At 45.5% G+C, this 135,157-nt stretch overlaps 1 protein-coding gene across 2 annotated transcripts; it reads right to left on the bottom strand.

Moving 5' to 3' along the window:
- Positions 1 to 14,894: 14,894 nt before the first annotated feature.
- KLF7 (KLF transcription factor 7) lies at positions 14,895 to 80,580 on the bottom strand. Of its 2 annotated transcripts, XM_030241836.2 has the most exons (5): positions 80,547 to 80,580; positions 80,013 to 80,266; positions 49,069 to 49,681; positions 29,154 to 29,277; positions 14,895 to 22,885 (listed from the first exon to the last, which is right to left on the bottom strand). In XM_030241836.2, the coding sequence occupies exons 2-5, from the start codon at positions 80,112 to 80,114 to the stop codon at positions 22,834 to 22,836; spliced, it is 891 nt and encodes a 296-aa protein (XP_030097696.1). In that variant the 5' UTR covers positions 80,115 to 80,266; positions 80,547 to 80,580; the 3' UTR covers positions 14,895 to 22,833. The 2 variants fall into 2 exon arrangements, with proteins under 2 accessions (XP_030097696.1, XP_050832615.1); XM_050976658.1 differs by lacking the exon at positions 80,547 to 80,580 and having other exon boundaries at positions 80,013 to 80,438.
- Positions 80,581 to 135,157: the final 54,577 nt, after the last annotated feature.

A 135,157-nucleotide genomic window follows, 5' to 3' on the forward strand; every position in this document is an offset into this window, starting at 1 on the left:
TATATATAGGTAACTGTATTTCATGTAACAGTCCTCCAGGGCAGATGGAAGTTCACTGTGATTTTTGGTAATAATATGTCTGGGGAGTCTCCTGCTGCACTCAAAAAGAAAATGGAGGAAAACTGGATTGCAAAATCAAAATACTATGGTCTTGGCTCCCTGACATAGGACAAGAATATGCTGTTTGGAAGTTGAACACATATCTCAGATCTAGAAATGTACGGCACAGCACCAGAAGTTTTGAAAAGACAGCTTTGTTACTCATGGTTGTTTTGCTCACTTCAATGTTTTTCCTCTACCCTGCCCTATAATCAGGATACAGTTTGACCTTGCATGCAAAAAATTGTGCCTTTCAGTAGGTGTTTAAATTAATTTTACTATGAAAGTCAGTTGGGAAGGTGTTTAAATCCACATTATGTCTTTTTACATGTGCAGAAATTTGATTTCATGAACAGGAACTTCAAGCATCTGATGGTAAGGATCTGACCAGAAACTTTTGTGTGTTCTATACTAGAGCTTACATTGATATAAACATTACCAAGATCCTGCCAAAAAGGAATTTGTCTTGTCATTAAACTGTAGCTGCTAGTCAGTGTAAGTCATGCTTTCCTTTGTGCATAGTCTAAAGTGAGCAGGAGTCTCTCACAGCTCCAGTTACACAGGATTGTTCAAATATTAAAGCCTGTATGTTCAGCTCTCTGGACATTCTTGGGACATTTCCCAAAGGATCAGATATTTCAATAACACCACAAAGTTCCTTGCGTCCTCGTTTTTCACTTCTGATGAAACTTCCTCTATCAAAAACCAGAGCTAATGATCCAGATTTAATCAACAAAAGTATTTACATTTCAAAATAATGAGACTCTCTCAGCTGGTAACTTGTTAATTAGTTCCCAAGCATTCTCCTTTTATCCTCTCGTGCTGCAGTGGTGCAGCTGACAATCCTTCCAATATTAGGGGAAGTTATTTGAGAAGTGTTATCTCAGAGTCCTATCTTGCTCCAGGATCAATTTACACCAGTGTGTTGATTACAGGAGAACTACTGATTTACCTAGAGGCAAACGTCTGTCTTACCCATCCTAACAAGTTTTTGCCTTGTATTTTTGCATGCTTAATGTCTGCAAAGCAATTAGGTGTGTGAATTTCAGCCTCTCTGCCCTGATATCTTTTAACAATGCCATTCTTTCACTCTGGAGCTCCTAATAGTTGAGGTCAGATTCACATTTACAGAAAACTATTTATACCACTTTATAATTCAGTGCCCTTTTTTTACCTTAATTTTACATAAAGGCTCTACTACCCAGCTACACAAAGGTACCAGAATGTAAATAAGAATCTGACCATAAATATTTTTTCTAGCACCCCGACATTTGCAAGTATGGATGGATATAAAGAATGAAGATCTGTTCCCAATTTCTGCCCCAGTAGTAGTATAGTCTGAAATACACATACTGGGTTTCAGTCTTCTCCAGCAGCTCCCTTAGCAACTGGAAAACTCCATCAATTAGTCCTCAGTGCAGGATATGCTTCAGCTGACTTGCTGGTAATCAGTTGCTCCAGAGCCTAGATCGATTTTGCCCTGTGATTATCAATCCTCCCATCGGACAGAACAGTCGATCTCAAAAACAAGGAGGCATTTCAAGAAATAAGATCAGGATGTGTTACTCAGCACACAATTTCCTCCCAAAACCCAACTTTGCAAGGCACATAAGTGTGTGCTTATCTTCAAGCACAATTAATCACCTCTTTAGCAACAGGAAGTTTTTCTGGAACTGGAGATGACATCTTCTCTTCTGCAGTTACACACTTGTGTGCTTGTACATTCTTCTTCTTTTTCCTTTTTATCTTTCTTTTAATTTTTTTAAAAATTAACATTTCCTCTATTCTTTTTCCTATCATATGTAATGCAACTGTGCAAAGTTTTCTTTCCAAAGCATGGTGGGTGGGCAAGGAGAAAATTATTTAAATTATATGGTGGGGGAATAAGTTATAGAAATAGCAGCATATTCCTAACTTTTTAACAGGAATTTTTGTTTCTGAAACATTAAAAATTCTCTGGAGGCCTGAGGACTAAGTACACAAGACTTAACCCAGCTTTTTAATTAATTGTTTATCTTCTATAAATTAATTACATAACTTTCTGAAAACCACAAATTAGCACCAAGAAGCTGCAAACATTGCAAGTAAAACAAAAGAAAAGTAAAACTGTCATGAAAAACTTTATCCTTCCCAAGTCTCTGGGACATCTTTTGAATAACAATCTAATTTTAAATGTTTGTGATCGTGGCAAAAATGCTGCCACATGTTGCAAATGTGGAAAATATTGCAAATATTTTAAAAATATTTGAACAGAAAACACATCTTTTAATCAGACATTTAGAGGCTGCATGTGTTGCCTGTAAAGCCAATGTAATGATTCTGATCTCCACAAATACACGATCCAGCCCTACCATTGGCTTTAGTTTTGGATCTGAGATCCAGGGAACAAAATTCTAGAAATGTAATTCATTAACTGGAGGATTCACTTTGGGTGTATTTCACTTGCAGTACTTGAAAGGAATCTAGTCACTTCCTTAAAGATAACCTCATGTTTTTATACAGGTTGCTCATGAAGATTCATTTTATTGCAAGGTTTCCAGCTTGTTTGTCCACAGGAGGAATAAACCTTGAAGACTATCAAGATCTGATAGCCAGATTTCTGACAAGCAGTGAACTAAATGCCTCTGCTTGCAAAAACCACTCATCTGATGAACACTTCCTGATTAAATAGATGGTTCACTAGAACAAAGAGGAGAAGTAAGAACTGAGGAAGGGGGGTTAGTGAAGCAAGTGTTCTTTCAAGCTACTACGACTCTTTTTTTCCTAACTCCTTTTCCTGCACTTAAAAAAACTTCATCATTCTAGAATAGTCTATCAATAGCACAAGCATTCACAGCAGAGTGGACTCTGATCCACTTTCACTGTTAAGTCAAATCTTACATTGATATCAATAAGTTTGACCCTGAAATATACTTTTCTCATTGACTGGTTGGAGATCAGCTTTGCTGTCCACTTCATGTGATGCACACCATGCACCTATTTATTTAGGATACAGAATGAGAAGTGAGAGTTGTAGAAAATCTGCTCTGAATTGCTGCAGTTTAATTTGGATATTTGTGGGATTCAGTGGAGAGCCAGCAAGACTAACCTAGTTATGGAACAAAAATTGTCCATCATGCCCTGGCCACATAATTTTTCAAATACAAATAATCTCTGTTGGGACTCTGAATAAGTAGGGTTGGGGTTTGGCTTGCCTCTTTTTTTCCCCAAATTTTACATGACATTTGGACATCTGTTCCTCCAAAGAACTGGTCCAATATTTGACCTTTAAACTTTGTGTTAAACTTCTACGCTTCCCAGATTTAATTCATTCATTTTAAGATGTGCAAGATATAAGATTAAGCAGCTCAAGGATGCTTAATCAAGGCATTCTGGTCTATCACTCACAGAGTGCTGTTGGAGTCTTCTGCAGATACCCACAGCAGCAAGAAAACAGCTGGATTATTGTCATAATAGTTTTATGTGAGGAAGATAAAAAGAGCACTAGCAGAAAGAACACCTTAGAAAATATTTCAGTGTATAGTTAGAGTACATCATGGGAGGGCAGAGGAGCCCTCATTAGAGTTTCATCTAGAGTTTAAAACCTACTGTATGTTATTTGTGAACCACTATAAGTTACTCAGAAAAAATTTCCTTGCTCAGCCTAAGGCTCTGACTATCCTTATTTGCAATTCTATAGCTGATCCACTAGCTTCTCCATTTGATTTTGTACTTTTCATTAGAAAATTCTTCCTTTATGAATATTTGAAAGCAACTCTTTGGCACGCTGCTTACACAGAGGAGGTTGCTCAGTAATGCTGTGGTCCCTTTTATTTACTCCTAACTTCAGCTGTTTCTGGTCAGCCATTAATAGATAAATATTTTACTATCTGGTTTTATTCACCTACTAAAATCTTATCTATATGGAAGGGTCTGACAGCTGCAGAGTCCTCTTCCTACCCTTCACACTATGACCTAAATGTGTCCTCACACCAGAATTTATAGTGTTACAATATTCCCTTGTATTTTAACACTCCCTCATTCTTCAGGAACACCTATTACATCAAGTTCTCCTTCCATGGTCATACACTCTGCCTCCACCTGTTATTTTTAAGCTTGTGATATGCAGACATTGATATTACTTATTTGTGGCCATCCACCTAATTTTAAACAACTGCTCTGCTTAGCTCCCTGCTTCAGAATATACCACTGTGATTTCAGTTTAGCTATCCTCAATGTCATCCATCATCCCTGTTCCCACCTTTTAGAACTGGACACAGAGTTAAGATGCTAATGGGGGGAAGATATGTGGAAATGGAGGCACTCTCTTACCCAAAGACATGACTACTCACATCCTACCCAGTGCTGACAATTCACTGCCTGATCCTGCATGCTGCAATGAGATCAGAGCTGTGTGGCCACAAACCCCTTTCCATAATTAGACAAGGGCTGCATTTTCCCTTGGAAAGGCCCCTATTTATCATCAAGACATTTCAAAGCTCAAAAGCTCATTTTCTTTTTTTTCCTCCTTTTAATTTTTTTAAGCAATGGGACAGCTGATTTTTCCTAGCAATTTTTCCATGTCAGGAAAAAGATAATGAGAAACAATTTCTACTTTGAATTTTTTTCAGCTATTCCATTACTGAACCTTCCATTGGCTCACTGGAAACTGCAAGAGAGGGTTTGACTCTTTTCTGTGGAAAGAACATAGAAAAAAACCTTACTAGGCTTTTTGTAGCAAAAGAACAATTTTTCTTTTATCCAGGATTTTGCTTCAATTTTGTATAACATTTCTTTGAAAATACATGTCCCAATTTCCTTTTAAACTTCTTTATTCTGTTCTGCTACTGAAAAGGCTGCAGATGGAAGGGGAGAGCTAGGAACTCCCCATGTCAATCAGCTCTATTCATTCAATGGCTGTATTTATTAGTTTCATTAAAAACATATTGAGCAGGCCTGGTTCCTCACTTCTGCACGCCTACACCATCCTGACTGCCTTGCCACCCCCCTGTCAGTAAGGGCTCTATCCTGAGGCCTCTCTCAGCTTGAGATTCCACATGAAACATGAATCCAAGAGGATATCACATGCTTTTAGGTCTTGTTGGAAAGACTTCACACAGATTAAAGGGTGTGGAGGGGGCAGGGGACAGTTAGATAAGGGAAAAATAAGTACTTGAGATGAACTGATAATTCATTCAAAAAATAATAAATGGAAAGAAAAGATCTGTGTAGAGGTTGGAAAATGCCTCCATTGCTACTGCCCATCACTGAAATGAATGTACATGAAACATCTGACCAACACATTGTTCATAAACTATGGTTTTTGTAGCAAATAAAGCACTTTGGGCTGCCATCAGACAAGGGAGCAGTTCTTGGAGAAGGCTGTTAATTTGCTGCATTTGTAATGCAAAGGCATGGACTGGTCCCCTTCAGAAAATGTTATGTTCTCTATATACCTCCTCCTGTTATTAAAATCAGAACTATGGGAAGAGCAGAACCACAGCAGGAGCCTGCTATTTATGGGGCAAAAAGAATGGATGCCAAAAGGAGTATTAAAACTATACTAGCTGTCTTTTAGCACTTTTGTTGGTGTCCTTTGAAGAAAAATTAATCTTTTTTTTGTTGTATGGCAAAATACAAAAAGTTCTGTATGAATCAGAAGATCTCCATACTCACAACTAAGAATTAAGGTTGCAGTTAAGTGCTACTTAAGTTGAAAACTTACCTAGTAGCTTTAGTGGTCTTTAGTTCAGACAACACGCTAGAGATGACTGTTCAGAAAAAGAAACTTCTTTCCATATTCAGCTCTGAAGAAAGATGCATAAAATCTATCTGCTCAGTCCCATTGGAACTTACCATCTTCATCTCTTTGAAAACAATCTCTCTTTCCATAAAGATCAGATTGGACAACTGCTACCTAAATACCCTAATGGACTGGAATTTGCACTGTTGCACTTAAGCACTCCCAAAGATGTATCTACAGTCTCTTCCATACACACCCTCTTTTTTTTTTCTTAGGTGGGTCATAGTGCATTAACCCACAGTGTGTTACATAGTCATGGTACTTTTTTGTCTTTTATGGCAATAGAGATTCAAAGACACAGCAAAAAAATATCTTCTTTCTACCAAACAACAACAAAAGATTTCTTAGTATTACTTGCCCTGTCCTCAAAAGGTTTGATCTGCACAGCCACCTTTGACAGAGAATTCTTAGCACTGCTTCCTTTCCAGATGATTGAGCAGAGGTGCACTGGCATCACAAAATACCTAGCAGTATCACATCAGCATAGTCTCAGCCAAGACTAGATACATATGCACCCTGATATTTATGCGTCTTTGTGTGAGAAGAAGTAAGCTTGAGACAGAGAGCTCATCCAGCTCACAAGTCCATGCTTGGCCTTTCCCAGGTTACACACAGCCCCTGAGTGATGCATTACACAATTCCAACAAAAAACACAGCAGAGAGGACAAGGCAGGTAGCAGGGAGAACCATAGCAAGCCATACTTTTGCCTACAGTATTGGTTACTTGTCACAGCATACACCACAGTTGAGACAGCCACAATACACTGAGTATCACTACACAATTTCAAAAAACTTCAACCCTTACTTAGTAACACCACACCAATTCAGAAGGCTGCAAGCATCTGCCCTCCTTGTTCTTTAGCCCCACCTTTTATACCCTCATGTAAATGAATTGCATCTGTTGCTCTCTGGTCCCTTTGGTGGTGGGTCAGTGCACCTGGGCATTCCAGGTCTCACTGCTTTCAATGCTGCTCACCTGCTTCTCACAGCTGTAGCCCATTGGGGCTGAGGCTCAGCCACAGCCCCACTCCCAATCACCACAAGCTGTGTGCCTACAGTAGTTCACCTACCTGGTGCTGCCACTGAAGCTATCACTGTGGCACTTTGGTAGTCAGCTAAGGAGAACTTGGTGTTTAACAGGACATACCTTGATTGAAGGCAATACAAACCAGGAATGACATGGTGTTGTAAACAGATTAGCAGACAGGTGAGACCAGGGAAATCAGTCTGTAGCCTCTGTGTCTTTGGAATCTGATAATTTCTTTAATGCAGGTACCCCTGTCTGGTAGAAGAATGCTATCATCCCTGGTTTAGGAAGTTAATGAGAGGCTAAATGTAGAGGGTGATCTTGTCCCCCAATGAGTTGCAGCTGTTTCAGTTGCTGAAGATTGGAGGTGGGCCTGATCTTAACAGGCCACACCTGTAATCAATAAGAACTAGTGCTATATAAGAGTAAGGAAAGAGGAGTGAGGAGAGTCAGATTATTACTGTGAGGATCTGGAGAAGTCAGTGTGTAGAGGAGCTGCCTGTGAGCAACATCAAAAAGGTATGAAGCTCTGATAATATGAAATCCTCATACTATGATGATGATAGAACTCGAGTTATCTAAGACAACAGCTAAAGACTCCAAACACCAATAAAAATATTTATGTATTGAATTCTACTGTGAATTTGGACCAAAGTGACAGGTTCACTGAAGCATAGGAGTATCTGGCTTGACACACAAGGCTTCTTAACACCACACTTGTATTACACTCAGCAGAGGAGAGTTCCTCTCCTCTCTGACATTGCTTAACTATAGGGGTGGGGTATGAGAATGTTCTTAAGGATTGTGGTACCACCAGAAAGGTAAGGAGGGAACAAAAAAACGTTCATATTCCTAAGCAGCTGCATGTGTACAGGCGTATAAATACATATGTATGTTTGTGGGTTCACAGAGATAGCTCTGATGATGCTGATGGGGACTAGCTGCTCACTCTGACAGCTGCCAGCACACAAAATACATGCCAGTCTTGTTCCTAATAGGTTTGTATCCCCTTGCACAGCTGGAGATGCTTGGCATAGCTAAGAGCAGCTGCAATCAGTAAACCTTAAATTTAAGTGGTACAGAAAGTGTTTTAGTCCCCCACTTCAAATAATTCTTCTGGGTCAGCTGTAGGGCATGAGGCACGTACAGGAAGAATCATAAACATCCTTGACCTATCAAGTGTTTTCACCACCCATAATTTTTCACCAAACAAAGCATAAGAAAAAGCTTCATAAGTATAAAGTGATTCTGGCATCAGACTCTCCTTGTTTTCAGTCCCATCACACTGTAAGACAATTGGCACCATAATCAGATGAATAAAAATTATGACACAGTCTGAAGGTCACATCATTTTATGGATTTTTCTGAAACCAGTTACAAATCCTTTTCAGAAAAATCAGCACAAAGAAAAAATAAATTTCTCTGGGCCTTAGTGAACAAACAGTTGATGTACTTATAACAAAGGGTATTGTACCTATGGGTAGAGTTACATGGAATTGGTTTTGATCAAGGAGACATGCTGTTCCCAACTTGGTGTCGAAGTCAACTCAAGACTAGGCTGTAAATGCCTAGAAACTGAATTTAGCATTCAATTCAGTAGGACAGTTGAAACTATCCTCTTGAGCTTGTCAGTAGAAACCCTTTCCCCACTGCTTACTGTTAATGCCTGAACTTCTGTAAAGTGTACCATCTCTAGTCTCCCCGTGGAAAGTGGAAACCAGAATTAGGCTTTCACAGCAGAATCACCCAGGCAAAATGTCTACACAGATATTTACACCTTTTTGTGTGTCTGCTAGAGCCAGGGAGCAAGTGAATTCCATGGGCATTCTGTACTTATGCTATTTATATTTACCTAAAATGTCTGCAGTGGCATGGGTACAATCTGGCTCCTCCACATCCTCGTACATTACCCAACCATACAGCTCCTCATAGCATCTTGCTCTACTCAAAATCAAACTATAGCTGAGGTTTTCTCTGAATATTTTGTCTTCATTGTCCTCTTCCTCCCTTTCTCTTCTGTAAATATATACATAAATATATATATATACATATACAAAAATCAGGCATTTAAATCTGAGTGTACATTTCTCTATTAAATTGACACAAATATATAAGAAATTTTCTCAGTGCTGTTGACTACTTTTCATCTGTTTAAGCAGCTTCCAAGTCCTTCCCAAGGTGGAAGTAGGGCACTTCTGAAAAGTGAAGGACAATTGGCCAAAACCCTTTTGACACAGTGACTCACTGACTGTGTTTTCTGATTAATTAGGGACACATTCTCCTCTTGATCTGTATATAATGTAACTCCACTAATGTCAAAGAGAAAGCTGCCCTCTTTAAGTTTGTCAGGCAACACCTCCCCAGGGGCCGGTCTTTTGTTCAGGTGCTGAACAGAATTGCTCAGCCTCTGGATGTTTCTTTCACCTGCCCACTGCTGCAGGTCAGCTTCCTTCTGGAGCATGTGTCTAGTTCTTGCTGCAGGAACAGCCAGTGCAGGCAGTGGCAGGGGAAGGAAGAGGCCTGCCCAGCCTGGTGGCCATCCCGCTGCTGCTGGCACAGCTGATGTCTGGAAGCGCCATGTTGGACATCTGAGGCTCCAAGCTGAGGTGGCCCAGGTGTTGGGGCTGCACTCAGAAAGCAGGGCAGCTACTTCTCACACTGCAGATCAGTTACTTTTGGTCAGTACCCGGTCACAGTGACACAGTCCCTGTGATCTCCTGGCGCTCCCCTCACAGACAGCTGTGGTCATTGGGAGAGCCTGAGAGCAGCTGCTGGAGGGAATGGCACCGTGTGGCAGAGCTGGCAGCGCTCATGTGGACATGGAAACACACCGGAGCCTCCTGGGGCTGCCTGCTCAGCACAGCTTACAACTCACACCACTGAAATCTCTTATCTTTCCCCACACAAAACAGGGCCCTTGTCTCTGCCTTTGAGCACCCACTGACCCTCGGTCTCACCCAGGCAGGGCTGCAGGGGTTTGTCTGACAGGGCCAAACCAACAATTTAACAGTAGTGACAACCAGACCATGGCTCTGTGTTGAGTTTACTAATGAAAATGTGACTTGTGGATGCCTAGGTGGCTGAGTTCAGTCCATACCATGGCTCAGGAGAGCAGGCACACAGCATCAGGAATGCTGATAGAAAAGGAGAGGAGGTAATAGCAATGCCTACCACAAAGAACATGGCAGCATTTTATAATTCTTTGGTTACATTTTATACTTTGATGAAAATTAACCCGCTCCTGGCTCTACAGAAAGCCTGGACAGCTTTGCAATGGGGGACCCCAAAAGAGTGAGGTAAGAGGTGGCAGAAGAGGGGTGGCAGAATCACTATGGAGGGAGAGGGCGGCATGGCTTCCGCACACTGGGAAAGGACCCACCTGACGGGAGGACATGTCATCCTGTGCTTCCCTTCCACCTCAACGCTCCTGCTGCTGATGGCACCACTCCCAGTGGTGCTAGCAGGGCTGGCCCGGCAGGCGATGCCAAAAGGTGCCAGCCGGGACAGGCGGGCTGTGCCAGGACACGGGAGGGCAGACAGGCGCCATTCTGAGGGCCCGGCTCCCCGCAGGGCCCGGCCGGGAGGCGCCTGAGGGACCCCGCTGCGGGCCCTGCTCTCCACAGGGCTAGGAAGGGAAACTGTCCTCTGGCAGCATGAAAATATGGAAAAGGAGAGAAACGAGGAGTGGGGCTGAGACAATTTGGGGAAAAGCTTGTAAGAATAGCATCAGAAAATAAAAAGGGAATGTGAAGAGTTGGGGTTTATTAATTACCATTACTTGGGATGGCAGGGTGTTTGAGGCGATGCCTGACTGCTCCTTACGTGACTTTATATGGAGACACAGATCTGTAGCTGAGTCCTTCCATTCTGTGCCATGAACCGTATTTAGGTTACAGCTTCCACTGCTTCCCAGAGCACCAGGTGCTGTTCTTTGAACATGAGGGCTGTGCCCTCCTTCTTATTCCAAACTATCTTCTTTCTAGCAGCTCCTTCTGCACCATAAGCCAGCCACAATACTTCAGGGTCACAGGAAAGAGGTGGAAAGTAATATTTATCTTTGGGACCAAAATATTTACCTGAGAAGGCCAAGGTTAACACTGCTGAATTTTAGGTATTTATTTTGCAAGGGAAAGACACTTTTGTTGAAGGGCAGGAAAGTTCCCATTTCTCAAAGCTACTTCTTTAATATTCCAAAACGCTTTTAAAATGGTATCATCACTCACCTGCACTTCTCCTTACTTGTGGGCTTAGTACTAGTCCTAGGTTTCATGACATCAGCTAGACTGAATCCTGAGAGGAGAAAGGCCTCCTGATTACCTCAGTAAATTAGAAACACTAGGTAAGATCTTCAAACCAGAAGGCAAACATTTGCTTGGACTGGGACTCTGCTTCCCAGTTCCCGCACTCTATGTTACTTGGGAATCTGAAGCTGAATTCTTGTTCTGCATGTTTGAGGTACTTTTGTTCAGTCTGCACCTCCAAAAAGCCCAGCAGAACTTCAGCAGATAAAGGTAAATTTGACTGAGTTTGGAAGAGTATTCAAAGCCCTGAAGAATTTTAACCTCAAGACTAATTAGCTGCAGCATCTTTGTCTTGTTCAGTTTTATTGCCTCTCATCAGCAAACACTAAACTGACAGAACAGAAGCAGGTAATGAATCTGAAACCATGCACAGGGGTACATGAGGAAGGCTCTGTCAGAAGAGGATGTGGCTGTTATGACTTCAGACAAGAGATTTCCAGAAAAATGAAGTCCATGGACAAGCCATGGACACAGAAGGCCCCTGGAAGTAAATGTTCCAATGGCCTTTGTTAGCTCTCAGTACCACAGAGGCACATGATGAGGCACTTGAGCTCTCAGTCAGTACTGTTAATGAAAAACTGTTTATTTCATATCAAAACTGACATCTTAAAAAACCAATTACACCCAGGAGCATTATAAATGTTTGTAAAAAGAGGTAAAATAGCATTATTCTGGTGGCAAATCTCTGCTTTCATTCACATTTAATGTTTCTCTCCTTGTTTGCACTCATTAGAAAAAAGTGAGTAAGGTCAAAAATAAAAATCATATATAAAAAAATAATAAAAAAAAAAAAGAGGGGAGAAAAACCTGAGAGACCTGGGGTTGTTCAGCATGGAAAAGAAAAGGCTTTGGGGAAGACCTCACTGCAGCCTTTCAGTACCCTAACAGGGCTCATAAAAAGCATGGTGGGACTTTTCATACGGGCAGATAGTGACAGGTCAAGCAGTAATGGTTTTAAACTAAAATTGAGCAGGCTTAGATTGGGTATTAGCAAGAAATTCTTTACTCAGAGGGTGGTGAAGCACTGGAACAGGTTGCCCTGGGAGGTCTGGATCCCTGGCAGTGCTCAAGACAGGCTGGATGGGGCTCTGAGTAATGTGACCTAGTGGGTGACATCCTCTCCCATGGCAGGTGAATTGGAACCAGGTGGTCTTTAAGGTCCCTTTCACCCCAACCTATTCTATGACTCTATGTCTGAAAAGTCATGCTAAGTTTGCACATGGTGAGTTTGCAACAGATGAGCTCAACAGAAGGCTCAAATACAGTTTAATCCTAGAAGTAAATGAATTTTTCTTTCCTCAGAAAACTCTGTACCCATTAGCAGGAGTTGCCCAAGGTGTGTGACTGTGTGCTACTGAAAAATTTCAAAGAGGAGGAGTTTATTCACTTTCTGTCCTTTCCCTGGCCTCCAGCCCAGGGAAGTGTCTGACAGCTACTCCTGCAGATTAATAACCTACTTGCTTCTAAGAGGATGTGTTTGATAGCAAAGCATCGTATTTTCTGAAACTTCCTGGAAAACAACCAGGTTAAATGCTTACCTGTAATTGATAATCATCCCTCCAGTTGGGTTTCATGCTGTGCTGCCCTTCAAAAAGTCTTTGGATGTCCCTCTCACAGGTGGAGAGCAAAGGACTAAATTACACTAGAAGTATTTTTGTCTAGATGTACAGACATATGCAACTGTCAGACAAATCAAGGTAGGTGAGATGCTAAAAGCTTCCAGAAGTTCTCAAGGAAAAGAGAAAGTAAAGGAACCTAGACCTTGTCTTTACAAGAGAAAAGTTATAATGTGAAAATTCTGTTTGCATAAATAATTCTGTCAAACACAACTCCATTCATACCTACATCATACTAATTGATCCACAACAAAGAGACCATTTTTTTCAGCTATGACAACTTCTCAATCACTCAAACTCTGTGACACCAGGATGCCACTGTCACGCTGAAGCAGACAGAACATGATCCAGTTTTGACCATTTGTAACACAAGCCCAAAATTTAGACCTGTGCTGAGCCCTTTTTCAGTGCTCAAGAGCTGTTTCTTAACATACACCCAAACACTACAAATTACATCCATCATTAAACACCTGGTACAACCTGAGCAACCAAAGCAGCCACGGGCATCACTTCTTCACCATCTTCCAACTTGACCATATGGTTTTTCAGAAATGCTTAACAACACCCCAGCTCCTTTTGCCTTCAACTCATCCCCTGGAGTGAGTTACCTCTGGATATGTCTCTCTTCATTAGCTACAGAGGGAGTATAAATGGGCAGGCTAGAGTGATCATCTGACTTTTAGATGCAGATGTCAGGAGGCGAATCCTACCCTTTGTCTGCCTGACATAAACAATCCTAGCAGGTTCCCCAACAGGGCAAGTGAGGCATGTTGTCCCAGAAATGAAACTCAGCCAGCTGGCATCAGATGGACCCTAAAGAATGTCCTGCTGCAATGCCCACTGAGATTGCTGCAGTGTGTCAGCACAAGGCAGCAAAAACCTAAAGGGATATTGGCCTGTCCTGAAAAAGTAATTTCATTTTATGTCATGACACTGTGAAGTAATTGTGCTCAAAATAACTGGTTTTACTGCCTAAATACATTTTTAGTACTTGAGCATCCAGGTGGATTCAATTGTGCTTGCAGTTTTGCAGCCATTAACAAGGGAGACTAAATGACTGAGGCGGGGAAAGAGAACAATGCTGTGCTCCTGTGAGACAGCCTGACACAGGAACCAGAGCACAGCACAAGTTCTCAGGAGCCTCAAAGTCTAGACCTGTTTTGACCACTGACTGACATATGTTGTAACACTAAGCATGGAAAATAAAACACGCTGTTCTCTGTGTCTTTTACAAAAATAATACTGGCTGAAATCTTCAACAAGTGTAAACTATCAAATAACAGAAATCACTGACTCCAAAAGAAGCAGGATTACAAGCCAAATTCAGGCAGCTTTTAAGAACAAGAACTTCCTTCCTGAGCATCTTTTCCAAAAGCAACATGTGAAACAGCATGAATATAAGCAACACTCGAACTGTTACAAAATACATTAAAAATAAATTATTTAAATCCAGAAATATTATTCTGATGGGCTAAAGCACACTTAGGAGTTGTATTTTTATGTCAATAACTGTTTACAGGACCATAGCCTTAACTCCAAAAGCCATTTCACTCTTCAGAGAAGTTTCCATAAAGAAATAATGTACAAGGCACACTAAACACTGTTGGGCCAAACACATTCTACAGTTTATTACACATATTACATTCTTAAATAAAAATGCGTCACATAACATTTTTGCATAGATATCTTACAATATACCAATTTAAAAAAGAATTATGAAACAGACCAGTAACAAAAATAAATTTTTTCTTCATTAATAATTTTGTAACATTAACATACCACCATCATATAATACAAATAATATTTTTAAATCTTAAGACTTTTTGTACAGCAAAAAAACTGACAAAGTAATATATTTATATATATATATATATATAAAAAGCTTAAAAAAAATAAAATGTCAAAAAAAGGCAGAACTGAGGGCTACAAGATTGGGTACTTCTGTGATATATTAGAAATACCAGAGTAGGCCTGAGAGAACGTGACCGAGGGCATCTCCGAAATGCACTTGTCAGACACATCTGGTAAAAGAAAAATTATAGTGCAAAATGAAAGTCCTTCAAGCAATGTTGTTTGTTTTTTTTTTTTTTTTTTTTTTTTTTTTTTGGTTTTTTTTTAATAGGGAGCATTCATACATTTTGTTGTTGTTTTCGTTGTTAAACAAAAATTCCCCAAACAAAAATCTAATGTGTGGTAGAGAGCAAGAAAAATTTCAAAGAACAAAAGGGAAAACAGGTCGCTTTTAAAAGAAAAAAAAAAATCTCAGCCTGCATTATTATTTTTTCAACTAGATGAGCAGACATGCCAAACTAAGGCCTTGTTTCTAAGAGAAAAGCTCTTATGGTTTATATGCAGTGATTTCAAAACCAGGTACTTAAACTGGTGCAAGAACCTTCTTGTAGAGGTATCTTAATTAGTTGAAGTATTTCTTACACTTCAGCTTAACTGCATAGGATGCCAATGCAAACTTGATCCAGGCAATCACATAACAGGTGCAGCTACAAAGTGATTAAGCTAGACAGATTTTAATGTAGGACAGCTTCCCTGGTAGAGACATGGCCTTGGTAACAAAGTAGTGTTTAAACCAGTGTTTTGATCTACTTCCAGAATCTGACAGGTCTGGGGATTTAAATACAGAGTGATGGGTAAAACATATGTTGCAAAACATAAAGATCAGCCCTTCAGCCATTCAGGCCTTCCAAGGACTGCATGTTAGCTTTTCATTTCCCCGAGAGCCCAACAATAAAGGCTAAAATTCCCATGTTTCTGTCCATTCTAGTTCCCTTTAGTGTGTACATGCGAAGCCCTCATCCCCCTCCCTTCCCACCTCCCCTCCCAATCCCCAAATTTGCAGCCTACTCATTCACAGTACACAGCAACATGTATTTCCCAGCACTGTTGAAAACTTTCCTACAGAAGCTGACATGATTCCTAAAATGCAGTGGCAACAGCAAGTGCCCTCCTTAAATGAAAGCAATAGGCACAGTTGGCTACTACAAACTGTAAGTCAGTAGCTCAGTTTGCTCTTCTGTGTAGGTATATACAGTATACTGTTGTACATCCACACCCACACAGAGACAGGGTGGAGAACCTGTTTTCTGGCAGTATATAGAAGTTAGGACCAAAGCACTTAAAAAAAAAGTCATCAAAGCTTTCATTTTGAAAATCACAGATTCCAACTTCAATTATTACACCAAAAATGCCATCAACAAGCATTAAGGAAAACTATAAAACCCTGTTTCTAAAATGACGCCTGCATTTGAAAGTTTTCAGGTAGGGAAACTCATTATTGAGGTGATAAAGGCAGTCTACTCCCCATCTCAACATTTTAATGTATATAATTTATATATACAACTATATCATTATATATATAACTTATATAGCACAAGTATTCTCAAGACCTCTTCCTCTAAGGGAGGACTCTAAGGGAGGAGGAAATTTTCAGCTTTACAACACAGATCTTAGTACCTGGTAGGCCAGATCCTACAGTTCTTACAGTGCTAAATCTTGCCACTGAAGCCTGTGCAGAGCTGTGGAGGAGAAAGACTGCAGTAGTCATCCCTAAACTATTAATAAAAAGAGACTCAAGTGTGACAAAAGGAAGAAAAATATCCAAGCTTGATCTAGAAAAGATCATTCATGAAAGTGTAGTTTAAATGCTAACGAAAGACAGGCAAGACTTGTCAATGTTGAAAGAAAAAAATTTCTCTTCTTTCAAGACAAAGTTAAATAGTTACTGTCAAGCATTGTTTTTCTTTCTTGGTATGTAGATATCTTTACAAGTGCAATTCTATCTGATATCAGCAAAAAGTAGTTTAGAAGTTCTGGGTTAGAGCATCACCCAGGATATGAAAGCTCAAAAACAGTCTTACTGGATGGAATGACAGAATGTGCCAAGTCCTGAATGAAATCAAGAGTAAAAGCCCTTGATCCACTGAGTGCTGGCCTTTTAACATTAAATTATTTACAAAATTGTCCTCTTTTTTTTTTTTTAATTTAAAGATTTTGACATACATTAAGAGAAGAGGAAGGGAAACACTGAAGGAAGTTGAACTTCATCAGCTTTGCCAAAAGTACCAATTACCACCTCTTCTGTATACAGACAAATAAAGTGTATTAAATAGGAGGAGCAACCTTTATATTAGATACAAACCCCAAATTGTCTAGGGTCAGATAAAAATGAGGGAGAAAGCCTGATTCTACAGATATCAGAAAGGTCATAACTAAGATATACTCAATCACTGCAACAATCATATTGATCAACTCCATTTTAGCTATACACCCTAGTGATTAGTTACTTTTTTATGCCTGAAGTTAAAACAATCCTGAAAGCAAGGACTGAGGGATCCTCTTGCATTCAGATTCTTCTTCCCTGTCTGTGTTTGGTCAGTGCTTCCCATGCATTAAGTGAAAATGTGCTACCCCAAGAAAAATAGCAATTCCAAAAAGTCTGAGGAAAATAATGAATGAAAAACAAAAAGTTCACCTTTGTAGAAATATGTTGGCTTAGATTTCAGGTCCTGGAAACCATTTCTGGGACATCACATTTCTCTTCCAGTCTAGCAAACTTGTTTCCATAATATCTGGCTGTGACACATATCAAGCTATGATATTGCTTCAAACTGGTTTGCTAAGGGTTTGGGTTCTTTTAAGATTTCTTCCTCTCTAGGTCTCCCTCATGAAGAAACCTTACAAAGTTTAACAAGGATGAAACTCTCAGAATTAGAGAAAAAACCTACAGATCTGCCCTACAGTCTGCTTCATCAGCACAAGACTATGAAGATATAAAACCAGAAAACATTTAATAAGTAAAAGTTGTGAAATGAATCATAGAAGCACAGAAAAATTAATATTGGAAGGTACTTCTGGAGGTCACCAAATCCAACATTCAACCCTTTGTTTAGTGAGATCAGACTGCTCAGGGCCTCGTCCAAGACACTGAAAGAATCTAGAATTTCACTTCAGTTGCTAGTTTAGCCAGGTAATGTAATTGTCTAGACTGAGTACTAGCTACTGAAAACCAACTCAGAGATAATGAAAAATACTCTGGATTCTGCCATCCACTTTTAGACCACTCTCTATAAAATATATCTGATATTTTCTGTTGCTCTTTATCTCCTAAGGGGAAAACCAAACAGAACAAAGATGCACTGAAGTGCAGTTTTAGTGTAAGAAGTGACTAAAATACAGCATCATGTGTCTTCATCTTTGATACAGTACAAATGAAACTACACATTTTTAGTTCAAAGTGAACCATTAATGATCATGTCAAAAAAACTCAAATTTTGCTAGCCAGGGCTCAAGCTGGTGGAGAAGTATATTTTTATAAGCATATTTTTATGCACAGATTTGGCAAATTTGATTAGAAAATTATTTGTAACAGTGCTTCCTAAATTATTTTTTATTAGTCAGTTTTCAAAATAGAATCTTGACTTTAAGTTGTCTCAGACAATGGAAAAGTCCAGAACAAATATATTTTATCAACACTGTCACATACAAAGCACATCTTGACCTGGAATATTCTGTCTTGGTCTCCCCAGTCACAAAAGTGATTGACATATGGGAGCAAGTCTAGCAGAGATTCACCACAAAGGTAGTGGAACACATGATGGATGAAGAGAGGCTGAGATTCAACCTTAGGAAGAGAAGGGTAAGTGTTGATCTTATTGCTATCTCCAAATACCTAACCAGGACTAGAGAAGAAGACTCTTCTTGGAGGTGCACAGTGGAAGAAGCCTGAAAGCAGGTTTGAACATGAAAAATTTCTACCTGACACACAGATTTTTGGATTTTTTTTTTCTTTTACCATGAAAGTGGTTAAATATTGGAGAAGCTTGGACAGAGTGACTGCAGAATTTCCATTGCTGAGGATATTTAAAACTCAGCTGGATACAGTCATGAGCAACCAGCTCATGTTGGAGGTTGGCTAAGATGGCTTCTGGAGGTCCCTTTCCACATGCATGATTCTATGATTGACTGTTCTGATCCAAAATATTATTTAGCTAATCACAAAAACATTTATTTTAATTGCTTCCTCTGTGTACACTATTTTGTGAGACTTTTAGCTCAATCTGTTTTCAGCCTACAGCTCCATAACCTTGGAAAAACGATCTGATTTTCTTATAATGGCTTCTCTTCTACAAATAGGCATAAATCTTACATTGAAGGAAACAAGGTAAAGCTTCTCCTTTCTACAGCTGGATAACTGTCCTCAACTGTCACCAAATTTATGGGTTTGCTTTCAAGAAGCCTTACACAGAGCCTTTCCTCTTTAGTCTGATTCTACTCATAATTTACAGAGAGAGAACAACTGTACAACTTTAGCAAGGAAACACAGGCCCAAAAAGGAACTAACTGTAACAGACTACACAAGTTTGAAGTGTACAGCTTAAAATATCTGCAAAGAAACAAAACTTGTCATTGTAAAAAAAAAAAAACCCAATCCTGGAATGTGTCACTAATTATGCCTTTCCAAAATGGAGACTCCTTCTATAAAATACCAAAGTTATGGTTCAAAATTTTAGTAATGACTACGACACTTGCATATGAGCACCCAAAAACAGAAGTCAAGAGATTGACTGGGTACACCATATATACAGCTGAAAAATACCACCCTTTTCAAACATAAGAGGTGGTTTCAAAGCTCAAATTTTGGCTTCAGAGTTCAAGACCTGCTAGAGAGCCTGAGAAATTTGAAATATGCCTTTTAACCCCCTTTCTTCTATGTTTTTTAGGCTATTTGGATGCAGGATTTAGAAGTAGGCCCGCCTTATGAACAAAGTAAAGATATATTTCAGTATTTTTTTCCCTTGGGGCCCTTGTTCTGGTATATTTAAATAAGATGCCAACAACACCATAAATGACAACTGGAACTAAAAAACAGTCTTGCTTGACTTTTTCCCATTTAAATAGAGTCTGGTGTTTAAACCATCACTTAATGATTAAGGTTTGTATACTACTGATAGCACACCTAAAGGCAGGTGTGTTCAGAGAGCAAAGGAGGATATTTATGCAGGTTCACAGCCAATGAATATCAGAGTGGAGAATTTGAGAGCATAAATTTTAGGACACTACAGTAAAGAAACTCTAGGATTCTCTTATACTTTTTTTTATCTAATGCACTCACTGGATGCTCTACACTTCCACACAGCTGAGGTTTCAGTTCCCATTAGACATCTTCCTGAGGGGCAGCAGAGGGGCAGCACCAATCTCTGCTCTCTGGTGACCAATGACAGGATCCAAGGGAATGGGATGAAGCTGTGTCAGGGGAGGTTCAGGCTGGACATTAGGAAAAAGTTCTTCACCCAGAAGGTGGTCAGACACTGCAAAAGGCTCCCCAGGGAAGTGGTCACAGCCCCAAGCCAGCCAGAGCTCAAGGAGCATTTGGACAACACTCTCAGGCACATGGTGGGATTCTTGGGATGTCCTGTGCAGGGCCAGAAGTTGGACTTGATGATCCTTGTGGGTCCCTTACAATTCAGGACACTTTGTGATTCTGTGATCTGGCAGGATGCTCTATTTGTTCCAACACAAATTGGATTCTAGGGCCCTCAGTCCCAGTGAAACAGCTGGGTGGAATGGCCATAAGAAGTATGCAAATACAGAAGTAGAGAAATACGAGATTGTCAGCAAGCAGTGCTCTGCAATTTTTAAATGTATACATATATATATATATAAGCATATATATATACACATATAGAGTATAGTTAGTTTTAAATCTTTGGAATAAATTCAATTTTTTCTTCTCTCTCTCTTTCTTTCTGACTTTCACTCTCTCTCATGCTCTTATCATGAATATTACATCATTGCCCCTAAAAGATGGTTAGATTTTGGTCCATATTTCATGCCATATGGGCCAGACATCGTATTTCCCCCCTGTCCCCAAAGTGTTCAGTTGACAGTCACAGTGTTTTGTGAAAACTGTGAGGAAAACCAGCATCTTTTGAATAAATTCAATCTCTCACTGGAACCAAAGGTTGCAAAATGCTGAGAATTCAAGTGCCAAGGATCCCGGTGACGGCTCTTAAAAACATCTATTGAGTTTCTTGTTTGCTCTTTTTTCCCCTTAGAGTACAATTTCACCTCCCAAAACATAAATTAAGGAAATATTTAACAGTCAATGAGTCAAAACAGTCAAAGAAGGGCAGTTGGCTAATACATTATAAAAGAGCAGCAACCATTTGTGGACCACGCGCTATTTTGTTTCATTTCTAGACACATCTTGTAGGGATGGTCCAAGAATATACAAAATATACAACCTAATGACTACCTGCCTGCTTGCATAGGCCATTTTCATGGTCCTAAATGCAGTCTTTGGAGTCAGGGCCAGTGCCAAATAGGTTCAAATACAAGTTATGGCAATACATTTTTTAGTTTTGTTTTTTTTTTTTTTCCTTTTGTAATGAAGACTTTAATCCACTTTGAGCCAAAGAAATCAAATTATCAATATGACGGAAGGGTGAGCATGAGACCTCCACTTCTCCTTGATGATTCACACTGTAGGCCAAAATGGACCTCTAGGTTAGTAATACTTTGGACCAATCATTTGGAAATGCCTCACTGCTGTATGTAAAATCCAATCCCTTCCTTCACCGCTCACATGGTTACATTTTTTTCACATAGGAGTGGGCTACAGCATCAACTTGATGAACAGAAAAGCAGGACTTTGATATTTTCTTTAACAGGCTAATGCTGAATGAAGCCATTGTACTTGGAAGAGGTTCTTGATTTCCTACTCAGAGACTGGAGTAGGATTTTTGGCTTGGGGGTTGTTTTTGTGTGTAAGATGCTCAACAAACAGGTTTAAATTAAAACGTCTGCAGGTGCTCTTTACAGAAACAAAAGGCTAATGTTTTAAATTGGTTAATAGGAGAACTGCAAGAAAAAGCAACATAATTCACCACTAAATCACCGTGGGTTGTGGCTAATCTGCTCACATGAAGTGGAAGGAATCCTGTAGTCATGCCTGTGTGGCCAGTCCCAGACTGATATCCAGGTGAAGACAAGGAGTTCTGAAGATCACTTGTTTGTGGAGAAAAGAGAAAAAAGGTTTAAGCTTCCAAACAAGCTTTTAAAGTTTTTTGTTCAAAAGAATAAACAAGAAGTCCTAGCTATGGCAATAAGGTGAGGCTTACAGAGATATTAGGTGCTGTATCTCAGGGGTTTATCCCTTGGCTACTTAGCCATCGTGGCAGCAGCTTCCAGAGTCCCTAGTGCATATGTTGTGCAATAGCCAAAAAAAAAATTAAAATAAAAACAACTAACAAAAATATAATCCTCCATGAAGTCTACATAAACTCAGGCCAAAAAGAGGATGTTTGTGTCACAAGTGTCACTCCACAGTCTACTGCCATTAAGGCCACTGGTATTGACTTAAAAGGATCTCAATAGCTCAGTTCTGGGAAGAAGAACCAAAACCAAGACAGGTCAAAGTGTCTGTGAGAAGTTTGATGCACTGAAAATTAGGAATTCTCAGAGAAAGAACAAAAAAACCAAGAGGTTAATTTTGGCTACCAAACTGGGATTTGGTTTTCTAGGTCATTGTTTTCCCCCCATCTATTTAAAAAGAAAGTTAGTGCTACAAATATGCAACTTCAAGACGACATATTCTTCTAGTGAGTTGCACTGAGAAGCAAGTTAGATAAGCCCCTCTTACTGCCGTCCACCTGCAGGGAAGCCTCCTCTGTTTTCTTTGATTTCCACTGGCAAAAACAGGAAACAAATCCAAGAGGGATGAAGTACTGAAAGTAATTGTTCTTTTTCACTGACTTCACCTCTATACCATTTCCTCGCCTGCATCTTCTCCCATCCAGCTGGGGCAAGGCATAAAAGAACCGATTGGTACTGAAGTGTAACTGGGAGCATGACACTGTGAGCATGTGGTCCCTGTACAGAGGAGTACATGGGAGCGAGTTCTCTTCTCCTGTAAGGTAGCACGTTGTAACTTGAGTTCCACTTTCATCTCACAACACTTAGCCCAGATGACATCCATGCCAAGCTGACTGATATTTAGATGTGTCTCTTCATGTGGAGGGCGAGGTGATCCGACCTGGAAAAACACCTGCAACATAAAGCAAGCAGCAATTGAAATAAGTATAGGATTTTGGAAAACAGGGTTTCTGCTCCTTTCTCGTTATGTACAGGAGAAAATACATCTCCCAGTTTAGAGACATTCCTTGAGCTATCCATGGATCACCACCAAAGCCTGTGTCATCAACCCCTGTGACCACAGATAGGCAACTACCCTGGCTCTTCAGCAGCTGAAGAGATGACTTTTATCCTTTCCCTGTTCCTCTCCCTCTCACTTCTTTCACGGAGTCAGACATCAGGGAAGAGTGCTCATCTCTGCAGCTATACTATAAAGCCAAATATTTAGTATGCATGTGTTTGCATATTAAAAAAATAAATCAAACAAATCAGTTTTATGCAGCAACACCATTTTTAAAAATACCCGCTTTCTCAAGTGCCCACTCCTTGCAAAAAGCACCAAAGAACGATGCTAGTTTTGAAAGTTGAATTCTCATTTCTAACTCCAAACTGGAAGGAAATCTGGCTCAGAGTTTGGAGGCTGACAATCCATCGGGCTTCATATCTCTCCTTTCCTCTCACCTGGGAATCTGGGTGGTAATATGTGGATTCTGATTAATATTATCTCCCTGAAGGATGTTGACAGAAGATATTATGCCTGTTTTTTAAAAGTGACAATTGAAAGACAGAGAAGGCAAGGAAGCTGTAAATCACACAGGTGTGGTAAAACCAGGGGGAAAAAAAGAAAGCCAGGAGTTGAGCTTTCACTTCTGTTCTTTATCCACAAAGGCTTTTCCATCTCATAATAAAACATAATGTTTTGTCATTCTAAACATGTAGCTGGATCCTGATGAGACAGACTCCATACCCATTAGATATGGGATTGAAAGCACCCATCCATTACACCCCCCCATCACAGTGCCATTTAAGATATGTACAGCACCGGAAAGCAAACCACAGGAGAAGCAGACAGTGGTTCTGGCTGCTACCCCACAGCCCTAAAACAGAGCCTGTCACAGTGGCAGGACTTAGACTCACTCAGAAATTAAACTTCTATTAGAAACTTCAGCTGAGCATTTAAAATCAGGAGGTTTTCAGGTTCCCTGCAAATTCTGGCTTACCTTCTTTCCACCTTAAGCTGTGCACAAGATACTGGCTTATTTACTTTGAAAACATTTACTACAAATATCACACCAACCCCCAAACACCTGTGGCTTTTGAGTAAACTGGTTCTGTAGGCTCCAAGAACACTAGGAAAACCTACTTACAGAACTGATTTGCCTGGCATGTCTTTTCAGTGCTCCACAGAACTAGAGTATAAAGCAGCCACCAATAATGGTCTGAAGAATATCTAAATGGCTTATTGTAAGAATCAAGATAGCTCATATATGGGCACCAAGTGTATTTTTAAAAAAGGGGTAGTTGAGTGTTTTGTAGTTTTCAGAAAGAAGAAGAAGAAGAACAAAATGAACAACCTCCCCCAAAAGCCAATAATGACAGATAAAAAAAAGAACAGTCAATCTAAACACCCAAAGGATAAACACCCTAAGCAGAGAAAGGCTGAGAAAGAGAACTATAAAAATGACACTATTTTAAATACTTAGGGGACTTTTTCTGTCCTGCTGAATTATTCCACTGCACATGTGATCAGTCAGCATCTACACACAGAGATGAGTGATCAAGAAGTACATTTATAAGACAGAGAAACCTTAAAACAAGACAACTTCCACAAGAAAAGTCATTTACTCATCTTCTGTGAATGAGCAATGAGCATAACTCTGTTCAACTCATCTCTTCTCTGCTTGCAGGGCTTACAAGGGAGTAATACCTTCAGAATGGCAAAAATGAGACTTCAAAATAGGATGGAGGAGCCATTCCTCCAAGGACGTACATGAGGCACAGCAAGGCACACGTGAACCTGACAGTGGACACTGGCTTTCACCACAGCAGGCTTTGCACAGCTAGAATTTTCTAGCCCTAGAGTGACAAAATATATCCTTGGACCAACGTCTCTCTCATCAGTCTTAAACTGAGAAAGCAGCATGCTCTGGCTACAAGGGCTGCCAAAACAAAACAACAGCTTGAGTGGCTGCCAAAAAGACATGCACCAGCTGGCACTTCAGTCTAGGACTAGTCATAAGACCCCCACCCAAGCACAGCTTTTTCTCTCCAGTTGTCTCTTTTACAGATGCAACCCAGGGAAGTGTATGCTGAGTCACAGCATAGCCAGATCTGTTAGAATTATAGATTCAGTACATTGCTTCACATCAGTAACTACCGTATTAGCACCCATAATATTTTTATAGGTAATAAAATGGTGCCATATTTGCTAGTTTATAGCTAATAAAGTGGTACAATACTAATTCTCCACATTCTCCCGCTGACTAATTTGTTTAGTTCTATCTCTTGGTAAGGCTGGTGGATGTGGATATTTATTTTCAACTGTAAAAAAGTCCACACAAAATTTTTGCAGCTAAATCACACTGTCTAAAAGCCTATTGATTACTGGACACACTTCTTTTCTTTCTTTTCTGGGTAAGGGACTAGAGGCAGCAGTGGAAGACGCTCCACAGGATAAGCTGTCAAAGGAAACTACTTTTCAAAAAATCAGGGAACAGGGGCTTGGTGGTCTCTAATCCTGCCCAGGAAACGAGACTTTGCTCTGCACCTCTGGCTCTACACCTCTTTCAGTTCCAGACCAGCTCTGTACATCACACATGGGCCCACCACAGCCTTCTCCATCATCCTCCCCCCAGTCTAGCTCTTCCTAGAAAGAACAGTTTATGCTAGAATAAGACACTCTAATTATAAAACTCATACAGGGATGTGTGATACACAAATTCCCTGCTCCCAGACATGATTCCTTCCTTTCTCTTTTTGCTGTATCTCCTTAGCAACACAATACTGCTTGGCACTGAAGCCTCTGAAGGAGAAAAAGGGAAGGTAAGTACAAGGAGAGAGAATATATTGCTCAGCCATCTTTCCTAGCAGCTGTGGATTTTCCACTGTGGGATGTGTTCATTCCAGCTAAGTGCACTCTCAGCTTGCTAGCACAAAGGAAACCATGAGCACGTGTTCACATATGCAGAGAGGAATATGCATCCCAACAGTCTGGAACTAAGCTGCTGTCTCCTAAACACCTATTTATCCAGAATCAGCAAGTGCCACTACCCTGTCAAACTCTTCCCCTGGAAGTGCTGAGGGCTTGCACTGTGTGAGGAACAAACCTAACCTGCGTTTCTGAAGAGCAAAATTCTTGGTGAATGCTAACAACCAGCATAACCCTGGCATCTGGAAGGCACTAAGGGCTTTCCTGGGGTGCTTTCCACACCACTTTAACGGATTCTCCTTTCTCTCCCCTGCCACAAAGCCACACACCATTTGCAGTACACATGAAGTTACTCAAAGCAGTGGGAGTTTGCCAGCTATGACAAACAATGTGATCTGTGGGCTGCGTGGTGTTGGGGTAGGTCTGGGACAGCAGAAGAGGAGAATCTCATCTTATCTCTTTTGTTATAAAATTTACTTATACACAGAGGACATTAATACTCCTTTGACATTGTTCAGAAGGTGAGAGAGACAAGCACATCTAAAAACAGTCTTGGAAGGGAACTGCAGCCAGACTGTGTGAACATCATCCCCCTCTGCTATCTGAATCACCCCTTCCATGCTCTGTTTGCCAAGATACAGCCTTCAGCTCTGAACAACAACAGGCACAGGATTTGTGCTACATCGGTGCTGTTAAAACAGCTCCAATCAGCTCCTTAGAACCTAACAAGGCAGCATGTCTGAGAGAGTGGCCACAGCTTCTGCCGATAATGGGGAGTGCAATAAAGGGCAGCAGTTCAAATACAGAGAAACTGCTCTCCAGCTGCAACCCTGGCTCAGGAAGGCACATCTTAAAAGTCTGCCTAAATGGCTAAAGGCAGTTTTGGGCTCATGTTTCAGCTCTTGCTTAGGTGACTTCTGCAGTAGGTGGTAGCAAAGGGGCCTGAGAATGAGAAAATAATGAAAAACAATAGTATGGCAGAGTAGGGTAAAAAAACAGGCACTGTCACTCTAAAGGCTTGCAACAATAAACTGGGGGAATAATGACAAATCTGCCTCCTATCACCACACACAGACAGTATGGGCATAGAGTTTAACAGTGCACAACCCTCAGCACTCTGAATTTTATTATTAATGTTTTCTCTTCATCTACAGATTCAGCAGAAGAGCAAAAATGCATTAGATGATTACAGGAATATATCTCTTGACTGCAGTGACTGAGTTTGCTGCCAAAGAGAAAAGCCAGGTAGAAAGGGATAATATGTGGGGGGAGAATAAAGAGCACTTAACAAAGGGCTGAAAGAGACCAAGGACTTGAAAATACCAGCTGTATTTCTCTAGATGTCTGCTAAAAATATTGTTTGTCCTGACACAGACACCCTAGGGCTCTGTGTGTGTGTGTGTGTTTGTGGGGCCACTCGAGGAAAGAAAGGAGAAAGGCAATGCCTTACATTAAAAACAGAGAATATAATTGTTCTCATTCACAGAAGTGCTTAAACAAAAGCAGAACTGCAGAGGTCCCTACTTGGCTTATCCTGTCCCTCATTCTGAGCAAACAAAAGATGATCCAGCGATAAAACAAAAGATAATCCAAGAGGAAGCCCTCCATGGGGGAAGGGGGACAGGAAGAGGGGAGACAAGGGCAGAAGAGCACTTAAGGAGATGAAGCTCTTGGAAAGGCAGGATGTGAAAATGATCAAATTTCCTTCCCATAAAAGGATGGGGTCCCTTGTTTATGTCCCACACATCCTCTCTCCATGCATATTCTCTGTTGGTCTGGTGTACCCACAGGCTTCCTAGAGGCTTTATTGTATTACAAAACGTTTCCTTATCACAGTCGAGAACGTTAGTGCTGCATTAAAAAGATGGGTAATTTTCTTAAGCCTCTTTTAAAAATATATAAAAATAGGATTAGCTGGATAACATGTTCAGATGCAAGCACATTATTTGATTACTCAATAGTGGATCCAGGTTTCACCCAGGGCACTGCCAATCTTCAGCTGGGGGGGTGAGTGGGGGAGAGGTGCTCATTGTTCGATCCTGTCAGTGCTGTCAAGAGTCATTACAGGGGTAATTGCTTTTGCTCCACCCTGATTTCTTATCAATTGGGATTGGGGATGTGGAGAAGGATGTTCTTTTGGTTTTGTTTCTCAATTGAAAGAACCAGCTTTCAAAAACACTCAGCACCAAGCAAGGACGACCAGATTTTTCAGAGCAGCTCAGTATTGACTGAAGCAGCTAAAGCAGCGAGGCTGCAGAAAGGAGGGGCGGTGAGAGCTCTCGCAGGAGCCGCTGGTGGCTCAGCTCACACCGCATTTCCCAGCCCCAGAGCACTGCTGCTGACAGGCTCCTGGGGAACCTCGGCCCTGCCTGCCCTCTCAGAATGAAGGTGCAGAGTACCTCCCACTTCAAACAGATGGCAAGAATGAGATTTAAAACTGTAGGAAAAGATTCACTAATTAGCAGGAATGGGCAGAGATCATTGATGTTACACAAAACAACCCCATGAACTTGAAGGGTAACTTGTGTCTAAATCACTTGGGCTTTTGAGAATGGTGCCCTTTGTTGTCTTTTCTTTAGGAGCCCTGGAGTCAGTGCTGAGAAGACCACGACCATACAGAAATGGAATGCTTTTTCCTAGAGGTTTCTTACAGATTTGGGCCACCTGTGGCACAAGAGCCACCCACTCCCCATTCCTCCTGCCATACCCCAATGTTTTTGTGAGGCCCACCCTGCCAAAATGTGGGTAGCCAGCAGTGGTGCTTGGGGTAGTCCTTGAAGCAAAGCAAACAGAGGGAGCTTTGCCTTCGTGAGCACAGCAAGCTCACAGGATCAGGAGACAGAAAGCTGGGGAGATGCTTTGTGGAGAGGTCCATCACTGAAATGGTCTAAGGCCCTCTGGATGTCTTCTCTGCTTTAAGAGTATTAACTAGTATTGCCCTGTGAACTGAATCCTGTGCCCACAACAGACACCAGCAGGGTTCAGTCAGACCTACACCTGGTCCCACATTTTGTTCTGTGCTGTGGGATTAGACTGCTTAGGAAGAATTCCCCATCTGCCAGCCTGCCTGGCCACAAAAGCAGAGAGGACAGGAGCTGAGCAGAGGCTCCCTCCATGGTACAGGGATGCAGGCAGCGGGACAGAAGGGGGATCTCTGCTGGGAGCCAGGTCTCTTGTTTCTGGGAGCTGGCAGCTCCATGCCAGTCACAAAAGTCCACAGGTTTCTTGAACACCACGTTAAGAGCTGCATTACCTGTCACAATGGTTGCATTTAAAGGGCTTTGCCCCCGTGTGCTTTCTGTAATGCCTCGTGAGCTCGTCGCTCCGTGCAAAACGCCACTCGCACCCTTCCCAGGAGCACTTGTAAGGCTTCTCACCTGCAGAGGGGAGGAGAGAACAGTCAGCGTGGCAGCAGCAGCATTACTGAGCACTCAGCCTCAAAGCCCCGTGTCCTCCCACCCTGCCTCTAACCCATTCCAGTCAGTTAGCCCTTCACACAATTCACTGTCAGAGTGGCATGCAAATAACTTAGGGCTTGTATGCTGGGGATAGTTCCAGTCCAGATTTTACCACAGCTAAAATTCTCACACAACCTTGTATCTTGTTTCTAACAAAACCAGCCAACTGGCCTTTGAAGAAGCCTTAAGAATGTCCTCAAATGTCTAAGCAGCTGTGTGGCTGAAGCTTGATTTTCAAACAGCTTTTCAGCTCACTCCAACCTTGCCAGATGTATTCCTGCAGTACTTGAGTGACTGTACTAACACCTGAACACTGTACAGGTGAGCACCACTCCTGAGTGACCACCACTACTCATCACATGCTTTACCCTGATTCTGGTTACCCCTTGTGTGGCCAGCCTCACATCTGCTCCCCCAAAGCATTCATGCCTGCTGGCCCCAAGGACTGCACCTTTTTTACTTGTGGTTGACAACAAAATCTACTCCTGGGACCAAGAAATGGTGTATCAGATCATCAAGTGTGAGAGAGTATATTTTTATTTCTTTGAATCATCTGTTCCTTCAGGCTTCTTGCTCTACACATTCATCAGCTGTTATTCTGCCCCAAAATATTAACAATACCATTGAAGGCAGTGAAATGGTGTAGTGGTAAGACAAGAGAGATTCTAGTCTGCTGGCAGGAGCTGGACTCAATGATTCTTGTGGGTCTCTTCCAACTTAGGATATTCTGTGATTCTATGCTCATATCCATCTTCTAATGCACATCAGACTCTGCAGATCAAAGTCTGCCATGGTGTAACATCTGTGGAGTCATGAACACCTTCTGATGAAGAATCCTAAGTCATGACTCCCTTTTCCTTTTCAGTGCACATGCATTGGTGTGCATTCAAATTTAACACTTCCCCCCACAACAAGTGTATCTCCAGTGCATCTCCTCCTACAGAAACTCCATGTCACTCCTCTCCATCCAGTTAGCTGAGATAAAAGTCAGACAAGAAATCACTTACACTTACCAAGCTTTTAAGTGGACTATTACTTATTTATTTGTTCTTAAAATTGCTAAGAAGGTAATCTTAAAAAACCCACCATGGGCCACACTAGGGCTGCAATCTGTAAGACCCCTCTAGGCCAGTCACATGAAACAATCACTTGACCACAGCAGACAATGCAGAGACACAGATTGCTACATTTAGTGTGTCTATTCAGCAAGTGTAAGAGTGAGATCTGGATAAGGGAGACCTATGTATATCATGATGATGAACTGGAGAGGCAAAAAGAGCAAGAAAAGTGAAAAGGGAAAGAAAATTGCAGCAAAATACATTTAAAAATGCTGTTCTCTGGTTTGTGAGTTTCTGCAGACTTTTTGTTGCACAGGCAGCTCTGCTGCTCAGTGGTCATCTGCCCCAGACAGAACAGCAGAATGGGCTGAGACCTTTACTGAAGCTGAGCTATTTTATTGGCCTTTGAGAAGTTTATTTGGCTTAGTAGTTCAATTAAAGGATTCATTGGGATGAAGTTGTGAAGAAGGGGCAGCAACTGGCAAGACTACACCAAAATATCCATTTATCCCACAGTACCTGAATGAAGAAAGGCCATCCTGGATGTCCCTGCTGTGAGTCACAGTCCCCCATGGGAAAATGCCCAACAGGACAAGGGACTGAGCCAACAATAACACTACCCCACTTAGAATGTGCCTGCTCGGTCATTTCTGCAGACTCATGTCTTGTTCCTTTTTTCTTTGGACAGGATTTCTTCAGGAAAATAAGTTAGAATCTTCTTTGTGAGCAAGGTGCTGGTGTCTTGTTTCTGGGCTGGTGACTCAACTGTACCTCAAACACTGTCACCAGTGCTGGCCCCACACACTGGAGCTGCAGTTGCAGCAGTCTCTCCCCAGCCCTTTTCACCCTACCTGTCAAACAGCATTTGCTCTCCTCAGAAAAAAAGGGATTTTCCAAGGCTGGTGCCTGTGATGTCTGAACATTTCATGCATTATTTTAAAAAGCTGTCAGTAAACAAGCCTCGATGATAATGCAGTTCCTTGGTTCTCTGACGCTCTCTAGTGCCTACCTTAGAGTGGAGACAGCCAGGCAGGGAAAGTGCCTTGCAGCACATTTGCCACACACGCTGCAAAGCAAATGCAGAGGAGACTGCTCAGCCAGATCGGGCAGGTACAGCCAGTCTGAAGGATAGAGTCATCTATAGAGTAGAAGGGTGAAGAAAAAGCATCCTGGTCTTTCTGTGAAACTATATGGACTACTAGGACTGAAGTGGAGTTTGGCTTCTTAAAATTTGTCAAGAGCTTTGAAAACAGACAGTGCTATATATAGGCTACAAGAGGCAGAAAAGCCAAGCACGATTACTGGTGAACCCACAGAATGACACATATCTCTGCTACTTGCTGCAGGGGCTCCTCTCCCAAGTATTCCAGCTTTGGCCTCGCACTGCCCTGAGCTGAGTTTTGTTTTTCCTTTGTAACCCAAGCCCTGTTCAGCAAAATGTCAGACAGTACCTCTCAGTGCTCCAGACTGCACGCTGCCATGCCAGGCTCCCAGTGCACAAGGTAAATGCAAAGGAGCACGGTGACCTTTAAAGCCATGTCAGATGGCTCCTTGACCCAGAGACCTCCAAGAGGTTTGATTTCCTGGCCTCCTGCAGCTACTCAAAAACACAAGAGGGAAGGAGAAGAGAGCGTGTGAAGACTGTCTCTGCATGTGAAGTCTAAAAACAAACTGCTCCTTCAATGGCTGCTGTCACCTCACATGAAGATGAAATGGAAGTGTGTCTTGCCAAGGTGCACATATGTAGAAAGCATGGGAATGAAAAAGGGGGGAGGGCCTCCTACCTCCTTACTGGCAATAGCAGGGAGGAAAAATGGGAAGGATCCTTTCCATGTGTTAGGCTGCTCTTCTCTTGTTCAGAGGATTAGTGAGACTAAAAAGATAGATGATGAAATCTTCTTCTGCTGAAGGCAATGGCAAAACTCCTACTCACTTCTACAGGGCCAGGATCTCCCTCTTTTTAAGAAATTAATTATGAGCTGCAAATCCAATTAAAAACAGGAACATCACAGAGTTGTGCCACACTGACTTTTTTCCTAATTTCTCAAATTAAAAACCACATTCAAAACTTGTGCCTGCACACCACCCCCAGGAAGGAGGCTCTACTCCTTAAGTCACCTTTATTTAACACAAAGATCTATGCAGTCCTTAAAAAAATCCATAAATCCACATTTATACAAACACACACAATGGAGGAGCCAGTCCCCATCCAAAAAGAAGCCAATACCTAGGAACATGTTAATTACTCAGTTCTTTCAGTTTAGAACTTACTCCACACCATAGGGCTGGCTCAGATCCCACACACCCATAAAAACCTACCTGGGAAGCAGTGCAGATATATTCAAGCAGTGAATTGTGCAATTTTCCTAGATGAGCACTTCTGTTCAAAAAATTTATCATTTGTTTATGGAAAATCTGTAAGCAACATAGAATACTGGCTTTCAGCTGTTTCTACTTTTCCCCTTGGTAGTCAGAGACACTACCCAGTGATCCCAGGCTTACTGACTTGCAGTTTCCATGGGCAGCACGTGCATCAGAGAGCAGTGCAGCACAAAGAGGGAGAGCTGCAGTGAGACAGTGGGTGCACAGGACCAACACCACACGGTGTGCATTGGAAGGGTATCATTTCTGGCTGCTCACAGTCTTGTCCTGTGGCTGGAGCTGGGCCACAGGTGAAGCATGCCAGCTGTGCACTCACACAGCTTCTCCTGGGACAGGAAAAAACCCCCACATCTACACTCTGGCCAGGCTGAACAAAGCCTCATCTCAAGAGAGGTCACTTGATCACCAGGAAACACTCACATGAGACACATCTGAGTTGCCTGGTGAGGATCCTGGAGAAGCAGCCTGCACATGCCTGCTTGTGCACAGAGCCATGTCCTGAACCTACTGGTGTGGGAGGGCTGTATCACCAAAACAGTCCTGCAGAAATGCTATTAGCCCTTCAGATATACTTTAGGGTTTCAGTCCATGGTGACTGCACACTTCTGTGAAGCAGCCTCTCTTCACGGTGGTCCTGGCTGTGTCCTGTGGTCCATACCTCATTTTAAACTTTTCATGTTCCTAGAGCACATTTTACACCCTGAGACGAGGATGCTTGGGGAGTAGGCTCCCTGTTCCACTTCTGTTTATGGCACCTTACTGAGCTCTTCTTCTAAAGTACCCCCATAACACATTTCAGTACAGTCTGGCCCTCCATCCTCTATTTCATCCAGCCTGGTCCAATCTGGTAACTGGAGAACAAAGACCTCTGGAAATTTATGGGAAACATGCAATAGTGAAGCTAAAATTATACAAAATCATAACAAAAAATCCATCAGACTTTGGGAGCCCTGAAATCGGGTCACTGTTCCTTTTGTGACTAAGATGAATGCAAGACTAAATAACAGGGATCTAGTTACAGAAATAAACAAATTATTGGTACAGCTTTTTCTTGAAAGCCAAAAATTTATCATTTGGAAGTATGAAAAGCCAAGCACACAATCTCATTTACACTCCTATGGCAAACACACACTAGGTTTCCAGCAAAACATGATGGATATAGCTGGGCTGTCTCTGTAATGACCACCACAGAAGAGTTTGGAGCTTCTCCCTCCATTTTCCAGCCTTGGGAATTCTTGGTGAGTTTAATCTCTACAATGCAGCTCTAGCTATTGAAAGCCAACATCTGACACTGCCACCTATGGCATTCTTTTTCAAGTTAATGGGGAGGCAAAGGCATGGGTGGACTGTAACACATCATACCCAGGCAGCCTGGAATTGGAGGTGAATTTCTCTGCTTTGATGGTGCAGGGGGCCAGGCAAGCAGCTCAGCTGCACACACCTGTGTCTTTGCTCTCCAGCCACAAACCAGAGAACTTTAGGTTTTTGCTCCAACACATATTTAAATTGTAAATCCTGTACAAACCTTCACAACAAGTATTTCCTCACAAAACACAGCAATGGGGCTGTTGTCTCTTCTCAAGCTCCAGAGACCCCCTGTCCTTGCCACCTACATCCCACAGACATATTTCTCTTGTCCAAGAAGTAAGGCAGTGTTTGCTAAGACATCTCAGAGAGGCTGTTTCAGCAGAGTGATTAGTAGAAACAGTAGGTTACAGGACACAGAGGTACCTACCCAAGATCAGCTGAGGACATGATCACAAAACTACAGCACATTATATTTCTTATAGCTGCATTATTTATTGCCAATCCCAAGGGTTAAAAAGTCGTGAGTGCACTCTTCTACAGAAATAATGAGATTTTAAAGAAGAAAACAATAATATTCAGACATCATTTGCCTTCTGCTTTGTAGATAACCTAGGGCCATGGTTTTAAACCTCTCTTTGCAGCCCTGCAGGCTAGGAACATTTATTTTGAAATGCAGAGGAAGAAATTCACTCTCTATTCCCCAAATTTCAACAGCAGAGACTTTAAGAAGAAAACCCTCCAGATTTAGGGATGTGCACACTAAGATCACAGAGTTCCAGTGTGATGGGGTGAAACCCTGGCTCCATCCAAGTCATTGGGAAAATGTTCATTAGGCTCAAGTTTCCCCCCGTATCTTTATGGAGTTGAAAGCAAAGATATTATGATTATCCATCCAGATCTATTTCCTTACCCTCCCAGGCACTCTCCTGCAGGGCACTTAGTAAAACAATCAAGTAGTTTAAGCTCACAGTCCTGCAGTGAGCTTCAGAGGAGAATCACAGTCAAAATCCTTGCTGATACTTCCCTGTGCTAAAATGAGGTAATGTCATGGGATTCCTTTAGTCCCTTGGCACTCCTTTTTGATTCAGCCAAAAATGTTGAAAGAAACTGAGGGGAAACCCCCAAATTCGGCCTATATGCATATTTTGAAGGTTATTCAAAGCAAACATTAGTTGCACTATGTTTGAAGAGCTCCTTAATATTACACAGCTATACAAAGCTAGCATGTGAAAGTGTATTTAAGAAAACAATAGGAAAAAACTAGCATGTGTTATAATCCACTGAAAATTTTTCATATATAGTTTCAAAATCCAAGAAAAGGTTGTCTGAAAAAAACCACAAATATTTCCTTCCTTTTTATAATCTGTAATATAAAAACCATTTAAAATGAAACTAGTTCTAAAAGTCTCAATTTCTATAAGTATGTATTGAAAGACACTTTCAGCAACCCTTGTTTCAAGATTGATGTTCCCAGAGAACTAGACAAACTGTAAAATTACAACTGAAAAAAGGAATTAAATGCAAGATTTCTTGCATTTACTTTTCCTATAAGGAAGCTCTGGGGGTCTGATATGTGTGAAGAATCAAACAGTCCTTTTTAAGAGTGTTTTAATAACTTTCCTTGCAACCCTGAGTGTTTTAATGATTTTTCTTGCTACCCTTCCTGAGAAATCCTTTTGGGACCTACTGCTCCTGGGCTGGTGAGTGGGACCATGCTGTTGCAGGAGCAGCAGTGTCACTGCAGGATGAACCAGGCATCCTTCAGAGGCCAGTGCCTGTGGGGATGCTGCTGCTGCTGCAGACAGGAGTCGCTCAGAGTGCCAGAAGCTGGTGTGATTTTGGGGGAGAAGCAGCCCCCCAGAGCAGAGAAATGCCAGGCAGGCATTCCTAGCTGCTCTGCAGTTTATGATGAAAGTCTGCCTCAGCACAATGAGAAGCCTAATGTGGAACTTCACATTACCAATATTTTATATTTATGTAGCACTCTTCATCTCCGAGGGTCCCTGAGAGCTTTCCAAGCTACATACGTGGCATACCAATGAAGGCAAGCCATAATTCTTCTAATTAGCTGAGCATCAGCAATGCACAGCACATGGCACAACAGAAAATGTTACTGGTCACTCCTCTCCTCCTATGTAAAGTGCTAGATGAGATTTAATAGAAACATCTTAGAAGGACATTTGGGTTTAAAGGCCACTGAAAAATGAAATCCAACAAGACAGGTCTCCTTAACAGCAGGGCCTGTCTTCCCTTATTGCATATAGACACTTGGTCAAATAGGAGACTCAGAAGAGGAGCTGCCCCAGACCTGCTCCCCACTTTCACACCACATTCAGCATGTTACCATCACATGGCTCAGGCAGCTGCTCTGCTGGTGAGGTTACAAAAAAGCTGGTGAGTGGCTGCAGTCCAGAGCACAACAACATCAGCCTCTTTTCAAGATTAATAAGTTCATTTCTTTAGCAAAAAGGAAGAGCAAGCTATTTAATACACACATCCTCTGGAGATCAATGCTAATATCTAAGTGTATGTGCATGCAACCCATCCACCAGTAAAACTAATTACAAAAATCAATTTCAGATACTTTTCTGAGCCTTTCATTCCTCAATATACTCCTAATTGATTTTTGTTGGAGAATAGAAAGCCTAATTAATATTTTTATTATTTAAAAGGAATGCAAAGGAGGGGGCAATGGTGAGTGCTTAACTGGTCCGCCAATGTTTTCTACACAAAAAAAAAAAGAGAAAAAAAATTAAAATTGGCATTTAATTCAGTTTTGCCACCAGCTGGAAAAATGGAAAAGCCTTTGAAAGGGTGACAAAGCACAAGAGAAAAGCTGGCAGAAGACAGTATGGGGCAGAAGAGGAATGTTACAGAATTGTGAAATACACAATGTGAGAAGGTTGTGCCTATTTTTAGAAGGGCAGGGATGATCAAGTGTAAAAGCAGTACATTTCCATGAATGATGTACAGCTCCTTTCATCCAAAAAGGTCAGAAATGCCCTTATAGAGAGGTGACTCTAATCATATTTATATTAGAGATGGGGGAAAAGAGGTTAAGAAGGAGACCCAATGTCCAATCAGTCTTTCTACAAACTTCAAAGCTCCGGATTAGTTCCTAAGGGCCTTGCCAAGGCTCATCTACCAAGCCAGCAGCAGTCTTCAGCATGTAGCCATTCAGGACACAAAAAGAAACCAATTTTTGCAGCATTATGTCTTACACACACACAAGCACCTAACACACATCCACAAAGCCCACTTGCCAAGCTGAAAAGCAGAGAAAAGCAAAGCATGTAGCAACATTCAAAGAAATGGAAATGTTCCATTTTCTACTCAAGAGGCTGCATTTAACAAGCACACATTGCCCTCCATCCTGAGCCCTGAAGGAGGGGAGGAACGCCCGGCTTTATCTCTTTGGGTCTCTGCAAGACTCCCATTGAGAGTGATAAGCCTTTGCAATGTGCTCCCCTCCAAACCCCTGTCCACAGCTCCTCTTTGAAGGAAGCTCCTCCATGGTGGGGAGCAGAGCTGGGAGACAGATGCTGGTGCCATCCTGAGCACACAAGCACAGCTTGTGCCCCATTAATTGCGAGCACATCCTCCCCCGGGCCAGGCCCTGGGGACAGGAGTACAGCGACAGGGACACACGAGCACCCGGCAGCAACACCAGCAGCAAAAGTACCCAATTAAACCTCCAGAGTGAGTGAGTGTGGAGGGGGAGGAAAATTCAAAAAAGAAGGGGAAGGGGAAGGGGAAGGGGAAGGGAAGGGGAAGGGGAAGGGGAAGGGGAAGGGGAAGGGGAAGGGGAAGGGGAAGGGGAAGGGGAAGGGGAAGGGGAAGGGGAAGGGAGGAAAAAGGGAAAAGGGAAAAGGGAAAAAGGAAAAGGAAAAGGAAAAGGAAAAGGAAAAGGAAAAGGAAAAGGAAAAGGAAAAGGAAAAGGAAAAGGAAAAGGAAAAGGAAAAGGAAAAGGAAAAGGAAAAGGAAAAGGAAAAGGAAAAGGAGGAATGGAGTTGCTTGGCAACGGGCAGGCAGAGGCAGCTGTGTAGCAGGTCGGGCTGGTACCCAGCGGCGGGGCCGGCCCATTAGCACCCCGCATCTCCTGCATTTCGTGCCGGGTCTCCTAGTAACAGCCTGTGCACGCCGGGCTGTTGCGCTTCCCCTCCTCTCCTCCTGTTTCTCCCGATCATGCGAGGCATCGCTGCTTGCCCTAATTACACATTCTCTGCTGCTTCAAGCTGCCATTACTTCGGTCCCCAGAGGAGCAGCAAGAAATTTTTAAAAATGTCCTCTAATAAGGGCTTCTACTTTCAGATTCTGTGGAGCTCTGCAAGCTCAAAGATGCAAAGCAAGGTAGCAGCAGCAGAAGGAACAGATGAAAAAGGAAAAAAAATCAGCAGCTCACTGGCTCAGATTTTTCCAGCACTCTGAAACATGTTCTCTTCCCTTTGTTTTTTGTGAGGTATCCTAGAGGGTGGACAATGAGACAGCCTTTAAGGGACATGGTGCACATTTACACAATCCAGAGCAGTGTATCAAAGATGTGTTCTTTGGAAACCTAGAGTTTAGGTCAAGAGTTTCTGAGAAATTCCAGACTATAGATAAAGGCAAATAGACCAGGAAAAATATGAGATGCATGTATCACAGTCTGTTTTGAGAAATGACACATTTAAGAGGAACAGACTCCCTTTTTCCAGATGCTAACATTTTTATGGTTTTGCTCCATATTTTTGCTAATGAATGTGAGGCTTGCTTATTCAAACTATTGCAGTGCTGATGTTTTTCAGCATTTACCATCTTCTCCCTTTAGTCACTAGAAAATCAGAGAAAAGACAACCAAAAAAATTATGCAGACTGGCAGAGACAGCATAGGAATAAAACAGGAGGGCAAAAGAACATACATTCCTTTTGATTTCCCACTTTTGTCAGCAGCAAAAATGAAAAAAGATCCAGGATCTCAATCATTCAGATCCTGAATCTGATGTGGGGATGGATGCAAATGGGAAATAATGAGCTTGGGTTTAAAGAATAAACTGGCAAGTTCTCTCACTAAAGGCTGCCCTGGTGCCAAGGCAGGCATGGGCTGAAGGAGATCCCACCCATCCTGGTGCTTTCTCTGTCCTTGGGCACAGCTGGCAGGGGGCACCCAGCAGCTTCACACTGAGCAGGGCTCAGTAGAAAGGCCTTGGCAGTACTGCTGGGCAGCCCTTGGTGAACTAAGCAAACTAATCCCAAGAGCACAAGGCAGCAAATAAAGAAAATTAATGTTACCAGCTAGGAAGATTCCCCATCTGGATTTTGGAAAAGGCACAAAGGATTACCTGTCCTTAGCTCTAAGGGGGTTACATGCAACCAGCTGGAAAGCACCCAGATCATTCATGCTGCCAGGTGAGTGCAAGTAACCAAAGGAGAACACAAATGTATTTCAACATTCCATTGCTGGGTGACACTGTATCTTCAGGGAGAAAAACAAAAAAATAAAGAGGTATTCTGTATGAAACATGCTTACTAACACACATTCAAAGCCAAACAAAGCCCAAGAAAAAATTTTCTATGGGTCTTACAAAATATTAATGATAAAATATCACTCATATGGAAGTCAGTTTACAATGGATCATAGCTTAATCAATTCAAGTTAATTTTTACCCAGATATTGACAGATAGAAGTCTTCTATTATTTTATCCACGTGGGCCAAGTTTTTAGCTAAACTTGTTACACTGTGCACAGTTCTTTTCTCCCTGCCTCTCTCCAACACGCAGGCTCCGATTTCTAAAATAACAAACAACAACCATACTGGAAAAAACCCAAACGTGGAAAATTTCACTCTGAAGAAGGAAAGGCTTTGCAAATTTTACAGGTGACCAGCAAGATGTACAAATGGAAGTTTATGTTAACTAAGCTATTAAGACCTCTGTGTGTGTGGTGAGAGTCCAGATGTACAGGAGGAAGGAATAAATCCCCACTAAGCCTCTGAATGTGCACAGCCATACAGCTGAGTACACCTTTCTTTCAGAACTCAGCTGGGCATCAGCTTTTACCCTGAAACTCATGTTTGTCATCATTAGCTTAGCTAGCATGCTTGCAAGTGTTTTTTCAGCATTCAGTTTTTGCAGCCACAATTTTCAGTTCTGAGATTTGAAAGCCAGACATCTTCAGGAACAAATGTACCTAACACAACATTTGTGTGCTTATCAGCAAATGGGGACTTCTGGGATTGCAAACTGGCCTGCAGTGTTTTAAAGACTTAGATTCTTATTAAGCCTTCTTATCATGTCTAAAGCTGACCAGTGGAAAGACTGTGGTTCTGCAGTCATTGTCCTGAAACAGGTGGCTTCACCCACTGTGCAAGAAGTTGATTCACACACAGAGTCAAGGTACTTATACAGTTCTGTGCAGAAAGGGGCGCTGGGGGGCAAGTCCACAAAGGTGAGTGTAGATGTGTGTTACCTACTGCTTTAGTGAGAACCTGAATCACCACATGTGTTATGAAGGGAGTAAGCCCTTTTGAAATTTATATGGTAGACTCTATCCAATTGACATTGTGGTGGTAAAAGATTAAACACATGTGAAAGGTAATGGTATGTTGAGAATGATTTATTATTCCTCTCACAGGTCAGTTTGTCCAAGACCCTGCTCAAAAGAGGTTAAGATTTTTTGTAAAAAAAATATGCTTTGATAAAGTATGAAATTTTGGCCTACCTCTTTACATGGGTTGACACTTTGCCCTCAAGAGGATTTTGTGTGGAAACATATCATGGCTGCCCAGCTGGGGCACAGCACTGAATGCACCTTGGATGGAGTCTGGGCACAGTTCACAGTGCAAATCCTGCAGGACACAGTGCCACTCCCCTGCTGGGCTCAGTGCCTGCTAGCAGTCATAGCAGTGGGACAGGCTTCAAAATCCATCTACTCAGGTGCTTCCCAGCTCCATTTTGGCCTTCATTGCCTGCCAGCCAGGCAGAAAAGGTGCTGTGACATCACGCAGCCCTGTGTGACAGCAGCCCATGATGTCACATTGCCAAGCACATAGAGACTGGGCAGCCCAGAACATCACAGCCTGAACTGAGACCAACATGGCACGCCGAGGCAGCTCACATGCCAAGATGTCACCCTTGCAAAGGACCAGAGTGAGGCTCATCCTGGTGGTCTTCCTGACCATGCTGCTCCACAGGCTGTCTCTGTCATTCATTGCCCCCACGTGTACGGCCAAAGAATGCATCGGCAGCCTAGACCCTTGCAATCCCAAAGACTGGGTGAGGTTCAGGATGGGCATCATTCCCGAGGATCCAAAGAAACTGCCTGTTGGTGCCAAGAGCGTGACTGCTGAATGGACCAGCACCACCAGCCTTTGCAAATGCCAGCACCAGGTCAGGGAGAGGCTGGACATGGCTCCTGAGTGACTGAAGCAATCACCATTATCCCAGAGAGTGCAGCCTCCAGCCTGCCCTATCCTTTGTGCCAGTTCTGGAACCACCTTGCCCCTTGATATGAGCTGGTTGCTCTGTACAGCCTGGCAACCTGTGGGACTGCTCAGCATGGCCTGCATTGCCTTCTGCATCTGGAGAAACATGAAGAAACCTCAGGGACAGGGAAGGTGATGGATGCCTTCATCTTCAGTACAGACAGACTGCTGGGAAAAGAGCACCTTGAGGTGGTCCAAATTGTTCTACATGGTGGAGGCCAAAACCAGCCTGCCACGCAGGGCCATGAGGCTTTTCTAGCACCCCCACATGAAAGGGCTCTTCTAAATCAAGGAATCAAAGACAATTGACAAAACAACCAAGATAAGACCAAGTTACAAGGAAGAAACAATGCCAACTCATCAAACTAGGCGAGGGGAAAGTTTGGCAGAGGGAGATTATGACCATCAACTCACAGTGCAATGATTTCAAGAACTCAAAAGAAGGAGATGACTAGGATGATAAAGGAACAAATAATTTAACCAAAAGAAGATTGAATAATAATTAATAACTTAATAATATGAACTGTGTCTTGTAGCCAAGGAATATTGATTCCTTGTTCCTGTCAAATGTTCTATGGGACTGGCTAGACCAATTGGCAGTGCAGAGGTAAACCCATGTAGGCTGCTGAATTGTGGCAAGACATTGCCACAGGTAGAGAAGCTGCCTGTAAAAGTACCCCATGCAGATGCCCAGATACCCAAGAGTCAGGCTACTGAAGAACATTGCAACAAAGAACAGGTGGATCAGGCTGCCAAGATGAAAGTGTCTCAGACGGATCTGGACTGGCAACATAAAGGTGAATAAGTTTTGGCTTGGTGGGTCCATGATGGCTCAGGTCATCAGGGAAGAGATACAATATGATGGGCTCATGATCAAGGGGGGAACTTAACCAAAGACAGTATCTTCCAGGTCATCCATAACTATGAAACATGTGCTGCAATCAAGCAGGCCAAGCATAACACCCTTGTGACAAGGGGACAATGGCTGAAATATAAGTATGGGGAGGCCTGGCATATCAATTACATCTCATTCCCACAAACCCACCAAGCCAGGCACTACATGCTGACAATGGTGGACACAACCACTGGATGGCCAGAGATGTACCCTGTGCCTCACACCACTGCCCAGAACACCAAGTCCTGTGGTGGCACGGAGCCTGAGTCAGACAATGGAATTTATTTCAAACATAGCCTCCCAGACACCTGGGCCAGAAAGCATGGGACTGAATGGGTATCTCATTCCCTATCCCTATCAGGCTGGTCTCCCTACCTGCAGCTGTTTTTTGCTATAAGGTGGGTACTGCTTATGCCATTGTGCCCATGGTTTTATTTGAGACCCCACTACCCTTGGTAAAAGCATGGACACCTCTGCTGTATTTAGGTAAGCTTCCATGAAGCCTTGTAGTTCATCTGCTCCTGCTTTCAAGTTGCTGCTGCTGGTATGCAGGTGTGTAGGACTGTGTCCACATGGGGTGGGAATGACAGGCTGTGGATTAGGAGAGGTCCATCCAGGCTGCTGGCTACTATCTGCCCAGATATGACCCAGACTCAAACACCCACACCGTGCTTAGGAAAAGCCGCTAACCCAGCATCTGTTTTTAAGATGAGAGTTAGCACACTTGGCTTTTCCTGCCCAGAGCACTTCAGGTCTCCCAGTCATGCCCACCTCAGCCTAAAACAGCTTTTCTGAGGACACATCTCCAATTCATCCCTGGTGTGACCTCAAATACTTTAGAAATGACAGTGCTTTTGGACAAATGGACAAGAAAATCATAGCTTCTCCTTGTTAACTTGCCAGTTCTATCCAGTGTGGGACAGCAGCAACACAAGGGGAAATTGGTAGAAGACAAATTGGTGGGTTTTTCTTTGAGTCTCTTTTTGTGATCTCTATCATTTGCCCACTGACTGGGTGCTTCACAGGGGCTCAGGAGAGGGTGGATGGGTATGAAGAAAACACCAAATTACAAATTCAAGAAGCTCCTCTGTGCCTTATCAAGGTAGACTGCCGTAACACTTGGAGGTACCTGCACTTGCCCTCCTGCACCTGCTGAACACACAAAAACCATAAATTTCTAGGTCTACCTTGTGCCAGAAATCTTCTCACATGGCAAACAAACAAACAAATAACACCTATTTACATTTTCAAACCCAAACACTAAGATTGTCCCCTGCCATTGATTTGGCAAGTGATGGAGCAGAAATGCAGGACTGAGAATTCAGGTATTGACAACTAAGCTATGGATGAACACCACGGGTGTTATAAATGGCAAGGGCTGCTTTTGGCAGGGGCCATCCTCCCGCTGCCTGGGTAGCTCTCAAAGATAACTCCCCCATGTCCCCTTGGCAGGTTTCAGTCCTGCACACAGAGCTGTGGACTCACACAAAGCCATGGGTCTCTGTACAACTAAAACATCTTGGGTTTTGGTTTTAATTTCTCCTATGCCATCAATACTGCTCTCCCAAATGCTTTTCCCTAAGTCATTATTCAGTCTTGAATCCTGCAGAATTGGTGCTGTGCTTGGCTACTTGCTTTTTCCTTCTCTTCACTGGCTTTTTGTTCACAGATGCTGCTACACTAAAACAACACAGCAATGCAGCACAATTCGTGTGCTATCACTGACACAGTCTTTATTTTCTCTGTTATTCCTTTACTTTGTATTAATCTTCTTTACTTATCATCCAGCCTACTCTCCTTAACTTTGCCCCCTCCAATAATTTTCAGATTCCAGATATTTTCGTTTTCATCTCCAACACTTGGTGAAAGTTCTTCTCTATTATTCGATACATCATCTCAAAAGCCTTCTGTTGGTAAATGCTCTTTCTAATCTCTTGTGTCTCTTCTTCTTGCAAATGTAGTACTTTGTTTTCCTGCAGGGTGGATTTGTTTGTTTTAGTTACTCTCACCCAGCATTTTGGATCAAAGAACTATATAATTTAAAATAAGATGTCCTGACAATGTGAAACAAACCCCACTCAAAGAAGTGCTATCTTAAGATCACATGTAGACTAGTAACATCTATTTACATGGGTATTTCCCACTTGTTTAGCCCTTAGAAACCTAAATACAGATCTGAGGTGCCCAACTGTTGTTTCTCAGAGTTGAGCTTCAGCTGTCTCCAATCCTGGTTGTGGATGGATAAAGAAAAAAAAAAAAAAAAAGGCAGCAAACCTTCTGATACTTGTAAAATGCAAATCCTAGCAGAACCCCATAAGGGTATTGTTTTTTTATCACTGTCCCAATCTTAAGGATATCCTGGGCAGTTTTTATGTGCTGCATCATCCCCAGTCAGAAAGCATCCACTCCATCTTATACCTTTCCCTGCAAATTACTGCAAGGAAGGCTGATAGGAATGGTTTTGTCAGGAGATGGAAATCTCCAGCAGTCTCTGATTTGGGAGACAGTCACATCCCATGACTAATCTTTCCACAGGTCACAGGCCAGCTCACCCTTAGACTTATTTGCATTCAGACACTCTCCAGCAATATCCTGTTTTCTAATTTAGGAAGTACTGATGATTATACATGGGGTTTGGCTCATTGGAATTCCTTTCCTCTGCACTCTCCATTACATTGACAATTCATCTCCATGCATGTGTGAAGGCAGGATGAAAATTTTCCTCTCTCAAAAGAGAGAAATGCCATTGTTTGCACTGATGTCTGCTCCACGAATAACTGTGAGAGAATATGCTAGGGTTGAATTACCAAGCCAGTCCTGATTGCTCCTTCTTCAGATGTTTTTACTGCACCTTCACACTGGCAGTATGGTTTTCCCAAACCTCTAGCTCACCTTTTCCTCCTGTTTACAGACCCAGCTGCTATTTCTTCCCCCGAGAGGCTTCTTTGCTGCACTCTGACAGTCAGTCCCACCACTGCTCTTAGCTCCTTTACACACCCTTAATTTCAGATGCCCCCGTTTGCTTTGAGTTCAGTCAAATATTTTCATTTCCCTTTCCATACAGACAATGTTTTTCCCTTTCCCTTCCAGATTAAATTCTCTCCCACACAGATGATTGTTTTTCCCTCTCCAAAGGTCATCCAGAAGGTGGTTTCATAACCAGTTCGACCACTGATGGGCCTTACAGCGCTGTCCTGATTCTCTTGCAGATGAGATGTGGGACAGTAATGTGGAAGATGCACCAAGTGAAATATGAAATGTGGGGTTTGATGGTCCCTGGGCTTCCCAGCAAAGTAAAACCCCAGGAGAGGATTGTTCCTAATCTAGCAAGCTGCTATCAGCCTGCATTGCCCGCAGCCCAGCCTGGCTCATCACGAAGCAGCAGTGAGGAACAGCAGCCAGCCTCTGTCTGGTCAGCCTTACATATGAATGAAAGGAATGCAGCCTCCTTCCGCTGCCTTCCACCCCCCACCCGCTCCCCAGCCCATGGCTTCTTGTTTTCACGCACTGCAGTAAATCCCTTTGATCCAGCAAGTGGACTTTGCACGTGCAGGCTGAGTGACCAGCCCGCATCTGCCTCTGTGCCTGGAGCCCCACACTGGGAGCTCTTTGTGTGCCGGGGCGCTCACACTCGTTCTACAGAGCCCACACTGGCAGACTGCTCTCGCATGACACACTAACAAACCACCAGCCAAAGGAAAATATCTTGCAATCATTTCAGACCCTCTGGCTCAGCCACTGACTAAGCCAAGTGGCTACTAGCCATTGGCACTACTGGGTGCATTTGCAACCCACAGCACACTCAGTTCAGGCATGAAAAAAACAAAGCGCCCATGGAAAAAAAGGGCTCCTTGTCCCATGCCCTGAAGGCTGCATGGGAAAGGACACAGCCTGACATTTCTAATTCAGTCCCAAATATCCACAGCTACTCCTCTCTGTCCCACATTTTTACCAGAGGCAGGAGCTCCCTGTGGGGAACCCCACTGAAGAGGTCAGTGTGAACACATTAGATGTCTTGATTGTACCAGCTCTCATTTAAGGCATCCAGCAGTCAGTGTGTTTTTAGGGAACAGAGCATGCAAGCTGTATGAAGGAGTCTGAAAGACTCTGTGCTCCAGACCCAAATAAGCTGTTTAGGGAAGCCTATCACACTCCTTCCCTCGATTTACTCAGGTTGCTCCCAGGATGTAAATGTTCACAGGTATTTAGACAACCTGCTTTCCACAGACAAAATGAGAGACAGGTTTCCTGCTCCCAGGTTCTGCATCAAAGATGTGTTTTAACAACAAGGCTGCATTCAGTCCTCATCACCATGCTTTCTACAAAGCTGTGCATAGCTAGGACATGGGAAGGGCCAGGGTAGTTTTACAGCTGTTAGGATGGGAGAGATCATCATTCCACGCTTGTATTCCCTCTTGTTTTTCACCTTCCTGCTTTCCTAACAACCTAAGCTATCTGCTCAGGACATGGTGAACAGAAACAGAAACACTCCCATAATTTGGGGCTGCTTAAATCACTGATGGTTTAACTGGCAATATCAGAGGAGTAGCTGATCCCACCAGGTGAAGTGCTGGGAATGGGAGGTCTGGGCTGTGCACCCAGGCAGCTGCAGTCTCATCATCTGATAAAGACTTTCCCTCTCTGCCAGTGAAGGCAGACGTGCCTTTCTCACCACATCAAGCACTGCTGGATGGGCAGGCTCAGCACTGTCATGGCACCACCTACAATTCAAGGCCATTCAACAGAAAGATCACAGGGTCAGTGAGAAACATTTCTCATTGTGGATTAATTGTAAAATGTAAGATTTCATATGGTAATGTTAGAGGGGAAAGGTTTTAGCCTCAGAAAATTCAACCAGGCCTAAGGCTGGGTTCAAAAGCATGCAAACTGTTACAAGATTTTGACACCAAAGGGCAAAGGTGCTGAGAGACTGGATGTTTTTGTAAGTGCTCCTCATGATTCCTTGTCCATATCGCCATTTGCATGACAACATGAGGAAAACTGCACAAGTTCACCCTTTCCACACTATTGTGTCACATCCCTGACTAACCTCAGGAAAAGCTGTGTAAGACCCATCACTTCCAGCTTGAGAACGAACATGGGGGTCATATCTGAACAGACAAGATCACTGGGTCAACAGCTCTCACACTCTTCATCTGTGCTTTCATGGAAGCTCCATCATCTGCTGGAAGGCCTTGGCTGGGATGTCCCACTGGCCAGCCCCAGCAGGGAGAAGCCCTCAGAGCAGCATTGGTGCTACAAGGAACCAACATTCTGACCATGTTAAAGCTGATTTTAAAATTATTGTACTACTTTCACCGGATTTCAAATCACTGAATCACAGGTGAGGTCACTCCTGGCAAGGCAGCTATCCCCAGTAAAAGCACTAGAAAGCCCATATAAAAAGATCAATGCCTTTTATGTCTTACTATGATTTATACTTCAGACCATGTAACTTTTACAGTGCTGCCTAGTATGTGATGGATGCAGCTCTCTTAACAACCCACATATTTATCTGATTTACTGTGTTGGTCCAATGTGTTATTTTCTACCTTGCAAGAACAACCTTGCTTCTAGGAATCTGCCTGCATGATAAGATCGTGAGCTAAATGTGCAGTTATTGTAAGAGACCCCACATTTTACAGTAAAATTGAGAAAACTGATTATAGCAATCCCTCTGGAAACAAGAATAATCACATGATAAGACAGTGCTAATGGGAATTTATCATCTCTCATCACGTGTGAAGCTTAGAACAAAGCAGCAACGTGTGTGAACTGCACAGCTATTAATGCCAGTGAATACCAGCTGAAGAGCTGCTTGGGACTATGAAGAAATGAGAGGAGGGAACCTGAAAGCCAGCCTAAGCCAATTCAGTATGCTTCAACCAGCTTACACACAGATATATATATATATATATATATAACATTTGTAAATGTTACCCAAAATAACAGCCTCACATCTATCCATACATCCCATTCCCTCTCTACCTACATAATTTCATTCAAACTCCATGTCATTCTTTTATTTGTTCTCACTATATTTTAGCACTGGAGAAGTCCAAGATCATGAGTATCTGAAGGGTATGTGCCTCTGCATGCCTACACGTCTGCGTATACACACTCTGCCTCATGCACAGATTATTCCTCAACCACATATTTAAGATCTGAAACACATTTCTCTTTCTCCCATACAAAAGGCACCAAAAACCTACCCACGCTATTTTCTATTTGAAGAAAATAACACTTGACTAAACTTCATATTTTTAAGTTGTCTTGGGGAAGTGAGTGCCAAAAACCTGCAGTGACATGCACATAGTTTGAACATGAATGATGCATCTACGTCCCTTAGGTATCCTAAAATTACTCTGCATCAAGCCCCATCAGACATATGAAATCCCAACAGGTTAATGGTAGATGGTGAACTCCTCTGTTCTATTGAATAATGGTACATTTGCCGGACTACCGTATTTTCCACTGCCCTGTTTCATAGACAGAAGCTTGGACTTTCAGAAGAGATTTTTTTTTTTTCTTTTTTAAATGAGAATAAAAAGAGATGGTTACAGGTAGGTGGCAGGACAAGATGAGAGAAGCACCCTACATTAAGTACCTGTGTGAGTCCTCTGGTGAGCCTTTAAGTGGGAGCTCTTTGTATAAACTTTCCGGCACCCATTAAATTGACAGCGATGAACCCTCTTCTTGTTTTCTGGGGATGCTTCTGTCCCTGTACCTCCTTGCTCACTGTCACTTTGCCCACTTTTTATTGTCCCCGCAGTCGCTGTTGCTACACCCACTTTCACAGAGCTGAGTGAAGTTTTCTTGGCTACCAGTTTCAACGTCACTGTGCCATCCACTGCTGAGAGAGTCTGTGGGGTTTTGACAAGGTGACGGCTGAGCTCCGGAGAGGAAGGGGGGGTTAATGAGGTCACTGCATTGAGCTGGGCCTGGTTGACGGCTGTGTAGCCTTCTGTGGAAGAGCTGGTGGACTGCGAGCTGAGGCACGTCTCAGACAGCAGTTTGTCACGGGAGAGGATAATGTCCATGTTGGCGCTTTTGTCACAGGTACTCGTCTCCACTGGTAAAAGGATGGGGTCCAGCCGTCGTACATTGTCCTCTGCATCCGGGGCTGAGGAGGCGTGAAGGAAGCAGTCCAAATCCTCACCAAAGGTCTCAGAGATCTTCCGTGGTTCAGTCTGAAGGTATCGCTCCAACTCCAGGCATGTCTGCAGAAGGGAAAGGGAGATGGGAGGGAGAGAAAGCGCTGTTAGAGAGAGATGACAGCATAGCTGCCACTGAGGGCAGGACATGGTCCAGAGGCATTCCATGACAGCACTCATCAACAGCAACATCTTCTGCTGAGATAGTCACACACTGGGAGACAGGAAGATTTGGCACTTGGTTGAGGCTGCTCAGAATAGTTTAGGATTACCCACATATGGTAGCAGGTATTATACTAGAAGTGAAGATACAACTGTGAAGAAAGCATCCACTACATTTTCATTAAAGTCTTTACATTGTTCCATGGGCACCAGGGCCTTCCCAACTTAAAATATAATCTGTCACTTCCATATGAAACTATCCTCATAGGCTCATAATTTGGCACATACAAACAAAAAAGTCACCTCTCCAAATAACTGCTTCCTCTTCCTTTGCAAGCATTAACTTTCTCTCCAAATTTAACTCAGTGTAGTTGGTTGAGACCTAATCTTCCTTAAACAACACAACTCTGAAGTGTGGCATTTCAAGATAGGAGGTAGAAAAGCTTCCAGTGAAACCACAGCTTGTTTAAAGGGCCTGAGAGAAGGAAAGGTGACAGAAAAAAACCAGAAACTATCTACTGTTAGTTTTAGAGGGAGTTTTGGCACATCTGGTCAAATGGAGCTTCCTGTGTACAGGACGCCAGGCTTGCACACAAACACACACTCAACCCTTTGTTAAAAAGTAGGTGAAATTTCAAAGAGGCTGTCACATAAAGATGTGCTCCTGCACCTCCACAGCAGTGTGATCATCATCAGGGATGAAACTCCTACATGAATGTGCCTTATTATGAAGTGTCCTGAGCTTGCCCAAATAAAGCCTTCAGCCACCAAAGCACTGCCCCCAGTGTCCTCCACAGCCAACATGAAAAACTTTTATTGTTTATAGAGAATCATTTGCTGTAGTTTCAGGAGCTTTTAATGGAGTTTATTAGTACTGTTTTTCATTTCTTGCAGCTTGAAAGGATAGCTGGTTTAATACCACCATTGTGATTTCACAGGGCTTGGAGAAAGAGACGTTCTAACTAATACATTTTAGAAACCTCTAAAAACTACTCCTCAGAGAACACTTCTACCAATATTAAGAAAGGGGTTTTAGTCAAAAATTTTTAATCTATGGGAGCTGGTGACCCAACTACATCTCGATCTGGAGAGTCCAGCATCTGATCAAGAAATAAAAGCTTTATATGACCAGAGGAGAGACAGAGACTTTTGCCTTCTGAGTACAAAGGTCCCATCAACAGGAATGTAAGGAGGCCCCACTGACAGCTCTCTAGGAACTGGCAGGTAATTTGAGATTATTACTTTCAAAGCTCCCACTAAACAACACTGCTGGTTGCAGACACAGTGTGGTGGGATGACTTTCAAGTCCACCACAAAATCTGCCACACTGTTGTTTCTTTTTTAAATAACAGCTGATTATAGATCTGAGCTGTAGAGATGGACAAAAAGCAACAGAACAGAGTATCTGCAGGTGAGACATGCTATACTTTAGCATGTATGTTATATTCTGAGGTATGAGACTGTCTGTACACAGGCCTGGGCGTAGGACACAATCAATTGTACTTGCCTTAGCAACCTTTCTGTTTTCATTATCAGGTGCATTTCTGGGACTATGAGAAACAGTTTAAGCTGGGAGTCTGGTCTCTCCCCAGAACCCATAAATCCTTATGGGTTCTGGGAGAAGCTTTCCAACATGCCACATAGTGTTTCAGTAATAACCCCCACTACCAGGAGAGGCAACGCTTTTGAGTTCTTCACATCATGTAATTTAGGCTTTCTGGTCCACTTTGCCTTCATCCAATGGGGCAGAAAGCAGAAACAGGTTTAGGGGCCAAATAAATGAAAGGCTTCCAAAGGAAAGAGCAAGCATAATCACAAATTAGGGGTGGAAAGGGGGAGGGCAGCAGCAGGGAGAAGAGACAAGGACTCAAGGCCATTAAATCTGATGACAGTGACATGAAATTTCAATTGCTGTGGGATCAGAAAGCTGCATGCCAGCTCTGGGCTGCCCATGGAGGCGAGGCGAGCAGGAGGTGCTGCTCCTTTAAGGCATCACTACCCCATGACAACAATAGTGGGCCTGACAGTTTTTCCAGCTTCACCATTAATTTTCCATAAAGAGCGGTTTCTCGATGAGCCCTTTTCAGGCAGAGCCTGATGCTTCACAAACCTGTAATTATTCCTGGCTCCCCCCTCCCGCAGCCACTGCACCTGTGCCATTTCAAGACACCAGCTGGTCATGTCTTGCCTTCTGCCTCTGAAATCCAAAACCAGGGGATCAAGCCCATCTCCCCATAGAAGGGGGGAGAAAAACAACTCAAAGAAACAATGTCCCTCCCACCCACCCCCCTCAGCCTCTCCACCAAGTCAATAGCAGGGAAGAGCCTAGCAACTGCTGAGCCAGAAAAGCCCTGCACCTAATCTGCATGGCAGACAAAGCCTGGCGAGGGGCTACGGCCACAGCCCTTCCCTTACCTCCCACCAGGGCCCTATCTGCTGCTGCACCTTTTTTTGGTGGCAGGAACAAAGAACCTTTCTCCATATGCACTTCCCATCTTATTCCAAGTACCTTATGTGACCTTCTCTTCTTGTGGTCCCAATCTCCCAGGGAGTGGTGAGGAAGGGTTAAGAAACCAGCCTGCTTTCTTCACTCCTTTCCCTGGCATGACAATTTTTAGGCCAGCTAAGCCCACCACCTTGCCTTGAGCACTGACCTGGAGAAACCAGTCAGGCTGAGACCACCAAGGTCCCCACTCCAGGCTGCTGGACCACCAGGAGGGGCAGAAAAGTTCTTTGGTCATCATTCCCACAAAGCTATATGCCACTGAGCATCAAAAGCTACTGGGGGTTTTTTGTTGCTGCTGTTGTTTTGTTTTGGAATTTTTTTTGTGGGAGGAGCAGGACCACTATCTACAGAGACACAAACCCAAACTGCTGAATTCAGATGATGGTGAATCCCTATAGACCTCCACTTCCACTACCAGCCTGGTAGGAAAATAGTTCAAGAATATCTCAGACAGGAGTGAGCTGCTCTTGTCATGCTCTTATCAAAGCTCTGCTGGACATCCAGCTTCTCCTCACCACTGTGCAAGAGAGGGAGCTTTGTGTAAAGATGGAGTATGCCACACGGGACAGGAAGCCCCACTACCCTTTAGTTGCTACACTGCAGGCAACGTGGTGGGTATTAAACTTTTTATCCAGTGCCTGGACAATACACAGCAATAAAGACTTTAAAAATTGCAAAGGGAAGAAGAAGATGGCTCCCTCCAGGAACAAAAGAAGATCCATAAGACTGCTGATGGCTGTCAAGCCAGTTCCACTGGCTACAGACAAAAACTGTGACCACTAATTCAGCCCATCTGCCCTAATTAATGAGGGTCATTCTCCTTGCACCTTGCTCCTCAGTGTAACAAGTCAAAAGAAATGATGATTCATGGCTGACAAATAATAGGATGTGACTTTGTTAGACCCCACATACTTGAAGTAAGCCAGATAGAAAAGGCCAACAGTTCGGCATGTGGACAATCCTGTCAAGGCCTTCGTCTGATTTTTCAGTTTCAGATACAATTGCAAAAGCCTCACTTCCCCAGCAGAGGAACATTTCCATCACCTGCAAGAAATGCTGTGTGTTCCCTCCCAGTAACTCAAAACATCTCTTTGCTCCCCATATTAGACTATCATCCAAGTCCTCTGGGGCACATGTAGTGGCAGAATACACGTGAACTGCACACCATGACACCTCCATGTGCAGTACCAGATGCTTCACACAGTACAAGACAGCCACTGTAGAGCAGTCTTATGCCTGCTAAGGACCTGCTTCTTGTTAGTCCTTTCAGAGTTTGCAGTAGCACTGGTCCAGGAAAATTCAGTGCTCAGTACGTTTGTCAATTGAGAAAGGTATGAGCTCTAATCTAGTTGGATTCTTACCTCTAAAGCTCATTCACTGAAAGTAAAGATTATTTATGAAACACATTGAGTATGCTCACTACTATGAAATACAACACAGGAGAAATCCAGTGTGAGCCTCTGACAGCAGAGATGTGATACATGTGTACCATTTTCAGCAGAGCTTAGTACTCACCTAACTCTACGGCCAGCAGAAATCAAAATAGTTTTACCACTAACTGCAACAAGAAGACAAACCTCAGACTCTGCAATCCCTCCCAGACTTGCAGATACTTGATTTGGTTCAGAGTCTGTATTTTAATGTGTCTATCAGCTATCCAGGTTAAAGCTGACCCAGGACATTCAAAATCCAGACATGAAGGAACTGGAGTCACCACTCATGATGCTGATATTTGAGTTCATCTCTCTCCCCCAGAGAGGAACCAGAAGGAAGGTTCTAGCTGGGACCACCAGCATTATCAATGTGCCAAACCTCAAGGCAGTATTATCTCCCCTTTAGAGAATGACAGGCCAGGAGCCTTTGCAGGGACACAAGTTTGGAATCTAGGTTCAGGTCCAGACAGCTCTGGAAAACCTAATTCTATCTGATGAACCAAAATATACTCCTAGTTCTCTGGGTATAAATCTAAACTTGCTCTAATGAAATGCAAAGAACTAGTCTTGGTTGACAGCCATGTTATGTATTGGAATTTCACCCATCCATACAGACTTTTGAAAAATAACAGGTCACCTGAGAAGAACCTGCCCATGCTGTGAAGCCTTTAAAGCACTCAAACTTCTGGGTGCTTTGCACACATAAAGATAGGACAATATGGCAACAGTAAATCTCTGTCAAGGGTAAAAAAAGAGTTCAAATGCTTATAATAATTTGAGGACAGAACATCAGGGAAGGCACTGTATCAATATGTTCATTGGCTTCCTCTGTTTTATTGATGCTGAAGTATTTTATAATGTCTTGATTCTGAATTTTTCTAGCAGATCATCAGAAGTTCCTATCTGGAAGTGCTAGTTACTTCTAAGTGCCATTTTACTGCAGATATAATTGGACATCAAGCACTGAACTTGGAAGTTATCCAAAACCTAATTAGGAAGTTGGATACTTAGATCAGGCTGTGACAGAAAATGAAAATGTCTAATGTGGCTGACAAGCAAGTCTGATCTACCAAGTCTGTTTACAATACTCAAAAGGATTCTCTTTGTAATTTACACAAGCAAAGCAGAGTTACACTTGCAATAGCGAAGGTCAAATTTCAACTTCCACCATGACCCCACTGCTTTCCACTGGCATGTAACAAAGGGGCCTCATCTGAAAAAATGGTGAAAATATCAAGACTGCATTGGAGTAGAAACTGTCTCCAACTGAAGACAACCCAAAACAGTAACAGGAAGGTCAGTGCCATCACTGTTCACTCAGGCTCAGAGCAAACAGTGGCACCAGTGCCCAGTATCATTGTTTCATTGTGCACACAAGCAGCAAAAGCTCTGAGCGACACTGACACTTGCATTGCTGATAGCACAGGCAGAAATTGAACTGGATGTTGTGAGGCAGCCCTGAAATTAAGAGGAATAAAAGATTCAAAACTTACCTGCCTCCTCTGAAATGCTGTGCTATTTTTCATCCTTAACCCTAAAACAAGATTTGAACGATGGATCTTCTTTCCACTGCCAAAGGCCTTCATTACTTCCTGAACAACAACAAAGCCCAATACTCTTGCCCATCTATTCCAAGATTGTCATCTGTTCCCACCCAGCTGCCAAAACCTCCAGCTTTTCCTCTTGGCAACTTTTACTGGGCAGTTGCTAGTCATGAAAAAGCTGCAGCACATCAGAAGCTTAACATTTGGGACAGAATAAAATAAACAGAGTTTTAGTATTAAAATAAGTAGTTTTGCAAAATACACTTGGGAAAAATGGAATACTGCAGCCTGAAATGAAAGTATGTAAGTAAAATTTCAGGCAATAGCAAATAATTTCTATTGCAAAGGTTTTAAGACAAAACTAGTCACATGTCAGCACATCTTGCCTTTGTGTTATATAGTTTATTGAAAAAAAAAGAGAGCTAAAACCACTTTTCAGGTACCACAATAAGATACTTATTGACAGCTGACTTCCAATACATGTTTGTATGCATGTTCCTAATCCCTTGTATATACTAAGGAAATCAAGTTAACTGCATGCTCAACAGGCTTTTGCCAGGTGCAAAAAACAGGCACAGGCACAGCCAGCAAAGCAAGATCATATAATATGCAGAGACTTGTTTTCCTGTGGTAACTTCAACATACGCCTGAGGCATCAGGCTAGTCCTCCCTAACACCGTCACACCAGCCACCAGTCTGAAATGGACAAGTCTATTAATTCTTGACTCCCCTAAACAGGATTGAAGTCTCTGTTTGCTAATTTCTTCCATACAATAATGGCCTGTGCCCATTTTCCCTCCTGGTCTCAGCCCAAAGAATGAACCGTTGAGGAAGTGTATTTAGCCAAACCAGCCCATTCACTGTTATTCATGCACAACAGCACTCTCAATAAACTCTCCTACCATGACCCAGATGGCTTTCTCCCTGCATCTTCTCCTCTTAAACTTCTTCAGAGTGTTAGAAATGCTGAAATCAGAAGCCTCAATTGCATTCAGCAAAGATAATTTTAAAGTAAAAATGTGGATATAAAGCACAGAATCACTACTTTCATATAAACATGACTCATTTTCCTGTTGCTCTGGGGCATGATGTAACCAGGGTCATCAAAGATTTTAATCAGATCCTAAAGATCAAAAAGATCAAAATCAACATTACCAGAAATTACCAATTTTCACCAGCAGAAATTGAAGGTAACAAATGTCTCAAATAGGAAAAAATCTGAACCCATAACTCTAACCAAGGAGTAAAAATCAGGCTTTTCTCCCTAACTTGGTAATAATGAAACACATCTTTATCTAACTAATATTCTTTTGAACGGACAAGCCGAATTTTTTCAATAAAAATCTGTGGTATTTGGGCCTTAAGCATAGAGAATGGCAGTGCACTGGTTATGAAATACTGAACAAAGGACTGCAGCTAAGCATGGCTGAATTTGATAGGCATCTAGATAGGGGAAAAAAAAAATGGATGAAAGAAATCTGCAAACACTGAACCAGGGCTTTGGAAGGCTTTTGTTGGGTTTTTTTTTTGACCGTTTAATAAAGACAGAAAAAATATCTGAGATCAGTCACAACAACAAAAAATAGCATCAATGTCAGCAAAGGATTAAGGATAGCCAAATCAAGAATTCAAAAGTGCGAGCAATCCATTGTGCTGGTATCAAAATATGATAAAAGCCATGTGTGCTGGCACACCACCTGCATGCTGCCATACAGTCAAGACAGCAAGCAGCCATACAATGACCATTTGAAAAATTATATATAAAGTAAGAATGTTTCAAAATGTTTCTGAAGAGAGAATTTATTTATATAACAACCTTGGATGGCTTTCAGCGAGCTGGCTAGTGGCCCTCACTGCAAACTTTTCTCCAAACTTCATCTAGCCTGTATTTAACCTGTTGTCATCCAGTTTGGAAGCAGCTTTGGTTTCACATTATAAACAGCAAAAAAACACAATTAGTTCCTTGAATTGTCAATCCTAGCTCCCACTGAAATCAAAGGATCAGGTTCAAAGCATGCCCCAGAGTGTGGTAAACTTCTCACAGGAAATGGATACGCAAGAGCAAATGCTGACGACTGTGGAATCTACGAAGCACAGCAATATTTTAGGTCTCAATCCTCAATTAAGATTCATCCTTAGAAAGTATTGCAAGGGGGTTAGACAGCAGAATTGGATTCCTTGTAATTACTCTGATTAGGTTCATGAATGAAAAAATGTATTCTTTGGAGACAGTTTATTAATATCCAGAGGTATCTTAACATTTCTTTCTCAACAGCTGACACAAACGTACACAGCAGTTGCATTCGCTCACTCTCAGGCAACAGCACGTTCATAAGCACAGTCTGTCACAATTAGCTTATTAAACCAAACCTGGAGATGTGATCAATACATTCAGTACACACACGTTTCCTAAGAGTCCTGGGTTGTGAGTCATCTCGTCTGCTCTGACCTAAAAATATACTAAACAAGAGGATGCATAACACTGAATTCCTAACCCCAAATGTGCAATTCCTCACACTGACTTTGCGTGATCAACATTTTTGTGCTGAGACTACTGCGTCTACCCTGCCCATTCATTATCACATCTCAGGGCTCAAAAAATCTTTTGTATGTTCCCTTTTGTATTATTTTTGGCTGTGGGGAGGAAGAGGTGGGGACCTGTCTGGGAAACAGGAAGCAGGAGGGGAATGCGTTGGAGAATAAGGGCAGAACAAAAAAGAATAAAAGAGCATTTACACCATTTCTCAACGATAATAAACATATAGGACCAAAGCCTGCTCCAGCCATGTGGGGAGCAGTGGGCTGTTTGCCTGAAGTTTAGACTTTATTGGGAGCACAGCAACTGTCCAAGTGCATTTACAAAAAGTCATTTGCTGCCTTTTTCTTTGATTTCCTTTTCAATCATTTGGGCAATTTGTTATCTTACAAGAGCAAGAAGATGCATGTGCTACTGTGATAAATACGCCAGTCTGGGCAAGGAAAAGAGAAGAGAGGAGACTTGAGCTTTACTGTTGCACCAAGAAAAAAAAAATTCAGACTAGAAACAAAGTGATGGAAAGCACAACTGGATTCTCAGTTGGGGTAAATCAGCACAGAGCAGCCCCGATTTCATGGTTCCTGTTTACATCAGCTTGGGACCTTGCCAACACTCAAAATCCATGAAATGCTGCTCTTGATTAGCACCACTTAACTCTGTGGCTTACATTAAAAAGAATTCAACATGTTTTTTGATGGCTGGAGATGGTTATTTTCTATTACAAATCTTGTCTACTTTATTAGGGACAGTGTGACCTAAGTGGAAAAATAGGAAGAATTTAAAAACAACAACTCTCAGACATCCTGATGCTTGGATTTATTTCTTGTCTCTCTCTTTTTTTAAAATTTGAGTCCTCTGTAAGAGGTATTCACAAACTGATTTCTGCCACTTCTAGGCCAGAGTTTTCATCATCTGTGCCCAGAAACAACAGCCTCCATGCTAAAATGTCCCACTGCAGGTAAATGTGTATCTCACTTTAAAGCCCATTGCCTTCCAACGGATACTACATTACAGTCAAAGGTGGTTTTCCATTGCTTTTCATTTCTACACTGTTCTGCCAAGGCTCTTGTTCCAAAGCCCTTAGCCACCAGGGACTTTGATCAGCCTCAAAATCTCACAAGCAGTGGACTCAGGCTGTTACACACCCTGATAAAAGCAGCATGGTCCTCTTTAACAGCAATCCGTGAGAGCACACTGGTTAAGAGCCTGCCAGTATTGGCTCAAACACTCACCAGCAACCCAGGCAGCCGCTCACAGACACCTGAGATCTGCATCCCCAAAATGCATTAGATCCAAAAAAAGAGAGTGGATCTGGCCCAGCCTTCTGTGGATATCATTAGCTGTAGAAGGTGATCTTGTCCCCCAATGAGTTGCAGCTGTTTCAGTTGCTGAAGATTGGAGGTGGGCCTGATCTTAACAGGCCACACCTGCAATCAATAAGAACTAGTGCTATATAAGAGTAAGGAAAGAGGAGTGAGGAGAGTCAGATTATTGCAAGGACCTGGAGGAGTTGGTGTGTAGAGGAGCTGCCTGTGAGCAACATCAAGAAGGTATGAAGCTCAGATAATATGAAATCCTCATACTATGATGATGATAGAACTCGAGTTATCTAAGACAACAATTAGCAGCACAAGGTGTGCTGTCAGAAGCAGATGAGGCACTGCTCAGTCCCCGTGAAAGGATCACAGCTCAGCCTCATGGCAGCTCCCAGCAGGCTGTATGGTACTGGTATGGTACTGGCTGCACGTGGCACGGGAAGCCAGCAGATCCCATTAAGGGCCCTGCCATTTGCTGACTTGAGAAAGCTCAGCAGGTCAGACCCCAGCTGCTCAGAGTCAGCACACCTCTGTGAGCCAATTGACACAACCACAGCTCACACACTGGCTCACTTGCTTCAGTCTGTTGACTGTGGACACCCACCCAGTTGTTATGATTTTAATATGGTGCAATATGAAAGTGCTATTTCAGGACAAAGTTATTAATAGCAAAGCAGCCAGAAAATAGTCTAGAAGGAATGCAATGTTTTGGCATTCCTGGAAGATAGGATGACTTCCCAGCACCCAAGAAACCACCAGGGTTAATTCTAGATGTTCCTATGCACAAGCCTGTCTTTTGTCACTGTGTGATAAGCCATGATGACATAATTTCATAAGACCTGCACGCTGCAGCAGTCCACAGAGACTACAATGCAGAAAGGCCCAAAAGTTGGTACTTTGTTACCCTAAGTAGGCTGGTGGAAAGCAGAGGCTGGGTGATGTAAAAAAGCATCAGTAGGAACAGGTTAGGAAAAGCTCTACTCTTCCCAAAGGACAAGGATGGAACAGAACCTGTTTAAGCCCTTCTCAGAAACCTGTCTGCCTCCAGGACCTCAGAGAGGCTCTAATTTTCAACCTCTCTTCCCTTATCAGCACTCTATTCTTTCCTTGTTTATTCATACTGCATTTCCTCAGCAACATTCTTTACTTGGGCAGGAGTTTCATAGTCAAGGCAAGTCACTGTCCCTTCTCAGGTTCTCTTTTAAACCTTCTGTTTCTCCTAGAAAAATATCCTGGGGAATGTATTGGAGAATACTGGTGGAAAACACCAAACCCCAACTCGTTTGTGTTTGCAGCTTTCCCCCTAAAATTAAATGGGAGGGTCCAAAATAATTCCAGGTGCATCAATGAGCACAACACTCAGCAGCACCTTGCAGGGATGATACCACAGGAAGGCATCTCTCCACTGGCAAGGCTCTTGGCATCCCTTCTGCCTGTTCCCACACAGCTGAGAGGCTCTCTGTATGGTTTTCAGCTTCCCAGCCCCATCCTTAAGTATTCTCCTTGAGCAAACTGAATGAAACTCAGCATTGTATCTTTCCTTAAGAGGAAAAGGACCAGATGATGATGCCGGGAATTGGAAGATGTCATGTTCACAGAACTACAGCATTACCCACTAAACCACCATAGAGAGCTCCAGCTCACTACTGAAAATGCATTGCAGGGAACTGCAGTCCCCCACCACACTCCAAAAAGGAAACAAACAAAACCCACTTACCAACAAGGAAAAGAGGAAACACATTGTATTCATTATAAGCCCAGCAGTGGACATGTTACCTGGCATATTTCCAACTCGGACATTTAAAAAATGTAGCTAGTTTACCTTAAGCGTCCTATTTTTCCCAGTTTCCCTTTTCTAGTCTACTTAAGTCCATACAGCATCTCCCAAGATAAGCCTGCCTTTGTGGGTTGGCTTTATATCACTCCTTCCCTCTATTGTCTTTCTGAGATGTGATGGAAGTCTCCAATGTCACAGCTTGGAAGACTCCAGCCAGGTTCCTTGGCATGGTTTGCAGGAAGGGAATGGGTGGGAACTGAGGAAGGACAGCCTCTGTCCAGCTGCAGGAGAGGGGTCCTCTCATGGTACAGCCAATGCTTCCTGGCACTTTGTTTATCATTAACACTGTGTAACTAAAGCTGGTTTTTAGTAGCCCTCAAAGGTGGAGTCTGCAGCTAGCTCCTGTCATCCCAAACACTGCAGACCTCTGTCCCCATGCTTTGGTACAATCCCTGCAATTGCAAACATAAACATTATGTTCCTCCAAGTACAAATAACAGCTTTCAGGAACTGCAATTTTATTTTGGTTATAAACATACAAAGGTAGCCTTTATGGTGGGAGAGGAGCCACATGTGAGACCACAGGCTGAACATTCCTGGGAGTACTCTGCTACTTCATCTCCAAACAGCTCTGCTTCCCAAGTGCTTAACTTCCCAAGCAGTTGCACTTCCCAAGCAGCTGCATTAATTAGAGCTCAAGGGAAAGCCTTGTGGTGGCCTAGGCTGCTGGAGCGATCTGCTTCAGATCCTGCAGTCCAGGAACTGGAACTCAGAGAGAGACAGAAACACACTCAAACTGTTTCTTTAGCTATAGCTAGCACTACTGGCAGCCTATGCATTCAGGATAATTTTCCAGGCAGGCCTGCTGTCACTCTGAGCCCCTGCAGGATACATGGCAGCAATTCTGAACACACAGGCTCTCCTCCAAGGTGCTCTGACCATCACCACAGCTTCAAGGGACCTCCTCCATTTCAAGTGTCTCTAACCCTTCCCTGCTCTGCAGATGTCCCATCACTACCCAGCATCAAGCTCCCGACACCTGTCAAAGAAGCATGATATCAAATTGCTCCTCCAAGCCCCTGAGTACCCCCAGGCATTTCAGTCCTCCTGTAAAGCTTGCTAATGTGTCCCTTCTCTGCCACGAGTAATGATGCATTCCTGGAAGCAAAAACTGCATTAAAAGTACTCTTTACATGTGAGCTAAGAGCTTTCTTTGTCTCATACCATTTTTACTCATAAATATAATATCAAGGTGATCGTGTTCCTCTCAGACTACTCAAGAGTGTTCTGTAAGTAAAACCTGCAATTGGCAATTTATCAGATGGAAAAATAAAAGCCACATTTGGTTTCTCCCTACACTTAAAAATGACCACGTGCAGTCTCTGAAGCAGTCTGATCTTTTTAACAAGGTCATGAATATCAGCTGAGGGCACAGGAGGAGAAATAAAACCTGCACATGTTTTCCTTTCTGTGCTGTTTTTTCACTGAGGCTTTGCTCACTTTCTAAGCAAAGAGGAAGCCTCTCCTGTTCCCATCACCCCATGTTTATCCACATTCCAGCAATCAGTGGCTGCTCCTCCAGGCACTCTCCAAGGGCAAACAACTGGATCTTGCCACAATGCAATTTTGAACTTGAGCCACATCCAGCTGTGAGTGGGAGTGAGTTAGGAGCCCTGTGAGAAGCAGTGATAGAGGCAGTGGATGATGGGACACCATGAAATCTTTTGAAAATGTGGCTCCTGCAGGCTTAGACAACAAGCACAGCACACCCTTTTCCTAGTGAGAGGCCTGGAAGATGCACTTTAGGAGGCACAGCCTTAGGAGTCAGAATAAATCCTCCCATATGTCCCTGGTGACAAAGCAGCCCAATTTGATCAATACAGCAGCATTATTACACTGCACTGCCTAACATGAGGATAGTCATATGTTCTTGCCTCTGCTGAGAGTGGGGGAAGGGGTGCAAACTCCTACAACAATTCACAGGGGAAACGTCTCTCTCAAAATCATTAAGCCTGCACAAAGAATCTCTTACCCATATTCATGGAAGCTGCTTTTTTGGGAGCTGCTTTTTTTGCTTTTCTGTTTCACTAGTATTGATCAAGCTCGGGTGGAATCCTAGAAATAGCATGTGCTTTATGGTTTTCTCAAAAAGAAATTTTGTTTTTAACAACTTAGGATCTCTATCTTCAGGCTTTTGTTTCTGCAGCCATGAATACCCTCCACTGTGGGGGCTGGGTATAGACACAAATGTAGGTGGTTAACAACAGAAGGTAGGACTTAATGGTTAGCAAATATTTTAAAATCATTATGAGAATTAGCAATTAAGTGCATTTGGATTCAAGCAGAAGTATTAGTAGCAAAAAGGCATACCTCTATATGTATAGATACATACATACATATATATCTTGCTGCTGCTCCTGAGCCCCAGCCAGAGTCATGGCCTTTCTGTGTTTGGCTCTGGAGAAACACATTTACAGACAGTTCTGGTAATTCAGAAATGACAAGAGAATGAGAAGGCAAAGAAAAACAGTCCTAGCCTATCACCTGCTTAACCACAGCCAACAAATCTGAGAATTTTGTAAAAACTAGGTCCTGTGTGGGCCTGGTGACAAGTTTGCAGAAAGCTAGAGAGGTTCTACCCCAATATGCCAAGTGACTCAAACTGTATCAGAGAAGCTAAAGGCTAAGTGGTAGTAAATGGCATGGGTAGAAGAACTGACAAATAACAAAAAAAAAAAAAAGGCCAGGAAATAGCCTTTAAAGCCATGAAAAAGACCTTCTTACCCACAAAGAGAGGTGTCACCCACTGCTGGGAAAAAAACCCTACCACAGGAATGGTGCATCTGCACCAGTCACCTTTCTCCAGCACTCATCTGGGACAACACATTATCAAACCAGAGAACAACAGACTCGCTCCCTCTCCACTGGGAAGAAATCCTACCATTCTTTCCCTCTGCCACCTCTCCACCAAAAACCACTGAGACCATCAAATCCCAACCCTACACCATGAAGGCTAAAAATGCTGAGTTGGAGCACACCAGACCACCTCCACATTGTGTCTGGTAAGCGTTTCTCACCAGAGAAGTGTGGTGCTGCTTAGAGCTACTGGAATAAAGTTCTTCCAGAAAGGGGTGCTGCAGAAGTATCTAGACAGACTAAAATTAAAAAGAACAACTTATATGACACTGCCCACTGTCTGCACAGCAGGGACAGATTCTCAGAGGGAGGAGTAAATAGCTGGTGCCATAATCGTAGCTAGTGGAGTCATCTTAATTTACACTGGGCAAGGATCTGGCCCAGAAAAATATTCCTGTAAACTTTGCAGCCAAAATTCCTTGCTAGACCACATTCCACCAGTCAAACTGCCAGGGAAGACAACTGCAGAAATAATTTAATTAAAATGGAGATCAGGGAGCTGGTATCCTTTTCAAGCTCTGCTCTTGACTTCATCTCTCCAACAACTGAGAGTTTGGGTGTCCCAGTTTCCCAGCCTGTAAAATCAGCATGCTACAGCTTCTCTGCTTTCTGAGGACAATGGCTGTGAAGCATCCTATCTGTTCAAAGCCCAACCATCAAATCAAACAGATATCTGAATGCTCTAAACCTCCAGCTTTTGGATGAAAGGGTATGTATTCTTCTCTGCTGAAACAGCTCTGTCGTTGCTCTTGAAAAATTTGATCTTTAAAAAGTCAACTTGCAAGTTTTGCTTCCAAGACTGTAGGTGTCAGGCTCTCTGACTTATTGGGGAACTGCTGAGGATTTTTGCTGCTACAGACTGCTCAAACTTGCCAGCACAGTTCTGGTACTGAAGAGTTAGGCAGAGACCTTGTGCTTTCCCACAATTTTGTCATTCATACTTCTGAACTTCCACTTTTGTTCTGATTAGCATCTGGGAGGACAGTGAATTTTCTGCATATTCAACTCTTTCAGGAAATCATTAGATGAAAAAATACATCCAGGATGCAGACCAGTGCAATCACATGATCAAGTCATAAGGATGGTGCCACGTGATGTTTCATTGTAGCAGGTCCTTTGTTTTCACTCCTCAATTTCTGTTAAAATATTTGGCTTTTTACTGGCCTGCAGAATCATTAGCAATAGCACATGGCTTAGGACTTGGTTTGTTTTTTTTTTACAGTCCTCATGTTCCACACAAAAATCCCTGACAGATACCCACAGCTTAAGAGCTTTTAGAATAAAGGGGAGGTAGACTATAGTTTTTGAGAAAAGTTTCACAGAGGGAGAACCAAACAAGAACCCAGAGAGCCCTGGTGCCTGCAGCCAGCTGTGTGCCTCACTGCTATTTGACGAGGCCCCATTGTTTTGTTATAACCCCAGCAGACCCTGCATGCAGCAGCTTCCCTCTACACAGGAAAGAAAGGGAATCACCCATCTTCTGAAACACCAGGAAAACATTTCTTTGTCACGCAAGCAGCCCGAGCTGATTCAAAGGGTGGTTAAGCAGCACAGTGGACATACACAGCAGGAAGGCCCAGAGTCCAGGGTGTCCTGACAAGCAAATGGAGAGCACCTCACAGCCCAGAGCAGCTGAGGTTCATGGGTCCCCTTTCTATCCCTCCCCTGCCTCAGGCAGGCTCCTCTGCCTTAGGAGGGGCTTTGGCAAACCCTCTTTTAAGGTGCCTGGCGAGGGTGCAGGGAGCCACACTGCTCAAGGCTACTACAGTGGGTAGTGGCAGAGTGCAGGGACCCTCCAGAGGGAAAACAGTGGGACCCCACTACTGACCACACAGCATTTCAGGCAGGCTGCTCCTGCCCATGTTGGAGCAACTCCCTTTCTGAAGAGCTGTGCAGCCCTTGGAAGGACCTGGACAGGCTGGAGAGGTGGGCAGTGAATCAAAAGTTCAACAAAGGCAAGGTCCTGTAGCTGGGGAGAACAACCCCATGCACCAGCACAGGCTGGGAACTGCCTGCTGGAGCAGCTCTGTGGGAAAGGACCTGGGGGTCCTGGTGGACCATGAGCTGTTCCTGAGCCATCAGTGAGCCCCTGTGGCCAAGGCCAATGGGATCCTGGGGTGCATTAGGAAGAGCATTGCCAGCAGCTCACAGGAGGTGATCCTGCCCCACTGCTCAGCCCTGGTGAGGCACATCTGGAGTGCTGTGCCCAGTTCTGGGCTCCTCAGCACAAGAGAGACATGGAGCTCCTGGAGGCAGTCCAGAGGATGGCAGCAGAGATGATCAAGGAACTGGAGCATCTCTACTATGAGGAAAGGCTGAGGGAGCTCAGGGCTGTGGAGCCTCCCTCACTGGAGATATTCAACAACCATCTGGACACAGTCCTGTGCTGTGTGCTCCAGGATGACCCTGGATTAAACCAGATGACAGACTGTGGACAGACCTTAGCCACTCTGTCATTCTGTGAAGAGAAGGGTAGAGATGTGCTGGGTGGGCACCCAAATTCAAGGGGGCTTTACCCTTTAATTATGGCCCAGGTTAAACACTGTTTCACATCCATAAACCACAAAGCCAGTGGTGTTTAACTAACTAACCAACCAGCACACAGATTCTTTTTCCCAAACATAGGTCAACAATGCACAGCAGCCCCAGCAGCTTTTCCCAATACTACTACCACCCCACAGTTATATTTGTGCTTTTAGGCTCTTTGAAATGCTGAGATCTTTCATGACTCACTCTCAAAAGCCAGCACTTAGAACCAGCTACCATCAAGTCAAGTCATCAACACCAATTTGACTTCATCCCATTTAAAGTCTGTTTCATTAAACAAACAAACACAAATTTGGCATCATTTTTTTGTTTCCCTTTACTCTGATGGATCACAGCCCTTGTTATAAAAACATGCTTAATAAAAACAAATTGGAAAACTAAGGAAACTCATAAAAAGCTCTGATTGTGAAGAAAAGCAGGGAAAAGGGCTTAAGGAGGAAATGCTACATTTTTCTGTGATGCCAGCAGAAAGAGGCAGTTTATAAAGAAAACCACATAGTGGCAGGAAATAAATCCTTGAGACTGAATTTGGAAAAACAGAAATTAATGCATTTATGGAAGAAACAGCAACATGCACACCTAACAAAAAGCAGAGATCCAGTAAGGCTGACAAGAGTCCTAGAACAAGATAAGACACAGAGAAGACCAATATAGCTTCGAGGACACTTTCTAAGCACCTGATACACAGGGAAACTGGAGGGAACAGAGAGAGGGGAAAGTATGACAAAACTCAAAGGGGCATGCACTTTTATTACTATTTATCATGTCTGTTCTGCAGTCAAAATTGTAATCTCCAGTCAATGAGCAGGGGTCTTATTTCACATTTAGATTAAAATATCCATGAAATAGGTGATATAGATGAAAATGGTGAAAAGCATCACAGCTTTGTGCAACTATGAACACAGTAAATCCAAACAAAGCAACGGACTTGCTCATGGAGAACAAAGAGAATATGGGAGGGAGAAGACTTGGGTACCAAAAGACAGCAGTCTGTTAGATATTCCTCCCCTAAATTAGGTTTTTGCACAGGCTTCCAAGGAATACAAGGCTTCACACCTGGTGGATTGGAAAGCACCACTGAGGCTTACATTAAGAATTTCATGATCTAACAGTGCCAATTCCCAGAATTTGCTTGTTTTTTTCTGGGTGAGTTCTGCTTATATGCAGTTTATTGCTGCTGGATGAAGACAAAGACCAGAAACGCTTTTCATCATGTGCACCCTGCTCTTGAATCTCAATTGCCTTCAAAATTAGCCAGTAAAACCCACTTGCTGAACACGAGGTCTTCTCTGACCCTTCTCTAACCTTAGAGACCAAGCTGCAGTGTGACTGTGTCCTTTTCCCCCATGATGTAACATTACATGACACAACATGACACAGACTCACGCTGGATTCTAGCCAGAGGAGGAGGAAGACCCCACTTCCATGAACCTGGTCTCTCCCCTGAGACATGTTTCCAACCTGACACACAGTACACACGTGATGGATTCTCAGAATGAAATGTGTCTGGCCCTCCTTGTGTGCACACAGAGGGACCCTTCATGACTCACGTTTATACTGCAGCATTTCAACATCATTAAAACAGAGCAAAAAGGCCTCAAAAAGGACTTGTGTACAGAAGTGGATTTGAATGTCAAAAAAGACCACTCTGGTAATTTAGTCTCACCTCTGGATGACACAGTTCACTGAAGTGCACAGAGCTCCCTTGAACACCCATTTATAACCACTTTCAGGTTGGTTTCCACTGTTAGATATGAAAGTCTGGGAACCTTCAGAATGGGAAAAAATCAGAATTGAAACCTTCCTTCTATCCATGCATTGAAACTTTCAAGAGACTTCTCTCACCTGTCATCATTTCACAGATGGGTATGACTGTCCTGAGGGAAGCTGTGCCTACTACACCAGACATTATCCTACCTTGCACTGTTGGGGAGGCCACATTTAGCTCTTAAAGACATTTTCTAGTTCCCTCCCACACCCACATTTTCTTCATTTATAAAACCAGTGAAAACAAATCATGCTTCACCTTCAGTTTTATAGAGGGCAGCTCAGGACCTCTCATTCCTTCATGGAAAGAAAATTTCTTTCTGTACAGTTTCCATTATTTATTAGCTGAAGGTCAGGGGAGAAAAGGTATTTATAGGATGCCTAAGGCCATGTTCACTATAGAACAGAGTAAGTCAATATAGCTACAGCACAACTTAGTGGCCTGTTGTGCAATATTTTAAAAAAATCTACTCTCTCATTACAGCACTTGAGAATATCTCCTCCCCAACACCAGTGAAAATACATTTATGAGAGCTAAGGAGCAGCAAGATTGTTTTAATCAAATCATTAACATGGGTGTGCTGTTTTCTGCCCACATCCTGATATTTAGTCCAAGTCCTGACAAGATTTGGGATTTGTATAATCTATTCTCCTGAAAGGTGTCAAGTGATTTTGTGGACACTGGGCCAGTGTAAATTCACTGTAACTTTGGCAGATCTGCACTCACTGACTGATCTGAAATCCCCAATGTGATGTGGATACTATTCTTTCCATTCACAAAGAGAAAAACTATTCACAACTGAATGCCAAAGGTCTCCTTGACCTTTTCTACTTGCAGAAATGGAAATGAGACAGAAATTCCCATCTTACACCATACTGGAACATCACCTGACCAGAGATGCAGCTTGCTCAAACAAAACTGACTGAATGCTCTATGGCAGCACTCACTGCATGAAATAATTCACATGAGACAGTCCCAGTGAGGAGAAGCCTTCAACCTAGAGCATCCACTCAGTGTGCAGCCAGGGCACTCAGCACTTGGAACCACATACACTAGAGCACTTGGGAGTAAGAAGCCACCCATGCCTTGCTTCCCTTGGTCTCCCTCAAATGTATTCTTGTAAGAAATGCACTTCTCATGTGTGAAAAAGAAATCCCAGTGCAGCCTTTGTAGAGCTCTCTGCTCCTACTGGCATTCTTCTCAGCCCTCAGAAACAATGCTGGGAAGTCACCCAGACAATCACCTGTCTACCAAGTCTCTCACACCAGAAAGCAACTCCACATGGGAATTCTTCTGTTCTCCCTCAAACTACTGGGGTTTATTCATGTTTTAAACAAACCCCCAGAACTCAGAAAGCCCAAGACAAGCTAGGCACACTCAGTAAAGAGTATTTAAACTGAGCACCCTGAAATTTATTTGCCAGCATCCAAGAAAGATTAATAAAGGAATCACTCCCAAAAATCAGAAAACTGTCTTGAGTGAGCAGGAAATCAAGGCTGCCTGAAGAGAAAGCATGAGCTTTGCAGCCAGCTCAGAAGTACAGTGGGGTGCCAAGGCCCTCACTTTTAATCTTTTAAGCCCCCAGATTCTGAGGGGGTTTGAGCACACAACTTCATCCAGGAGGCACTGGAGACAGGTATTTTAGCCTGTGTCTGGAAGGTTTCAACTGTAACCAATGTAACAAGCACAGAGCTCCCACTGACCTTAACTGACTTGTTCCCTCTAAAACAAAAGCCCCTCAGGTGAAACTAGGTCCTTCTGTTTTGCCTATGAGAATCTTTCTTTGCACTTTAAAAACACAGGAGAGGTAAGAGAAGTACTAGTAAGAGAAGTCTACACTATTTTCCAGCAGTCAAAAGTAGGAAACTTCTTCAGGTGACATCCACTTACCCTGAAATTCTCAACCCTGAAAGAAAAGCAGCTTACAAGCTCTTCCACTGGGTCACATCACTTAAAGCAGTCTGCCTTGTCCTCCAAGATACTGGAGACCTCCAAAACTCTAAAAGCTTTCTTCCTCTGGTCTGACCAGACAGAAACATGCCTTACTCTCCCTATTTGACTTAAACCCCCTGCTCTTCCACAGGTTGCTTAGAACACCAGCTCTCAGAGACTTCTGCCTACCTCACAAGACCTTTCTCAGCAGCAAAGCCAAGCTCCCAGTTTCCTTGATTGTCCAGGAAAGCCTACAAATATAACTGAACACTACTCTGAGAGATCAAAATGCAAAAACAAATAGAAGAAACACATACCTTGGTAAGGATATGATGTACAGCAACCTTCAGATGATCACAACCACCCTGAGGTGCTGACATAGCTTAGGAATAATTGGGGGAGGACTGTCACACCATCAGAATGAACTGGGACAGCAGCATCAGGTGGAGCCAGAAAAGAGGCATTTTACCCAAACTGACTGTATTCTCAAATCAGTCCAGTGCTCTTTGCTTTTCCCTTACTACCTTAAAATGTAGACAAATTTAAAAATAAAAACAAGAGACACTGAAGTTCATCCCCATCTGATCTAGACACTAATGAGGGAGGCTTTTTCCACTAGCACTGATTTTCCACTGTGCAAATGCAGCCTTTCCACTGTCCACATGTCAGAAACAAAGCCACTTCTGGCCTGATGCTTTCCATATGAAATACTAGATCCCATCTTTCTTCTCCCTTCTGCCTTCCTCCTTTCCATACTTAATTACTCACAAAGCAGCTGTAGTAGGTTGCAGATGAGTGAAATGTTTTCTTCAAAGCAGCACAAATTTTCCAGGCTGACAGGAGAGGCCAAAAGAAAGAAAAGGAAAAAAAAAAAAACCAACCCCGAGAAGAATTATTTGGTACTTTTCACCAGCTCAGAGCAGGCAGCAAGTTCTGCAGGCCTGGTACACTTCAAATCACTGCACAGGAAAAGAACAATGCCCCTGAGCCACTCAGCCCACCCTGCACCCAGGGATGCAGGGCACCTCCAATCCAGAATCCAGCAGGAAGCCAGAGGTGCCAAGGCAGGGCGACTGCACTGACTCCAAACTAGCACAGCACCTCACTGGCAGCAGCTGAGCAAAGGAGAGAGGGGACACCAGCATCTGCCAGGAGACAAGGAACACTGTGACTGCACTGCTTTTGTGCATCTTGTGTATCAACAGGCCTTGCCACACCTCACCCTGAGGAAGGGAGAGCACAGGTAAGAGACCAGAAGTATCCAGATACTGCTCGTGGCATCACACAATGCTGTGGATGCAATTCTCCAAAGATGCAACAGTCACAGGATGCAGAGTCTGGATACCTTTGACTAATCAAATCGCTAATAGCTGGGAAAAATTAATCAACTTTTAGGGGTGCGAGATCTGAAATGAAAAGCTAAAATTGACAACAAAGTGGAAGATGTCATCCAAACTAAGTCTCTCACACTGAAAAGTGCCCAGCCTTCAGGAAATTCTAGTAAGTGCAATTCATTGAAAGATTTCTACCAAACATTCTCAGAAAAGAAATACATTTTTGCCCAATATTTTATTGGAATATATATTCTTTTAGGAGTCAACATGTAATCCACTGAAATGTCATACATCCAAGATGTAATCTGTAAGGGCAGAATTGAATCAAGCCACACAGTGACTCAAATCTGGGTGTCACACCTAAGTGCTGTGATGTGTGTTTTGGGTGTAAAAAGCAAGCAGACAGGAGCAACTCTCAGCCCCTTCTACTCTGCCACCCAAAGAACAATTTTCACCATGGCCTTTGATCACTAGAACCTTTGTTTTCCATCCAGCCCCGGTGGAAAACAGAGGCAGGCGATTACAGGCAGTCCCTACTTCACCCCCACCAGCACAAAGCAACTCAGCACAATGCTGATTCCTCTCCTGGGCTGGAGCAAGGCAAGTCAGCAGAAATTACAAATGTTCAAAACCCAAGAACTTTCCTTATGTATGGAAGTGGACTTTGCCCACTCGAGAGTCAGGATGAAAACCAAATGCCTAACACCATAATAGCCTATTAGTAGTGAAAGCATTTTTTAAATCTAATTTACTTGTCCTGACACATGCCTTTTTCCTCACTGCACCATCTAAATAAACATTTCTTTTCACTGTGATTCCCAGTCACTTCAGTGGTACCAGAAGAAGGCTGCATTGACAAAGGCAGAAGGTGGGCCAGATGATCCTGTCCAAAAAACACAAACCCTCTTTCCAGGCCTTTTGGATTATCTAGGTGGAGATACTTCCATTGATTGCAGTTTCTGTCAAAATATGCTACCTTACAAAGGTTCTTCATGGTCAAACATCAACCCTATGTCAGCATCCCTTTAAAACTGACTTTCTGAGGCTACAGGTTTAAAGGGCAGGATTTGTAAATCAAGACTCTAATTGGAATGTCTCAGAAGAGCCTCTCACAAGCCAGTGTCCTTCTCCTTGGCATCCTTTCCCACAAATCACCCTGTCTCCCAAGCTTGCCTGTGTCACTGTCTACTTCTCTATCCCTTGCAGAATATGAGCTGTTGACCCCATGGATGATTTAAACTCCAGCTTTGCACTCAGGTCCACAATGCTGGGAAATAACAAGAGGATTAGGACATGTGACACACTGCCTGTAAGCATCATGATCAAAAACAGTATGACACTTATTTAAATATGGTTGGTGGGCCTTCAGCAAACATAAATGATGTAAACATCCCTGTGTAAACAACTGGGACTCTTTGGTGTGTACTGTACAGGACACTACACACCTCTGCAAAAAGCAACACATGTAATGAATACAGTCGCTTTGAGTAGAGATGCTTTGGATTGGAAAGGATCCTTCCCATGCAAGAACAGGGAGTGGATGGGTACCTACTTCAAAAGGATTAACAGCATCAGAGAAACTTAATAAATCAGAGTTGATATATTAAACCTCTTAAAGAAAAAGAAATTAAATGCCTTCTGCCCAACCATCCTACACTCAACTCCAACCCCTACTAAAGACTTGAGAAGGGTCAAGTCAGTGCCAAGCACAGGCTGTCACAAAGACAACCCAGGCCTCTGGGAAGGGGCATTTAAGCTTACCTTTCAGAATCTTCTTTTGATTTTTTCACAGAGGCAAGGCCCAGCCCACCGATGGCTTCTCTGCACAGGAGCTGTCCTGGCAGCTGGTGTGGCAGGATCTGGGCCCACAGCTCCAGAGGGGCTGGAGCCCACATCCCCATGGCCTCACACAAGCCTCCCCTGCCCCAGCCACTGTGCCCAAGCATCACAAACCCAGAAGAGGAATCTCCAGAGCAGCAGATCAGAACACAAGAGCTGCCAACGCATCTTGTAACTGAAGAAATGAGAAGCAAAGGTTTGGTGTCCTGATTAAATCCAAGATGTCTAACTACCTTTGAGCATAAAGGCTGAAACATGAACTCACAGGCAGCTTACTCTCACAGGCAGCCTAACAACCTGAGCAGCCAAGCAGTCTTCCTCACCAGCTGCTGCCAGCACAGGAATGGTAAACACAGCCTGGTGACCAAAGCTTTTCCTGATGTACACACCTATAAATGCCACTTTTATTTTCTCAATGCTGCTGGAATCAAGTAAGAGTCAGAAATCCCAGGTTGTTTGGGATTTTTTTTTAATAACAAAAGACAACAAAACAAATCTTCAGTGGCTCAAATGCAAAGAAAGTATAAAGAATATCAAATTAAAAAATAAAAGGTCTGTGACTTTAAAGACCATCTCAGTGTCTTGGGAATCAGGCATGATTTTTTAACTCACAGTGGCAATGTTGGGAGGAAGCTCTTTTCCTGGCAGGTTTGTTTTGTTTGCTTGCTACAGAATCCGCTGAACTCTGCAGTTTGAGTGAATCCACATTATTTTTGACCAGGGCAGAAGCACCCATAGTACAAAAAGGACATGTGGGGAGAAGAAACTCAGTAATTTAGGTGAGTGATTCCTGCAATGTCAGTCAAAAATGGCACTCCCAGCTCCTGAGCACTGCCAGGAGTTTGGAAACTGTGGGGACATTGTAAATGTAGGGAATGGACAGGAGACACTTGAGAGTCTAGGGAAGCAGAAAGAGGAACTCAGGACTACTCTTGAAAACACATTTATTGACTTTCCAAAAATTCAGGTTTAGCATCAAAAAAGAAAACCACCATCAATTACCAATGCCTGGGCGCAACTTTTAGCGAGGTTTTGAGCATGATGATCAAAAGTCTACAATTTTTCTTCCCTCTGCAAAATGTGACAAACTTGATAGGAGATAAGGTGTACTACTAACCCACTGCTTAATGTACTAAACAGCAGTATTGCTCAGTCAGTGAGCAAAATCCCTTTGTTTCATTAAGACAACTGCAATCAAGGTCATTCACATGCAGCTACAATCAAAGAGAACCAGCTTCCTTCTTGCTTCCTGATAACGTTTCCTAACTCAGAATGGAGAAACAAAACACTGGATGTTTCTCAGTGGAGAATCATTTGACAAAGGCTCAAAAAGTCCCCCAATAATATTCAGAAGATACCATTTGCCTCAACCCTGGAAAGTTTAAATATGAAATTACTATCTGGAACTGAAAACCTTCTGCCATTTCTCCATGGAAGTACCACGCTGCAGACTAGCTATGTATCATGATTTTCATGTAGCCTGTTCTAATTTATGCACTGCCTATTCAGTAGGACATACAGAAATGTACAGGCTTGGGGAAGGGTAGATTTAAGCATCCCAAACAAGGAAGAGAAAATATTTTCTAGCTGAGTACCCACATTATGATTGTGCATTGCTTAAAGGTATTTACCCCATTTCAAAATCACTTGATACAAGTCATTCACATAATCTGCTATTTTAAGACCTGTAAAGTGGATTGCAGGACTCTGTGCTTTCAGAATGCCAAAAAATAATCACTTTTAACAAAAGATTCTACAATTAAGAAATCATGTAACAGGAGAGACAGCAGTTTCAAGTTTGTCTTTCCTCTCTTTGTCCATCTCTTTCTGTAAGGTGACAGAAGCATGCTTTCAGCACATGGAGCAAGCAGAGGGACTGCAGGTATAAATGGAGCGGCGTTCAGAGTCTGAAATACACTGCATTACACATGTGGCTGTTCTTGGAAGTCAACCATTTCTGAAAGTTATTCCCAAGAGGCATGATGTACTATAAGCACTTAAGAAATGTGTTACACTGTGACTGGAACCAAGATGAAATAGCAATATTAAAAGAGATGGTTTAGTTTATGTAGTGGCCAACTATGCCATTAAACTAGAACAATGGAGACGATGGGGAGGCAGGAATGTTCTTCAGTGTGATTTATTCCTTTCCAGTAGGAGTGGAAATTTTTCCTATAGGCCTGAAAATGACCCCGTCTGCCAAGCAAAAGTCAGCATTAAGATATAAGAATTCTACTAGATTAGTCACCCTGGGATACTCTGCTCTCACACAGCACAGGGATCTCAAAGCCCTCTTCCAGGATGAGTCAAAACTCAGCCTTCTGAGCTCCACAAAAACCATTAGGCCTTAGCATTGCTGTTGTCAGTCGCTTCAGAAAGAGGGAAACTGAGGCCTGAAGAATTGATTAAAAACAGGCAAAGAAGGCTATATGAAAGGATCAACAGAAAAACAAAGGCTTCCTCGACCCTGTGCTTTACAGGAAATGTGCATCTTTCTTGAAAGGATCATTGTTTGCTGCAGCTGAGAGCAGCTGGGTCAGCCAAGGCAAAAGGAAATGCTATCAGGCAATGGTTATCAGCAAACAATATAATGCCATTTCCACTTCTGCCAGCCAATTAGACCTGTGCTGCCTGCTGACACGTGGGAAAGGCTATCTCCTCCAGAATAAACCAGGGTTTGGCATCTAAGCCGTGCTGCTTTTATACAGCTGCATCAGCTACACAGGAGGACTCTGTGCATCCACCTGCTCTTTGTGCTCCCATACTCCGACATTATGGGAACTCTCATGCTAGACACTGCCCTATGCTCCCCATGAATATGAAAACAGCCCCAAAATGTCCTGATCAGACCCCTGTTTCACAATAGCAAACTGAGTTCTGAGTCCACCAAGGGGCCTATGGAGAAGGACAATAGGGATGTCTAAAATGTCACCTCTAGGAAGAGGCATATCTGATTACAAAAGATGCCTTCTGCACCCTGATTTTCAATGATCCCCTAAATGACATTGTGAAGGCCCAGCAGGAAGAACAGAGGGAAGCCCCATGTCCACCCCTTCCAAATTCTCAGCCCCGCTCTCCCCCTCTCTGCAGCGTGGCACACAAAAGTGGGACCATGTGCAGCTGCACAGGCTATGCTCCTCAGAGTTATCTCCCCCAAAAACAGCCTCCTACCCACTTCCTTCCTCTGCAGAGTAAGGAGGTGCTCTTCAGCCTCACGCTGTCACTGCCAGCAGTCTGGTTCCAATCTCAGGGATGCCACATGAGACAGCCACCCCAGAGCAATGGCATATGTGGCCAGAGGTCCTCCTGCAGCAGCGCAGCAGCCACGCAGGTGCTGAAATCTCCCCCCGCCCTGGTCCTGAACTGCAGAGTCAGCTCACAGGGACAGAGAGAACTAGGACGGTTCAATCAGAGTCAGGATGAAGCACCAGGCAGAAACACGAGGTACCAGCCAGCTGACTTAGAGCAAACGACTCATTTCCCAATGCATGCAGCCCACCTCTTCCTTCAATCCCTCCTCAGTGCCATGGAGGCTCAGCACTGCTGAAAAAGCTAAACAACGTTCTTTCTCCTGATGAAATTGTACTATTGATTCTGACATCCCCACTCCAAGAAAAATCCTCCTCACCTCAAAAGTGTTTTGCCTGAAGGAGTACACCCAAAGCTCAGAGAGGAGCTCAGATTTTGTTGCCTAAAAATCAAGCTCTCCCTTCCCAAAATGTGTTTTTAAAAACCATCAAACACATCACATCATTTCCAGCTTCCACTTCAGGTATTTCTACTTCCACAATGCAAACTATGTCCAGGGTGGAATAAGGGTTTCTTTGTTCGCATTTCTGCCTTCTAAAACAGAAACCCACACAAAAGAAGACAATTTGTTCCTACACAAAATCTGTTTGTTTTGTACATATTGCTGGGTTACACTCATTCAACTCCAACACTAATTGTCAAAAGCACAGATACCAAACTTGCACACACTCCTCTGGCAGTGGGAAGGGAAAACGGGAGATCAGCTGACTGTGTGCAAGCGTTTACCAACCTGCCTGTGCTGTCAGTGCCCTCTGTGAGTAATGGGTGTTTCACAATCCCAAAGACGAGCAACTGGCCCAGCTGTATATTCCTCAGCCAGCAGCTACCAGAATGTTTTCCAGGCTCAGGAGAAAAGGAAGACAGGACTGTGTCAACACTTTCACTGCAAGGCATGCTCTGATTTTCAGTGGGGCAGGTGCATCTTTCATGGCATCACAGTAAGCATCGTTTGTCAGAGCAGGACCTGGCACTGACTAACCTCAGCAGATCACACACTAGTAGCTGCTAATCACAAAACTGGAGCTTACAATGTGATAAAGAAGTTTGCTCTTAACCCACACATCTATTTTCCCCCTCAAACTGTGCCTTTTTAAGAGACTGAAGTAATCTCCTGGGGCACTGCTCTGCTGCTGGGAGAAGCACTGCCCTGGAGCCTCTGTAGCACCATTGGAGCAGAGGCAGGACTTGTTCAAGTGTTTTTACTCAAAATTAAAGCTGCTGTTTCTCACTTCTGACGCATCCCACAGGAATCAGTCACTACCCTGTCAGCTCTCTCTTCCCCGGAGAATCAACTGTAGCCTTTAATTTTAAAGGATACTTTAGAAACACATACATCCTTTGTCTCAAAGTTGCTACAGTTTGCCTAAAATAAGTAAAACCCCAATACCTGATTACATTGCAAATGATTCAGAAGAATTAAATTGGGGTCTCTGTGTCAGTGGGTCTGCCAAGCTTGTGTAACAGCCCGGTGTCTGCACAGCCAGCTTCAGCTGCTCCCACCACTGACACATCAGTTTTGCTGCCTGTTGTTTGCAAGGAGAGTCCAGGCAGCAACAGGGGAACAAACCGTAAATACAGGATGCATTATGAAACATTGGGCACTGGTTGCAGGATTTCAGAGGAAATAAGGGAAAACGCAGCAAATTATTTTCAGCTTCTCTTTTTAACATACATGTAGAATCAATGGGGTTTAACCAGGAGTATGACTTTAAATTCTGCAATGGTAACAATGGGACTGGGCAGGTACATGCTACTGTATAAAACAAACTGCTGCTCTTCCACACATAAAAGAAGGCATAAGGAGACAGAGTAATCACTCGCAGCACTGCCTGAAGCATGCTGGCTATGTCAACACACTATGTCGCTTTGGACTGTTTGGACTGTTAGTAATATGCAACAGATCCAACAACGATCCTATGAAATATTTTTTCATTAAATTATATTAACCTCTTCAGTTTAATTAGCATGTTAAAAATATAAAAGGAAAGCAGATGTGACCATCATGGATGTGTGCGCTGAATATTAATAACAAAAAGCATCCCCTCCCCCTTGGAGGATAAAGCAAAGTTGGTTCGGTCATTTTGCAAAATAAACCCTGAATGTGTTCACCCTGTAGCTGACAATGAACCTCTGCTTTGTGTGCACACACATACAAAGCTGAAGCCAAAATGATTTTACTATGGGTAAAGCTTTGAAGATGCAGCCCCGTCCAGCTGGCTGACAATGCTACAGCCCGAGTACTCCCCAGCAGCTCTGCCATCCACCTCTCTACCCATACACACTTCTAAGGAAAAATTAAATGAACATCCCAAAACTGACAGGCTACCCTTACACTAGCCAAGACTCAGGTGAAGGCTGGCAAGATGAAATCCTGTGGCTCGTTATTCTCACACTGATAGTGCCACGGGTCCGTGCGCTGCAAAAGCACCACATGTCATCCCAGCCACACTCCACTATTTCTACCCACCAGCAGATGTTTTTTTTCTTTTAAAGAGACACCAGTTTCCAGAATTTCACCTGGTGTATCACCTCTGCCAGAAAATCACATGAAGAAACAGGACTACCTCACAACATTTGGTAGTAAATAGAAATGCTGTCTTTCCTTTTCCCTCAATATCCCAGCTGATAACTATTTACAGCTAACAACTGGCTGCATCGTGTATTTTATACAGCTCTTCTCTGTAACCTACTCTTCCCCTTGGTCTTACTTGTATTCATGCTGCCAGTCATCATTTTAATGCATTCATAAGAACTGATTTCCATCTTTCTCTTTATTCTGTCTGCATATTAACCCTACAGTGCCTCAAAACACACTGGTTTACTGGAACCAGCCTAAGGCGTCATTGTTCCAAGACAGCAAGAAGTGTGCGTTTCTACTCATCTTCCGAGGAAAAAAAAAGGAAAAAAGAAAAAAAAAGAAAAAGAAGTCACATTCCTACTTACTGAACTTAGCCTTAAAGCTTCTGCTAGTGCTTCCACACACCTGCCCACCCTCCACCTCCGACTTAAACTACGATTTTTATTGACATATACTAATTACCTGAAAATAAGAATGATCAATTCCATTTCCACCAGCTGCCAGTTGTCAGCACTGGCTAGAAGTGGATAGGCTTGTTTAAAAGAACAAAACAAAGCAAAACAAAAAATATCTAAGCTCAAAAATAAAATAAATAGTAGTCATCATAAAAAACGAAACCCTAAAGAATGCCACCGGATCTCAGGTACTGTCGGGTGTGCTCAGAAAGGACTGAAGGCAGACAGATTTGAATGGACTGCTCAGTTTGTCACGGTAAAAAATACAGAGATTTAAAAGGTCTACCCACGCGGCAAAAAAAAAAAAAAAAAAAAAAAAAAAGAACCACCAAAAAAACCCCAACCCTGAATTAAAGAACAAAAATAAAATAAAGTCAGAAATGCAGCCTCAATGCATCGACTGTCTGCGCTTAAGAGATTTACAGGAGTAATTTAAATGATTCACCTGCTGCCAGTTTTCCTCCAAGGATGGCAAAGCTGAGAAGTAGCCGGTGTCGTGGACAAGCTGGAGTTCCTGGAATATACTATAACTAGCCAAGACATCCATGCTGCTGCTGAGCAAGACCCTTTCTTTCTGCTTTTGTGTGTGTTTGTTTGCTCGGGTGGGGGGTTGTTTTTGGTCATAAAAAAAAAAAGGAGGAGGAAAATCAACCAATGATAGATCCAGCGTCCCTTTGGCTTTGTTTTGTTTCAGTCACACTTTAAAAAAAGAGAGAGAGAGAGAGAAAGAGGATCAGCGCGGAGGGACGGCGAGGTTCGGGGGCCGGGCCGAGGAGGACGAGCGGCGCCGGCGCGCACCGAGCACCCCGCGGCCGCCGCACCGGGGCACGTCCCCGCCGCGCTCCGCGCAGCCCCGCGCCGCGGCCATGCGCGTTCGCGACCGCCTTCCCCGCCGCCCCCTCCCCTCTTTATTTTCGGGACACCACATCCCACATCCCGCCCCCCCCTCACGCCGCTTCCCTCCCCGCTTCCCTCTCACCCTCCCTCAGCAAGCCCGGCCCAGCCCGACCCCCCCCCCCGCGCGCGCAGCCGCGCGGCCCCACTGAGGCAGCGCGTGGCCATGTAGGGTAAACGGCGGGGCGGGAGGGGCGTGCCCGCCGCGCGCCTGAAGACGCTGTGGCCCAATGGCGAAGCCGCGAGGGGAGCGGGAGGCGGGGCCGGAGTCCCGACGCCGGCGGCGATTGGCCGGTAGCGCTGCTCCCGCCCCTTCCCCGAGACTCGCGAGGCGGCGCGCGGCGAGCTATTTTTAGGGCCCTATATAAGAGGGCGGCGGGGCGCGTGGTGGTGGCAGAGCGTGGTACGCTGAGGCATTTTGTCGGGCACTCGCGCTCCAGCCGTGGGCGCTGGGCGAGCTGCGGCCCGGCCTGGGGCTGCCCCGCAGGCGGTGCCTGCCGGACACCCCACCCCGTCTTTCCCGCTCCTCTCCCTCTGCCTCTCCCCACTAGTGCTCGAGTTCTTGGGGGTGAGGATGGCCGGAGCAGTCATAGGTGGCCGCGGAAAGATGTGTGGTTTATGAGGGTGTTGGAAGGAGTAGGAGTGGGAATACACCCCGAGCAGGAGCCGCCGGCCTCAGGAGCAGGTGCACGGTGCCTGTGTGGGCAGCCCGCGGGAGCCTGGCCTCTGAGTGCTGACCCAGCCCGGCCGTCCCCAGAAACGCACGTGCTCTTACTAAGGCATCTATCGTGGCATTTAATCAGGCTCAGATGTGAGCTGAGCCCTCTCTGTGTGCTAGTCTGGGTTGGCTAATGAGCTGTTTGACCTTAAATGGTTAGTGTGGTGCAGAGCTTCCCCAAAATCACTCTGGCACCGGGCACAGTTGCATTTCTGCTTTTGGAAGGATTGCAGAACTGAATGCTCGTTTGAAAATTATGGGGGTTGGGAGGGGCTTCCAGTAATAGAAGAAATACGTTCTCTTTGTTGCTCTCAAATTCAGAGGGCCCTATAGTGCCATCGGTTGCGTTGCCAGGGTTGTATGTGGCCACCAGGCTGCAGGATGAAGGTCCCTTGGTGTCCTTTGATGGTGGATTGTCAGCACTCTAAGTTGGACTGGATTTCAGGGCAAGCTGGTGCTGCCAGGAATTGCTAAACTATCTCTTTGTGCAGCAGTTGCATCACACTTGCCTTGCCGTGACTAAGATATCTCCTCTTGCTTTTCTCTTCCCTTTGCACCTGGATGAGCATGCCAGGGCCAGGCCTCAGCTGGTATTAACTGGTGCAATGCCACTAGCACAGACACATCTTTTCCCAGGTGAGCCAGTCAGACTGATGTGAAAGCATGAGGCCACAGAATTCATCAATGCTGATTAGTTCGTGGTGTGTTTTGTTTCTTGGCAATGAAGACAAATTGCCTTTTCCAAAACTGGGTCCGCGTCAACAATTTTGAAAACTGTATTTGAAGAGGGCTTGTCAGAATAAACCGCTACAGAAAGCCCAGGTAATGGCTGCACCAATCCCAAGTTCTTGTAGGTGCTGTGAAGAATGAGGCAGAGTAAGCACCTCTCTAGTCTGAGGAGTCAAAATGTGGAGGGGAAAGAGGAAATTAGGCTTCCGTGGTGAAGAACTGCAGTAATCAGGAAAGAACTGGACATCGGCAATTTTCTCAAATAAATGGTCTCACCACTACAAAAACACTCTGTGGCTGCATTGAAGAAACAGCAGGATGACTTGCAGGAGTTGATGCTCAGGTGCTGACCTGAGGCTACAGGTCTGGAGGGTCCAGGGGCAGCTCCCTTGAAGCTGAATGTCTCCTGTGAGCTGCTTGTGAAAACGATGCCATCCCCAGCCTTCACCTGGGGAGCCATAGGTTGTCTCAAACAGGACCATTCCTGGCATCTTTAGCTTAGCAGAGAAGCTGTGTGTGAGGCTGGACATGAATAATAAACTACTCTTTCTCATAAATATACCCATAAATGTGTAAATGTATATGTTGGTGGGAAGATGAGAGGGAAGGTCAGCGCAGCAAGCACTGCTGGAGAGGTCTTGCAGACCATCGTTACCCATTCCAAGCATGCCTCAATCTGGCAAAGCAGCACCTTCCCTGGGCACCTTGGGAAGGGAAAACTTTTAAAGGCTGTAGAGGAGAGAACTTGACAAAGGCGGTCAGCTGTGGAAAGAAGCAGCACTTGGGTGTCATAACACACTCCTGTACTGAGAGGGTTACACAAGAAATACCTGTTTCAGAAAAAGCTGTCTGTAAGCATTTATCCTTAACAGCTTGTCAGAACAAGGCCGAATGCATATGCAGAGGCTTTTCTGACCTAGGCAGAGAAATAAAGGACAAAAGCAGTGAAGGTTTATGCTCTCAGCTACTTAAATATCTCAATGTCTTAAGCTTTTTTGTCTTTGAATTCGGTAATTCCCAGAAAATAGCTGAAAAACATTTGGGTGCTTTATTTCTGACCTTGTTTAGCATAACTACAATTTCAATATGTAGAAATGTTAGTGGTCTGATGTCCAAGCTCCCCTCTAGCTTGGCCTGTGCAAGCTATGGGTTGGTTGCTCATGCTTTGGTTTACTGCAAAGCTTGATGTACAGGCAGCCCAGGAGTCCTCTCTGCTTGATAGTCACCTCTGCTTGCCACTGAGAAGCTCTCATTTGAATCAATTAAAACCTTTCTAGCTGTCTGTCTTATCCTGAACTTTCTGCTGAAAGCTGCCCTGTAGGAACTGCCAGCTTTCCACCCTCATGGAGGAGGTTGTTCTCCGTCGTGGAGCTCAGCTGCCCTACACCAGCAAAGAGCCCAGACTGTACCCAGGCTGCACTGTAGCTGGTGGCCAGATCTGATGAGCAGATGCTGCTCTGCTTCTCTGGCTGGCTTCAGGAGGAATTGTGTCTGAGGGCAGGATTTTGGCTGTGAGCCTTGAGGTGAAGAGCTGGGCTACAGATCTGGCCGCTTGCCTGGGTGGTTTCCAGGCAGACATTGCATTTTTATTGTCTCAGATACTCTGCTTTGGAGGTCAGTCGAGAAAGCAGAATGGGGTTGTCACTTGGCAGAAGCAGAAAAGCCTAGACAAAAAAAGAATGTGTGATGCACTGGGTATAAAGCTGTTAGTCCAGCACCAGGGGTGGCATCTACCTGTGCTAACCCAGAGGTAGCAGAGGGTGATTTCTGCCAAGCTCTGGTTTCCCAGGCTGTACTGACCTTTCTCCTGGCAGATGGCCACTTTCCCTGCTCTGGCCCACCACGCCACCCATCATGGAGAGCAACGCAATCAGATGTGGAGGAGGAGCCATATCTCCCCACTGCTACACAGCTGGGCTCAAGGGCATGCAGGACTACACAAAAATTGAGGCAAAGGCAGCAGCCTGGTCCTGCAGGGAGTAAGGACAGGCATTTCAGCCAGAGCACAGATTTGTCCCATAACAGGTAAAGAAAATAACTTGCACGAGGGGAAGACTTCATCATTCCTGTGACTTGCTGAAATGTCAGGAAGATTCAGGGAAGCAATATGGCTGTTTTTGCTATAGCACCAGTGCTCTTTGGCACCTGGAAAGGGGAAGTGGTTATATTTTTTACATTAAGGGGCAATGAGAGCAGTTAGTCCTAGTGAAAATAAAGAATGAAAATATTTCCCTGCTCCTTCTGCTCTCCAAGAGAAAGAAGAAAGGTATCTTAACTGTTTTCTCTGAGAAGCTTGAATTTATCACAGTCTGCCATAGGTCCTCTGGCAACATTTTCTATCCTCTCCAAGTACGGAGTGCAGAATCACTCCCAGCTCTTTGCTGGGTCCCTGCAAGGCACTGGTGTGCACAGAAGCACAATTTTGGTTGCTCTGATTGCTTTCCCTTGTGATATTTGTGTCCCCACTGCCCCAGAAGCAATGGCAAGGGATGCTGAGTGGGGACCCACCAGAGAAGGCTGATTTGCAGGTGACTTTCAGATGTTGATTTTCTGTTTCTTTGTTTAGGCTTGGGCAGAGACAAGATGCCATAAAGCAATCAAGGAGTATATCAATTCATACTGTAAACATTTCACTGAATACACCTCCTTTGGTTCCAATGATGTTTCAACAGCTACACTGGATTAGTCTGTACACAGCTCATGATGCAATTGTAAACCCTAAGTGCTAAAGCACCTTCTCTGCAGGGACAGATTTGCCCCGGTGTCCAGGCCACCAGTTCCTTCTACCATGACGTTTGCATTTAGGCTGCCAGCTGCATCTCTTCTCCTCCATTTCAGACTGAGCTAATGCAGCTTTGCTGTGCTTAGAGCCTGTGACAGCATTGTTTAGAGGTGTTGATTCTTCAGGCTGTGTCCCTCCTGGAGAGGAAGAGGTTGTGCCTGCAGGTTGGTAGGGTTGAGGTTGCCACTGGTTGTAAAGCCTTGCAAAGATCAAAGAGGGGGAAAAGTCCTGATAAATGCACCGGTGTGTGCTTGGATTTGCAGTTCAGCCTCTCCAGAAGTGGATGCAGAAAGCTGCCACCAGGGAAGCAGAGGGTTTGTGGTGGTGGTTTATGGCCAGGTGGCTGTCAGAGGCCCAGTGGAAGAGCTCACAGGTGACCCTGCTGTTCAGCATTGTCCCTTCCCGCTGCTCTAGTGTATCTGTATCCATGCCCACATCTGATGAGAAACAAAACCCAAACAAGCATGAAGCAGCAAAAAGGGAGACAACTTCCATTCCTACAGTGAAGCATGTCTCTGTAGGCCCCAGAAATCCCTGGTTCCTCCTCCAGCTGGATACCTCACTCCTTCCAAACCTCTCATCTCTTTCAGACCTCATGTTCCTGGAGAAAGGTCAGTGTTGTTGGCCCCATGCCTGCACAGCAACATTTCAGTGACATGGAGGGCTGTTCAGTATTTTGTTGTTCCTTCTGGCAGGTGCAGCCCAAGACACAGGGAACAGAGGTTGTTGCCTTCCTGTCTCCATGCTGGGGAGGAGCATGGCTGTAGCTTGCAGCCATCAGTGGCCCTTGACTCTGCACTTAAGCAGGTTGGTGGCATCTCTGTGCTGGGCATGAGTGGGTGGAGGTGCCTCCTGTTCTCCAGTGAGTCACAAGCTGTTCCCCAGATCTTCAGCAACAAAAGGGGACACAGGAGTATGACACAGCAGGTCCCTGTGCCTCCCCTCCTTCTGGAAAACATGCACTTTCCCTTTCAAATCAGTGCCCTGTGGACATTACAATGGGCTTAATTGCAGGGCAGATAATGAGCACTCTCCAGGATTAGAGATGGAATGGGTCTAACCCAAAATCATAGCTTAGGGCACCCAAAAGTCTCAGTGGACTTTGCAAGTTGATCACTTGCCAAATGCAGAAGAGGCTTGATGGGAAAACACAACATGCCATCCTGAAGCAGAAATACTATCCAGCTGGGTTCTCTGGGCTGAGGAGAAAAAAACAGCCAACCAACCAACCAACCAAACAAACAAACACAAAAAAAAAAAAAAAAAAAAAAAAAGCCTGTTAAAGGGAAATTTAGAAATCATAGCTGAATGGGTCTCATCCAAATCTGACATGGATTTTTTTTGACCCCCTGTCCTGAAAAGGCAATGAATATGCTCAGCATGTAACAGGACTGAGTTTCCATGGTGTGGTTTGTTCACCTGCTCTAGGGTTTTTGTATTTCTTGTAATAATTTTTGCCTTATGGCTGTGGCTGTTTGCATCAGTTTCCCAGTTTTCAAATCCAGGACACAAAGCCATGCTGAAGAAGAGCACTGTGGTGGTGTATGTATGATGGTGAGGCAAAGCTTCCAGAGGCAGAGAGGTCCAACCCAGGTGGAACCAGTGGCAAATGCAATTTCCTTTGTGTCCCACCAAGAGCTCAGAATCCAGCTGTATCTAACAGCTCTCTCTGCTGTCTTTCAAGCCCTCCCTTCTGCCCAAAGTGATCTCTATGTTTCTGAACCTCTTGGCAAGGGCAGTTAACATTGCTATTCTATTGGTGTTCAGCACTTGACATAAACAGTCTCTGATCATATTAGTAAGCTCTCAGGTGCTTCTACAGTACAAATAATAAATAATAATGAGCTGCAAAAAAGCCTCTGAGTCTCAAGTTCAGGCTGGACTCCTACAACTTCCATGTGAGATGTCCACTGTGCAGTGCAGTGGTGCTGCTGGAGAGCAGCCTGGGCTGGGGGTCTGAGCAGCCTTGGGAGATGCAGTGCAGCTGTCAGCAGACACGCTTGTGTGCTGCATCTCTGAGTGGTGCCCTTTTAGTGAAGGGGTCACATCACACTTTGGTAGTTTATACGAAGTCCTACCATATTATCTGCCAACATTAGCATGGTTCAGTAGACGGTAACTGGGGACTGGCTTGTGTTCTTACACATATTGCTCTGGACAAATGTTGGTTTGACTTGGCTTCAGCAGCAAGAGCCCTGTTAAAAAGAGCTGCAATGGTAGCAGAGGTAGCATACACAGCAAGAGGAGGCCTGCTGTGCACAGCTCTCCTGTGGCACTGCAGAAAACACCCACAGCACTTGGGCCCTCTGGGAAGAAGAAGGTTCTCTGGAAACAAGCTTAGAGCAGCATCACTGGGGGTTTCTCCCTAGACTTTTTGCAGAGGAAGGAGATGCAATGCATTAAGAGCAAAGCCTGTCTTTGGCTGGAAGCTGCAAGACTCACAGTTCTGTTTTCACATCCTCTTGGGGTTTCCCTTGAGTCCTGTTCCAGACGAGAAGCTGCTGAAGGTGTGGCTCTCACAGTCAAGTGCGGATGTGTGCATTGATGAGGAAATGTTGGCATGCAGGGACACAAGCCCATGCTGCTCGCCTGCTGGCCAGCTTGTCATGCTCCCCCAAGAGGTGCATGAAGAGTAAAGTACCTGGCTTGGCACAGCAGTGGCCAGGATTCACACAAAGATGCTGCAGTCAGACTCTGCTCTGCTTTATGAGTTGGGCTGGCTCTGCTTTATGGGTTGGGCTTTGCTGGTTCTGCTGGCATGCCACAGGAGCATCACCTGGCTACGACAGCATTTCCCCCTCTAAAGAGCATCTCACTGGGGACTCCTGTTATGAAAAAAGATGGAAACATCTTTTCCCTTGGGCAGCCTCTTCCCATCCCAACAGCAGCTGCATCTTCAGGGCTTCTCCCTCTCTGCACTCCCATCCTGCTTGAAGAGGGACCTTTGAACAAGGCTTTGCAACACATAACCTGTAAAACAAATTTCCTCACAAATGAACTCTCCTGGGGGTTCAGTCCTTGTCTGCTGGGCAACTGTGAACTGCTGAAAGGAAAACAAATATTGTTCAAGAGGGAGAGTCAGTCTTTGGGCTTCTCTCCCTCTCCAATCTTTGTTTCTTGGCTTTGATTTCCCTTGAGGGTCTACATGGCTCTGTCTATAGCATGAACAGCACTTAGCAGATCATCTCTTACTGATTCAGCCTGTGGAATACTGCATTGCTGGGTGAGACAGATATCTGTCTGCTGGAAAAAAGGCAGTAACTCCAAGAACACTCCATTATTCCTGGGCCATTGGTTGCAGAACACAATAGTCCACAGGTTAAACACGAGTGAGACAAAGCTTAGTCCAAAGTGACAAATCTTTAGAACCCAGAAAGAAACCCATGTCCTCTCAAATTGCAGATTAATGCACAGTGGCTATCATACCTGATTCCCTCTGAGCTCTCTCTGGCTGGAGAACATTCCTGGCTGCCCGACTTGATTTGGTAGTTGAGGAAGCTCTGTTGGCCTGTCCTTTCTTCAGGGACAGTGCTCAGCAGGGGGCCAGCAGTTTGTCATCCCTGCCCTTTGTACCCATAGCAATTCCTGCTGACAGTGTGTAACTGTTACTGCTGGTAAAGCCACAGGGAATGTTATGAGATTATTTTATAAGGAATGGAGGAAATCATTTTATAAAGTGGAAGTTGCCTGCAGAAGCTGAGCTGAGAACTTGTTCTGAGGAAAGAAATTAAGAGGTTATACAGGTGATAAAGTGGTAGCCAAGAAAATCTGAGTCTTGCTCTGCAGCACTCTGCCTTGAGAGCTGGCTTGTGGGTGCCCAGGCATAGAGATGCTGGGTCTCATCATTCCTGCCAGAGCTTTGCCAAGCAGAAGACAGGTGCCTTTCATGCCAGATGGATCCCTGCTGATTTCCAAAACCAGGAGTTGAGAGACAGATACAGCACTTTGGAGGAGCAAAGGGTGAGAGAAACCTGTCTCTCCAGAAAGTCTTACAGATTTTTGGAAGCAGGTGAGCCATCTCAGTGGCTGCCCCATCCTCTGACATCACTTTTTCTCTGTGGTAACACACAAAGACATCACTGAGTTTTTGACAGGGGTGTCTCAAGGGCTTTTGTGGCCTGGGTGGGTGACATAGAAAGCTGCCATGCCCTTGCTGTCAGTACCACTCTGGTGGCAAATGACCCCGCTCCTGTTCGGGCAAGAAGGAAAAGCACTGGCTGCAAACTTTCCACTCTTTGGCTCCTCTACCCTCCAGTTCACCAGGGGCCACCCAGGGAGACCAACTGTGGGGGCTGAACCTCTGCCCTCTTGCATTTTTTATAGAATGTAGTTCTGCTGCAGGGAGTGGCCTGAGAAACCATGACAAATTCCTTTCTGGGCAGAGTCACTGCAGCATGCGTATATACATTTTGAAATAATTTTTAATAACCTGTTTGCTGAATTCTGCACAAATTCAGGACTGGTTTTCATTAAGTTGCCATGATGAAGGTTAGCAGAGTATTCCTGAAAAAATTTTCACCCAGCACTTGTGGTGTTAAGTGTGATTTTATAAGGCAGCAGGATTGCTCATGCCTTGCCAAAACTGGGGATGCACAGCCCTTTTCCTTAAGAAGGGCAACTGCTGCAGGAGCTCGGTCTGGGTCCGTTTGAAGTCAATGGCAAATTTCCCATTGGCTTAAGTAGGAACATGTGTTTCAAGAAATTAATAATGTGAAACTTGAAAAGCAAGGGGTGGCATGATCAGGACATGGCCTGGTTTGACCTGGAGACTCAACTTGTGTTTTACTGCTACGTCTGCCTCCATCTCTCAGCCGTACATTAAGCTGTACAAGTTTGATTTGTGTCAAAGAGAGCCTCATACTATTATTAGTAACCTATATTATTAGCATTAATGGGATTAGGATGATAAACTATGGAGGTTTCTTTGTTTTCCACCGGTAATTTCCACTTTAAACTGGACTTGGGCAGTGTTTGTGTCAGGGCTAATGGCCTCTGTATTTGTCATGCATGTTTTGTTCCTGCTTTAGACGAGCTGGTAGAAAAGTCTAGGAGTACAAATAAAGGAGGTCTTTGGAAAGAAATCCCTTAATAGAGGCTTGTTGAAGCAGCTGCTATTTTCTTCTTCAGAGCAGAGTAAACAGTTAATAAAATGACGTTGCTGTTGCTGTTGCTGTGATGAGTTGATCCTTAGGGCTGACACGGTGCTTCTCCCCAGGCTCAGCTCTTGCTGGCTGCAGGAAAGTGGCTGAAGATTCCCCGAGCCCCCAGAGAAGCTGGCACTGTGGGAGGGTTCCAGTGCAACTGTGATCCCCAGCCTAGCCCCCATGGTCACCCCGTGTGTCTTTGCAGGAGCAGACCTTGGCTGCTGCAGCTCGAGGAGGCAGTGCTGGGAGCTCTAGCCAGGCCTTCTTAGTAAAAGCCCTGGTCAGGGATTTATAAAACAGCACAGTCTGTAGTGTGGGGCTGTGGCTGTGCAGGGTGTGGGGCAGCTCAGCCGTGCTTTGCAGAGCGTGTTGGTGGAGAGCAGGACTGCAGAAGGGACATGCCCATGGCTGGCAGCTACAGCTGCCCAGTCTCAGAGGGACACTGGCCATGGGTGCAGCTGCACAGGAAGCCCTGCAAGGCAAGATCCCCCCTGTGCAACAGGCACCAGCACAGTCCTCACCAGCCAGGGCATCCTGAGAGGGTCAGGGGCTCCATCCTGAGAGGGTCAGGGGCTCCATCCTGAGAGGGTCAGGGGCTCCTCTCCCCTCAGAACCCATGGCCAGTGACTGTGTCCTCCCCACTAGACCAGCAGGGAGGCTGGACAGGCATTGCCATGTGTCTTGCCATTCATTGCAGGACAAATGCTTATTGAAATAATTGCCTCTAACAGCTTGGGAGAGGCCATTAGGGTCTGCCTGGGCAGTGATCTACAGATAATGACTCCCTCTGAGATTTTCTCACTCCTTCAATCCTCATACCAGGTGCATTAAAGCTGACCTACAAAGAAAAATGTTTTTCTCTTTGTCTCTCGCCTTTGTCTTTTGTTATTATTTTTTTAAATTCCTTGTAGAGTTTTATGAAATACTACTGTTATTGGTGCATTGCTCATTGCTTCTTAGGGTTGCACCAAAGGGGGAGCCTTGCTTTTTACACAATGGGAGACAAACTTGCTGATATTTTACCTTAGAAACATGGGGGGGACTGTAGAGGTGAGCCTCCACTGAGCAGAGGGACTGTGTGGGTCTCAGGCAGGGGATGCAAACCCTTAACTGGAGGGACAAAGGTGCCAGGTGTGATGAGAGATACCTGTTCTCCTGAGCCCTTCACCAGCAGTGGCTGAGAAGGTCCCCAGCAGGAGGGAATTTTCATCTGAAGAACACACAGGGTTTTTTCTAATTGAAGCATTTTATGAGAATGTGCCAGTCTGGACTTAATTTTCCACAGGAAAGTCGAAGAGAATTATTTGGGTTTCTCTCTTGTTTTGATAATGGTGAAATGCCTTGTTTTGATTTCCATGATGAAAAAAATTTTCTACTCCCACCTTCTCATTTTACTTCATTTTTTGCTAACTATAAACACACTGTTCAAAACAGTTAGTAATTTCTCTCTATCTTTTTCTAGATATTATTTAATATCATATCTGTTCTTTTATATGTGCTGTCATGTTTTGACATCTAAGCCAAGTGTCTTTTTATTTTAGTCAAATGAACCAAAATTAAGTTTAAATGCCAAGGCAAAACAATTCAATGTTTATTGAAATTAAGTATTTTCTTCATTTTTGGGGAAGTTTGGGGGTTTTGTTCAGTTGTTTGTTGTTGTTGGGGTTTTTTTGGGGGGGGTGTTTGGTTGGTTTTTTGGTTTTGTTTTTTGTTAATTTGAGGGGGGGTTGTTTTATTTTGGGGTTTTTTTTAAGTTTTCCATTTCCATGGAAATGGAAAACATTTCCACTTCCATTTAAGTTTTCCATGATGGGAAACTATATTCTAGGTGTGAGGCTGTGGAAATCACCTATTTTCAGTCAGTGTGCTCTGGGGCACTCAAATCAGAGCTGGCAATTAAAAAGCAAGCACGCAGGTTAAAAAGAGTATGAGAAAAAAAATCATTTCCCTTTTCAGTTAATGAGGCTTCTCGTGGAAGAAGAAAGAGAGGATGAAAGGCTTTGGTGGGACCTGTTGTGTAGCAGTGGCAGTGCTGAGGAAATGACTGCAGGATGTCCATGCTTGCAGTCACCATCTGAGCAGCTCCCAGGCTGGAGATCATGGAGCTGTGCCCAGGAGCCATGGAGGAGGTGGTGCAGATTCCTGAGGTGGAGGGCAGTGCCTCTGCCTGGCACAGACATCCAGCTTTGGGTGCTGAGGTTTCTGTTATCAGTGTTGAAACTTGTATGATGCTTTCACATTGGGCTGTGGTAATGGCATGTATACATCACACTTTGGAGATGCTTTTTATTGACTTAATGTGAATATTATTGTCATCGTTTATTACGGGGAAGTATCTCGTAGTAATTGAAATACAATATGGTGCCATTAATCACTCTGAGTATGAAATGCTAACTTTAAACTGTTGATAGTATATTAAATGCTCCTCTAACCATAAAACAATTTGACTTGCAGTCGGATAGTTTACAAATGGCCAATGTGTGGGATTCATGGTGATTGACATTTATATGGCAGTGTTCATGTGCTGGAGTTCCTGAACAAAGTACTTTCTTTGGGATTTCTTTGAAGGTATTGGGACTTGCTGCTTTCCTATGCAGAGATGTAAAGGAATGCAAACTGCAGGCATAACCATTGTGTTTTACAGCATGACCACTGCAAACCTGAGAGGTGTGTGACAGTCTGGATTGCCCAGGGGGCAGAGTGCTGTAAACATTTCTGGCCTTCTTTCCTCAAGTGTCCTGGTGAAGGAAAGCAGTGAAGAAGGGACAGAAACTCAAATAGTGAGGTTTTAGGCAGGGTCTGCTGAAATGAAACCCATTGGCTTTCGTGGGATGCTTTTATAAATTCTCTCCCCTGTATTAACTAGAAAGGAAATAAATGCTTTTGAGAATAGTTTTCAATTAAAACTTAACCCACCTACCTCACATGTCACCTACCAAGAAGGAAAAAATAATTTAAACTGGTACCATTGCAAAACAATAACAGTGCCATCCACAGTGCCTTGGTGACATGTGATAATTCCCTCCAGGCCACATCCATGCCTGCTGCCCGTGGCACAAGCCCCGTGTGTGCCCGGTGGCACAGAGCACCCGTGGGGAGGGTCAGGGGCTGTGGGCACAGCGGGCACAGCACAGCCTGGTCAGGAGAAGGGTGGGCTGGACAGAATACAGTGCTGTAGGAAGCTCAGGCATTTGCTGCTGCTGCAGCAGTGAGAAGCACTGCTATTAAACCACTTACAGGAGCCCCACTTTTTACTGCCTGGTTTAAAAGAGATACTTCAATGGCATTCACAGGAGGGGAGAAGATGTGTAAGGTCATTTCACAGGGCACATGTTTAAAGATTTTCCAAGAAGAGCAGAGTAAGGTTTTTTCTTCTGGGGAGGGAGGGGCCTTTTTTTTTTTAGCCAGAGCTTTTATTGTCAATATGTATTTTTAATAGAAGGGAAGTGATAGAAGCAGTAGCAGGTGACAGAGCCCACTGCTGTTCAGCTGCTGACATTTATAAAACAATGCCAACCTCTCTTCAAAACAGACGCTTGCTTTCCACTGCTGTATTGATGTACACATTTATTTTATAGCCAACAGCAGCAAGATGAAAATGATAATGCATGAAGAAATCCCAGAGGCACAGCCCAGTGGTTTTGCAAGGCAGCCTCTTTGCCTTTGGCACGGTCTGGATGCTGACAGTCCTGGGTGAGTCAGTACAAAGCAGCACGGGCTGCTCTCTCAAATGCACTGAGTGCTCATTCTTTTTTCCTGTTTTTGGTGACACCACCTGTGTATAGCTTCATCATCCTGATGCATTTGCATTTATTTCTCAGTTATGTACAAACAAACCTGGGCAGTTTGATGGCAGGTGTTGACTGGAGAGCGCTGATCAACTGGGAGATGTGTAACATGGTGGGCACCAGAGAGGTGAAAAATAAGTGTACTGCAGGCTATAAAAGAGGAGAGGGAGCCTTCCAAGTGGCAGAATAAATGTATTGTGTGGCATCAGTATAGGCTGGGGGACACATGAATGGTGGTGCCAGTCTGCAGGCTCAGCCCCTCTGTGACCACTGAGTGCCATGGGGCTCCCACTGAGAGCCCCATGCCTAAGGGCTTCCCATATCTGGCCCCTATCTGAGGTGCCTCCTGTGCTGAGGAGGAGGAGGAAGACTGGTCACACTAGGTTAGAGCCCAGCCTTGCAAATCAGCTCTTGATCAAGCATCATTGGTCATGTAAGAATAGTCCTCATGGCAGCAGGCTGACCTTCAATCCAGGAGGAAAGCTTATCACGTCTTGTAGGATGATCCTCACCGCAGGGAAATCAATACAACAATAAGCTTTTATTTCTGGATGAAAAATTAAAATAAAGAATACGCCATATCTATTGATTCTTTGAATTTACATATTTGGATATATTTATGTTTGATGTCTGCCTTCTGTGTGCAGCTGTTTGCCAAATGTGACAGGATTTGTTTTTTAAACCTGGGGGTGAGTTCTGCCCTGTGCATTTAAAATAAGATTTCTCTAAATTATTGAATATGTCAATAAATAAAGCAGGGGAGGCAGGCAAGGAAAAACCCAGAGGTCCTTGGTGCAAGGAAGTTGTAGATGCTGGTAATAGGCTCTTACAGCAGTAAAAGAGAAATAAAAAGGGCACCTAAAAAAAAATTGAAGGGACAAAGAGTAGAACTGGGTATCTCTGCTCTGATTTTCTCTGGGTTGGATGGTGTTTATTGACTTGGCCGTGAACTGCATTTTTTGCTTTTCTGTGAATTTAATTCTCCCTTGTAGCTGAAGGTGAAGGATAAGAGAAACATTTCAATAAATGCTTTGGCAAAGGGAGGAGAGAATTCTGAGATGTGTGGGTGTCGCAGATGCCCGCAGGAGGGGGCAGAGAGGCACCAGGATGAGGGAGCCCTGGAGGAGCTGCCAGTGGCCAGGCTCAAGGAAGGGCAGTGCTGGGGAAACCCGAGGGACAGGAGAGGAGGAAGGGGGCACCAGTGTGGCCAGTGGCAGGGCTGGGGGCTGCCTGGGAGTGCCTCGGCCCTGACCCCACTGCCCTGCCAGCTCTTGGGGGAGCTGATGAATAAAACATCACATTTTACAGAACATGTGTCATCCCAGCCCCAACATTTTAAAGTCTCTTACTCTCCTCTCAAGAGATATTGCAAGAGCAACCATTTAAATGAGCGTTACATTATTTACAAGTTTCACTATTATTAAATTAATGTTACATTCATCAGGGCTTTTGTTTTGTTTTGTTTTCAAGGCAGAGCTGTAATTTGAGCAACATATTCATCAAGTCTGAAATGGTGGCTCCAATTATTTTAACATTCATTTGCCCATTCAGCTTCCTTTGCATCTGCTGGTTTCCTCCCCGTGACAGTATGTCGAAGCTGGGACACATTTGTGCTGCTCAGCTGCGAAGCTGCCACGAGGGATGTGGTGGAACACGTTTGAGCCCAGCACAGCCAAGGCCAGCAGGGCTCCTCTGCAGGGGCACTCGGATGCTGGTTGCAGAGGCAGCACGTGCCCAGGTGTGGATCTCCTCTCTCCACTGGCAAACCCTTCCTGGTGTCAGACACGTAAAAGATGGAGCTATCAGCTTCCCAAGGGGAACAAAAAAAGGCTCCATCGATTTGCTGGCACAGGAGCCTCAGTACAGCAGTCGTGTGCCTGTGTTGTAGCAGTGCTTGTCAAAGTGAGTGTGGGCTAATTGGTCCAAATCTGAAAGGATGCTCCTGAGTGCTGGGTAAGCAACCATAAGAAAGCATCAGCCATTCAGCAAGTGCTGAAAATAAGCCAGAATAGCTTAAAAAAAAAAAAAGTTTCATTATTTATTTTAATGCTGGAAGTGTAAGCTTTCCTGTCGTGATCGTAAAATCTGATCATTTATTAATGCTCCTCACTTTGAGGCTACATCATGTACCATCCCCAGCCTTCTGCCATTCCTGGCGTCTTCAACCTGGTCCCACAGCTGTGCCCTGCCACCTACCCACGCTGCTGCCCACCCTCAGCAGGTGCCAGGATCCCCCTCTTCCCAGCCACGGTCTCTCGAAAGGCAGCTCTGGGGACAGAGTGGACTTTTAGAAACCAAAAATCAATAACCACGATCTGTTTTCCCTTTGTCTGCTTTCTCAGCCTGGGAGATTCACTTGAGCTTTTCCCTGCAACCACAAGAGCTAATGACATGCTTTAGGTTTTGTATTTTGTTTTTTTTTCTTTCCCTGATGAGACAGGAGGATCTCATCTGATTATTTACCCACAAAAGCTAGGGTCTCTGGGGTTAGGCACAACCCAAACATCACAGGGCTCCCCATAGCACCATGCAAGGAGATGGCCCTGATGTGCAAGCACCCTTGTAGGGCCACGCTGATGTCCGTGGGATGAACCCTGGCAGCTGTCCCCGACCCTGATCTTGTGCCTCCCCTGGCACATCCCCTGGGATCTCTCCGGTGCTGTGACCATGCAGGAGTTGTGGGGCCACATCTCTCAGGGACCAGCTGGAGCATCAGTAGGATGCATGGCTGGGGGGGCAGTGTGGGATACAGGATAGCAGCGTTCTGAAAAATAATGAAATGTGGCCCCAGAAAGACCCTCAGCGAAAGCTCCTCGGATGTGCCTGCGCTCTGTTCATTAATCTGTGATAATTAGACTTATTTGCAGAGGTTAACAGCAGTGGCACATGGTAATTACCACTCCTTCCCTGCCAGACAACTCAGAAAGCTTCTCAGATGCCACAGGTCTGGCTCCAGGTAGTTTTGGTGCTGATGAGACCCCGTGCTGGGAGGTCAGGGACACCTTCCCAGGTGGACATGTCCCCAAGACCTCTTGTTTGTCCCAGACCTGCTTCAGGAACAAGCTGCAGGAGGAGTGGGAGGAAAACAAATTGCTGCCCATCTGTTCTTTGCCCCTCTCTCCTTCTCCCCTGCCTTGATGGCCAGCTGGGGGCTGTCATTTCCCCAGAGCAGAGGCAATATTGCCCCTGCACCCACAGGGCTGCTGTGGGCAAGTATTTTGGCAGGGTGAGTGCAAGGGGACCAGTGTACCCCCCCAGTTTTGCAGGGCACTGGATATACGGCATTAGAGCTACCGAGCCCTGCAGTGGGTCCTGATGGACAGCATTAGCAGAGCTGTGCTCAGCTTGACCAGGGCAGGGGCTAGGGAAGATGGAACAGAAGGGTGGATTTTGGACAAGACTTCCCTTTCATCTCTTCTCCCCCTCTCTACCCCCACACCCCCCCCCAGCGAAACCGAGCTAATTAGTCAAATAGATGAGGATAGGCCAGGCAGGGAGAAGCCCCGTTGCGTGTCCTATATTAGTAACTCACGTGGGAGTAGCCAGATTGGAAGGAGATTGAAAGGGAAAATTGTAGGTGTACATCGGAAGCTAAGTGGGCTAAGCCTTTTCCCCGGCCCCCCGTGCCTGGCTCCGGCACACGAGTGATGTCACCCTTCTCGGTGGCCGGCCAGCCACCCCACATCAGCCGCCCGCAGCGTGACGGCCGGCGGGGCGCTCGCTGCTCGGGGCTCCAGCCTGGCCGGGAGCGATGAGCCGGCTGCGAGCGGGGCAGCGCGGGCGCCCTGAGCATCATTAAAGGCATTCATGGCAGCGAGGGGGGAGCCACATTGGGTTTAGCCCCCCCAAAGTTGCACAGGCAGCCGTAGGGAGAGGGGCAGCCTGTGACGGGGGTTTCTGTAGGCTGCGTCTGTGTTTCTTGAGCTGCCTGCCGCTGCCACCCCGCCTCAGGCAGAAGGGTCCTGCCTGCCAAAATACAACCGCTGTGTCTGAGCTGCTTTGGAGATCACAGGGGCTGATTCTTCTCTGCCTTATGTGGGGTTTGCCACAGGTAACTTCTGTTCTCAGGAAGTTGCTGTGTGCTAACACCATCCCATCTGTCTCGCTGATAAGAAATCCTCTCTGCTGCCTGACCAGCACAGCCTAGTCCCAGCCCAGAGCCGTGTACTGGGTCCCCAAATGTTCAGAGGACCTTTGGAGTGGGCATCACAGAGACACGTGGTGACTGCAGCACATCCATTAGAAAGTGTGTTAAACAAAGGAGCACCTTCCAAAGCAGCAGGCAGCAGCGTGGTGGGTGATTTTCTGACCCACTAATGGGGCACATTTCAGTACTGGGGGCCCCATGCAGTGATTTCTGTTCTCCTGTCAGTGGCCAGCAGCAGACCCTTCCCTCGAGGAGTGGCACACCAGCCTGCGGAGCGCTGTCCTGCCACTCCTTCCGAGGGAAGCAGGAGGTATTTGCAATTAGCACCTTCTCTCCGGGCTCGGGAGTTCGCTTCAGTTATCAGTCAGGCAAGTGCAGCACGGGATGCTCACCTTTGCCGGAGGCAGGCAGCAGTGGGGCGGCGTGCAGTGCCTGCTGCGGGAGGGGCAGGGCTCCCCGCTCAGGTGCTGCCTGCTCCGCCCGCTGGCAACGCTGGCACTTCTCAATTCCCACGCCAATGGCAATTGAGGTGACAAGTCCGGTCCTTGGCTCTGGCAAACCTACTTTCCTGACCTAGTTTTCCTCGCTCCGCAGTGGTGGAGCAATGCCCGGTGTGTGCCTTGTGCTGGTGGCACTGTTGTGTGCAGGATGGCTCTGCTCCTGCCGACTGAGAGGGCGTCTCAGCAGCTAAAGTTTCCAGGAAAAAAAGAACAAAACAAACATGGAAATGCAACAAGCAAGGGGAATAAAGAACTTCTCCTGCTGACACCTTGCAGCCAGCAGTACCCATCTCACCCTGTGAGATCCCCCAGCCCTGATGTTAAGGGCTGAGGGGACTGAAGGATGGCAGGCCCAGGAAGGGCTGTCCTTTGTTCCTATCACTGCATTCACTGCCACTGCTTTCACCTTCAGAGTAAAAGACAGGCAAAGATGCTGTCACCAGTACCAAGGGGATTTTCCTTCCAGTTTTTTTTTTCCTGCCAGGGTTTTTTCCTTTTGGCCAAAAAAACACCTTTAGCTGGGTGGTTCAGTGAGCCCTGGCTTCACCGAAGTCAGTCATTTTATGTATGCCTGCCTTTCCTTGGTGATGGTGGGGAACAGAAGAGGTAGTGGCTGGCAAACTCTGGGCCTTGGAAAGGGAAAACAATGGCGAGAGGAAACACTTCTGCTGCCAACCTCTACCTTCACAAAAAAATATTTCTTTGCGCCAGGGAAAAATCACGTGGGGAAAAATGTCTTTGCTCACAGCTCCAGGGCTGGTTTTACTGGTGTGTGTGGTCCTGTACTCTCCCTCTCTTCAGACTCCTTTGCCAGCTTGCTCTTGCACTTCCTCCCAGCCATTCCTCACAGCTTTCCTGTCTGCCTGCTCTTCTTGCCCCAGGACAGCTTCACAGTCACAGCCAAGCACCTTTGTTGCACAGCTCCCACTGCATCCCTCAGGCAGCAGGGGTTTTCCTTGTGTGTCTGTGCTGTGCATATTTTGCTTATTGTTTCATCTCTTTGGGGTATCAGATGAGTTCATCAACTTCTTTATCCCAAGTGACAGGACACAGGAACCTCCACAGGTCTAACACACAGTTCTGTTGGTACACAAGCCTTACAGTTCACAGGATGTGCCACTGTATCCAGAAATTAAAAGCAAAAATTCTTTCTGAATTAGACAGAAACTTAAAAACTAGCTAGACTTCTCCCAACTGCAAGAACGTTGTAAGTGAGTTTGGGAAGCTCTCAAATCCTGGCTCTGGGCAGACCCACAAGGAGTGCAGGCATGTCCTTGTGAATATTTTGGGTTTTTTTTTTTTTCTTTTTGGTTCAGTGACAGTTCATTGAGCAGGAGACAAAACATTTCCGGATTTCTGGCTGGCATTTGTCAGTGCATTTCTAACTAGATGCAAAAATGAGTGCTTGCATCTGAAGGATAAACACAGCTAGGCACAGGTGCAGTAATGGGAATAAGCATTTGGTCAGGAGGACAGTTCTCTCCCAGCTTGCTGGCACTGCTTGTGGTTTCTGTGGTCCAGGATCTCCTCTTAGCACGTGTCTCAGCAAACACCAATGCAGATCCCAGCACATGCAGCCCAAATGCAAGCCCAAAATGCTGTGCTGGTGCTGGCTGCCAGAAAGGGTCACGTGCTGACATTTTATTTATTTTATCCCCCCAGCCTGGGGGTCTCCATTCAAATGCTGGCCTCTGTGTCAGGGCTGTGTCCCTGGGCTCTCAGGGGCTGTGTGGGCAGTGTAGCTCTGCTGCTGGTGCTGCAAAGCTCTGCTGCTGCACAGCACCTGCCACTGCTGTGTTCTAATGGTCGTGGCACTGTGAGACAGCCTAACACCTTAGAGCAGAGAGCAGGTTTGCAGAAGGACTCTGGAAATTATGCCAAGTAAAAACACAGTTTGAGGGCTAACTGGAGACCTTCCTTTAAGCCACACTTCACCCCCCTCCTGGAGCCTATCTGTGCATCCATCTGGGTGTGCTCAGCAGGCACAGAGGGCAGTCTTGTTTCTGGAAATGCTACTGGTAGCCTCAGTTTTCTGAAGTCTGAACCCATAACAGAATATTGGCTTTTTTTTTTCCTTCCACCTCTTGTTTCCTTTCTTGTTTTTTTCCAGAGCTGAGTGGACCATGAGAGCAATAATATCTACACCAGCACAACAAAGGAAATGTCTAGTGGTGTGCATACTGACAACACACACCCATCTTCTGAGCCACAGTTCTAAAAACTTATTTTCTGTAAGAAGATAAAAATAATGCTAAAAACCACTGCTCCTTGATGAGAACAGAATGAAAATTAGCCTGGTGATTCAGTTTTTATTTTGTTTAAAAGGTTTCCTGTTTTCTAACCAGCTACTGCAAAAGGATTTGCCATTAGTAACAGAAGAGGCTTCACATCTGGTCAGGGTTTCACCATCAGACAAAGGGGAGGACTTTAGTGAGGCATTAAATGTAGATAATGGATTATCAACAGGGAGGACAGACCTTGGAAGGGTGGGTGTGGGGAGGGACAGGGGATGATGAGGCATCAAGGGGCACAAAGGCAGCAAAGTCAGACATCTGGGAGGGCTGAAAATAGCTCTGGGGGGCTGCTGCTCCCTGCTTGGGTGGCTGTGCTGATCCCCTGATGCCTTCCAGACATGGCAGTCAGGAGGGGAAATCAAATATTAACTGGTTCCTGCTCCCAACCTGCATGAGGAAAAAGATGAGTGAAGCAGGAGGGAGACTGGTGGAGCCAGCAGAACAGTAGGAAGCCATGCAGAAGCCAAACACTAAATTATTAGTGAGCATAAGTTGCAAAGCTTTCAAAGGCGGCTTTGACAGAGACACTAACAAAATCCCCAGGGTAAACAAGAGCCTTTGTTAAAATTAGTGTAAGACCTATGTAGGGGCTTTGGTGGATTCAAAGAGCAGCCCTGGGATGGAAGAAGGTGAGCAGGCAGAAGCCACGAGAAAACAGAGAGCCTGGAAACAGCAGCAGGGAGACCTAGTGGAGCTGAACAAATCCAGGGAGGAGGACGATTTGCAGTTAATTACACTCCATCCTGCCCAGCAACCCCAGCCTGGAGCAGGACCCCAGGCCCAGAGCCAAGGGCAGCAGCCTGGGCAGCAGGTGCTGGAAGCCGTGCCCAGAGGAGCTCCACCATTGGCAAACACCAGTTCATCCAGAGCACCTGGAGCACTGGAGCATCAGCAAAGGCTCTGTGTGTCTGTCCTGGGCATGTGGAGCCTGAAGCCTGGCTCTGTCTGGGATGAATCCTGGCAGGTGTCCCATGGCACCCCTGCCTTCCCCTTCCTTTGTGCCATGTAAGTCAGGACCCCCCTGGACACCCAGCTGGGGACACGGGCTGGTGGCTGGGCAGCCCTGGGTGCCTCGGGGTGTGGAGAGCCCAGAGAGGGCCCCGTGTAGACCAAAAATGGGAGAGCAGGAGCCAGAGCCAGGAGCCCCAGGACATAGGAAGGGCAAGCTGGGGAGGAGATGCCATGGGCAATAGATTGCTTTCCTTTCTGTCTGCAGACCTTCTCCTTGTCTCTGACACTGTAATAAGGACTCAGACTGGGAGGGAGCCACTTAGGTACCCAACAGGAAGGGCAGACCCTCTGGAGCAGCCTGAACTGCTGGATATTTGGCATTTGCAGGATTGCCTTAGAGACATCTTTGGGATCGTGGCACCTTGCAATTTGTCTCTCCACTGTCTCCCACAGTGTGAATGCCAAGCAGAGCTCATTCTGTAGCTTTTCAGTCCCCCAGCTGTCCGCAGAGTTTGGTGGCAGTAACTTTGTGCCCTCAGGAAGCCTTGCTGGAAAGGAAAACATGGAAGGTTGATGGGCAGTGCTTGAGGAGCTAGGCAGAGGAGGCCGTGTCTGCCTAAGAAACACCTGGGGCTCTCAGGGCAGGGGTTGTGCCAGGTCTGCTGCCCACACCAGGAGCCCCAGGGCCTTGGGGGCACGGTGGTGGGAAGGGTCAGCCAGCTCAGTGAGAGGATTTGGTGGAGCTCCATCCCTGAGGATCTGCCATGGCAGCCCCCTCTGCCCTCCCTGCTGCTGCAGGAGCAGCACCACCTAAAAGCAGCTTTGGCTGCTCCTCCTCTGAAAGACGGGCCTGGCTCCAACACCCACTGACGTCAAGAGCAGCCTGCTCGAGATGGTTTTGGTCTGATGAGAGCTCATCAGTCACAGCAGAGCTCCAGAAACACCAAACAGAGGGTGGCTCAGCCCAAAGTGTTTGTATGGTTACGTTGCTATAGTGCCCGGGAACCTCGGGTTCTAAACACAGCCTTGAGAGGGAGGGATGCTTGTCTGGTCCCAGGCAAGGAAATGGAGACACACTGCCATAAATCACTTTTCTGTGGCTGAAGCAAAGGAGAGCTCGTGGGCTGTGAGCCTTCTGGGGCGCAGGCCAGCCCTTCCCAGCCTCCCCTGTGCTGGCAAGGGTTGACAGAAGGCCACCCTCCCAGTCTCTGGTGCTGCTGAAGCCTCTTTGGTGTCTGTCTGGTCCTTGCACAGATGTAGAGATGCCCACAGTTAGGCAGAACCACGGGATGGAGCAAAAAGGCAGGAGCCATCCCTGTGCTGGGGGGCTGGAGCATGGGAGGGAGAACAGCAGTCTGTGGATAAGCTGTGGCAGCAGCTGAGCAGGTCTGTGGCCTTTCTTTGGAGAGGACCCAAGCGTGTTGCTTTGAGCATCAGGCACGCAGCACACACCAAAGGGAGGCTGCCTGACCCAGCCAGGGCGGATGGCTGCAGGACACAGGGCAGGGAGCCACGGGCTGTAACAGGAGCTACTGCAACCATCAGGCTGTCTTGTTTTGCAGAGATTGGGCTTGCAATGCTAATGCTCTTGGTCCCTTTCCAGCAGGGATATGCAGGAGCATCCGGTGGGTGTGACTCAGCACCGGCTGAGCTGCAGCAGCGTCCCCAGCCCTGCACCACTGCCCCCATCCCGCCTGCCAGCGTGCCTGGCATGCTCCAGCCCTGCAGCAAGGACTGGAAAAGGTGGGGCCATGGCAAGGAAAACCTCAAGGCTTCAAAGAGTGGTGAGAGCCCCATGGGAGCTAGGTTTCTGTGAGTGACTAGATTCCCTAAGTGCTTTTGCTGTAAGCTGTACAGGCATACACACCCGGGCTCAGAAGTGACCCCAGCCCTTAACAATGGCTCTGGAAATAAGAGAAAGGTGAGAGGAGAGCAGTGGGGGTGTCCATGCAGGAGTGACAGGGATGCAGCTCCCAAGGACACACACACAGATCGAGACAAAAGCCTGTGTGAAGTTGTACAGGCTTCATATGAGCAGTCTCTGATGGCAGAACAGCCATAAATTCTGCCTCAAAATGAGGTGCAGGAGGTGGCTGTGCTGTGCTCATGGAAGCACAGTGCTCTCCTCTGCCTGTGGCTCATGGAAGAGCAAAGAGCCCTGCACAGCCAGGGCAGCCCTGGGGCCTGAGACTGGGTTTTTCTTATTTGGGTTTCGGTCTTGTAGGTATCTTCTCTGTATGACAAAAGTCCTGGAGGGAAAAAGCTATTAAAGATGTTTCCCATTTGCTGGTTTAGCTGCTGGAACTGACAGTTGATAAGTTTTGCTGAAGCAGATGGAGGAGAAGCCCATGGAAAATGGACCATAGGAGAAGGCAGGATGCTGAGGCTTCAGCAAAGGCTTTTTATCCAAAATGTCAGCTGGTCATTGAAATTAAGTGATGTTAATAACAAACCAAACAGAAACACTGGACAGCAAAGAGCCTGCTCCAGTCACGTCACAGCAGCTCAGCTCACATCATTATCACTTCTGTAACCACACCATAGGCGAGCCTTTCTGCCTCCCCAGGGTATTGAGGTAAAGCAAAGACCCACATTTCTAATGCCAAAAAGTAGCTTTACAAAAATACCTACTTCCAGGTCTTTTTATTCAGCCAGGGAAGCAAACACTGGGCACGGGCCCAAGTTGTACTTTCCTTTGTGGGTCACCTTTAAGAGCTGAACAAATGAAGGATCTCAACATTAAAATAGAATAGGACTGGAAACTTCATCAGGGATTGAACTCCCCCTGGCATGCCTCCCACCCTCCCTGGGACCTGGAGCTCCACCAAGCAGCATTGTCCAGGAATGCACGGGAGCAGCTCCGGGCATCCGCTCACCGTGCCGGATGCGCTGCGCTGCTCAGATACGCCCTGACCTTTACAGCCATGGGCCTTGGAGGGTTAGGAAATCCTGGCCTGGCTGAGGGAAAGCCCTTGTGCACAAATAAGCCTTGCAAAGCCCCCACTCTGTTGCGAGGTTCCTGCACCGACCGGTGCTCCCGTGGTGGGCACTGTCCCTGGGGGAAGCGAGGATGGGGAGAGGGCTCTGGGTGTGTGGTAAGAGGGCAGCCTGCCCACAGCACCTGCTCCTTCTTCTGTCAGTGATGGGGAAAAGTCTGCTGGGGACTTCTGGGGCTGCTGTGTATACCTGCTGGGCACCTGTGGCTCCAAGGGCTGGGAGAAGGCAGCCCTCTCCCTGGTAACAGGAGCTCTGCTGAAACAGGTCATGATGGTGTCTCTCCAGGCACTGGGGGGTGAGCTCAGGCTGAGCAGCTGCTTGGAAACCCAAACCACCCCTGTGGGGCTGGAGGGGCTACCTGGGCATCTTGTGGCTGGTGCCAGTAGATGTGGTCCCTCCCTGGTGCCATGTTTCATCTCTTCATGTCAAGAACATGGCTTTTTCCCTGTAATATTTCAAGATGCCCCATTACAAACCAGGATGGAAGGGCTGCTTCTTGCAGCAGGAATTGGGAAAAAAATGTCTTTTCCCTCCCAGGTGACAGTGGTGGGAAATGGTCCATGGGCAATGGCTCTTTAGGAACCTGTGGGAAGGCATTTGGTGGCCTGCACCCCTGTCTCAGCTTTTTCTACCTTCCGCATCTGTGCTGCAGTAGCAACCAGAGCCCTCAGCTTAAATCCCAGCAAGTAGGACTATACCATCCTGAAGCTGGAGAGAGCAGGGCAGTTAGAGGGGAGCGACCTGCCTGGAGCCCCAGATCAGTGGACATCTGTCCTTCAGCCACCCCCAGTGCCATGCACCCCCATGTCCCCTTGCAGGCTGTGCAGGGATGCCTTTCCTTGATTTCCTCACTTTCTGCCTGTACCCCAACACCAGCCTCCTCTCCTCCTTGGCCTCCCCTCCTCCTACCACCTTCTCTGACTCTCATCCTAGGGCTGGACAAACCATGCACCTCCTGCCCTCGCTTGCAGCTGCAGCTTTGGCATGCTTACATCCAGGGAGCACCATAAATAAATCCTGGACCTATCCAGATTTATAACTTAATGGTCTGGCTGTAAAAAGTTATTTCCCTTTTCAGCCCTTTTGCAATAGGCTTGCCCCTCCTCTCCTCGTTTATTTGTTACTATGAATATTTGATGGCTGACTGTAAAAAGAAGTTTAAATACCTAAATTCATTCTCTGGTACAGGCACACTGGCTGCCCTGCTGCTGCCAGGGAGTTGTGTGGCAGCCTGGGACTTGGGAGGTCTGAGGAGGCTGTGCAGGACACTGGGGCCTCAAGGAGAGCTCACATGCCAGCACGGGCTGTAGGGTGAGACCTTGGAAAGGCTCGGGCAGTGACTGGGCTTTAGGAGGGCTTGGTGAGGACAGGAGGTGGCACTGCTCCCACAGTCATCCCTGTTGCTGCCTTCACCCCTTGGCAACTCTTCCTTTAGTTCCTCAGCTCCCCTGTGGTCAGCGTCCCAATCCCTGTGGGGAGCAGGCTTCTCACCCATCACCCTGTGGGGGCACAAGGGGCTTCATCCCTGTACAAGAGGCCGGCTGGCAGAAAGAAAACGCATCCTTGCTGTGTTTGCACGGATATTCATCTGTAGGAGGAAGGGAAGAGTTTCCTTATTTCTCACGCAGGCTGGCTGCCAGCTCTGCAGAGGGATGGTCAGGGCTATGGCCTTGTGTTGGGGCTGGCTGGCTCTGAAACCCACCGTGAGCCACAAGAAGAGAAGAGCTGCAGTCCCTGTTCCTCGCTGGCTTGGCAGCTGTGTGCTCAGGTTTGCACAGATGTTTTCTCCTGGCAGGTCCCGCCCGCTCGGGCATGGCTCGTGTAACTCATCTCTCAGCAGTTCCACCACGTTTTCTCCACCTCCTGGCCAGGCACATGGCAAGCCCAGACAGCTCCTGCAGAGCAGCAGGAGCCTTTCCTGAATTCAGCCTCGCGCTGCACATGGAGGCAATGTGTTTCTCTTTCAATGAGACCCAAGAGCACCCAGCTGACTCCATCCAGAGTCACTCTCAGCACCCAGGAAAAAAATACCACATCAAATTGGTGGGAATTCAGCTTGGTTTTTTGTCTCACACCCACCAGGCGTGTGGAGCTGCCGCCAGCCTGTCCTGCCCAAACAAACCTGCCCTCGCTCCTGCACCAGTCCACAAAGACAGCACAGGCACGAGGAGCATGGCAGCGCTGACAGCCATCCCTCACACCATCACTGGGAAAACAGTGCCCAAAGCAACGGGGGGAAAACGCCCTCTGGAATGGCACCTCCTGCACAACTCATACCACCCTGGGCTGCTACAGTTTGTCTGAGGTCAGGAGGACCTGCAGTAGCCCGGCCTGTCCCTCTGCACGGGGACTTGCAGCTCGTGTCACTGCTGCCTGCCCCGAGCATGGCATGGAGGCTTCCAGGGCATAAATAATTCAAGAGCAGTGAAGAGGATTTCTTCCCCCCTTCCTCCCTTCCCTGGCTTATAACAAATGTTAATTTAATCAATTGGCAGTAAATCTGGCTGGTTGCTGACTCACGACAGATGGTGCCCCTGCGGGCTGTAGCAGCAGCTTCCCTCCCTCCTTTGGAGATGAACAATGCGGGAGCCGTTTCCTTGCTTTTCACCTTTTCCCTCTTTGCCTTCAGTTGGTACCAAAATGTGTCAGAGGCTGCAGGCAGAGGTGCTGAGCTGGCAACAGGAAGCCCTGGCTGCTGGAGATTGGCTCGTTCACGTCCCTGGCTGGACATAATTCAGGGATAATGAGGCCGCAAGGTGCACAGGGCTCAAAGGTGCAGCACCGGCACCGCCACCGGTGTTTGCCAGCACCAAGGAGCTGCTGCAATGCTCAGAAGCCCAGCAGAAGATGTTATCCAGGCTCACCATGCTTGTCCTTCTGAGACACTGGGGACAGGACCCTGGCAGGGATTTACCCCAAAGCCCCCCACCCCACTCTTCATCCCCCACAACCCCAGATGGGAAGTGAGAGCAGGGCAAGGCTTCCAAGGGCACCGAGGCTTTTGGGAGTGTGGGACAGGCAGTGTTTCAGCAAGGGCATTGATTTTAACAGAGAAATTAATTACTTTCTGGTCATCACGTGGGCTGGTGTGCTGTGGTGCTGGTGTCTGCTCACCTGAATACAGGTTGTACTCCATTGTCTGGTTGAGGAGGTTGTTTAGAAATGAGAGAGAAACAAATCTCCCCATTGTGGGCCTGGCACCAACACGCAGCTACCTGAGGGTGTTATTCTCTTGGGCTGACAGAAAAAGAGGAAAGCAGCTAGACAAAACTGTCTGGAAACAAGTATAAAAGTACCAATTACTGCTAAAACAAGCTCACATTTTTGCACTTTTATCAATCTCTGGTAATGTTTTGACCTGTGTAACAGCAGGACAAGGAGGATGTGACGAGACCAAATTGGAAATTGTATGTTGAAATGTTCCTCTAAATGAAAATTGGCTTACAATGGAATGGATTTTTTTTCTGCTTCAACATGTCCATTTTTGCTTACAAAAAATCAATGACAGCTTAAAAAAATTAAAACATTTCTTCGAAAGTTTAATGGGGAAGAAAAAAAGAGAAGCCTTTCGGTGATGAATGTACCGTTTTCATCAGATAAAACCTATTAAGATGAGCTAGAAAGCTTTTACTTAGTGGGTTAAAGAAAAAATTACTCCAGTGGCCTTTTTTTGCTGAGATCAAGAGCAGTATGTTTAATATCTGTTACAGCCTCTGTCAGGAGACTACCTGCTGCCTTGGCAGGGGATGCAGTCAATTATCTAATAGGTCCTTCCCGCAGCGGAGCGTCAGGTTGCCTCCGTGCTGCCAGGGCTGGGGGGGATGAAAACAGGGTTCTGGTGTAGCCTCCCCAGGTGTGATGAAAAGGAGGGCTGTGTCAGGGGTCCTGCAGGGTGCTGCTCCCCCCAGCACCGTTGTTTCCCTCAGGGAGGACCAAGATCAAGTTTTGAAGCGAGCGCCGGGAGCCAGCTGCAGGCGGGAGCACCTGACACTGGGGTTTCCTGAAAAACAAGCGGTGAATGCCCAGCTCCCAGCAAGGGGTTTGGCTTTGACTGGTTTTAGAGTCCTCACACAGCTTTTGGTTAGAGAAAAGACCTTTATTCTTCATCTGGTGTTCCGTGTTTCCTCTCCTCATCGTGCCAGACACCTGCTCACCATTTCTTGCAGACTTGTTCCTGACACACATTTGCTGCTTCAGCCTAGGTCAGGTGTCTCCAACAGATGCACAGCAGAAACCTCCACTCCTGGCCTTGATTTTCCCTCTGCACTGGTTCTCATCTCCCTGGGAAAGGGATGGTGTCTTTCGCATCTGAACAGACCAGGACCAGCATATAATTAATAATGGAAAACAACACCATGACCATTCCTTGGATGTCACTTACCCTGACATGGGAGGCACACGAGGGCTGTGAATCAGCAGCACTTGCTGTGGAGAGTGCTCCTTCAATACATTGATTTTGTGTTGCACAGCTCCCTAAAGAGTGTGTGGGGTTTGCTCACAAAGCTTTGATTTGGCTAATCAGCAGGATTATCTGCTGTGGCGTGACTCGGGGCTCTTGGAAATGAAAGGAATTATAAAAGTATATTAATATATTACAACATCTACTTGCCAGTGGCTCCTGCCCAGCACGGGCCCTGGCACCCGCCACAGGGGAAGCTGGCAGAGCTCCCAGCACTTCCAGCATCTCCCTCCTTCCCTGAAGAGTCCTGTCCACACTCTGCCCTGGGGTGAGACTGCTGCTGCAATCCCATTTATTGTCATTCTAAGTGCTACCTGGAGTGTTTCCCTTCCCAGCTATAGGAGGAATGAATGTCCCTTCCTTGAAGGGCCTGGTGTCAATGCCAGCAAACAACAGGAGAATCCAGGTAATGAGAAGGAATATCCTGACTCCTGGTTCTGTTGTTTTGGTTTTTGTTTTATTTTTTTTTTTTTTTTATGTGACTTGAACTTCTGCAGCACCCCCACAGGGCATAGCAGAATACCACCATCCCAGTTTGCATGACACCAACACCAATGAGTTTGCTCTGTCCAGCTGATAAACACTATCAGCCAGTGTTCTTTATAAAGGGAGCTCCAGTCTGGGCTCCAGCGCATGGTTTAATGCATTTTAAATTGTCTGGAACTTGCAGCTGGTGTCTGTGTCCTCCAGCAAGAAGGTTTCCAGGGCACGCGTCACCCACTGAAGCAACATGTCTTTTCTACCCCAGTGTGTGGCTCTGGTGTTGTGGAGTAACTAATCCCTTCCCCAAGGAGTCAAATAGCTCTTGAGGCAAAACACACATGACATGGTTTTTGTATGATTTTTAAAACCTGCTTTTAAACCTGCTTGTGGAAACCTTGAATTTCCACTAGACCAAGATGCTCTGGAGGGGAGCTGCATGGCAATTAAAATGCTGCCATTGTTCTGTTTCAATTAGAGGTCCTATTAATTGCCAAGTCTTCAAGGTTTTTAAAGTAGCCTCTGGTGAAAGGCTGCAGCAGCGTGTGGAGATGGATTGTGTTCACATGTCATCTCACACCAGCAGCCGTCGGAACAGCCACTCCACTGCAACCACACTGGGCTATCACGGCTTGCTTCTTTATTTCTTTTGTCACTGCTGTTCATTACCAAAGAGCTCGGCTGCTGTTCAACAAAGCACTTAAGGCCTTGCTTCATTTGCAGTGAAGTCAATTCCCTTTTGCCGTGCTGCAGCATGTCTACATTAAGGGTTAGTGTGGAAAGAGCACCGGATTGCTGCTCCGTCACTCCTCCCAGTCTGGGAGTGATGCCTCACCTCCCAAAGCACTGCAGAGTGCGGCATTGCTTGAGAAAAAGTGTGCATATTCCACACATGTTCTCCAAAATGCACCAATTTATTTCAATTTGTTCCTATTCAGAATTAAGATGAAGGTTTCCATACGGATTCTCCTGTTCAATTGACTGGGTAAGGAAGAGTGTTGTAGTCTCTTCCCAAAACTGTTGTCTTTCCTTTTTGGGGCACTCCGGCTGCCCTCAGCACACCATTTCTAAAGGGACATGCATCTTCAAGGGATGCACTGTGGGATGAAAAGGAGCTGGACTGCTATGTCTGATTAGAGGAAAATTATTTCCACGTGCACAGAGGTTACTGCTTGCCTGGGAAGGGGATATGGAAAGGAATCAGTGCAGAGATCCTTAAAGCTTACGGCACGCAGAGAAAAACAGTGTGGGAGGAAGAGGAAGGAAGTTTGCAGAGATGAATTTGGGGAGGCTGATTTAAATAAATCCCACAGAAGGGTTTTCTCACAGGAAATATATTTATTGGATCAAGAAGGCAATAAACCAAGCAGATGATCCTTATCCAGGCTTCTGTGCTTGGGGGGAGCCACGATGATAACAGGGATGACCTCAGCGACGATTTGCTGTGAGTGACACGCTGAAGTTTTACACACTTCTCAGAAGCCCTGTCATTCAGCCACTCTCCTTGCTATAAAAAAGGTTAATTGATGCAAACCACATTTTTTCCACCAGCATGTGCCAAAGCAGCCAGTGTATTGTACACACACAAAACAACAACCAGGCTTTCACATGGCTTGAATTAGATGGATGACAAGAGCTACCAGGGGGAGTCAATTAAGCTGCAACCTTGGAGTCAAACTTGCAGATTTTATAACAGTGCCTAGTAAATAATGGGTACTTGCACATCTCCTTTCACTAAGAGGCACTAGCATATGTCTTTGAATATGTTCTCCTGGTAATTGCACAGGGAGCATACACATTTGGTCCTGTTGTCTACCATGAATAATGCATAGCGAAGAGGGGGGAGCCGAAAGTGCCGAGCTGCTCGATTTTAGATGGACTTTTTTATCATTGTTATTTAGATGTCACAGCCGTTCTCCTAAAGAATTGCTCGCCTCCTTTGTCACTGCAAAAGTGGGCTTATTTAGGGGAGAAACAAAAAAAAAAAAAAATGAACCATGGACTAAAGCTAATCTGAGATTATCCATGCAAATTGGCAGCTGAGATTCAGATGTGAAAATCTACCCCTGATAAAAATGACTAAGAGGATTTCTGCTGAATTTCGTTTTTCTCCTGACTCACTAATCCATGCTGGGGGAAAATCCTCCTGTCCAGTCTTGTTTAGGTTAAGTCACATTAATAATGTGGAGCTGAGGACGGCAGGTATCGGGATCCATTTTAAGCGCGTGCTGCACTGCTGTTGTGCTGCTCACAAAGCACAGGCTTCGCTTCTCCCCTCAGCATTCCCCACATTTGCCTTAAATCAAAAAGGTTAGTCAGCACAGCCAGCTCCTTTGCTTTCAACCTGCTGGGGCTTTTTTCTCAAAACTCCCACTCGAAAGGCAGAGTCAATTCAAAACCCAGGAAGCCTGAAGGCTAAGCAAGCTGCCCGGGGAAAATAGAAAGAGTATGTGTTTGCAGGCTGGGGTTTGAATATCTTGTAGGAGCCAGAGCTCCAGCTGTGTCTGGATTGTACCTTCGCAGTATTAGCACGCAACGGGAGCATCTTTTGGAGACGTCGCCATGCTGGCTCTGCCTGGCGCCAGCAGCCACGGCAGCGAGGAAGCAGCACTGCTCCCAGCCATGCAGGCGGTTTGGGTTGCCATTTCCGAGGAAAATTTGTTTAAAATCCAGCTTGCCAGTGAGGTATTTACTGCACTACAATGCAATTTAGTGTTGACAGCGCAATGCGAGAGCTGCCTCCCACAGCGGTGGCCAAACCCGTGCCAGTGCATTTCCAGCAGCTGAGGTGGAGGCTGCACGTGCTGACACTGCTGCGTGCAGCGCGTCATTGCCCGTCCCTTGTAAGCACCTTTAACTGCTTTGTTACAGCACATGCCGTACAAATTGCTCGCTTCACTTCAGTTCAGCTAGACTGTTCCTTATTAATATCAAGAGCTGTCTTTTTTTCCTGTGACAAACATGCTTGAAGCCCTCTGGGGATCCTGAGCGGCGTGCGCTGAGGTGCAGCTCCCGGTGGGGTTTCACTAGGGCTTAGGATAAATACACACCAGCAGCTGGAACTCCTGAAACGTGGCTTGAGCCAGCTCAGCACACAGGGGTGCTGGGCCTTCCCTTGGAACACGACTAAGGATGCCATGCTGTTCTTGGTGTGGGCAGGACTGGCACATAGATACAGTGCAGTCCTTATCACAGGAGGGAGGGGGAGAGGCTCTCACCAAACACCACAAGATCACCCAGGTGGGGTGGCCATGCAGTGCCGTGGCCCCAGGATAGCGTGGGACTGGGAGCAAGGGTCAGGGCAGCCTCCCTAGATCACCGCCAAACCTCCCTGGATATCCATCCCAGCCCTGTGGTATGGGGGCTGCAGAGGAAGGAAACAGAAATTTGTGTACGGTTTGTTGCATTTTTCAAGGGATTTTGGGCCCGCTTGCTTTTAATTTCATTAAAATCCCAGATATTTGGACGCGTTCCATGGCTGACTGAAAAATGAGGGGGCTGGAAAGGATTATGTGAAAAAGTTGTCAACATATTCCTCTTCCCACACTCCACGCTTCCCCAAAGTGCCCCAAAATCTCCAAAAATGTCAATCAATAATAATTAGCCCATCAGACACAAGTGAGAAAATTCAGGCCCGTGAGCCGGCACGTCCCCCTCGCCGCGAGCGCGCCGCGAAGCCGCCGGGTACCGTGCCAGCCTCGCCGGGTACCGTGCCAGCCTCGCAGCCTCGCCGGGGGCGTGGGAGGACTTGGAGGCGGCAGCAGCCTCCGTGCCAGCTCTGGGCACCAGCAGCCCTGGCAATGACAGGCATTTCTTCAGATTCCCGCGGCCCCAGGGATGCGGAGGCTGCAGGGCACACAGAGCCGGCCCCAGGGACTCTCAGCCGGGGGACCCGCAGGAGTGGCCTTGTGGAGGGGGGCGACAGCTCCCCAGCCTGCAGCTCCTTCCCCTGCGTGCCTGGGGGATCTGGGGGATGTGGCTGGGCAGGCAGCGTTAGCATCCAGGCAAAGCTACGGTCAGGAGCCGTCCTGTTGGATAACCTCGAAATGTCAGTGCTGTGTCTCACCTGCTCCCGTGAGCAGAGCTACTGGTGCAGCAGCATTTTTTAATCCCACAAGTGAGCTACATTTCAGGAAAAGCTTAGAAAGAGCTGCTGAGGCTTGTGCCAAAGACATTGGGAAGAGCTTTCTCTCCCCCCATGCTCTCCTGCTTGGCTGACGAGCACAGACCCCACCGCTTGCTATTAATCACACGTTGGTAGCACCTGGCTCCAGTACAGGGTTTTTTAGTCTAAAGAAATTCCTCTGAACTAATGAATGCCGTTTAGCTAGAGTGTGTCAGAGGCCTGAATTCACCCAGGAAAGCTCCCTGGGCAGAGGGGCTTTCTTTCAGGGTTCAAAGTCTGCTTGATGTGTTTTAACCCTTAGATGCCTGGAAAAGCTCTGTGTTTCCTGTAGGAAAACTGCCATCACTAGCTTTATGAGCACATAAAAAAAGACCCATGTTACAAGTTCAGCTCTTAGAATAGCCACCTTTTACCTGGCAGTAAAATGCCTTTAGTCTTCCTCTGTCATGGTGGGATTTCACTTTGTATTCTCACAGTGACTCTGTTCACTGGTCTGGTGGGGGCTTTACTCGGCTGCACGGGGACCCAGAGCTTGCAGTTTCTGGTGGATGTTAGCAGCCAAAACCGCCCTGTTTCCCATACAAAAGCTGGCGTGCCACACACATGAGCACATCCCCACTCTGCACGCAGCCACGCTGCAAATGATGCAACCACTGCTGGAAATGCATCAGGGCCCCGGAGGGAGCCGCTGGCGACTGGAGCTCCTGGAGGCTGTCAGCTCTGCTCTCCACAGCAGCAAGAAACTGTGGTCAGATCACCGTGTGTGGGGGATGTCGCAAAATCAGGACAAGCAGTGTAGCTCGTGGAAAACCGATATATTTCACTTGGAAGACTCAGAGAAGGTTTTTATGAGATTTTAATTACCCCGTGCTTTAATTATTGATTGATCGGTCCCCCAGTGAAGCGAGATTGCCAAAAGGGAGGCTTCAGGACAGAGCAGAGCCCATCTGCGTCTCTCTGGGTGTGAGTTGCTCGAGGCACATTAGTAGGGCTGTTCTCTGTGCACTAAAATACAGGCAAGGATGGAAGGAGCCTGGGTCTTGACTAAATACACTGCAGGCATCAGTCCCTCAGGAGTGGTGCCTTCAGCCACTTTTCCATCCCAACAGAGGCTGCTGCTGCTGACCCGCGGCTGGCAGTGCCCTCCCCTTGGAGAGCTCTCACTGAGCCCCAGCACACGGGGACACACAGGTATAGCATCCCAAAATCTTTGTCCTGCAGCAGTAGATGCAGCAGGAAGGCTTATGCTCTGGCAAGGGAAAGGCTGTCCTATAATAGCCCGTTTTGGCCATCATGTGGGAAGGTGGGAGGCGCTGGTTTATTTATTCCCAATTCCCTCCCACAGCCCCAGCCTTCCCTGCCCTGGGGGCAGCACTGCCCGGCAGAGTCTGCACCTGTACCCTGAGGGTGCTGGGCCACCCCCTGCCCTGCAGCTCTTCCCTGCACACAGGGAGGCATTGCTTCATTTTAGTGGCACGAGGAGTCCCACGGGGGCTAATTATAACTCCTAGGATTTTATCAACAATTAGCTCAGCATGGATGGTCACATATCTGCACAGTGCCAGCTATTATGGGCTGGGCTGGTAGTAATGCTGGCTCCTAATTTTCCCAAGTATCCCCCATCTTGGAGCCTTGCTTTTGGTTACTCAAGGCTGCCGAGCTCTTAACCATTTAGACAGACATTCTCCATCCCAAGAAGCTGCCTACAAGGAGGTTTTATTTATATCTAGAAAGATTCAGGCTAAGACAAAGAAATGGCTTTGCTCATGGAAAGCACTCTCTAGTTTTAGGCAGCCCTGGGCTTTCCCTACTTTGGCAACTGGATACTTTGCAAATGTGATTTTTGGAGTACACAGCCCATGTAACTCCCTGCTGAGCAACCTCAGGAGTCAGAGGGACTTTGTGGCAGGGCAGGAGGTGGCTTCTGCTTGCTGCTTCTCTGTGAAGCCACCAGCACTGGAGGTTTGCTGCCATTGATCTCTAATGCCTGGGTGCTTTTTTACCCAGCCCAGTCTATACTGAGAGAAACCCAGCCTGGCAGTTCAGTGTTCATCTCTGGGGGGTCTAATGCAGGAGGAAATGCTGCCAAGGAAGCAATGGGCCCCACAGGAGATATGCTGCAAAGCCCAGCACTGCTGGGGCAGAGTGGCTCCAGCTGAGGGGTCTGCAGTGACCCTGGGTGATGGGACTGGACAGACCGTGAGGATGAGGGGAGCTTGAGCAGGGATGGCAGATTGAGTATCCCTAGGGAAACTGCCTCCCCTGAAAGGTGTCAGGAATATTTGGACTGAGCAGAGATGAAGGGCAGCACATTTCTTGGCACCACATCACTGCAAGCACCTCCAGGGAGCAAAGGGGTGAAGATGCAGAGAAAATTGGCAAAGAAAGGGGAAGAACTGGTGGGGAGGGCTAGCAAGGAATGAAAGGACAGGGTGGAGACATAGGGCTGGCAGGATGATTAGCACCAGATGGCAGGTATCAATTATTTACCATTTATGTACAATAAAAAAATACAATTTGACGATGGGAAGAGCATGAAACAAGCTCAATAGCAATTCAAAAGCATATGGAAATAAAATGCAGCAAATTAAGGGGTTGTAATAAATGTGCATCGCTGTTTGTAATGCCCCTGAAAGAATTATAAATGTGAAGCCTTTGTGAATAACACTTAAAAATAAATGTAAAATAAAAAAGAAATTAGGTACACAAATAACTTTACATTCAGGCTTTTATAAAATAAAATCTGTTTGCAGCAGCTAATTAAGAAAAGGGCTCTAATGAGCCTCACTCTTCTTTACCTTAGAGACAAGGCTGAAATGTTAAAAGTGGATATAGGTGTGGTGGGTGCCATTAAAAAGTTCACTTCCCTAACTTTCCAGCCATTTCAGGGATGAGCTATCTCCTTTCCAAAGGCGTGAGCTGCAGTGCCATTAAACCTCCGCCGTGTCTGGAGATGCCATCTGGACCTGCCTGCGGATGCCCCGATGCTGGCACCGCCCTCCTTCAGTATTGCCACTGCTACTCAGTTGCTGGATCAATAAATTAACGTTGACTGGTGGGAAAAGACATGACTGTGCTGAGCTTGAAATGTGCAACTCCCAGGGAAGATCCTGTGTTGCTGTGATTGGTATTTTTTGGTTTAGCACAGGACGGGTCCTGCTGGAGCTGGCAGAATAATCAGTGAGCAGGGCCAGTGCCACCTGAGCCACGCACTTTGTGTAAAACAGTATGTCACAAACTAAACAGGGTCAAAGCAGATTACTCCTTTCCAGTGGATTAGAAATCTTCCATCAAAATATCATTAAGCTGATCACTTCCCACAGAGCATTTGCTTTTTACCAGCAAGTGCTTTCCAACAGCTGTACAATGAAGGCAAAACTGCAGTGTTCTTTGCTTTGCTCCCCTCCCACCCAAATTATTGGCAACCACTTTGAAGTTCTCCACAAATAACGTTTCACTGGGCAGAAGCCTGGGGAAGGTTTGTTCAGCATTTAAATTGCATTTTTCATCTTTCTTTTCTAAAGAGCACTGGTAGCAAAGGAAGCAACTGCCAAAAGGGGCCGGCTTCGTGTCCTGAAGTTTTCGGTGTGGAAAATCATTTGGAGAGAGGGGTTGTCCCACAGAGGCTGTGGGCAGCAATGCTGAGGGCAGGATGATGTGCAGAGTGGCTGCTCCCAGCCTGGAGAAGCCTTGCCAGGTGAGATGGCACTGGCTGGATCACAACCCATCCCCGTGGATGGAACAGAGAAACACCACCGGCCCTGAAGTTCTTGCATTCGCCTCACACACCAGCATCACTTCCATATTTTTAAATATTTAATCTATGCAGCCTGGTTGCCATGGGAACCCTCATGTAGCAATCTGGACTTTGGGTTAATCAGAAGGATCCTTCCCACGGCTGGGCAGGAGCTGGGCTTCCCCATCGTGCAGTGCCAGCACCACTCCCTTTGAAGGCACTCGCTCTGCCCTGCGAGATTGAGGTTAATTCAGTATCTGCCTCTAACACACTGCCACCCAAGCTTTGGGAAATCCTCTCCCTGCACTCAGGTAATTCCTACTGGAAGTCCTGGGCTGCCCCAGAATGCTCATTGTGGAGAAAGCTCTATACCATGAGCAGCCTAGGAAATGTCTGTGCCGCCTGGTCAGATACCACAGGATGCCCCTGGTTCCCACTGCACACAGTGCCAAGCAAGAGAACAGAGACCATGAGCAGCCTGCTGGCAGAAAAGGGCTCTGAATTCTCATGAAGGGCTGAAGACAATCATTGCCTCGCTCATTTCAACACCTCTGTAAGAAGCAGGCACTTGGGCTGAGGACACAGAATAAAGCACACAGGTTATCAGCAGAGCTCAGCCGCTCCAATTTGGCCAATTTACACCAGTGTGTGTGAAAGGACAAGCCCGCTTAGGAATTTCATAATCCTTTCACAGATCACCTTTTTGTCTTTATGTTCTGGTTTGTGGTGTGAAGTGCTCAGCGTGCTGGCAGCAGGAGCAGCTGCACCTCCTGCACAATGGCATTGAGATGCCTCCCTCAGCTTGGGCCCCCTCCAGCAGACTCCTGCTCCCACACGACTCCCACAATTCATCCTCCAGCCGAGCTACTGGGAACCACAGTCTGACCAAAGTACAGACTTCTCATCCCATGCAGCTGTCCCAGTTCCCCCCCAAAAGGTCCATCAGCCACAGGAGGTGTCCAAGAGTGGGAGATGCTGGTGGAAGCCCAGCGCTGACCATGGCCACTGTGCCTGGGCTCAGAGTTTCACAGAACAGAAACCAGAGGTGCGCAGTGCTTTACTGCTCGTGATGACCGGGATGCGTTAGCCAGGTCATCCTTATGGCCTCATCCAAAGCTTTTCATCTGGCACGGAGGATTTTACATTACTAACCTTTAAGTGGGAGCAAACTGGTGGCTCTTGGTCTGCTTTCCTGGTCACTTTTCCCTTGCGTCACCCAGGAAGACAAGGTGTGACCGGTCACCCCTGTGCCCAACCCCTGGCAGTGGTGAGGAGGAGGAGAGGGGTCCCTCTGCACAACCAGCACTTCTCTTCCTTCCCTTCTATTTTTAGATGTCTCCTCCCACTCTTGTTTAAATATATCACCTGGATCCCTAATATTTGCCAGCTGAGGGTAGTAACACTGGCTCCCAAGGTGCCTGAGGCATTTACATGAAATTAGGCAATGGAAGAAAACTGTCTCAGCAATTACGTGAGAGATGATGGTGAGCCAAAAAGAAAAATGTATGCAAAAGGTGTGTTCTCCTGCCAACAAATTAGGGTTAAATTACAGAGCTCAAGAGCCTTCAAATAACTTAAACATTGTATTACAAATTTAGTTTCAATTAACGAATTAAATAGGAAAATGAGATTATTGCCCAGCAGCTACCATAGGAGGTAAACAGCAATGACCTTCTCTCCTGTCACCAAATGACTCAGTTAATAAAAAGCCCAAATTAATGCAATTTCCTTAGTGCTTGCACTCTGCAGCCCTGTCTGCTCCGAATCTGCCCAGGTGCTGGGGCCGGCCAGGTGGGTGGGTGCCACTCCAGCCTCTCCCAGCTCCTCTGCAGCCCTGCCTCAGCTTGGCACAAGCTCATGGCTGTTCTCTAACTTCTGTGCCTGCCGAGCAGGGCCAAGACCCAGCCGGGCTCAGCTCTGCTACAGCCACTTGCCAGTGCCCTGGCTGCAGGGAAGGGGCCCAGAGCATCCCCAGCCTGGGTGCTGTGGCCGGCAGGAGCAGGTCTGCCCCGCCACAGCCCCTACGACACTGTTTCAGCAAACAACTCGCTGCCAACTGCCCTTTTTTATTACTTTACAGCACAGTTTTTCCTCAAATTTTATGGCATTTCATTAGAGCCGCCAGAAGGTGATACTGCCCCCTTTCCAGAAGTGAAATAAATTCAAGTTTTATCGCTTCAGGAAATGCTGGAACAGCTGTCAGGACATTTGATGGATTTTCTCAATTACAGGACTTGTGGAGCATTTTACACTTACATCCGCACCCAAGTCTAATATACTGTACTAGATGTTTGTTCCCCCCGTTATCTCTTCGCATCTCCCTCCCTAATAATGGTCAACTTGTTACTTTTCCCTTAATTCCTTTTTCCACTGTAACCTTTTTTTCTCTACAGTAATCACCGAGCGTTTTCCTTCTTTACTTCCCAATACCATGGAACTGCTCTATGCCAGCAGGCAGTGACCCCACAGCTGGCCAGTGCCCCTGGGGCAGCTCAATCCAAGAGCACTTCCAGCAGATTTTGGGCTGGATGTCATGGGGACAGACTGAGCAAGGAGCACTCTGTGCTGCCCTGCACCTTCTGGGCACAATTCCCTTGGAAATAAAGCCCCTCTATCTCCTCACTGATTTTGGAGATTCCCAGTGCAGGCAACACCCCACATGCAGGGACCCATCACCTTCCCCCTGTCTGGGCCAGGGAGCACAGGAGGAGGCCCAGAGCCATGTCCACCTCCTGAAGACATCCCTGACAGATGAACACTCATTTCCCAGTGCTCCCAAGGGAGCCCTTCTCATCTGGGCTGCTCCAGGGACTGATTTCCAAGTGATCTATAAGAAATCTCTTCTCCACCCTGTCATGTACCTGACAGGCTGTATCAGCTCCCACACCACCATGATCAGATCCCATACTGATGGAGGCATTATCTCCTTGTTGCATCTTTCAGTGAGGATACCCCACCAAGGTCTAGGGATTGATGGAGATATGTTTTTTTTGTCAGGGTAAGATTATCTCAGCTCACCAAGGATGCCAGGTTACACCTTTCCCTTCTTTCCATCTGCAATCCAAAGTGGAATGACAGCTCAAGGTCTGCAGCTTCCCAAGGCAATAAGCAGCACAGGGTTCGGAGAGGAACGTCCCCTGGGAGCATCCTCCCTCCAAAAGGAGAAGAGTGTTGGGGGCAACAGAGCTAAGCACTGTTGAAAAAGGCTGCTACTGCTTTGTGCCACTTAAAATAAGCACTTTAAATCCATGCCTTCCTCCGAGGCACAGGGAGAGGAAATCCTGCAGAAACGAGTGCCCCAGCACTGCATATACTGCTGGAAGAAGCTGCAACAGTAAAAAAGCCTGTGTGTTTTGAGGTTTGCCTAATTTAACCCAAAACTTCATCTCTTTGAGAAGATGGGGGCAGCCAGGGAGCAGGATGAGGTCTCCACTCGCTGTAGGAGCAGGAGTGAAATAGGGTTGAGATGAAGATGTAGCCCAGCCTAGAGGAGCACTTGTACCCTCTCATTGGCAACATCAGGCATCACCTGAGCTCTCCACCCTCCTCCCATCCCCTGCCATACCACCCAAGAGAACTGACAGAGAAATATGAAGGAGTGGCTCCATGCAGAACACCGTAGATCTGCAGGAAATTTCCACAAGCCAAGGTGTGATCCCAGATTTATTCAAATTAGAACAATTAAGGCAATTAAAGGCAAAGAAGTGCTTGGGGAAGGGGGGAATCTACTACCAAAAAGACTTGCTATTACAGTCTATCAAATTGACACAAAAAGATTAAAAAAGCTGATTTACATTTGAAAAAAAATAAAGGGGAATAACAAAAAGACTAGCATTCCCTAAAATAGATAACACACCCTGCTGAGAAAATCACTCCACACATAAAAGAGAAGCAAAGGTGATTACATATAACAAAACTAATCTTCTCTATTGCTTTAATCACCTCGGACCATTTCACCTGCTTATTTGGAAACTGTTAACCCAAGGAAAAAAATTATAGTGAGGACGTCCTCATTTCCAGAGCTATGCTGGAATGGGCTTGTTTTCCCAGACACCCATCCCCAGTGTCTTTAACAACAGCCATTGCTCCGCAAGATAAATGTTTGCCTAAGACTATTCTGTAGTTAATCCATATATTCATGACTCAAGCATAATGCAGCAAGGAGAGAGGGTTCCAGGAAGCCGTGAATGACCCACCAGGGTCATGGCAGGAATCTGTCTGTCCTACTACTGCACAGCCAGCAGTGAATTTTGCCCAGATTTTACGGGTGTTTAGTGTGGGGGCTTGGAGGGTGGCCTGGGCACAGGGTGCACAACAGTAGCTTTGCATGTTTTCTTCCTAAAATCCTGACTGGCAAGGTCAGGACGGAGCTTACCAGGGGCTGTTCACAGAGCTAGTGACATGAGTGTCTGTGGGACAAGCAAGATGAGGGATAACCACCTCTCCTTTCATGGGGTGCCTTCCACCCCAGCAGCTGCAGGACCTCCTTGCGTGCAAGAACAGGAGTGCCTCAGCTGGCTGCAGGGACCTTAACACACTGCATCACAAAGGTGAATGTGTTGGGCCTCTGCTATATGTGTGTGCATGATTATCTTGAATTTAATTGTGTTTGATACTGGGATGCAACACCTCTTGCTAAATCAGCGATGGTTCTTTCTTCGCCCGGGAAGCAGCTTGTGAGATTTTACAGATGGTTTATTGTTATATGTCACAGCTTTGATCCAGCTGAAGCCCATGGAAACTCCCCAACGTGGCAGGTTTTGTGTCAGAGCTAAGTGAGTAAATAAACAGGCAGGGGAGGCTCCAGCAGCAGCGGCCTGGCGTGGCTCTGGGTGCCACTGCTGTCACCGGCAGCTCCGTGCTGTGGCAGCAAATTCTTGCAGGGCTCCATAACTCACCCCAAACGCCTCATTCATTTTTCTTACAAATGCAGTTTCGCCATAATCTCCCAATTCAGGACTGGCATGAGTGGCACGTGTTATCCTGGGATGTCAGCAAGGATAGGTGGAAAAATTCTCTTTCCCAGTTTCTGCTTTAAAAATCAGTTCAGGCTGGAAATACGTGTGCTGCCCTTCCAGACACTCATTGCCTCCAAAAGCCAGGATATTCAGAAGAGGAGAGGACATCAAGCCTGGGTGCATGGAGGGAATGGGAGAACAGCAAGCATCCTGCTCCCAGCCATAAATCACAGAAATCGAATTAAATCATGTCAAATTGAGGGACAAAAAGCCAGTTATAGATCCATTTTGCTATGCCAGCTGACATGGCTTCCATTTGTGACTCGTTGAGTGACATTACTTATCCTGAGTGCTCCTCTGACAATATAAGCTCTTAATGTGAAGACATGTGTAAAATTACAGTAAAATGAATGAAACCGAGAAAATTATGTAAAGTTTACAGGGTTGTTTTTTTTTTTTTCTTTTTTTCTTTTTCGCCCCACTCCCCCCTTCCCTTTTCGAGGCCCCCTCTCGATTTCTGCCTTCTAAATGAGGATTTGGGCAATGCACCAGCTGACAGTGCCTGCCTGGAGCAATGGGCTCTTCTGCTTTTGATGCATCTGAGCAACTTGAAACTAATACCAGCATGCACTGTACAGTGAATAGACCTTCATGTTGATGAGGCAAATCCTGCAGCACTTAAAAGCAATCTGTGCTGAAGTGTCCCATGTATCTTCCTCTTCAAAGTGCAACACACTTATGGAAATTGCAGATGCTGTGGTGCTATTTGTCTGGAAGGAGACATTACAGGTGACATATGAACCTGATTTCTCAAACAGATGAGGTCTGTGAGAGGATTAAGGAAACATCAATAAATTAAGATGTAGAATAAAGTTCCTGCTGTTTTCCTTGGCCTCTCTCTTGTTGGCTTGACAGTCAAGTGCTCACGACTGCAAACTTGGCAGAGCACCAGGCATCCCTCCTTTGCCTACTGCTATAATACCAGCAGATCTTGTGCTGTGATTCCGCCTTGATAGGGAAGGCAAAGCCTCCCCAGTACCCCTGGCAGTGCCCCCTCCCCAGCATCTGCCCCCAGCCCCTCGGCCAGCAGCCCTGTGGCTGTGCAAGGCATCCAGATCCAGCAGGCACATGCAGGTTTGTCTTGAATATTTTTTTTCTTATTTTTCTAGCTGTGCACAGCAAACCCACATGGTGCTCTGCAGTGACCCCAGGAACAATGTCATTGAACCCACAGCACAGCCCCATTTGCAGCAGCTCTGCGCTGCACTTCCCAAGGAGACAAAACACAGGAAGAGAAACCAAATTCCTGCTGCCATCTTCAGCTCTGCCCTGATAATGCATTGCAGCAGGGCTGTGCAGGGGCAGCACGCTGGGAAACCCACAGCCCCCCAAACTCCCACAGGCACACCCCTGTCCTGGCTGCTCATGGGAATAGCCCTTGGTGCTGTCAGGAGTGGGTGCTGGCTGCCCAGCCAGGGAGCTGCACTGGATGGACACCACCCCAAAATCAGCACTCCATAGATAAATCATCTGAAATCCCAAGAAGTATGTCTCTCATAAAGCATTCATAGTGATAGAGCAAGGCATCAAAATATTTTGCCTTTTTTTCAAAACAGAATTTTTTGCTGTTGCATTGGATAGAAATGGAATTTTTCAGAAAGGGTGAAATAACTCCATGAGAGTCTGTACCAGCTAAACAATCTAGACTGATCTGAACTACATCTTTTTCCTGACTTGGTTAGAAATTGTGTGACTCCCCAGACTGCATGGAAAAAAACCCACAGAGTGAGAAATTACTGTTTTCTTTATGAGCACAAATCCAGGTGGAGAAGATCAAAGATAGGAAGGCAGATAAAGGGAACAGATATGACCTGGTCTGACCAAGGTTACAGCAGATGCTATCACCAGCACCCACAGCTGGCCAGCTTTATCCCCTGGGGACAGGACTGTCCACACAAGGAATTAGGAAGGACCAAGGGCTGAAGTAGCTTGGCTCTGCCTTTCCTGACTGCAATGGGAGCAGGGCAGCAGAATGCAGGCCCCAGAGAGCAGCCTGGGAACATGCAGGCTGCACTAGCAGCATGACTCCCACACTGGAGACAGCTGCCAGCCATTCTCCTTTTTGTCAGCACAGTCTGCTTCACGGGAACAAGGGAAATCTCCAAACCTGGGACATAAAAAAGGCATCAAGCAAAGACACAGAAGTCTTTCCATTTGTTTCATTGCAGATAATGGGTGGCAGCTATCACTGTGAGATCAAGTCTTCCACTGCTGAAGACCTCCAGCTGAAACATCACCAGTCATTTACAACCTGCCATTAAACATATATGATCATTATAGCTCCTTTCTCTGCTATTTGCAGCCTCAGGAATTTTGCTCAGGCTGCACATAAGTTCTTGCTCAGAAAAATTTAAAAGGAGAAAAAAAATAACAATCTTGATCTCCCAGAAGCTGTCCCAGGCTGGGTAGAGAAATCATGCCGGTGTCCCAGCAGGGTGGCTCACTCAAAGAGAATTATCAGAGTAACTCAAGGTACACATATAGCTTCTCATGGCATTGTTCCAAACCCCAGATGCTCATGTCATCCTACATACTTCTGGGCACTCCAATATTTCTTGCATTAAGCCCATCTTAAACAGGACTCCAAGAGTTTGATTTTACTTGCAGGTAGTCACAGGAAAATCTAATGATTAACCAAACTTTTTTTCCTAGCAGTTTTTCTTCCCTGTAGCAGTAACACCTGTGTCTCTGTAGCTATTAAATATGTAATCCCAGAGGCACTATCAGCCTTTGCTGGTGGGCTCAGCTGTGGTCAGAGGCACATCCATCATGGAACCAACTGGTATTGTCTCCAGTGGACATAAGGGAAGCTTCTGGCAGCTCCTCAGAGAAGTCACCCTTGTAGCCCCTCACTACCAAGACTTTGCCACACAAACCCAGTCCTCCATCCCAAAAGCAAGACCAGATCTGCAGGGGAAGGTGATATCCTCTGTTAGACCCTCTGCTGTGGCAAAAGCTGATGGAGGAGTTTTGTCACTGCTGGTATCCCACAGCCCACTCAGCAGCCACCCCTGCACAGCAGCATGGAGGAAGGCTTCACCAAAATCTGCCCAAGAATTCTTTGTTCAGATCAGAAAAACCACCTCTTCCTACAAACCTTCCGTCCCCTGAGATGCCTCCCCACAGAGATGACATGAGAAAAATGATGGGAAAAGGAATGATCAAAGATCTCTGCTATCAGGATTTTTGGCAGCCTGCTGACATTCCAAATGCAGGCATGGCAGATCCTGCTCTGGAGCACTGGTGGGCCCATGGCTGCATGGTGAGATGTCCTTAACAAGCAGGAATCCTGCACAAAGAAATCAGTGCTGGGAAAAAACAGACTTCCTCCCCAGAGGTGTCTGACCTGGGGTAGTTAATGTGAGCTTGCCTAACAGAGCAGACACCATCACCCAAATTTTAACTTGTTGAAGTAAAGAGCACCCAGCCCACATCTCTCCCCAGGTTATCTGGCCTGTGCAGCTGTTTAACCTGAGGTTATTCCTCGTGGACTGTGGTTGGCACTCTCTAATGGAGCTTTGGCATTGTGCTTACAGAAACAGCTTGTTTCTGTTCACTAGAAGTCAGTGCTGTAGTTTGATGCTTTCTCTTGCATTTTCAGGTTCCCATGGCTCCCACATTCTGCCTTGCTGAGATGTCTGTGTCAGCCAACTCATGGAGATTTGGCACTGAAATGGTGCAGTGTTGCATTGCTTTCTCACTCTACAGTTCATGATCCCTCCTGTTCCTCTCAAATCACAGTTACAGTGAGGGTGGCCAAGCCTCAAAGACAAAAGCATCTTTGGGATGTTTATCCCACCTTCTTCTTGGACATGTAGTTGATGTAGCCATGACCAAAGTGACAGTGACTGCAAGCCCAGAGAACGAGAGGAGGGTGAAATTCAGAGCTTAGAAACACAAAAACTGCTGTAACTCAAGGCAGGTCTCATGTCCACCATGGGAATCAGTGGTGGGAGACATCAGGAGCAAGATCAGACCTGACTACAGCTTTGCAAACTACAAAGCTCTTACTGCATTTCCATTTTGCAGAAATCAAGACTCAGGTTCAGCAGAAACTACAAATTGAGGCAAGAAACCTGGATAGGTAGTGTCCAATTTGTTCCTCCTCTGCTAAAAGCATCCATGAATTAAAACAAACTGGATCTTTAAATTGGTTTTACTTGTGTACCTGTGTTCCCAAAAGAGCTAAATGTATTTGGCAGATTGAGACAGGTATGATGGGCATAGGGCTAGAGATCACCCATGCCCCAGAGCTAAATAAAAGTGAGGAAATATTCTCTGCTAAGGAAAATCAGCTCTCCATGCACTGCATCCAGATACAGCAGCATCCTTCCCACTGTTCTTCTAACTCTCTTCCTATTGATAGGAATGGGCAGGTGAGTTCCTCTCCCAGAATGACTTACTCTCCATTCAGAGCAGAATCTTTCCAAGGTGAAGCTATTCAAATTGAACCACAAATCTTCTCATCTAGAGATAACACTCTGCTGCCTTCCCAAACCCGTTCTCATTTTCTTTTGCCATTTTGACACTATTAGCCTTCCACAAGCACTAGCACACACAGAGATAATTCTGTTAATTTTATCGTGCTTGGAAAGGCACAGAACAGCCTAAACTCAGCCAAATGCTTGGCTCTGCCTTTTCCCCATCGTATAATATCCTTTTGTATACAGCTCTGCATGGCAACTCCTTTATATCAAACCTTACCAGTGAAGGGAGGAGGAAAGGGGGGCAATCAATAGTTATCTTGCCAAGGGGATCTGCAGGCAGTAGCCTCCACTTTTCCTGCACACAGAGCCAGCTCCCACTGGCTGCTCCCCAGCCAGGCTGGTGCTGTGAATCCCATGGCTCCACACCCACAGCTGGGCAGCAGGTACAACCCTTGGCTGGACAGCCACAGAGCACCTCACAGCCAACCATTGGTTGTGGCTGGGGGCTTGGAAACACAAAACCTTTGTACCCTTGGGGTTTGGGGGAACTGCAGAACGTGAGGGAAACAAGCATTTCCATGGTTGTGTGATATGAGCAGGGGCTGTCAAAAAAACCACACAAAAAAAGAAAAACAAGCAAGGATGCTTTGTGTGTGAATTGAGGTGAGGAGCTGCTTTTGAGGTGCTGATTTCTGGTGCAGATTTTCATGCAGACAGCCCAGGGCTGTTTCCCCAGCTCTCAGCCGTGGCTCACTGGGGCTGCCCAGGAGCAGCAGACAGGGCAGGGGCAGCACCAAGAGCCCCTGGGCAGAGCTGAAAATGCTGCTGAGTGTGCTCCCAGCAGGGGCATGTGAGGGTCACTTCAGTGAGACTGAGGGTCATCATCTCCAAGAGCGGACACCAGGTCAGACAGGGTCCTTGGGGAGGGCTAGAGGCCACTTCCCAACACAGCCCTCACCTACAGCCCAGGGAGATCACCCCCAGAGGGACAGACAGGAAAAAGCAAACATTTGTACCCCAATTAACTGACTAAGATTTTCTAAATTAGTATATTCCTCTCTATACAGTTTTTGCTTCAAGCACAGAGTAGAAAAAAATCGATTTGCTTCTCTCAGCCCAATTCCCTTTTGTCTAATAGGGCTGTTGTAAATGCCAATTTTACTGTCATTTACACTGTGCCCATCTGAGCTATTTTATCAATACTTAAATAAGAATACTTTAAAGTAATGTGATTTTTTATGTGAATTCCAATTTATGTTCAGATGCTTTGACACAAATCTAGTAAGAAAGGCTCACTATTTTCATAGAACAAATTAAATTGTATGTTATATAGCCACACAAGTAAATATGTTATATCATTGGATAAATAAATACTTGTGATTAGATACAGTATCTCATTCTTACCTACACATAATAGCGAGGCTAATGGAAGCATTGCACAAATCACTGTGCTTTAATAGTTAGCAGTCCATAAAAATCAACCTGAAAGACAATAGGCAAGAATAAGCACACACACACACAAAAAGGCTAAACCCACTTGTCTGGACCAAGACTTCCTGCTTGCCTGTTTCTGATTCAAAGCAGCTTAGACTCATTTTCACTTAAGCCAGTGCCTCTGGGCAGAGAGGTGGAAGCCTAATTAGTTCTGCAGAAGATGTGGGAGGTGGATAAAAGGTGATGATGGACCCTGCTGGTGGGATGGATGATGGGATGGACAATGGTGATGGGCTGCCAGAAGGGGCAGAGTTAAAGCTGCAGAGCCAGAATCAGTATCTGGACAATCCAATAGCCCAAGCTGCCCATTTGCAGGGAGTTTGGGGAGAGCACTGATCTTGGTTCATGTTGTCAGACAACGCTTTCCTTCTGACTGTGGGAGAGAAAATCAGTTCTTTATAAGCTGATAAACACATCCCAGCTGGGACCCAATTTGTTGTTTGGATATTACAGGCTGAGAGACAGACTGGAGTCCTGGCATGTTTTAAAGAAATTGTGGCTCTCTCGTCAGCTAAAATAGTAATAGATAGCACAAGCCTGTTATGGAAACCAAAGAGGGCTAATGGTAATCATTATTTTCTTCCACCCACCCTCTTTTTTGCCTGCATTTTGTTTCAGATCAACCTGCACTACTTTTTAAATGTTTCCACTATATTTTTCCTTTTTAAACAACCTCTCCCTCCTTTCCCTAAATCCTGCAACCCGAGTTTATACTAAGTGAACATGCTAAGAAATGGAGCTGCTGAATGTACATGGACTTTTGTTTAACCAAGACTGTGAGAGATAGTGATACTGAAAGCAAACACTACACACCAGCTCTTCTCTTTCTTCCAGAACCACAATTATTCACCAAATTAGTGTTTGCTAGCTTCTTGAGGGGTAAGAATTAGTTTTTTCAAATTGTGCAGTCAGTCTAAGTAATATTTTCTATATGGTAGGAACAGGCTCAAAACCAGCAGGCTGTGCAGATGGAAATGGGGTATTTAACATCAGAGTGATAGAGAATATACCAGTCTCAACATCCATCTCTGAGTTAAAATGTAGGCACTTAGGGCCAAAGCTGGCATTTTTAGGAATTATTCCCTACTTTCCCCTTCTCTTCCCTTTTCACCCTGACAGAATTTACTGAGTTTGCTTTGGTTTCTCATTTTGGCTTTCACTTCCACTGTGTCTCATCCAGCGGCTTTTCCTCCATGTGCAGCAGATGAAATCCCATTCTTCTTTGAAAGGAAAAGCTCTCCAACTGGTGTGTTACTGAGAAGCCCCAACTCCTTCTCCCTCATGTGTAGGGCCAATGTGGCCTCATGACAGCAATTGCTTCTTGGTGTGCAGGGTCCCAGGTACACTGCAGTGCCAGGTCAGTAACCCATTCATATTTTATTTGCCATGCCTGGCACGTTATTGAATGCTAATTATACCAACCATGGCTTTTTCTAGCTCTTGAAGCATCAGAAAGTTTTAGAGCATACCCAGGCCCACCAGCCATGAAGTATGTGATAAAAGGGCTTAATAGACAAGAAAACAGTCACCATTGTTTGGAGAGGTACCAGGTATTTGCAGCATGTCTGAGCCCCTCCCCGGTCACCAATTCATTGCCATTCTCCCTTCTGTGTGACAATCTGTCACATGAAAACACAAGATGCTCTTTAAAGCTTATGTGACCTTTAGAGGTTCAGCCCAAAGCAGTTTTGCTGACATCTGGCGCACGAGGGACTTGCCATAAGATGGGATAACAACAACAACAACAACTGCGGTTCTGCAGGGCCAGCATCTGTCGATCCTAAGGCAGGGAAAGCAGACAGGAGAGGGAGGCAAACAGGTTGTACTGTACCTGAGCTGGCCCTGCAGTGCTGAGCCTGAGTGAAGCCTTTGCTAAGTCAGAGGGGACAGAGATACGGGCCAAGGAGGCAGCCTGGTGACAAGGGGGTTTAGTGAGAACACACATCATCATTTATCTCTGGGTAAGGAGCAGGGGTCCTCAGGAGCCTGGGTTACATGAGCTAGGATGTCTCTGCAATGAGAAGACATTGAGTGAAGAATCTGGTCTAAATTCTCAGAATAAAGTAACCAAAATGAGAAATCGTTAAACAGGCCTCAAGCAAAGTGAGAGGAAATTCAGCTTAATGAGAAAAGTGAAGCTATAATGGGAAGAAAATATTTAGGTAGCATTTTTCATGGATTGAAGGGAGAGCCTAGACTTTTTCTTAGTCTGCATGGAGTTCAGACAATGGGTTGGGCTGGGCTTTCTGCAGTGTGCTCAAAAAGCCAGATTTATTTTTCTGGCTACCCTTAGAAAACACAGCACACTGTCAAAGTGTCAAAAAGCTGCTTGTGCTTATCTGTTCCCACACTCCTGCCCTTGAAACATCGCCTCTGCTTCTGGGAGAGGTGATATTTGATAATTCAGAAATGGGCTGTTATTTAGCACAGAATGTAACCAAAGCACTCAGAGCTCCCTAAGTAATGGCTGTGCTGGCCAGAGCAGCCAAACCCTGCTGCAGCAGCCTGTGAGCTGGGCAGATCCTCTACTCCACACAAGGAGACGTGGTGGGGAACAGCTGAATCCCCCGCTCAGGGCAGAGGATTTCCCCTCCCTGGCTGTTCCATCAGTGGAAGAGACGTGATGCTGCTCCAGCAGGATGGTGAAGCAGTGTGACTCCATATTTCAAACAGCAGAGGTTAAGCAAAGTGACCAATTTCCTTGGGCTAATTGAGCATGCAATCTGCCTGCTTGTAAAGCCTGTATTTGGCCAGGAAGATTTATTACTGTTAGTAATGATGAATGTCCAAGAGCAGTCAGGGCAGGCCTGAGCTGCAGATCGTTAACTTTAAGTGGTATGATGTTGAAAAACCATTTCTATTATCGGTTACTTTGTTCTGAGTTAACTGTGAATTTAGACCTAGTTCTGTAATAAAGTGCTCAGGGAGTCCAGTGAATCTTGTTCTCTGTGGCAGATACTAAACCTCTAGGGTTTTGTCCATATCCTGATGAGTAAGCAGTTCTAGCTCAGCCCGAGAGGCTGTGAAATGACAGAAGACTGCTCTGTGTGAGAGCTTGGAGTTAAGCCTCCATCTGTCTCAGAAGCAGAGGCCGAAATGGGGGACTGGCATGCTTTTGTCATTGGATTTCAGAATAACACCTCTTTATTATCTTCATCGTCCTCAGAAAGTCAGCACCAGTTCAGAGCTTTGTCTGTGCTACTGAATGGCTATGTCCATCACAGGGCTATGGATGCAGCCCTGCCTTCTCTTACACCTTCTTTAAAATCAGTTGGTCAGTTTGTATAGGCTGGAAATTGCAATGCAGTACTCTGTACAGTGAAAAGTGCTGGATGCTTTACTGTCTAATGTAATATCTGTCACTCTCCACATTCATTTTTTGCAAATACTCTCCATTTCCTTGGGTGAATATCCATTAGTGTATGCACCTGCAAAGCCCCAGAGCACACCTCACCTTCTCTGCCTTCTTTCCTCCCCAGCACTACTTCTGCTTAATGTCCCATTTGTACAAAACACTCTCTGTTTCTGCACTGGCAGAGCACAGTGGTCCTCTAGAAGTTGTCAGTGAATGTTTGATACCCAAAGATTATTTTGTTATAAATCACTCTCAAAGATCTTCGTGGCCTGCAAAAAAAACCCACTTTTGTGCTGCTGTCTTTACAGCGGTATGCAGACTAAAAAGAGATGTGCTTCTGTGTTTCCACAGTAATTACTGTCCTGCATGCTGCCAGGGCAGCAGCACTGACTGCTCCAGAGGACATCGTGTGCACTGTGACTGCCACACTACAGAGCCAAGCACAAACCTTTCTCCATCTCCATGTCACTCCTTAGCCTCTATGGACCCTGGGCCATGGGCCATCAATTGCAATGCTGTGTGCAAGGAGTCTGCTGCCCAGGGTAACCAACCTGGAAGCTGGAAACTAATGAATTTGCCTCTGAGGCTTAATTGTAAGAAAAGTAATTAATCTTGCTGGGTTTCACTCATCGTCGAGCAAACTTTTGCTGATGAAGAGGAAAACCGCTGAGCATTCCAATTGACTTTCCAAGTCAGCCTCTCCCTGTTGGACTTTGTAGGTAATTGGCACATCGTTCCTATCCGATTTTCTACACATTCCCCAAGAGGCATCCGTGAAAGGAAGGTGTCAATGTCAGTGAGAGAAGGGGGGTTTGCAACTCAGACTTTTGTTCCCTCTCCCAAGAAGTTCCACGTTTGCTTAGTGCCCCAATTTTGCTCAGAAGGGAAGGAGGAATGTGCAAAACAGCTGTGAGAAGGTTCCACAGCAGCTGTGTGAGATCTCCACACAGCCCTGCCACTGAGCCAGTATGAAGGAAGCGTGAATCCAGCTCACATCCATCCATCGTCTAAGCCTCTGTGACAGTGCAAGAGATGGAGATATGTAACACCGGGGGGAATCTTAACACCAGAGACTTAGCCACTGCTCAAGATGCCCAGTGCAAACTCATCAGTGAGCTGACAGACTCTCAGAAAAGTGCAGAGGAGCTGCCAGGGGGCTGTGAGCCAGAGCAGGACTGGCAGAGTCAGCAGGGTGCCATCGGCCCCAAAGGAGCAGCAGGATCAGAGGCAGGCAAGGAGGTGTGCAAGCTGCATAAAGGCAGCCCTGCCTGGTCTGGAGGAACACCAGCAGCACTGCCATCACTCAGGCAGGGAGTACTGCACAGGTTTCTGGTGGGAGCCTTACACTGAGATCTGGCTATTACACTTTATTTGCCTTTCAAGGACCAGAATTTATTCAGTTAAATTCTGATTGCTGTGATTCTTTAGGCTTGCTGCACAGGGACAAGCAATTCCGCTCCTGGGAAACATGTATGGGTGGTAAATGTAGGTGATTTTTGTCATTCTTGTGAGCAAAAAAAAAGCTGATAAAATACAAACAGTAACATAAAGGACAAAGAGAAGGATGAGAAAACAGTTAAAGAAATCCATGAATCAAACAAAAGACACTCAGATGGCTGCATTTGTTCTGCTCATAATAAATATTTTCTCACACAAAGTACTTTACTACTAAAAGGAGCACAGGCTGAATCCTTATACTTTGATCTTTGAATCACTTCTAGGAATCCAGAAGTTCTAGCAAAATGTAAAAATGTTCATGTTTTAGATGAATTGAAACATATTTTTAATCACCTAGTTTAATTTACATTTGTATATGATAACAAAATGCAGAGAAGGTACTTTACTAAACACACATTAAAATATTAAAACTGAGTGATGGGGCTAGAGTTCAAATGTCAAAACACTATCAAAAAGAACCCTCTACCTCAGTATCCTGTGAAATGACAAGGATGTGATGGTAAGACAAGCCTTTTTCACCTTTATTGGTGATTCGGAGTGAGAAGCATTTTCATCCACTGCCAATGAATGAACCAAATCAAGAACACTGAGTTTAGATTTCTTGCTTGTCTCAAAAGCTTTAAGTGGAAGAAACATTCTGCTCCCAAAAGGAGTTGTAAAACACCTATTTAGTGCATGGAGACTTTCATATCCTAGCAGTCTCTAAAAAGAAAAATAATTTCCAAAAGTCATGTCAGCCATACACTGCAGACAGGAATGGGTATGAGCCAAAGGCACAGCAGAGGTCCACAACAGCTGGAGCAAAAACTGGTGGCAGCCAAGGCTACATCATCCTGCAACCTTGGAGCTCCCATCTGCAGGCAGGGCAGAGGAAAAAGTGCAGCAGAAGCAGAAAATGACCTGTGGCCCAAGCCATAGTACATGTTGGCAATGTTTTAGCTTTTTAACCTGAGATGCCTTTTTTTCTATTTAAACATCAATGGTTTATTTTAGAATAACTGTAATCAACAAACTCTAAGGCAAAGTACAGCTGTTATCACTCCCTGCACCATCTCTTGCAATTTTGGGGGGAATTAGAGGAAACTCACCATAAGCAAAATCAGTTCAACCTTTTTGAGAAAACAGGACTCGAGATGAGCTGAACTAAATGGCACACCAATGCCATGTCACACGGTGTGTACCTGGCAGCGGTGTCCTGCCAGGCCAGCTGCAAAAATGAACCGGCTTTGGAGCTTCAAATCTTGTTATGTGGTGCCATCTTGAGGTCTTGGGAAATGAAAAGCAGCTTTTCTGAGTACAGACAGTTTTTATCTGGTTGTAGTTGGAGCAGTCCATTCTTCAGGGTGAATGGTTGAGTGCATTCAGCTGGATTTGTGAACAGAGGACAGGGATGGACTCACCTGGCTGGAGCACCACTGGCTTTTTCCCTGCTCCCTGGTGGCAGCAGCTCTTTTAAACACCTTTCCCAGAAACATTTCACCTATCCAGCATTTAAAACCCCCGGCAACAGACATCACACTGGCAGATGAGATTGAGGACCACAGCATATGGCTGCTCCTCTTTGGCAAGGCACAAACACATAGCTGGTGCTCCGCCCTGTGCTGACAGCTTCTGTCCCTCCTGAGAGCTGGCACCATGTGTGCAAACCCCCACCTTGACCCCAGTTACTCTGAACATAGTGGTTTGATAGCTCAGGTGCCTGGTGGCCACACCTCTGCCATCTCCAGCACCAGTGGGGGCAGTGGCTCAGGGCTGGGGTTTTCCATGGGGATATTGTGTCCTGATGGAGCAGCAGTCACCCTGTGCCTGGTATTGGGCTGCAAGGGCTGGCCACGGGGCCTGAGAGGGCAGGTGTTGTCTTAGATAGCAAAGGTTCTATCATCATCATAGTACAAGGATTTCATATTATCTGAGCTTCACACCTTCTTGATACAGGCAGCTCCTCTGCACACTGACTCCTCCAGGTCCTTGCAGTAATCTGACTGCCCTCACTCCTCTTTCCTTACTCTTATATAGCACTAGTTCTTATTGATTACAGGTGTGGCCTGTTAAGATCAGGCCCACCTCCAATCTTCAGCAACTGACCCAGCTGC

This window comes from Serinus canaria, chromosome 7, assembly GCF_022539315.1.
Source record: "Serinus canaria isolate serCan28SL12 chromosome 7, serCan2020, whole genome shotgun sequence".
Lineage (NCBI taxonomy): Eukaryota > Metazoa > Chordata > Aves > Passeriformes > Fringillidae > Serinus > Serinus canaria.

Coding starts and splice junctions, on each gene's coding strand:
- KLF7 (XM_030241836.2), bottom strand. CDS start 80,114: ATGGATGTCTTGGCTAGTTATAGTATATTCCAGGAACTCCAGCTTGTC. Junction 49,682..80,012: donor TGGAGGAAAACTGGCAGCAG/GTGAATCATTTA, acceptor TCCCTTCTGCAG/ACATGCCTGGAGTTGGAGCG. Junction 22,886..29,153: donor AAATGCAACCATTGTGACAG/GTAATGCAGCTC, acceptor TTTATGTTGCAG/GTGTTTTTCCAGGTCGGATC.